The 121,896-nt window shown below is 48.4% G+C and overlaps 2 protein-coding genes across 2 annotated transcripts; both read left to right on the top strand.

Annotated features, from left to right (window-relative positions):
• Window positions 1-6,207: 6,207 nt before the first annotated feature.
• On the top strand, window positions 6,208-64,893 carry CHRDL2 (chordin like 2). The gene is made up of 11 exons (XM_019487033.2): window positions 6,208-6,791; window positions 27,581-27,693; window positions 29,395-29,488; window positions 30,197-30,339; window positions 35,599-35,692; window positions 41,272-41,327; window positions 43,010-43,184; window positions 44,623-44,817; window positions 49,237-49,419; window positions 55,574-55,666; window positions 60,199-64,893. Exons 1-11 carry the CDS (start codon window positions 6,710-6,712, stop codon window positions 60,276-60,278), a joined length of 1,308 nt encoding a protein of 435 aa, XP_019342578.2. The 5' UTR covers window positions 6,208-6,709; the 3' UTR covers window positions 60,279-64,893.
• A 9,068-nt stretch (window positions 64,894-73,961) lies between these two features.
• LOC132248639 (syncytin-A-like) lies at window positions 73,962-82,943 on the top strand. The gene is made up of 2 exons (XM_059722359.1): window positions 73,962-74,638; window positions 80,388-82,943. The coding sequence occupies exon 2, from the start codon at window positions 80,996-80,998 to the stop codon at window positions 82,478-82,480; it is 1,485 nt and encodes a 494-aa protein (XP_059578342.1). The 5' UTR covers window positions 73,962-74,638; window positions 80,388-80,995; the 3' UTR covers window positions 82,481-82,943.
• Window positions 82,944-121,896: the final 38,953 nt, after the last annotated feature.

The raw sequence follows: 121,896 nt of genomic DNA, 5'->3' as shown, positions 1-121,896 counted from the left end.
TTGCTAATAAAGAGATTAAACAGTGCGGGCCCAAGGACTGAGCCCTGGGGGACCCCACTGCCCACATCCCTCCAGGTCAAATGTGACCCATCCACCACCACTCTCTGGGTGCAGTACCTCAGCCAATTTGCAATCCATCTGACTGTGTAGGCATCAATTCCACAGTTGCCTATATTTTTAATGAGAATGGGGTGGGAGACAGTGTCAAAGGCCTTCCTGACATCCAGCAAGACTACACCCACTGCGACACCTGCGTCCAGTGATTTTGTGACCTGATCGTAGAAGGCAATCAGGTTGGTCTGACAGGACCTGCCCCTAATGAACCCATGCTGGTTGCCCCTGAGCATCGTCCCCCCTGCCTGTCCTTCCCAGATGTGCTCCTGGATAATCTTCTCAAAGTGCTTCCCCAGGATCGAAGTAAGACTAAAGGGTCTATAGTTGCCTGGGTCCTCCCTCCTCCCTTTTTTGAAAGTGGGGACCACATTGGCCCTCTTCCAGTCCGCTTGCACCTCACCAGAGCACCACGAGTGCTCATAAAGTCGTGCTGGGGCCCCTCGATAACCTCTGCCAATTCCCTCAGCACCCTGGGGTGGAGAGCATCTGGACCTGCTGACTTGAACATGTGCAGCCCCTCCAGAAGTTCCCTAACTCAGTTCTCCCCAACCCTGGGTCTGTCAGAGTCTCTCCTGAGTCCATCCTGAATCTCAGTGGGGGAGTCCTGGTCCCTGCACGGAAAAATGGAGGCAAAGAAATTGTTAAAAAGTTGCCTTTTCCTCTGGTGCAACCACCAGATTGCCTAGTGTATTCTGCAGGGGCCCCATGTTACCCGGTGCTTTCTTCATACTCCCTATGTATTTAAAAAAGGACTTTTTGTTGTCCTTGATGCTAACCCTAGTTCTGTATCTGCCTTAGCTCTCCTAACAGCCCCCCTACAAGCCCGAGCAACGGAGGTATACTCCTCATTGGCAATAACCCCTCCCTTCCACTGGGTGTACGCCTCTTTTTTGGCTTTCAGGCATTCCTGAACGCCTTTGGTGAGCCAGGGGGGCTTTTGAGCACTCTTGCCTCTGTCACCCCTTGGGCATGGAGGATCGTCTCCTTAAGGAATGACTACTCATCTTGGACACCCAGTTCCCCAACTCTCCAGGACCCCAGTGCCTCTTCTACCAATCTCCTCAACTCGTTGAAGTCGGCCCTCTTGAAGTCAAGGGCTGCTGCTTTACTGCAGGCCTTTGACACCCTGCGCTGGATGGTGAATTCCAGCAGGCGATGATCGCTGTCACCCAGGTGGTCGAGGACCTGAAGTCCCTTCACCAGGTCATCGCCTGTGGCCAGGACCAGGTCCAGCAGGGCGTTCCCGCTGGTGGGACTGTGCACCTCCTGGGTTAAGTGGAGGTCCTGTATCTCAGCCAGGAACCTCCTGGAACAGTCCGACCTAGCTGACTACTCCTCCCAGCAAATGTCCGGGTAATTTAGATCACCCATGATGACTACATCCCTTGCCTTAAGTGCCTCCGCAAGCTGGCCCGAGAATTTGCGGTCCAGCTCTTCCCCCTGGTTGGGCGGTCTGTAGTAGACCCCCACCATCAAGTCCCTTTCCCCACGACCCCCTTGTACGCTGATCTAGAGCACTTCAGCCTGCCCCTCCTCAGACCCCATCCTGTTAGTTGAGGACATGTATTGCTCTTTGACGTAAAGCACCACACCCCTGCCTTTCCTCCCCGCTCTATCCCACCTGTATAGTCTGTAGCCCCTAATGTTTATTGCCCAGTCATGGGATGAATCCCACCAGGTTTCTGTGAGCCCTACTTTGTACTAGCTATCCGGAGGGCGAGTTCCTCCTGCTTATGTGCTCCTGGTTACTGTGCATTCAGTTAGTACCTGCTATTACAGGTACTAAATTTAATGCGCCGTACCTATGGCACATTAATGTACATGTAGACGTGCCCAGCAGAACCTGGAAAAGGAAGTTGGTAAAGTGAACGTCATTGTAACATTAATGAATAACACATTTGATTGAGCAAGGAAATAAGCTGAAGTCAAAATGAACAAAATTTTTGGCGTGCTGGATCGAACACATCAAGCTCAAATGTTGAGGTTTTCTCAAGACGAGGGATTTAAAGTTTATGGGCACTGAGGAGTAAGATTTCAGGTAGGTCAAGGATGTGGACTTATATGTATGACTCTATGCCAGTTGAATGTCTGAAACTGCTTGTCATTCAAAGATGAATCTCAACAGAATGAGAGGAAAACATACATGTGAAATGGAAAAATAGGGGCAAAAAACCCCTGTGGCCTCCGTCTTCTTTGCTGCAGTCCAAGCAGCCCTTGCATGCATTGGACTTAAGCAGCTTTCATGTTTGAGAAAACCTTTGCCTTGACAAAGTGCATTCTTCCCATTGCAGATTTCCTAAAGAACCACATCAGCTCCTGTTCCTATGCAGATGTTTGACAAGAAAAGCAAAAAGCCTCATCAGCATAGAGTGTTTTGTGCCTGGTTCATGTAGTACTTTTTACTCAAATAACCCAGAATGCCTCCAGCGTTTCTTTAGGAAAGTTAGCTTTTGGTTGGGCTGGTTTGTGAGTTCCCAGGTCTGTTGGCATGGATCTGTCCTGTATATCAGCACCTCAGAAATACTCCAAAGAGGGTTTATTGGGGTGAAAGGAAAGCAGCACCAGACAGAAACAGATCTTAACAAATCACTACTGTCTCTGGGGATGCTCATAACCCTGTTGCCAGTCACTCAAGGGATTTCCCTCCACCGCTGCTGTGTCAGACCCTGGGCAGCCCGTCTCGGATGCTTTCTCGGCTCCGCAGGACCATTCTAGTTTTGGTCAACTTCTCCGTGCCGCCCATGTGCTCCAGAAGGAGCTTTCTCCTCTCTCTGTTTGAAAGGGAGCTCTTCCCTCTTTTCTTCCTTCTTTTCCAATCGGGTTGTGGTCCTATAAACCCCGTGCCTCTATTTTGCATGGTGGATATTGTGAGCCTCTATGCAGAGGCCCTCTCTGGAGGCACCTAAGAGCATTGCGCAGCTTCTGTTCGAGAGGTAACGTAACAGAGTCATTCTACTACATTTAGCAAAAACACTGTCTTTATGTTGGTCCCAGCCACCAGAACACCAGTGCTATTAGTCTGTGGGCTTAGGATGAAAATCACTCTTCTGAGGAAACTCAGGCAAAGAAACTAGAAAAGAAAACCTGGAACACGTCGTAATGAGGCCGATCAGAGCTCAGGGCCCTGCCAGCCCCAGACAGAAGATCAGAACAGTTTGCCCATCAGTTTGGAGGTGGTAGGTGGATGAAAAACGCTGCTGTACTGCCAAAAGCTGGAGGAATTCCTGCCAGAAGTGAGACATAGGCTGGGATCCCCGGTCCAACGTGATGCTAACGGGCATCCCCTAGAGCTGAAAACTGCTCTCCAGGAACAACTGGGCCATTTTGTGGGCTGTGGGAAGATTATTTTTGAGCCAATCTCAGGATCTCGAATCCAATATCATGATTTCAGAGCCTAACTCAGGATTTTGGAATGCTTGCTGTTGTCAATACCAAGCTGTCTTCCAGCTTGAGTTATTTTTAAGTGGCTTCTTTTTTTGCCAAAGTTGGAGTTTACTTCTTATAATGTGTAATAGATGTGTGACACATGCATGACATCAGTAAGGTTTATGACAGGTTATACCTTTGTCCGAAAGCAAGAGTCGATATTCCCTCTTTCCAATGGCTGCTGTTGTCATGGAGACCTAGAATAACTTTCCTGATTGAGGCTTTGCACATGGAAAATTCCCTTCTAAGATAAGTATTTGCATAATTATGCCAGAAAAAATCTGTTCTAAACGTTCTTTTCAAACACAGACCTTCTTTAGGAAAACAGTGCAGAGGATAAAGCATGTGGCGTTTCAAGTGGGATCCTGCAGGAATGTCTTCCTTATCTGATGCAATTCATTATCTTTTTCCATGTTCAGGAAGAAAGTATAAAGTCGTTGCTGCTGAAGTCTCCGGAGGCACAAGAACCAGTTGGGCAAAAAATCATAATGAGAATTCACTTCCACAAAGCAATCCGGATTGCTGGTAAAGCTGGGCTCATTTGAGCAGTCCTTAATACAGCTAGTTGCGAGGTCATAGCCACAATTACAGAATGACAAATTGTCTTCCAGGGACAGCCTGGGAGCTCATAGTGGAAGAGCAGCGGAGAGTGAGCTCCCAGCACGATGTGGTGTCTGGGAGGGCTCATATGATCTCAGGATATTTCAGCGAGGGGATATTGGTTAGCCTTATGGTGGTGCTATTACCTCTCTGTACATGGCATTAATTAGACCAGTGGTTATTAACCTTTTTAGACTCGAGGCACCCCTCAATAGACCCAAGCCTCCCTTGGAAAGTGCCAGCTCTTACTTCGCACTCCTTTTTTGGACTACAGAAAAATAACAGAGCAATTGTTCAATTGCAAAGAACCCAGCCCACAACGGGTCAGAATGGTTTGAATGCTGTGAATTCCTATTTGAAATCCTTGGTTTTATCTTGTGACTCATGTTCGCACACCTACCAGTGCTAACACTGTGTACCCCCCCACCCCCCACCCCAGCACCCTTGAAAAGAGTGGCTCCCTAGTTAGGAATCACTGAATTAGACCATTCATGGATTGTAGGGTCTGGTCCTGGTGCTCACACTGCAAAACAGACTCTAACCAGTTGGAAAGTGTTTGGGAAAGAGCTACTTAAATGACCTGTGGTCTTGTAAACCGGCTTCAGGGGGTGACTTACTGTGCTCAGCAGAGCTGGATGCAGTGATTTGGGAATTGGGCTGCATGCAAGCTTGCGCAATTCCCCCTCTCCTAGGCCCAGAAGCAAAGTGATGTGACTGCTAGTCCGAGCATGGCCAAATGCACTAGCGCACCTTGAAATCTTAGATCGGGCAGAGGAAGGATGAGGCAATCAATGGTCTGAAGTACGTAGGAAGTCAGAGCGGAGGATCACAACTGCCCCTTCTGGTATTTCAATCTATGATCCTCGGATTGTAAATTCTTTAGGACAAGGGCACCAGGGCAGATCCCCTGGTGAGGATGAGGGCAGGAATGAAATACTGGAGATTGGGAGGAGGGTGGTTGCTTATGACAGCTTTATACTCCCCTGCTCCTGGGGAGGGCTAGGTACTGAGCTGGTTTGCTGCATAAGTAAGAGTAGCCTTTGGGTTGCTGTAATTTGTGTCTGGCTTGTTCCTTGTCTCCTGTAGCCAATCCAGCAACTGAGACTAGTGGAGGTAGAGGGATGCCCCAGCCAAGCTCCCTTTTCCCTGGCCTTGTTCCACATACTGGAAGCAGGGATGGCGGGAGGAGGGGGTCTGCATTGTGGCTCTGTGCCAGGCAGGGATTCCAGTAGGCAGGGGGATATAGTGGTCATTTAAGATGGCTTTACACAGCAGCAGGAATGCAGAGCAGCTGGGGTGGAGACCACACTCTCACCCTCTGTCTGGCCCTGTGCACGCTGAGCACGCTGCAGACTAGCAGGATTCGCATCCAGGCATTAATGAACTGAACCTCCCCAATTCCCCTGGGAGACTGTTTTATAGGAGGGGAAACTGAGGCCTATGCAGGATAAGTAATTGAGACTCAGCCTGGATGGACACCCACAGCTTCAGGCTCCCCGTGCAGCACTACAACCACTAGACCCATCCTGCTGTTTTGGTGTATAAAACAATCAGCAGCAAAAGTCCTAACCGTGGCCTCATTCTCCTCTACCTTGCCCAGTCCAGAGCCACCAGAGCTGGAAGGCTTTCATTGCCTGCAAAGTGGACTTCTGCAGAAGACCAAGGAAAGATGGATGAGTTTTCCCATGAAGAAGCAACTGATACAACGGCAGAGTTTAATGCAACGCTGGGTTATTGCAACACCTCTCTAGAGTTTGTGCAGTGCTAGTGTGAATGCAGTTGAAAGGGCTTGATGTTAGTGTGGATGTTCAAACCGTGGCTTGGATAACCTAGGATTGGGGACCTGGGAGAGCTGGCAGAAGATCAGGATACATCCTCTGCGAGTGGGGATACATGGGATGCGAAGCTGATGCTACAGACTCATGATGGAGCCGTAGGGTGGGAAGAGACCTCAAGGCTCGAGTCCAATCCCCTGCCTAGATGCAGGTTTTGCTGTTCCTAAAGTGAATTGTCCAATCCTTTGCTAAGTTAAGGGGTACTTTTTCCTACGAAAGGGGAAAGGTACTTGGGGGGAAGGGAAAATCCACAGCCTGGGTGCGAGGAAACAATCCCAAGAATGTTATACAGCATGACGATGGGAAAAAAATATATCCCTGGGAAGCCTGCAGAAAGGGAGGGGTTAACGTGTTTCAACGCCCTGGAAAGCCTCCTCCTGTCCCTCCCCCATCTCTCCCCAAATCGCCAAGGAATTGCACAAAAGTGGGAAAATAAAAAAAAAAGTGCTGATTTTTTTTTTTTTAATATACTTTGGGTAATCGGAACAAACAAAGTTCTTTGCTCTCCCCTAAAGGAGGCGCCTTTGATGAGAGTAAAATAAACTGCAGCTGGGACCTCTGTGTGAAGCAGGAATTAGCTGGGCTGTGCGCGTCTGTCTCGCGTGCTGCCTCTGTGGTGCTTGGCTGCTGCTTTTTTGGATACCCGGTCCTTTTGACACTTTCTCAAAGGAAAGCATTTGGTGGCCTTTCCCCACCCCCCCGCCCCTTCCCTGCTCTCCCTCTTGAGTGGAAGAATGATTCCTGAAATCCAAGACGTTTGCTCTTTCCTGGGATTTTTGCTCCTTTTTATTGCCTCTGAGGTTGAAGCCAGAGCTCGTAAGTAAAGAGTGATTTAAAAAAAAAAAAAAAAAAAAAGGCTAAAAGGGTTATTATTAAGGATGAGACAGAAGGGAAGGGATGAAAGTTAGCCATGGGGGAGCAGGATTTGTGTGATGGGGACTTCTTCCTCCAGGTATGCCGTGGCTGGGAGGAGTGATCATAAGGGATGATCAGTGGCAGAAAAAAAACAAAGATGTGACAAGTGCTACATGTGGCGGATGTCGGGAATCGGTGCGGAGGTTTGTGCGTCCTCTCTCAAACTGACAGCAGCGGGGTCAGGTACGAGAGCACGGGGTCAGCGTTACACCTACGCGTGTTCCCTTCCTTGGCTTTGCAGCTAGTCGGTGTAGCTGACAGCAGAGGCTGGGTCCCCCAGTGTTGGGTTCAGCACTGTCCTATATGCGTATATCCTGGTGATGGATGCTCAGGACTCTACGAATGGGATACCTGTGCCCAGGGGGTGGTTGGAGACGGCGCCAGTACCGTACCAGTGAATCTCTTGCTCTAGGAAGCACTTGGACATCATTTCTTCAAACAGGAGTCAGTCTCCTGGAGGGGGGCAGCTGTGCTTGTGTAGCCCTCTGCTTTGGCACAGGTGGCATGGCAAAGAGAGCAATGGGATGGTGGCCGTGCTGCTGGGAATTGTGTAGTAAGGAGCTTGGAGTGCAGTGTTTGTATGGTGCTGGAGCCACTTATCTTGTCCTTACAAATAGGTCTCTCCAGGTAAAGCCCTCTAGGGTGATTGAGACTCCTGCTCAGTGGTGGTGAGGGCTGCTCCATCCCCACTGCATGCCAGTCAACAGCAGGGACGCGGCAAGGATCTTTTAAGTACAGGTTTTTACCTGGTGGGGATGTTTCCCTGAGTATAGATCTGAGAGGGCTGGCAGATCTGTGTTGCATTTCATATGCACTCTCTGCATCCCAGATGATACGGATGCACCTCTTCAGAGACAGCTGGGAATAACCAGCTTGGGAGACTCTGAGCCTTAAACTGCACGACTGAGCCTCAGCTCAGCCAGAAGCCTAAGATAGGAAAGTCAATGCACCTCTCTGTGTCTCAGTTTCCCTAGCTATGAAATGGGGATGATGAGTCCAGCATGTCAGCAAAATACATAAAGGTACTTTCCTTGGGGATGCAGTCTTTGTGCCTGCCTGTATAGCATCTTGCACACTGCCGGGACATCAGGATGGTGCCAGAAGAGGGAACAAAGTGCAGAGTGTGGTTAATAAATGTGCAGGGCTACTTTCACTCAATACCAGCGGGGAGCCTCACTTGCAATGGAGTTGTCCCCATGTACCTTTGCTATCGCTCCCATCCAAAGTGATTGCAGCATCGCTTTCACGGAGCACAGCCAGGTGCTCTCCCTGCTTGCTGGCTAGGACCCCGTGCTTCTGGTCCGCTTGCAAACATCTCGGAGATCTTCCCTGGTGGCATCGTCACCCTAGCCCTGGCTGTCGATGCTGAAGGTTATGCCCTTCTTGCAGCAGGCTCAGGGCTAAGAGAGAATGAGCAAACACAGGTAATGGGGAACCCATCTGTTGCTGGACAGAGCTAGCCCACAAAGAGAAGGGATTCCTAGAGTGATGATAGAAAATGCTACCCCGGGAGGTCTGGAAGGGATGCCAAGCCTCAGGCTTCAGGGCTCCAGACAGTCCCTAACTCTTGGAGATTAAACCAAGATTTTTGTGGAGAGCAGTTCATTTTGCCTCTGCCTGCTGGGAGGTCTCACACTTCCCTCTGCAGCCTCTGATGCTAGCCACAACCAGCGATGGCAGACCAGATGCACTGTGGCTCTGGTCCAGGCTGGCGACTCCTCTTGCCTCTGAGAGGCAGGTACGAGGAGGGGGAGATTTCCACTGATTGCTCGCCAGTTGTAGAAAAAATGGGCCAGATTTCCCCCTGGGGCAACTCTGCACAAATCAAGCATTACGGTGGGGCTCACTTCGGTGCACAGCACACATGAGGTCTGCTGTTGGGCTGGCAGAATTTCCCATTCCCACCTCTTCCCCAAGGAGAGAGTTTCTCCGAGGGATAGCTCTGATGGGAAGGATGTATATCCCAGTGACCGGTTACCCTGGTGCTCCTGAGTACGGGCCCTGGACCATTTGTGAGCAAGGGCATTGGGGATTTTGATTTCTAGCCTGCCTGCCTTTCTCCTTGCTGCTTGGTCCTGTTGTAAGAAGCCTAACTTGTGTCTTTGCCATAAACCCATCAGGAGAGCTGTTGAGCTGTATTTCTTGGCTGTGATGTGGGGAGAGTCCTTTCTTTGTCAGCTCACAGCTTGGAGATCTCCTCTGACACGTGAATCCTCCCTGCTCCAAACCCAGCAGACCCGTCCTTCCCATCTGAGGTTAAACGGGGCAGTTTGCACAGAGCGTTTCTCATGGGAGGACTTTGGGGGAGCTGGTTCTTTCACTGTTATGTAAGAACGTGCACTGCTAGCAAATGTCTTATAACGTAGCACAGAAGGCACTGAAATCCAGCAGGGCATTTGGAAACCCTTTCATCCTGGACGTGCCATTTATCCAACAGAAACAGGTGTCTGATCTACAGCAAAGGGGCTGGGCTGAGTCCTGATCTGAGGGTCACGTTGCTCTAGGCTCTCGGTCAGGCTGTGCTCTCGGTTGCATCTCTGGGCTGGCTGGCTGCACACAAGCCTTGCTGTGGAGGAAGCACGTGGCAGTTTGATAGGTTTCATAGTTTTGGGGGACTGGAAGGGACTTTACAGATCATTGGGTCCAGCCCCCAAAGCACAGTCCAAAGCACGGCGAGATCAGCGGTGCGTGGGGTCTCTGCAGTGGTACTGCTATAACAGCACTGTCCATCGCCAGAGAAGATGGGGTGCGGGATGCCGTAGGGGCATCTTTCGAGAGTCTCTAGATGAGCAGAGGAAGGCAGAGAGCCACGGTCCTGGCAGTGGGCTGCCCTCTTTAGCCAGCAGAGGTCTCTGCCATACGCACAAGAGGCAGCTGCTTCCACCGCTGCACCTGTTCCCGCAGCTGCTTTCCACCCTCAGCGGGGAGCGAGGCTCTGGCCGTGCTTCTGGCTTGATTGCTGCTGGCATGGACCGTGCTGTGACTGCAGACATGCCGCGTATCCAGGCTGCATCCCCTCTGCTGCTGGGTGCTGGGCTTCCTTGCACGGGTCCAGAGTCTGGCTGGCCCCGGGGGCAGGCACTGCCCTCTGGCCACCCACTGCCAAGGCTGGTAATTAGGCTGTGTTGCTAGCTAAGCATGCCCCGTGTTGTTCTCCAGCCTGTTTTGGGGTGCAACTGCCTGATTTCTAAGCTTCAGCAGCTGGGCAGGGTATGTTACTCAGGGGCCCTCAGCAGTATCCAAGAGAAAGACACAAGGGCCTGGAGCATGGACCATATGTTTCCCCTGCATCCTGTCCTCAGCCTTCCCTGGCTCCATCCCATCCCCTGCACAGAGCACCCCCTCTATGATTGGGGTGTAGCTCCCAAGTCCCTCTTCTGAGAGGAAGTATGGTCCAGTTGCCCAGGCATTAACTAACAATTCAGGAGACTCTTCTGTCTCTTCCACAGATGGCCTTGAGCCTGGGCAAGCCATTTATTCTCCATCCTTCTGCTCCACCTGTGCAGAACAGGGAAAACAGAATATCCTTCCTGCAGAGGGAAGCATGCAACCGCTATGCTCTGCCATCATGGGGACTATGATAAAAGCCCCCTTTAGCTGGAGAGGTTTCATACAGAGGATGAGAGGTATTCATCAGCTGAGATCTGCACCCTTTCTCTGCCACTAAATGTGGAAAGTGAGGGGCATGGGATGAGGCATTTGCTGTTAGAGCTATGCCCTGGCAGTAAAATAAGGGCACCCTTACAGCCTTTAAAAGCACTAAAGCACAACAATAAAACCAGTCAGGGTCCTCTCTTAATCATCTCTCTAATCTGCAAAGACCTGGGCAGAAGCTGGCTGGGCAGCACATGGTGATGATTTATCGCTTGCATGGTGCCCACAATGGGTTAGGTGCTAAGTGAGTCCTGAATCCAAAACCTGGCCTAGCCAGTGGGCTGGAACAGGTTTAGGTGCAAAACAATAGCTTTTGAGAGGAGGAAAAATGAGCTGGCAATAGAATATGTCAAAGATGTGTGTAAGCAGAGGAGAAATGGGGGTCCAGGGGCTAAGCACTAGCAGCGCCCACTCAGAAGACCCCATTCAAGTCCCCATGTTATCAGCAGTAGGTTATGTAGGATGTACGCTGCAATATGTCCTGACCAGGAAGGGTTGCAGGTGCTTTGCTCATGCACTTCAAAGCCCAGATTACACCAGTAGGAATCCTCTGGGCTCCTCATCCCCAGTGGCTGCTCTTACCAGAAAAAAGATTTGCAGAGGTCCCTCCGCATAAACCATCCCCAGTGGACTTCTGGGTTTGCAGTGCCCCTTTCTGGGGGTGGGGGAGATGAACACTTCATTTCCCCATGTCTTGGTTGCAACTAGGGGACCTCTGTTTTGTTCTTTGCCGTGTTGTGGGGGTGGAGCTGAGAGCTGTGCAGAAAGGGTTGCTCTGCTCTGCAGAGAATTTACATTTTTGCTTTGGTTCCAGTTTGCAGCCAGTGTCCCCAAATGTAGAAAATCTCTGCAAAGCAGAGTCTGAGAACGACTTGTGCAAACGGCAGTGATTCACTTCCAGGATTTCAGGTGAAATCCCATCCAGCACAGGCCCAGCGCAAAGCTGAGCCTTCTGGACACTGCCTTGTAAAATAATGTACGGTGGAGAGGGTGTCCATTGGGGCACCCATTTCCCTGTCCTGGACACATAAGAACAAGCGGATGCCCGATGAAAAGAAAAGTCAATTCATGTGAATCTGACAAAGTGGTGTACTTTTCTGCCGCTGATGCAGTCGTCCTGTGGAACTCACTGCCCCTCGATATTATTTGGCACTGAGAAATTAGCAAAAAAGATTGGATCATCTTAGATGTTCATAGGGTTGTTTAAACAGAGAGGATCCTGCCTCAAGGGGTGGGGGTTGGACCAGATGACGTTTCTCCCAACCCAATTTTTCTGTGATTCTATAAGTTGTAATCAACTACAGCTTGGCTAAAAATGCATAAGTGGTATGCTTCAAGACATAAGCCAGTTTGGAAGAAATTTCTCTCATTGGGTAGGATATTTTTAGAGTTTTATCCACATCTGAACCATCCAACACTGGCCTAACACAGGGCTCAGGACTAAATGTATCATAGCTTGCTGATTATAGCAATCCCAATATGATGCTGGCCATATAGTTCCCTTGGGTGCCATTGGCTCCAGAAACTGGTATGTTTGAGTGTTTCCCAAACATTTGCATAGCCAGGGGACAGTTTTTTTCTGGATTAAAATAGGTGGCACACTTCACTCTTACACTCAAAATGGTGTATCTGTCTGGGTTTTTTCTGTTTCAAAACACATAACATCTTCCATTGCCTGGCCAAAGGAGATCATACCAGTGCTGAAATGCGCCATTAAAAAAGGACACTAAATCCATCTTGCTTTAAGCAAAGGATTGGTCTCTATATGGGGGGCAGTTCTCAACCTTTCTAGCCTCAAGGTCCTGCAGCACCTTTCTGAATTCATGGAGATAAATCTATATTCAAAAAGGATATGCAGGAGGCCTTGAGGCTAAAGAAGTTGGGAATCACCAATGTAGCTGGTGCCCTTAAGGGTGGTGGAGGCAGGACCTCACCCTGGCGTGCCCAGCTCTCTCTACTGTCTGCTCCCTCCGGACCCCTGGTCTGCACCTCCAAGGTCAAGGGCAGCCCACACTGCTGAGGCTGATCCTGCAGGGTCTCACAGGTTGGCAACCACCCCATGGGCCCTCCTGCCAGCCCGGGGACAGGGGACGAGTGGGGTTGCGGTGGGATGAGAAAAGTGGAGCTGTGTCTGTGCATCCATCTTTGTGGAAGAGCCAAGGGAAGAGATTTCTGTAGCCACAATCCCCAAACAGCCTGAAGAGGCATTTAGCTTGAGGAGCAAGTGCTGACTTCCACACATGTGCGCTGATAAAGGAGCGGTTAGGATGCAATGTGCCAAGAACCCAGCGTGTTTTAACGAGTCCCTTCGCTACCCTCTCCCTCCACCATAACCGGTGTTTTAAAACTTCCCTAAATACGTGGCTGTTATATCAGCTCTGGGATTTTTTAGCTGCTGGCTTGCTTCTTCCTCTGTTGATGACAGCCCGCAAACAGTCGTGCACCCAAAACACACCCAGAATAACATTTGCTGTGAGAGCATGACTCTGATTAAAGCCAATGATGGCTAGCAACCCTGTTTAGTTAGCTATGCCAAGCTTTGATAAGCTGGGGAGAGAGCTCTGGCAGGACTCTACAATCCATGTGAGAACAAGAGTTTACACAAAAGGTTGCAGAAGGAGAGAATGAGGCTTTGTGACTATTGAAATAGGTGCGACTATACGGCCCAGCTCACTGGAGTCAGTGGAAATCTGGGCACTGATCTTAGAGAGCTTGGTCGTGGTCCCTACGCATCAGGCATCCAGGATTACACTCTCTTCCCAGGTAAGTTGAAGTCACTTCACTGATTGCAGGTGACACATGAATCTCGTGGCCTCGAAGGAATCCATTTCTTATTACTCCCACCCTCCCTGGGCTAGTTACAACACCTACAATTTTCCTTCTTGTTCCCATTGGAGGTGGCGTTCTTGCGTGAGTCCACATCGACATCTTCCTGCTAGGCTGCTGTTCAGCAGCTGCTGTGATTCTCCCCACAAGTGCCCATCGGTGTGGGCAAAATGAACCTTGCCTTCGCAGACAAAATCATAGAAAAAGGAATGGGAGGGACTTCAAGAGGTCATCTGGTCCACCCTCTGTCCCAAGGCAGGGTCAGCTACTTCAGCCATGCCTGATAGATCGGCACTTCTCAACCTGTTTAGACTCAAGGCCCCATCTCCGAAAATGCCAGCTTTTAGCTTTCACTTGTTTCTTGACTACAGGAAAAAGACTAGAGCAATTTTTCTGCTGTTGCAAAGAACTCAGAAAGCCCATTGCACGTCATTATGTCTTTGCCACGATGGAGTCTGGATTTCTCTTCTGAATCATGTGGACGTGTTTGCACACCTAGCGGTGTTCATATTGCAGCACCTTGCTTGAAAGTCACCCTGGCATCTGGGCTTCGAAACCTCTAGTGGTAGAGATCCCTCAGCCCCCCTAGGTAAGCTCTTCTAGCGCTTAATTATAAAGCGCTTCAGGGTAAAGAGGACTAGATCAATGTGACAGGTTATGATGCCCTTTTCCCTGAGATTTTCTGAGCAGGGGAGGATGGCTGCTGAATGCAGTCATGTCAATCATGTGAATGGAGCAGTTGATCTCCAGGTAGGATGTCGCCAAGGAGGACTTCCCCACCTGATGCATCTAATCCCTTTGCAAGAATAGGCAATAACTGAAGAGCTGTACAGAAGGTGCGTTTCATGGGGCTCCCAAATTATCAGGGATAATCCTCCAGCGTCATGTCATTGTGATCCCTCAGGGAGCGAGGCATCAGGTTGATTTTCTGTGATTAAGGGTGGAAATTCCCCACAAGACGGAGATAGAAGAGACGGCGAGTGCAGATCTCAGCAGCCCAGCCAATTCTTGTCGGTAAGGGCTGGGGAAACAAGTCTGGGGCTGGGGGTGTCTTGTGCACACGTGTACATGCGTGCGTGATCCCGGGTGTGTGATTTGGACGCTCAATGTGTTTAATCCTTGATCCTTTAATACGGCCAGACAGAAGTAAAATAAAAACACAGCCGACACCGAGTGAGGTGACTCTTTTTATAGCCACCACGTTAGGTTTCAATAACAGCTACACACGCTTTTTTGTTAATTATCTGGCATATGGGCTTGGGACTCCGGCCAGCTGGGCTCTCCCTACGCCTGGCTGTGACTAAGGACTTTCAGTCCAAGCGTGCCACTGTCAACTCAGCACTCGTGGCAGTGACTGACAGGCATGCGAGCTGACCAAGAAATGCACGTTCTTAGACAGTCTTTCATTCAGCTGGCCCACACCACAGCTCGCTGGATTCAGCCAAGCGGAGCAGCCCTGGCAGCAGATGTGCCCCACGGTACCTACGCTGCATAGACGTGAGTGGAGATAGGTCAGTGTAGCCTGGGGAAAGATCTGGCCCATTGTATGGAGCTGCGTCCTGACAGGACCAAACGTTTGGGATCTGACTTGTGGACCATTGTGTGCCCTCGTGGGGAAGCAAACTTTGCAGAGAGTCCTGAGTCCTGTGTGAGCTTGTAAGCCAGGGGTGTTCAACATCTGGTTTGCTGGCCAGATCTGGCCCAGGGTGCTGTGTCATCTGGCCCACGGGGCTCCCCAAAGAGCTGGGGATTTGGTGGTGGGAGAACAGCGGCACCACTCCCCTGCAGCCCAATCTCCAGACCCAGGGGGAGCCCTGAGGGCTGGATCCCAGTGTGTGGGGACCCAGTCCTGGTGCCTGGGCAGTGGGGTGGGACAGTGCCAGGCTCCGAGGGCCCAGTTGTGGTGTAGAGGGAAGGGTGGGTCAGTGCCAGGGCCCAAGCTAGCCCACAGTCTTGCCCCATGGCATTCATCTGGCCCACGGGGCCAACAGGCAGAACACTGCTGCTCTAGGCTGTCAGTGCCTTAGATGACTCTAATCCAGATTTATTTTGCACCGTAAGCTTTATTCAGAGGCAAGAGTGACTCACGCCTAGATTTACCATCATAAACCTCAAGTAAGGATCTAGAGCAGGGATCAGCAACCTTTTAGGAGCAGGGGGCCAAATTAGCTCAGCTCCCTCTGAAAGTGCTCACCACCCCGTTAGCCCGCTCTGTGCTCCCAACCCAGCTGCCGCTCCTACCCTGGCGCTGACGGCCCGGCTTCATGGGCCAGATGGTATCACTTGACGGGCCATATCCGTAGGTTGCTGGCCCCTGATCTGGGGGAAGGAACGAGGAGGTGTGTTTGCTTTGTTCATCCAGATCAGATCAGCAATAGATCCTCTTTCTTTCGGGAGAAACTATGGGTAGGGCTAGAGCTTCAGCTGGTCTAACTAGTACACCTCCAATGAAGCCATTTTGCATCCATTGAGGACCTGGTGCATGTACATCCCATGGCAACCCGTATCATGCAGGGTAGGTTTGATCCAGGGTCAGCACTTTGCAGAGCTGAGAAAAGAAAGCCAGATTCAGCCTCTTTCAGCATGTCTCCAGGGCTCCCAAACAACATAAGGCAAATTAGCGCTCTTTTCCAGGCCTACATTCAAAGGGAGAACAACCTTTGCTAAAATGCAGCAATTTTCCCCAACATCCCTTGTGGGGTGGGGGGCAAGCAGGGAGCGGGGTTGACAAGCTGGGCCAAGACAGCGAGTGTTAACTAGGTCCTTTGATTCGAACATGCACGTTGTGGCTTCTTCTTTGATGCCTGTGCTGGCTTCTGCTTGCTGGAGCTGTCCGTCACAGGAGTGGAAAGCAGCAGGAGGCACTTCCTCCGGTGTGAAATGGGTGTTTCTGTGAGCTGGCGGCATTGCCTGTTGCTGCATTCACTAATCAAGGCTGAAGGAGTAGGTGTATTTTCCTGACAACTTTTCCCGGGGGAGACCGGTGTTTGCTCTGCAGTTCTTGAATGCCTTCCCTTTGATGGTCACAAATGCTTTGCCAACAGCACAGTATGTGTATATAGCTATATGTATGTGTGTATATGTATATGTATGTATGTATGTATGTGTGTGTATATGTATGTACGTAGACGTACTTGGGGAGGCTGTGATTCCCTTGAGGTCATGCAGAAAACCTGGCTTTACAACCCATTCACTTTTCAGTCCTAGGCTTCTGTTTTTCCTATGTGACCAATCTTTTCTCTCTGTGCAAACAGAAACAATGTCTTCTGTTAAACAGTACAGCCCGATTCTGTATTGGGATTTGTTCTGTCAGAGGGAAATCTGTCCGAGAAACATGGGTCCAAAATCAGAGTCCCTATACTGACTTCCCTCCTCCCGCAGCCAGCTCTCCTTCCTTAGAGGGCACAAGGACAAGTACAGGTGGGACTGAGAGGTGAAACGGCATGTGGGATGTTTGAAAAATGGGAATGTGCTGGCCTGCTTAGTTCAAGGAGGCTTGGGTGGCATTTCTCCAGGTCTGAGAAAGGTTTCATTGAATGAAACTGGGTGGTATGCACATTTGTGCATCTATATACATAGGGCTGGAAAGGACCTTAGAAGATCTTAAGTCAAGGCATGAGCATGTCTATCTCAACCCCGGACAGGCTTTGCTTTAGTGTGTTAAAAACCTTCAGTGAAGTAGACTCCACCATCTCTACCCAGCCGGCTCTAGTACTTCACAACCCTTACAGATAGGAAGCTTTCTTGATACTTAACTTAAATCTTCTTTGTTGCACACGTTATTCCAACTACTTCTTGTCCTTTCTCCGCCAGACTTAGAGAACAGCGGGTCACCATCCTCTTCATCATAATCCTTTAGATATCAGAAGTTTGCTAAAGTGGCCCCTGTACTCTTAGTTTCCATTGGTGAAAATTAATAGAAGCAAGCTTCTTCCCAATTACCTGCACAAGAGGAGATCAATGAATATTCATTCCCGATGCTGTTTTTGCAGCAGATGGAGCTCCAGTTCAAGAGTTTTCTCTAGACTCAGAGAAGCCATCGCTGCATGATTCAAATCAAGGTAACCTCCGTTCATCAGGGGATAGCCATCTCTGGGAGCCCTTGCCTGCTGCCATTGATATCAGTGACAAAACGTGGACTGAGCTACTTCAGCAGTGGACGCTGGAGGGTCAGTCTCATGAAGGCACTCAAGCAGGTTACAAACCTGGGCGAAGAAGCAACTGGTATGAGCAAAACTTTACCTCCTTTGCTACATTTCCACTACCTACAACAAAGAAGCCAGAGATGGGACTCTGTGAGGTAACCTGACCATTAAGTAGACAAACCAGATCTTCTTGAAGGCCCTTAGCTCCTTGTGCATAGAGTATTTCACTCCCTGCAGTATATACAACCATTATCTGGATTGTCTTCTACTTCTTCACACTGCTGGGGATGGCTGGTACCCAGCTACCTTGCAGGGTATGCATGTAATTTATTTTGCAAGAATACGGGAGAATGCCCATGAATACAGGGACACATCCTCTACAGATCACCCCAGCAATAATCAAGGATATTGGACCGGAAGGGTCACTGAATCCAGGCCCTCATGTCAGATAATCCTGAAGCACCAAAGCATCCATGTCCCATATAGCTCAATCCTTCATTAAATACATAGCTTGCATCCCTTGACTAGGGAAAGAAGTTACTCGTAAACCAGTTCAAGTGATCAGCAGCTGATTTAAACCTGGAAATGGATAGAAGTTCAAAAACCAGTTTCGAAATGGCCAAAACTGATTTATGATAAACCTGGCTGAATGTAGTATCAGACTTAACTGATTTAGGTTAAACTGGTTTATGTAACTTCTGTCCCAGACCCCTGAGTCTGCAATCCAGCAGTGAAGAAGCCATAACCAGTCTGGACAACGTGAGCAGAAGGCCAACACAGGTCCCTCTCCGCGAAGATCTCCTGCAGAAGCCAATGAGGGCAGCTGTAGAGAGGGGACCTGATGAAAATGAGTTTGGAAATGTCTAGGTGCTCAGGGCCTCATTTTCCTCATGCCTTGGCTGAATGACTTGGCTGAATGATAGACAGCAGGGGCAGGTGAGGTAGATGAAAGCAGAATAAGGGTTACTGCTCTCACGGCCTGCAAGGGTGAAGAAGTTTGATTCTCCTCCACCGAATGGTTTGAGAAGGGGGTAGGATATATGCTTGTTATCATGCCCTCAGTGCATGGCCATATTGAACTACCCACCTCTCCCTTTTCTCCGTGATGAGCACAGGAGGGAGATGCTGCTCTGCCAAGGGGTGTTTGCTCTGGCTACCTCTGTGCCCTCAGCTCCTGACCTTGAACTGCCACCCCAAACCCAGGGGTCATCAGATAGAGAGAAACCCTGGTGGTGCTCCTTCTGGTGGAGTCCTATGGGGTTAAGGCTGCCTTATTTTAGAGGGACAAATGCGACCTTCTGCAAGGGAACGCAACTCTGGAATAGTAAACGAGGCGGTGGTTGTAAATGTAATGTCCCCCTTCGTATTTGAAAGTCTTCTCTGGTGTGAAAATCTTCCTTAAAAAAAATAAAACAACACAACTTTTGTGAGCGTGTGATGCTGAAGATGGCTGTAAATAAGGAGACTGAAACACAAATGGCAATTTATGGCCACAAATAGCTTTTCAGTCCGAGCAAATTGGGAAGCTATCCAGCTCTTGGCCTATGAAAATGAAATGATTATACTGGCATGGGAAAAAATGATCTGACATCTCAAGCGTTTTGAGCCTCCTCCTTCAATACATCCCTGGATCACCTCGAACTGAACGCCTGCGCACTTGGTGCCAAGCGTGCAGCATAGCACTTCTGAGATGCAGACAAGTGTCTACTGGTGCCCAGGACTGCCAGGCCTTCTTAATTTTAACTGCTGGCCCCTTGCAGACGTTAATCAAGCTTGCTCTCTAGGTCTGGATTCCAACCAGGGTTCCCCTTCTGAAAAGCGAGTGATTAAACATTTGAACCGTGTAGCCAACTGGCATGGAGCGCCTGCTCACTTAGCAAAACTATGTCATATTAGGGTAACTATATTTCTTCACCTTCAGCATAATTCATTAAGATGCTGCAAGCATGGAAAAATGAAGTCATTATTCATCACTTCGAAAATTATTTTTTACTAGTTCTTGCAGTTTCCAACCTGGTGTAGATAAACACGGTGCCTTGCAAAGCCGGTCATTTGCTCTATGGTCACGTCATTCCTATCGGCCAGGGTGGAGAAAGATGAGTTTGTTGATTCTTCGGTGCTTTGGTGCGAGTTAGGTGGGTGTCTTTGGAAATGGATTGGCCGCACACTTGGAGAGACTGGAGACCTTCACGGCCCTACTTAGCATGCAATGCAAACTCCTGCAGCAACACTAAACACCATCCTGTTTGCACTGGAATTTTCTTCTGGAATGGACAATGGGGGCATTGTATCACACTGTGTTTTGTACAGTTACTCAAGGGATTAATAAAAGGTGGTCTGAGCAAAGAGGTGGGTTTAATCCTCAGGATGTACTAAAGTTCTGTATGGCATGGATGGAGACACGTTCGGGTAGAAACAGAGACAGAGGGTGGGTTTTGGTAATAGAGAGTGTGTCTACACGTGCTTTTACATGCTCCTAAACTTAATGCATATTACCTAATGTGCAGTAAGGCAATTCAGGTGTGCATCTACACATGCACACGCTAAGGCACATTAATGCAGTGTGTAGACCGACTTGGGACTAAAGTTAGTCCCAAGTCATTCAATACACACAGCATTAATACACCTTAGTGTGTCTACATGTGCATTAAGGTGTTTTAGCTATCCGTGCCTAATTTGATACTTGCTTTTGCAGGTATCAAATTTAGGTGTGAATAGCCTAAAGTTGCCATTTTTAAGGTGCATTAAGGGTGTGCATATGTAGACTCATGCCCTTAGTGCACTTTAAAAATGGCTAATGCGCCTTAAATTGGCATGTCTAATTCATGACACACCTGGGGTGAGGCATTTAAAATAGAGCTACCAACACAGAATAAACCTCATGCCCCAGTGAGTTGCTACTCTAGTTTATCCCTGGACTGTGTAATTTAAATGCTTTCATGTGGTCATATCAGGTGCTTCTAGGTCACATCTCCATATTTGAAGGATTCAAAGGCAACGAGATCTTGGTATCTGCCTGTATATTTAAGGCATGGTGCTGTGGATGGAAGCCATGTGTTTCTACCCATCATTTTAGTAAGGGATGCCAAAGGCTTCAGTTAGAAGATCAAAATCCTCCTCCCAATCTCTCTATGAACTGCATTTGACTCCTACTTTGCAGTGGTTGTAACAGTACCTTCAGAGTTTCATAATGATGTCCCTTGTTAAAGATAGCCTGAGGGTCAGTTAACCCAAGAAGAGGCTACAACCTAAAGAGACCAGGCAAAGCATGTGTCTACACAGGGGGAACAGTGCAACTATGGCACATGATAATCAGTGCTAGCTTAAACCAGCTTGTATGTGTAGTAGTTGCACTGAAGGCATATTAGACACCATGGTATGGACACAGGGTTCCTCGAAACTTTTTGCTAGCATGTGTCAAACCCAGTGGCACTGTGTCTTCACTGCTACTGCTACCCAAGCTAGCAAGGGTATGAAACAACACAGGAGTAAAACTGAGCTGCTCTGCTCTCCTAACCATCATCCTACCCACCACATCACCCTGCCTACTGGGGGTCGAAGTACCGTTCTTCTTTGCCTGAGCTCTCCAGTCCTAAGGAAGGTGGGGTAAAGACCTGAGTGAAGATGAGATGCCTTGAGCTTATCTTTGCCTCTGGTGATGGAGAGACGTGGTTGTGAGTGCTGGTGAGTCCCTCTCTGGAGAGGGTCCTTATACCACATTTGCTCCCTGGGTTGCAGAGTGGAGGTTTGTTCCTCAGAGAAGCACTTGTTGCGTCACACCAACATGAGCATCTGGTGCTTGTGGAAGAAAAGGGCGTGGAGGAACGCACGCTTGGGCATCTGAGCTGAAAAAGAAGCCTGAGAATTCCCTTGCGCTTGCAGGAAGGGAGGTTTGGGGACCTGCTCATTCCACAAGCGCAGCGTAATCCATGGCACGTTAATGCCAAATCTCTCGCTGACTTCCATGGACTCAGATTTCACCCCAAGCACTGAAGGGGCAGATTTTCCAAGGACACTTGGGCACCCAGGCAGGGGGAGCTGGGTTCCATGTCTCTGAAAATAAAGATCTCCCTCCCCCCTGCAGCCCTGGAAGTCCCCCCCAGCAGCGGGAGGTGGAATTTAAGGCCCTGTAAATTCATAAGGTAGCATAAATACCTCAGCTGCCTTATGGCAACATAATCACCTGAGCCACTCAAATCCTCTCGATGACATAACCTTTTAAATCCCCTTAAATATTTAGTGTGGCTTTAAGCACTTAAACCACTAATGACATACACTGACAAGCAAAGACTTATTCACGAAAGAGCACAAACCACTCTCAGTCTCGGGGCTGACTGGTGCCGGGTGATACATGCTGATGTGAGCAAACAGGGCCATGTGCTTGTCTCCATTACAGAGGTGCTAGTTGCACCTTGGACAGCGGCGGTGGCCAGGGCAGGGGTGGTGTCGGCTTGGGCTGGTGATGGCAACGAGGCTGGGGCCATGCTCACCCAGCCCTAGTCAGGGCCACTGCTCAGTTACCCCGCTATAGAGCTGGAGCCACCCCATTAGCATTGGCGGGGTGTGCTCCAGTTTTGCATGGGCGTAGCGAGACCAGAGTGATTGCATGCGATACGTTTTACTATCAGGAGGAAGAGCAATTGGATCACGTTTTCTTTTGGGCATGTGCACCAGCTGGTTTTTCAGTTGTTCATAAGCTGGGTGGAGTGGCGGGCACTTTGGAGGATAGGACTGGGATGCAGAAGGCCTCAATATGCTGGGAAAATGGTCCAAGGTCCATTGAATGAAATTCAATAAGGACAAGTGTAAAGTCCTGCACTTGGGATGGCACAATAATGCCAAATAAACCCATGCTAGGTTGTATTAAAGGAAATGCTGCTTGCAAGTCATGAAAAGTGACTGCTACTCAGTTCAGCCCTCATGAGGCCTCACTTGTTGCCCTGTGTCTAGTATTAGGCACGGCACTTCAGGATGGGGACAAATTGGAAAGAGTCTAGCAGACAGCAACAAAAATGGTTGGAGGTCTTGGAAACATAAGTTACAAGGAAAAGCTGAAAGTCCTGGGGTCGTATAGCCTGGAGAAGAGAAAACTGAGGGGGGGGATAACAGCCTTCAGATACTTTTAGGGCAGTTTTAGAGAGAATGGTGATAGAGTATTCTTGGTGGTGACAGAAGACCTGACAAGAAACAGGGTCTTAAATTGCAAGAAGGGAAAGTTAGGGTGGATCTTAGAAAAAATTTCTCATTATGAGGGTGGGTAAGCATTGGAACAGACCACCTAGAGCAGTTGTGGTTAATAACCCTCTTCGGTGGTTATTAAGACCAAGTTAGACTTGGCTGAGATGGTTTAGATAGGGATTGGAGTAGATGGCCTCCTGAGGTCCCTTGTAGCCCTGCTTGTCTATGATCCTACGATAATTATCCAACCTGTATTAACCTCCTTGGTCAATTTTCCCATTCAAGTCAAGCAGAGGTTTGGTGTAGAGATCTAGGGAAGCAGAGCTGGGTTCATAGCTTTCAGGTTTCTGCAACATAGAATAGCTTTCTCCCTGTGGAAAATTTCAATTGATCACAAATACAATTGTTATGCTTGCTTATTTCCAGGCACGAGCATCGAGTTTCCATTAGTTCTTGGCTGACCATTTTCAACTGAAAAAGGTTTGCTTGGAAGAACAAGTTTCAGTCAGAAATGTTGGGCCAGCTCTTCTGCAGTCATTAACATTTTGGGGCAGGGGAAAGCGTTGGTTTCACACCTTGGTATGATAATGGGACATTCCTATTTTCTGTACTGAGAACTCAGATTAAACAGATTCAAGTCCATGCTGCAGCAGAGCAACAGAGCCACGACCCTGCCATGCGAAGGAAGCTAAGGATTCTCCCCAGGTGTGAGGATCCTCGGCAGGGATCATGTTGTCACTATCTAATAGATGAGATGGAATTGCTTTCCTCATTTTTGCAAACATGGAACTGAGGCTAACGACTTGTCTACGTCGGTATTTAGGGTTGACCCTGAGGACTCAGTCTGAACTACCCCTCCCATGTATCTCTTAACCTTGCATCGTCTACTTATTGTGCTGTTTTCGAGCCCTTCTAGGAATCAGTCTGCAAGCAACTTGGCTCTGCTTCTGTGCCTGTCTCCAATTATAGGCAGTAGAGATAGGGGGTAGGGTACAGAAGATCTCGATGCCAAGGACAGGGAATTGTGGGATTGCTGCTGGCTGACTTCCTGTGTGCTAGGCCCAAAGTACCCAGGTCAATGCCAAACAGATTGCAGTGTGGTGTGGGGACAAGAAGGGAAGAGCAAACCTCAGCCTTGAAGCTGACGGTAGCACCTGGGGTTGCTCTGGTGGTCAAGCTGAAGGGTTTTCATTATAGATGGTCAGCAGATATGGGCTTGATGGTGGCTTGAGGTCAATCAACCCTACACAGCAGCATAGACAGAGTGTGCATGACTGAACCAAGGTCCTTCAGGAAGCATTCAAAAAAGCTGGAGATTGCACCTGGGGCCTCCTGAGTCCCAGGCAGGTGCTCTAACCCTACGGTCATCCTTGACACTTGTGCGCTGTCTGCTATTATGTCAGCGCCGTCTCCTTGGGAATGCATTAATCAGCCTGAGGCCTGCTGCAGAAGTTGTTGGCACCAAGATGCTCTATCAACCAAAGGGAGCAACTCTTGATTCACAGTGACGGCAGGCCTTAAACAGGTCTGTTTGTTTTTCCCTCCTGGCCCATGACCTTTTGCATTCACCCACTGCTTCCAGATCTGCTGTTACAACTCAGCTTCCTCCTGCAGGCCTTGATCCTGCAAGGTGCCAGGTGTCTTCTGCATGGGGTTGAACCATCCTCCACTTTACCTGAGGTTGGTGGGGGCATAGGCCACTAAGCATGTGGCAGGATCAGACCAAGGTGGACCAAGAGGTCACTTCCCTGGCACTGCCTCTTGCTCCCCTCCCATCCTGTTTCTTGCTTTCCTTCCTGTTGTCAGTCTTCATCTTTCACCACACTCAACATGGCCCATAGAGAGGGTCTTCCCCACAAACTTGCTTGCACTTATGCTGCAAACCCTCATCAGTCTTGCTAAAGTCTTTTGTGTGTGGATCTCAGGCCTTCTACCAGCTGTACTGAGCTGGCAGAGCAGCTAAAGCATCCTGCTAGGCTTTCAGAGATGGGAATTCAAGCCCTGACAATGCTGGATTGGTGTCAAAGGCTGCCCCCAGGTGACCCAGTGGTTAATGGTATTTGATCACTTGAGTTGAGGTATCAAATGCAGCTGGATTTGATGCTAATGAGCTCTCTCTCTCTCTGGTGTGCTGTTTTGGTGTCCCTTACCCAGACTAGCTTGATAGGCCAACTAAGCTTAGAAGAGGTCTTTGTCCTTTCTTGTCTCTAACAAGGCAGCTGCCAAGGGCACAAGACATCCCATTCAAGGTGGTGGAATATCCAAATGAAACCCTTGCTGATCCTTTCCCAGATGCCAGTCAGGGCTGGGCTCAGGCCTGAGGTGCATCTACCAGCTTCAGCCCCTGCCAGGTGGATGGAAAGTCTGATGGGGAGGAGGTCTGTGGTTGCGGCCTGCTTTCTACTGCATTGGGAAGCATGCTCGGAGGCAGGATTGCTCCACAGCAAGTTGTGCTGGCAGGGTAAGGGCTCATAGCCTGCCCTGCACTTGGGCATGGCCTCTGGGAAGCCTGTAGACCTGATGACATGGCCTTGTGTGCTGGATCCAGCTGGCCCCACTTGCCGACTTTGCACATCCCAGTTCCAGGAGCACCCAGACTCTTTTTACCACCCCGGCAGCACAGACATCCTCAATGCTGGGCCACGTTCCTCGGTGGTGCCTAGAACTCAGTGGGGCGACACCAGTATGAGCTGGGTCTACTCCAGCGTGATAGAGCAGGGATGAATCTGGCCTGCTGTGTTTAAATCTCCAGCGATTCCCCAGCTTGTTATAATGCAGTGGGGAAGAGCAGTTTCCTGCTTATAGAGTTGGGCTTCCCCAAGTGGACACCCACCAGGCACGGAGTAGAGGCCAGACGGCTCTGTTGGAAGATGCTTGAGGGATGGAACGGGTCTATTGTGCCTAGGAAGAGTCAGTCTGTTTCCTCTGAAGGCACGTCTCTGCTGGGGGCACCCTAGTCTGTGAAGTGACAACGGTGATACAAATCATCTTGTCTGCAATCTGTGCACTGAGAAGGTTTAACACTGATGGAGGCAGAGGGGATGAGAGAGCTATCTTGTGTATGCAGCAAGGTGCTCCAGGCCAGGACTCTTCTGTTCCACGTGCTGAGTGACACAGCTTCTCTAAGTACCTGTTTGAAGACATTTTTGCCAAGACACTAGCTCATATTAGGCAATCAGGACTCCTAGTAGAGATGGTATCTTTTATTAGACCAACAAGATTTTTGCAAAAAAAAAATATATATATTTTTTTTTTGCAAAAATCTTGTTGGTCTAATAAAAGATATCATCTCTACTAGGAGTCCTGGTTGCCTTTTTCTTTAGACCAATACAGCTACAACCTGGATACCTAGTTCATATTAGTGCATCGGGCAGGTGAAACATTCATTTTGAAAAGGTGCTTTTGGGGATTTTTTGAGTCAATTTTTTTATACCAATTTTTGTGGAAAACGCTTCATACTTTCTGGGTGTTTGCCCTCCCCTGTATGTTTGCAAACCAATAAAAACAATTTGCTGGAGGGTAGGGCTAGGATTCAGAGTGACCTGGACAAATTGGAGGATTGGGCCAAAAGGAATTTCATGAGGTTCAATAAGGACAAGTGCAAAATCCTGCACTTTGGCAATCCCATGCAACGGTGCAGGCTGGAGGTGACTGGCTGGGCAGCAGTTCTGCGGACAAGGACCTGGGGGTGACAGGGGACAAGAAGCTGAATAGGAGCCAGCAGTGACCCCTCGTTGCCAAGAAGGCTAACGGCATCCTGGGCTGCAATGGGAGGAGCATTGCCAGCAGATTAAAGGAAGTGATTATTCCTTCTATGCAGCACTGGGGAGGCCACATCTGGAGTCCTGTGTCCAGACATGGACACATTGGAGAGAGTCCATCAGAGGGCAATGAAATTGGTTGGGGGGCTGTGGGACATGACTGGTGAGGGAAGGCTGAGGGAACTGGGCTGATTGAGCCTGCAGAAGAGAAGACCGAGGGGGATTGAATAGCAGCCTTCAACTGCGTGAAGTGGGGTTTGAAAGAGGATGGGGCTGGACTGTTCTCAGTGGGGGCAGATCACAGAACAAGGAGCAATGGGCTGAAGTTGCAACAAAGGAAGTTGAGGTTGGATGTTAGGAAAAAAATTCTCACTAGGAGGGTAGTTGAGCACTGAAACACATTACCCAAAGAGGTGGTGGCATCTCCATCCTTGGAGGTCTTTAAGGCCCAGCTGGACAAAGCCTTGGCTGGGATGATGGGGCTGGTCCTGCCTTGAGTAGGGGGTTGGACTAGATATGACCTCCTGAGGTCCAACCCTCATTTCCCACGATCCTTTGATTCTGTGTGTGAAGTCTTAAAGATGTGATTCTCCATTGCATCCACTTTCCAAATGTACCACACCAAAGCAGACCAGGAGCCTATGTAGTCGGCTCTAGGAGAATTACTGTAGTGTGGTCTTCACAAAGCAAAGCATAGAATGGATGTGCCAGAATTACCTTTGGGCAATCCAGGAACAGAAACAATGCTAGGTGATTTTTATGACCAATCATCATTTTTATGACCAAGGGTGAAGTAGTGCAATACTCTCTTGGAATGACAAGCCGACAGGGTAAAACACAATTTGTGAAAAATGTTGTGGAATAACCTTGGATAATGAATAAAGCCCAAAGAGTCATCACCTGCCAGCAGGAAAGATGAAATCCATTGAGTTTAAGGATCTTCGAAGAAGCCAGTGGGAGTTAGGATCTGAGCATGACTCTCCTGGGTGCTCTTGAAAGTCCCACTATCAAGTCCCACTGTTCATTAGGAAGTATGCACTCAGCTCTGCTGATCTCCTGGGGAGGAAAGGATGCTTCTCTAAGGGAAGCCTCTTCTCTGACATGGTGTCCACTTCTTGACTTACAGGTCCAGGTATGTTCTGTGACTTTAGCGGCAAGAAGTACAGTCCAGGAGAGAGCTGGCATCCTTACCTGGAGCCTCAAGGGCTGATGTACTGCATCCGATGCACCTGCTCGGAGGTGAGTTTGGCACAAGAATGGGCATCTAGGACACTGCATGCTAGCTTTGCCACTGCTGCCTGTGATCGGCTGCCTCTGATCGGTCCAGATCCAGCAGCAAACCCCTTTCAGGGAGGTGGGTCCTGTGATTGTGATAACGGTCCTCAAGTTTTGGAGTAGCTTAATCTGTTCAGAAAACTTCCACAGCTGAACTCTCTTAGACCACTTCAGCTCTCGCCTGCCTTGTCTCCTGCCTCACTGGTGACTTGTGGGTGGAGATGTGGCTGCTGATGAAGGGCAACCCTGACCCTTGAATGGCAGTGGTGTTGGGAGACAAGATGCTGCACCAGGAGTGGAGGCAGGGATGGGATGGGAGCAGAGGGGCAATATCTGGGTCTTAGTCCATCTTGCAGAAGAGACTTGCATCTCCGTGCTGTACTAGCTGGAGCTTCTGCATTCCCCCCATGTAGACCCTGTGAGCTACATCTACACAGCCCAGAGTGGCAAAGACACGGAGCAAAGAGCCCCGTTCCTCTCAGAATGAAGGAAAGACATGTCTTGATGAGGATGTTTGCACCCTTCCTAACAGGGGCCTCCAAGGAGATGGAGGAAATGCTGTTAGGCACTGTACAAACACACGACAACAATAGAGAATGCCTGCCCCCAAAACACAGACTAAATGGGCAACACCAATAAAGGGGGAGGGAAAACCAAGCTAAAGCCACATCATAGCAGAGACACAAGAGAAGCTAGATTGGAAAATCTGTTTACAATGCACAATGCAGTGAAGTGTAGAGACACCGGAGGTAGCTTGGGGACCAGAAGCAGGTCCCTTGCATTCAGAGGTACGCTGCCCTGCATAGAGAATTCGCTAACACAGCTGCTGGCGCCTGAGCTAGCACCATGTGAGCTAGCTCGGGTATCCCTTGTCACCACTGAGACCTACCCAGGGCAAGACCTAATCAGAGTCCCAAACTAAGCCACTGCTCCTAGGAGACCTGATAAATGTAGAGAAGAGTGTGCCCAACGGTGAGACGTGGCACTATTGGGAGGAGCTGGGATCTGAGCACAGGGGAGGACGTTTTCAGGATGCAGCTACCAAGCAGCCTGGCAGTGACGGGGTTTCTTGAGGATCTTACCTGGGTGCCAATGTAGGTTCTCCCCAACAATTTAAATATCACAAACCTTCCACTGGGGTCACTTGGCTTAGCTTCTTGCACCATTGGAGCGCCTTTCCTGCAGCAGCTCCCGGGGAGATGTCACCTCAGGTTTTGCAGCTGGAAGCTGGTGTTGAAATGGCTGCTCTGAGGCCAAAAACATAGGAAGGGACATCATCCCCAGCAGCAGTGAACATCCCCCTCTACCTCTGCTCTGTCCTCTTCAGTGCTGAAGGTGTAGGGTGCGGGGCAAAGGGTGGGGGGATGGAGGTCATAGATGTCCTGGTCACTGTACTGGCCAGTTGCACCTCTGGCTTGGTACAAAAGGCCAAATGAGGTGGCATCTTCAGAGAAATCATAGAGAAGTGGGGTTGCAAGGGACCTCCGTAGGTCACCTAGTCCAGCCCCCTGCCTGAGGCAGGATCAGCCCTGTCCAAACTATCTCAGACAAATCCATTATCTAACCTCTGAGTAAAACTGCCTGATACTGCACAAGACATCAGGCTGGGGGAGGCAGTCTTAACTTTTTGGCTGACGCGGCCCCATTCTCTCTCTGTGCCAACAGAGCATAAGCGTGAGCTGCTACCGGATCCAGTGCCCGGCCGTGCATTGCGTCAACCCCGTCACCGAGCCCCAGCAGTGCTGCCCACGCTGCGCCGGTAAGTGCCGTTCTGGCCCGGGCTCTCTCTTTCTGTTGGCCCAGGAGCAGGTTTTCCTTTCAACATGATCCTTTAGCTCTTGGACAGGCTGAGACAAAAGAAAAATGGGATGCATGGAGCCCTGGAGGCAGCAAACTCCCTCTTAAAGGGCTAGGCTGTGACTTACACAAGGTGGGTGTCTGGAGGGTGAGTAGCCTGCCTTCCTGCGCTGCTGGGCTGGGCTCCAGAGCAGACGGTGAATGATGAACTGGTGGGGCAGGATCAATGCCCACCTACTCCCTGGCTTGCCCCAAGCTGGGGTGTTGGTGCTAGTGGAGGACAGCGGGCACTGGGACCCATGGGGGAAAAAGAAGGAGATGGGTCTGCCTGATCTACGTGTCCTCTCCTGGAACAGTCTGGCTACGGCTGTGTCCTTAGTGATGCAGCTCTCATTTCAAGATAAATTATGCTCAGAGAGGTGGGTTGAACTGTGTTTATGGGTTTCATTCCAGCTATTGATGGTGCAGGCGAGCCTGGATCCAGTTTTAGGGATCTGATAAATACACGCTATGTTTATGTTTCCCCTGGAAGGTGGTCCCGGCTTCCCATTATTCAGAGCCGTGTCAGCGCCGGGAATCTGTTTAGCGTCAGCATTTCACCTCCTGCGGGCTGGGCCTGGGAAGCCGTGGAGCTCAGCAGTCTTGTTTCTGTCCGTCCTCTCCCCTGCAGAGCCGCACACGCCGTCTGGCCTCCGAGCGCCTGTGAAGTCTTGCCAATACAACGGGACGACCTACCAACAAGGGGAGATGTTTACCACCAGTGAACTCTTCCCTTCTCGGCAGCCCCATCAGTGCGTCCAGTGCAGCTGCTCCGTAAGCTATTTTTGAATCCGAGGGGGTCTGAGTCCAGCGTGGAGGGCCGGCGTGGGGAGGATATGGCCAGGGAGTGAGCATCCAAGCCTGTGTCATCTCTCCCTGCCCCTATGAATGCAGTGTCACACAATGCTGCAGGTAATCTGAGGAGCTCAGCTACCCATGGCCATCAGCATAGGGGCATTACAGCTCTTGCGGCTGTGGTCCTACCAGGGGCACGACTGCAGCAGCTTTCCCTGTATGGAGCAGTGACTCTCTCCATGAAGGAGTCCTTTTCCCTTCCATGGTATTAGTCCATAGGACACGGAGCTGCTCCATGTGTGCATATTGGGTCTGTCCCTCTGGGTAGGATTCTGCTCTTGCACGCGTGTAAACGGAAAGTAATTTCACTGCAGTTAATGGATTTATATTGGAGGGAAACCTGAATAAGGGAGGGGAGAATCAGCTCCTTGCCCAGCAGTCAGGGCAGTTTCATCTGACTGGTACCTATGGCTGGCTTCCGATCTCCACTTCCGGTGTAGAAGTTATTCTTCCCGTGGGCTTTCCAGTGCTTGGTCCAACCTCGTGTTACATATTCAAAGGGAAGACCCGTTGTCCCTGACAGAGGGATGCTACAAACATCTACTGGAGCTTCTCGCAGACATCTTGCTGTGGATGGGACCCACGAGGATGGGATTCTGGGCTGCATGGACCTGGGTACTGACCATCTGGGTTTTCTTATGAAGCAGCACTACCGCCTGCATGACAACACCTGGTCCCCTTCACTTCTAGATCCAAGACGGGAGGCCAGTCCCATCACCATGTTGCAATGCTGCCCCTGTACACTTAGACATCCATTGCTGCCTTGCGTCCCAGGATGTCTCATACAGCAGCCTCATGGCAAAAGACCCTTGTGTGCATTCGCAGCATAAAATCATGGACAGAATCAGAGAGGATGTGGGTTGGAAGGGAGCTCCAGAGGTCATCTAGACCAACCCTCCACCTGAGGCCGGATCATCCCTATCCAAACCATCCTAGATGAATCCACAATCTACCCTCTTCATAAAACTACCCTCACACCTGACACAACACAAGACATCATACCCTAACCTGCCACAGGTAAAGCAGAGGGACCACAGCAGCCAATGCCTTGCTCCTATAAAAGGTTATTAATGTGACACGGAGCCTGCAACAGCAGGGCACAGGACTTGATGAACCAGGCAGTCCCTTCCAGTTCCTGTGTTTTGTAGGAAGCTCCTACAATATTCCTTAGTTAGCAGCCCCGAAATTGTAGGTTTATACCAGGGAGATCAAATTCAAATGAGTTGGTGGGTCACATCTGGACCAGGGGGCTTCTCATGGCCTGGACAACCCACTTCTGTATCCAGCTCACAGAGCTTTTCGCCACAGCTGCCAGAGCTGCTGGGTGGATGTAAAGCACATGGGGCTGCCATTGCTCATCCACTTGCTCCTGATCTGTATGCTGAATAGCAACAGGAAACCAGAAATTCGGTGGCAGGCAAGGGGTGGGTGGGGGTGCTGGCCTGCAGACACAGAGAAAAGCGCCACAGGCCTGGCAGCCCACCTCTGTGGGCCATATGTGGCCCGTGGGCCATGTGTTTGACTGTGTGCAGTCTTTCTATAGTCTCCAAGGCCTAAGCAGATCACTAGCAGGGGCATCTCTTGTCTCCCTTCTGTTAGCCAGCACCGCCAGTGGGCATTTAATAAATGTCTCTCTTCTCAGAAAGCCTGCGGATCCAGCAACAGGCTCAGGCATAGGCCTGGCTTAGATCTGTCAGCCTTCTGCATCTGCATTTTACCCTGCCTGCACAATTGGATCACATTAACAGCCTGCTGAAAACATGTCCCAACTCCTGTTTACTTTTCAAACTCTTTACTACGCTGGCAGGAACACAGCTCATCCATTGTGTGGGCCAAAGATGGATGTCTTATGCAGGATGACTCCAGGCCTGAGTGTCTGAGGATAGATTGAGTGTCCTCTTCTACTCCAGGAGTAATAGGAAAGAGGAGAGCATAAAACTAAGAGCAATGACCACTCTAAGCTTGGAAGCCATATGGTAACTTTCCAATGCTCTGCATGTCCCGGGGCCATAAAAAAGAGAGTTTTGTACAGAGATTGCTTCATTCCAGGTATTGTATGAAGATACTGAGGGAGAGCAGACAGCTAAGGTCAGGGGGGTGGGATCTGGAGCCAGTCAACTCTACATGGCTGTTTCAGATCAAGTCTCACAGCTAAGTGTCCAGCTGTCATTAGTACCTGCAGACTCTTGGAAGGTCCATGTGGAACGAGGTTTTGGTCTCTGACCAATTCCTAATGGTCAAGTGTCCTCATAACAGTGGACAGTACCTCCCTTGTTGAAAACCTCAGGAGAGAAGCCAAGGAGCCAGCGAGCCATGGAAAGCAAACTACTTTCGTTGCAAGAGGTGGCCCTGGCATGCTGAGTGGTGTTGGTGTTGGCACCGGGGTTGCCTCCGTTGTTGTTCCCGCTAGGTAAAGAACAGATGCTGCAGTCTGCCTGTGTCAACCCCTTTCATCACCTCTTACAAAGTCACTCAAAACATCATCTGAAAGACACGGCAGGACCTGATGCTCTACCATACGCTATCAATTATATTTGCACCGTGGTTCTTTGTAAGGTGCCTTATACTGTAATGGCCTCACCATGATGAAGGATGGCCGAATATGATGCGCAGAGCCGGACTCAGAGATAGACAGGAGTGTGGGGCAGCCAAGAGAGAAATATTAGATAGGTATAAGCACCAATCCTCCCAACTATACCAGTTTGACACAAGTATACTGCTAATGAACATCTGTATTGGTAGGGTAGAACCAGACCCAGAGACTGCATGTGAGTGGACATATGGATCTGCAGGTTTTTGTGTATGAAATATTTCCACAATGGGAAGGATACTTCTGTCCATACTTGGGCACCTCCAGTGTCTGGCTTAAATTCATCTGCTTTATGAGACGTGGCCGGTCAAGGACCTGCGTCATCCACTCTCATTAGATGTGTTGGATTGCTTTCCTTCCCCTCTGGTTCCCTGTTTATTCGGCAGGACTACGTCTCGGCTGCTAAGAGGAAAATATAAGGATCACAATGAAGACATGCACCAGTCGGTCTTTGATTGCTTGTGTCTGATGCTGCCAGCTGCCAAAACAGCTGCACGAACAGCTGGGCTGACTATCCTCTTTGAAAACTGCAGTGAGTCCATGGCCTTTGGCATCAGCTCTGTTATTTATGACATTTGCCTCTCGTCCACTGGAGGCATTTACATCCACCGCTCTTAGCGGTGACCTGACATTCTCAGCCATGACCTAAAAGAAACAGGAACCAAATTTCACCCTCCGTGCATTGAAGGCAGCGGTGATAAGTCTGGATTTACATACCTGGAGCTAGAGCAGCAATCACCGTGGGGCTCTCGACACAGAGTGGCTCCATGAAGCATCATTTCTTTGCAAGATCTGTTTCCTTCTTATCTTCGTTTGTCAGTGCCGGTGATTGTCACGTAGGGTGCGGCAGCATCCTGTCAAGGGTGCTGTGGGGTGCTGGCCAGTTTTTGCCCTGCTAGGAATTTATAAGATAAATCCAGAGATGTCAAACAGGAATACATAGTCTCAAAAGCATTCTGCCCTCTTGGATCTTTTTGAGTTCTTTGCAACAGGAGATTTGCTGTAGTATTTTTCCATAGTCATAAAACAAGTGAAAGCTGAGAGCTGGCAGTTTCCAAGGGTTGCCTTGAGCCTAACAAGATGGAGAACCACTGACCCCCATGGATTTGCTTTCCTTTGTCTCCGGTTCTCTGTTTATTCAGTGGAATGATGTCTCGGATGCTAAGAAGAAAATAAAAGGATCACAAACACGCTCTTGCTTAGTCTGGTCTGCCGTAAACTGAGGTTGCTGAAATATCTTGTGGGCTTTCCTCAACTAGAGATATTCATAGGTCATCTCTCGAGACTACCCTTGAAGGAGACATTACAGATGTAATGAAAAATAACCCTGGTGCTTGCAAGGGGGAGAAGGTGCCATTCAGCACTGATGTCTGAGCTCTGGATAAGACATGGGCTGCAGTGCATAACTTTCCTTCTGGAAGTAGTTTTACTTCATGGGTCAAAGCCTGTCCTGGGGTAAGCACATGCAAATCCGTCAGCTGCAGTGAAGCTGTGTTGGCTTCTACCATGTTCACTACCACGGTAGAATGGCATCTATTATTTTTCAGATTTAATTTGCACAACTCTGGCATTTTCCAGGCCTTTTCCCAACCGGTAATCAACAGGGGTGTGCCGAAACCACAAAATGCATCTCTGGCTCCAGATTATGAACTGAACTGCTGGAGGGGCTTGGTTCTGGGGGATTAGGATTGCTTTGGTGGAGGGCAGAGTCACGAAATCTGGAGCCAGCTCCAGGCTCGCATTCATAGCTCTGCCTGTGCAGCGAATGGAGCTGGAGTGTGAGCAGGGCTAGCCATGCTGGTCCTTAGCAGGATCCTGGCATGGTTTTGCTAGTCAGAACTTAATTTCCTCTGAGAATGTGATTAATCAAAATAATTTCTTCCCTTCATAGTCTGTAAAGGACTTTTCCTAGCAGAGCTCACAGACCCACAACCTGAACATGCCCCTCAACCAACTTGTGCTAGAAGCCCACTGGAAAGGTTTAGGGTGAAACCTCGTGATAGCCATGATGGTGATGGCGGTTAGCATTTATGTGATGGTTGCACTAGGTGCTGTACATGGATCGGAGAATATCAGCACAGTCCCCACCCTGGACCGCTTACGGCCTCAGGCTGGGCAGGTCCTTACCCTTGCCTGTCTGAGCATGTGATGCATAGCACGGCATTGTTTGACTCTAATCCGCATGGTCTGGCCACTGTTTCTCATCCTAATGGACTGCAGGGGATGCTGAGCCTCCTCTTCAACCCCTGTCAAGCAGACTAGCTCTCCTGAAGTCAAGGGGGTGCATTTGATTTACAGTCAATAAGGACCTGGGCCATCAGGAGTGCTTTATACTTAGCAGTTAGCCTTGATCAAGAGGGGAAGGCTGCTTCAGGATCTGTGATGGGCGGCGTTGAGACAGGCAGATCAGTGCTGCAAATTATGCAAGAGCTGCCATCCTTGCTATAGCAAACTGGGGGTCCTGTTATGCCATCCCAATAAGAAATCAACTGAAGAGAGTCTGCTGCAAAGTTACCGTACTACAGTTCAGCCCCTGGCTATTAGAGAACAGCGACAAAAAAGGCTTTCTCTCTTTTTGTGCTTGCTAGGAAGGCCAGATTTACTGCGGCTTGGTGACATGCCCTGAGCTGCTGTGCTCCTCTCCCCTCGCCGTGCCAGACTCCTGCTGCCAAGTCTGCAAAGGTAATATGGGAACGTGTTACTGCAGTAAAGCAAGGCCTGAGAGGAGGGCAGCGAACGGGAATCACAGCCCTCTCCGTTCGCCAGCAGCAAGAATTTCAAGCTTGTTAAATATGACTGTGCTGGAAATCGCACACAGCTCTGCCTCCCTGTCGCTGAAAAGAGTGAAGCGTAAAGGCCTCCCAGGCTCAGTTCTGCTCTCGTGTCTCACACCAGCTCCCTGGCGTATTTGTGGGTGGTGTGAGCATGATAGCAGCTGTGGCCTGCATTATTTTATTGACATTATAGCACATCACCGATGGGAGCTGCATCAGGCATGCAATCCTCAGCCATGATTTATCTCGTGGTCCCCTGACAAGACAAGAGAGGCAGCGTTGCATCTGTAGGCCTGGAGCTTGTGTTAAGGCCAGTACTGCAGTATGGTGATGATCAGGGATCCTGGTTTTCTCTGATAAAAAAATCCAATATAAAAAAGTAACCCAAAATCCACCTTTTTTGTGAGTACAGTGAAACACCACTATATACATATATATCTATATATTAGTGGTGTTTCATTATAATCATGGCAAAATGTGAATTTTGGGTTACTTTTTTACATCTGAAAAATTGAGATTTTTTTTTTTATCAGATAAAACCAGGATCCCTGGTGATGACAGTGTCTGGCTGTCATGGGCAGACTCAGGGGAAAAACCCACTCTGATATAATTAAGGGCCTCTAGCATTTTATGCAACACAGGCTTGATTTTCCTCTCACTTACAGAAGAAGTGTGAATCTATCAGCTTTGCGGTTATCCATCTTGATGTACAACAGGGGAAGTGGTAGGAAAATCAAACCCAATGTTGTTAGGTGAGGCTTAGGCCTGGGCGCTATACCAGCCTGTCTCACTATAGCTTTGGGGCACATGCAGATGTTACACTTAGAGCATCCTAATGAGGGTTAGGTCAATCGACGTGCTGATCTGTACATATATCTGGGGAGGTTAGATTGGGGAAAAAATGACTGGTGTGGCTCCCGGCACCAGTGAATACATGCACTGGTGAGGCCCGGTTTATGATCATGCCACTTAAAGTAAGGCGGGTCCCAAGAATATGTGCACATGCCCTAACACTTGGCCATATGATACAACAACATGCAGGTAAGGACACCGTTTTTGCTCTCTTATACTAGGCCACAGGGCTGTTCATTTTCTGGGCAGCCGGCGGTCACATGCAGTATGGGGTGCAGATGGGGGCTGCATGCTTTGTGAGCAGCCTCCTCCCCACCACATGCACAGCTGCTCATGGTGCATGGCAGCCCAGGCAGCCCAGCACCCTTCCTCCCTCCCTCCCGTTGCCCTGCACTGTCCCCAGAAGCAGGGGGAGAAGCCAGAGGAGGAAGAGGGAGCCAGAGACCCCAGCAGCTAGCCCAACTCCCTGCTTGAGGCAGCATCATCCCTGTCCAAACCATCCTATACAACTCCATTGTCTAACCTATTAGTAAAACTATGCAGTCGCCCTTAACACAAGACATCACACCTGAACCTGGCAAGGGTTGGGCAGGGGGACAATAGCAGCCAACATCCTGCTGCTGCAAAGGGTGTTAATGTACACTTGAGAGAGCACAGGAAGGGCCATGTCCCCTGCTACAGAGGAAGGCAAACCCCCTAGTCTGCACTAATCTTAGCATGGGCAAAATTCCTTCCTGACCCCAAATGTGGTGTCGGTCTGACCCTGAGTGCAGGGCCAAGACTGTCTAGCCAGGAACCTCGGGCTAAAGTCCCAGCAGGAGCATTGGCACGGCCCAGTCAAAACCCCCAGCTTGGGCTGCAGCCAACACCTAAAGCTGCTGAGGAAGGAAAAAAAAACCCTCTGACACTCATAGCAGCCTAAAACTCCTTCCTGGCCCCATGTGGCAACCAGCAATGCCCAGAAGCCTGGGACATCTCCATAGGAGAACATAGGCATTGCTACACCTAGATCATCCCTGACCAGTGCATGTCCAACCTGTTGAACACCTCCAGTGATGGAGAGTCCACATCTTCCCTGGGCATCTATCCCACTGCCTCCCTGCTCCCACAGTGAAGAAGTTTTTGCTGAGATCCAATCTGAACGTACTTTGCTGCAACTTGGTCCATGTCCTCGTCTCTGCAGCAAGAGAGAAAAGGTGCTTTCCCTTTTCTTTATGGCAGCCCTTCAAGTATTTGAAGACTGCTGTCTTGTGCCTTCTTAAGTGCTTATCTACAAGCTGAATGTGGCAATTTCCTTCAACCTCTCCTGTGACTTGCCTTGGAAGCTTTTTATCATTTTTGTCGCCCACCTCTGAACCCTCTTTAACTTCTCCATGTCCTTTTTAAAATGTGGAGTCCAGGACTGCATGCAGCGCTCCAGGTGAGGCCTCACCAGCGCTGAGTAGAGAGGCATCATCACCTCCTGTGTCTTGCACCTAATGCTTCCGTTGTTGAAACCCAAAACCATACTTGCCTTTGGTGCATCTATGGTAGTGGCTTTCAACCTTTTTTCATTTGTGGACCCCTAAAACCTTTCAAATGGAGGTGTGGACCCCTTTGAATTGTAAGTGTGGGTATTCACATATTTTTGATTGATCATAGTCATCTTTTGCAGACCCCTTAGACATAGTTTGTGGACCCCCAGGGGTCTGCAGGCCACAGGTTGAAAGCCACTGATCTGAAGTATATCACACTGCAAATTCATGCCGAGTCTGTGATCTACCATAACTCCTAGATCCTTCCTTGTATTGCTACCATCCAGCCAAGTGTCTCACATTTTGTATTTGGATTTGTGATTCTTCTTCCTCAGGAGCAGCACTTTGCATTTGTCTACACTGAACTTCACCCCATTAGCTCCAGCCCAACTTTCCAGTCTGTCAAGATCCTTCTGAATTGGGCTCCCATCCTCCAATGTGCTCACAAACCTTCTTAGTTATGTATCATTTACAAACTTGCTGAAGAAGCTTTCTATGCCGGCATCCAAGTCATTAATAATCACGTTGAACAGCATTAGGCCCAGGACAGACCCCTGTGGGACTCCACTTAAAACCTCCTGCTATTCTGACATGGATCCATTTGTAACTACTTTTTGTTTGCGGCTATTGAGCCAGCTGTCTTTCCATTTTATAGTAGTTTTGTCTAGCCCATATTTCTCCAATTTGTTTATGAGAAGGTCATGTGGGACCTTGCCAAAAGGCTTGATGAAGTCCAGATATTCTATATCCACAGTAGTTACTTGGTTGAAGGAGGAGATCAGATTTGTTTGGCACAATTTGTTCTTAGTAAATCCATGCTGGGTGCTTGTGATCAACCTTTCCTTATCCAGATGCTGGCAAATGGATTCCCTTATAATGCGCTCCAGTAACTTCCCAGGTTTTGAGTTGAGGCTAACAGGGCTGTAATTCTCCAGGTCCTCCTTTTTGCCTTTTTTAAAGAGGGGCACTATGTTGGCCTTTTTCTAGTCCTCTGGTACCTGGCCCAGCTCCCACAACTTCATGCATATCATTGCTAAGGGCTTGAAGATCTCTGCCAGTTCTTTCAGTACCCTGGGATGAAGTTCATCCAGCCCTGCTGATTCAAATTCATTCAGACCCATCAGAGGCTTGCTGACTGTTTCTTTTGCTGCCTCATCCCTCAGCTTGTCTCTTTCCTCATCCAAATAATCCTTATTAGGTATCTGGTTGCACCTTCATTTTGTTAGGAAGACTGAGGCAAAGTAGCTGTTGAGTATCTCTGCCTTATTGGCATCTTCTTATAAGAAGATGGGGGTTGGACTCAATGATCTTTCGAGGTCCCTTCCAGCCCTTAATTTCTATAATAAGAGTTCTTATTGCCCTTAACCTCCCTCGCCTAGGGCAGCTCATTTTATACCTTCACCTTCCTGGTTTTGTCCCTGCAGGTTCTTGCTATTTCCTGGTACGCTTCCTTGGTGACCTGCCTATTTTCCCATTGCCTCTATGCTTTCCTTTTGCATTTGAGGCATCCTTGAAGCTCCTTGTGCAGCCACATTGGTCTCTTCCCATTCCTCTTGTGCTTCCATCATGTTGGGACAATTTCTTCTTGGGTTTCCAATACTGTGCCCTTTAGAAACTCCCAGCCCTCCTGGGCACCTTTATCCTGCAGTCCAACTTCCTGTCTTCCTCCCCGTAAGATGCATACATGTGGCTAGCATTGCCAGAAGTCACCAAACCCTGAGGAAGCCAGCCAGGATGCTAAATACACAATACCACTATCCCCTTCCCACGCTTGACAGCCTGCACTTCTGTTGAAAAGAAGACGGCTATGTCTTCAAAATCCAAGCCTCCAGGACTTGCTAGTAACAGTGTTTTCTTAGGGTTGTAAAATACTCATGCAAAAGACAAAAGGAGCTTCTAAAGACATCCCTGATGATGTCTCCTCCGCCACTGTCAGTCTTGACTTAAGCACGTGCTGATTTATCAGTGAAGGATTCCCACCCCCGCCCTTTAGGACCCAATTTTCAAAAGAGCCAAGTTCTCATTCTGGTATTTAAAGAAAGGTTGGATGAGCAAAATGGTTTAGCACCCAGCATGCAATGACTGGTGAAATTTCAGCTTTTGAGCATGTCAGGGGTTGCACTGGGACCCATCCCCACTGTGTTAGAGACAAGCCTTTAACCAGGGGTGGGCAAAATGCGGCCCATGGGCCGGATGCAGCCTGCCAGGCCATTTTATCTGGCCTGTGGGGCCCCTAAAAAATTTAGAAAAGTAATATCTATCTGCCCCTGGCTGCCTGTCATGCAGCCCCCGATGCCTTGCCAAAACTCAGTAAGCGGCCCTCTGCCCAAAATAATTGCTGGCCCCTGCATTAATCACTTAAAGGTGTTTCCTCTGACTGTCATTTGAAAGGAGCCCATTCTTCCCAGAATAATCTCCAGCATGGCAGCCAGGGTCCAACGGAGAGCAACAAAAGTGATCAGAAGCATGATTTACGAGGGAAGGTAAGGGCTATATAGTCTGGAGAAGAGAATGAGGGGGGAATTTGATCACCATCTTCAGATACCTGAAGGGTGATTATAAAGAGGATGAAGACAGACTGCACTCTGCAGCTGGAGGGGATAGGATGAGGAGCAATGACCTCAAGCTCAGCAGAGGAAATTTAGGTTGGAGCTTAGGAAGAACTTTCCAACTCCGAGTGTGGTCAAGCCCTGGAACAGGTTGCTCAGAGAAGCTGTGCAATCTCCATCCTTAAAAAATGTCAAGAACAGGTTGGACAGACACTTGGCTGGGATGGTTTAGTCATGGGTGATCCTGCCTTGAGCAGGAGGCTGGACTTGATATGGCATCATGAGGTCCCTTTTAGTTGTACTTGCCTATGAAACCATTTCCCTATTGGCTCGCCTGTGCATGTGCAGTGCAGTGGAGGAAAACATGAGCTCTTTGGTCCTTTTGGTTTATTTATGGCTATGCTAAAGTTGCAAGCTCCACGCCAGACTTGTAGTCAGGCCCTGACCGTGCTGCCTGCTTTGCGTGGTTCTCCTTTGAGAAGATCCTGCACCAGAAGCCGCGGGCTGATCAAGAGACATTCCCACTCTGACCTGCTATGCCCCTAATCGTAACCTTTGGGGTTTTTTTGCAGATGGTTCCTATGAGAAATCCACCGAAGAGGAGCCCCTGCAATTAAACAGAGGTGTTGTACGTGATGTTTGCATTTTAAAACTCCACTCATACCTTTTAACCCAATTCTGATGACCAATCCATGGAAAGCCATGACTTTGCTATGCATGCCCTATCAGTCATTCTTTGATCAAAAAATCAGTCAAGCCAAAAATAATAAAGAAACGAATAAAAACCCAACGTTGACCAAAAAAACCAACCCCAAGCAGACTTGGTTGTTTCATAACTCAGCAGGCCCCAGCTGGAGTCTCTTCAACTTACAATTTATAGCAATAATGAAGTTGCTAATGGACTTCATGGAGTGGACCTCAGAGTCCCCAGCCGCTCATTAGCAACTTCATTATTGCTATGAATTGTATGTTGAAGAGACTCAGGTATTATGGTGGTGACCAAGCAGCAGGAGAAAATCCTGACACGTACAATGGGTTCCTCCTTTCAGAAATATTTTGAAGCCCTCTTTGAATGCAGAGCAGCACTGGGATCTCTGACCAGCTTCTGCTTTCCCCTACCCTCTGTTCAAGCTAACGGGGTCAGGATAAAGAGATGCGTGGTTGGTCCCCAGCAGTAAAACCCTGGTTTCCTGGCACTCATATTTGTGCTTTGACCTCTGAACTCTTCTGCTGACTCTATTAGGTAGCTTGAGCAATGGCAGTTCATGTGTTAAAGGCCACTCACAGCCCTAACCATAAGAGTGCTTCCTCCTGTCTCCTGCCATTGGAAGAGCTGCACTGGACTGGGCCACAATGGGACATTTCGGAAAGGAAGCCAATGCAAACACAACCTATTTCCCATGCCTGGGTAGCAAGTGCTGTCATTCAGGAGGCTGGCTTCCCTTCTTTTCCTCACGTGAAAGGAGTTCATTCCTCTGTACATAGCTCCAGCGTGGCAGCCAGAGCCTGGGCAGGGCTAGAGGGAGTTTTGTTACTGTGGTACTGCCTAGTCTCGGTCTTCACAATATTAGGGAGGAAAAAGTGAGCTCCTTGCTTCTTTAGCTTGATTCATAGCTGCGTTTAGAGTTGGAGGGCTCATGCCAGGTTTGTGGGATGAAGTCACTTACAGTGTCTTGCCCTTGCTCTTTTCATAGCTCAGCAGTTGCATTGCCAGCATCACACCTCCATAACTTATAAAACTACAAAAATAACTACAAGAGGATCCTTTGTGCTAACTACAAGACTAATCTACGGCACAGCAAAGCATCACCATCTATATGTGCAGGGACTTACTGCATACTAAATTAGTCTACTGCACAGTAAATTTAAACTGCATAGTAGTAGTAAACACAGGTAGTAAATTTAGTGCGCAGTAAAGCTAAATAGCATTAATTACACATGTAGACATGTTCAGGGAGTAGGAGAGCAGCAACGGGGCCCCCACGCTGGATACCATAATCTGATTGACTGGTGTTGGGTCTCTCAGAGTGGGAGCAAGTGGGCAGTGCTGTTTTCTCAGCGTGGTCCCTGGCTTGGCAGGGAGGTTGCATGGCTTTGCTGGCAGAGCTTGGAAGAGGACCCAGTTCTCTTGATTTCTTCCAGACTTGTGGTTAACCAAGTGGACCCTGTGGCTTCTCAAAGCCTTAAACATGTTCCCCATGCTGTGCTAGGGCAGCATGACTTTGCCTTAGCACTTCTCATGAAGTGTTAGAGACAGGGCAGCCAGACTGCTGGGGTCTGAGGATTATCTTTGTCTCCCTCCATTCACAGAGACATTCCCAAGAGCAGTGCTCCGGTGAAATGGCCAGCCGGAGGTCAGGTCACCGGGGGGTGACTCCATCCCCTATCATGAGTTCCTCGCTGGAGTTCATCCCCCGGGGCTTCAAGCCGAAAGGGGCAGGTGGCACCACAGTCCAAATCGTCTTGAAAGAAAAGCATAAGAAAGGTAATTCCTTTGGGAGGGGGCGGCCGGGTTTTGAGATATTCCCTGGAAAAAGGGTGCCCAGAGTGGGCCGGGAGTGCTAGGTCATTGCATCAGTGCAGGAGATGGTAACGTGGGCTTGTGGAAGGCTGGATGCCAGTGCCGGGATGGGGAGGGTGACTCGCATGAGCTATCACTGCTGGCAGCCATCCTGATACCCTAATCCATGTGTCCCTTGCATGTGTGGATCTGCTGCCTTCCAGGCTAAAGGGATGTGTTGGGTTGGGCTAGACTCCACGGCCTTCTGCTGGGCTGCTGGGATGCTGGTGAGAGAGGGAGCAGTTTGGGGTCCTTTCACGAATCCTGGAGGGTGAATGCAGCCAGGGGCAGGACTTTAGCAGTTGTTCTCAGGAGTCTCCCCTTATAATGCAGGCTGAGGGGTGGCAGTATCCCTACGTGGGGAGGATCCCGGGAGGTGGAGGGGAATTATCACTGCAGCCTGATGGGACCATCTGGGAAAACTTAGCCAACTTGACGGTCCTTACCCTTCCTCCCTGCAAGTGCCACCTTGTGGGTTTGTCCCCAGGAAGGAGGAAGAGAGGCCTCCAAAGACACATGAAGGTCTACAGTGGCTGAAACCGGTGGCCTAATAAATGTCACTGGTCCCCCCTGGTCCTGACCACTCATGCTCATTAAAGACACCGTGGCACTTCCTGCAGAAGCAGGACTGTCATTCCCATGGCCCTGTCCAAATTCCAGCTTTTAAAACTGCCTGTTTTGTTGTGCGGAGGAACTAGATTGGGGTTCTCAACCCCTGGCCTGTGGGCCAGATCCAGCTCCAGACACCATGTCATCTATCCCCGTGGGGCTCCTGTAACCCTGCACCCCAGTGTAAGGCCTGACCCTGGCATTTGGGGGCAGTGCAGGTTGTTCAGAGCCTGTTCCCAACCAGGCAGGAGTGGCATGGGTCCCCAAGGCCCAGTCCCAGGTGACCAGAGGTGGCCTGGGGACCTGGGGTGCAAACCTAGCTTGCAGGGGTGGTGCAGGGAATAGGTAAAGGTGGCACAGGGCCTCAGGACCTGATCCTGGTGCACAGGATGCATTCAGGTCCTGATTCAGCCTGCTGGCCTGAGGGGCCGAAACCGAGCACCACTGATCTAGGTGGTTTCCTGAGGTCCTCTCCACTTCTGGTTTCCATTATTCTGCTGTTTAAATCCCCCTTGTTGTTTCAGTTTGGACAATTTTCATTCTTACATTCTGTCCTACGGGACAGTGTCATGTTTCTGTGGCTCCTTTGCACCCAGAGGGGCTGGACTGCAGTGCCGGTAGATGATACCCCTTTTTTCTAGCTTGATAGATATGTTGAGTCCCATCAGCATAAGAAGCACCTTACTAACATACATCCCTGCTGTTACTACTATTGCTGGCACTACTAGGAACCCCCTTCTCTCCTTCTCTTCAGCTTGCGTTTACAACGGGAAGACCTACTCCCACGGAGAGGTGTGGCACCCTGTCTTCCGATTGTACGGCACCCTGCCATGCATCCTGTGCACATGCAAAGATGGGGTCCAGGACTGCCAGAAGATCACATGTCCCAAGGAATATCCCTGTGAATATCCAGAGAAAGTAGAAGGGAAGTGCTGCAAAGTATGCTCAGGTAAGAGACGGGACAGAGATCAGGCTTATCAGCACTACCTGCTCCTCCTGGTGTTTCTTTCTCTTTTACTACAGGCTACAAACAGGTGTTACATGTGTCCTGGGAGAAATCATTTTATCCCAGGATAAAGAGCAGTTATTCAGATGTCCATGTCTGTTATCCCAGGACAAATTCTAAAAAGATTCATGGGATATGAAGGGCTACCAATTTGTCCTGGGACATCAAAAAGTGAGTCTGAACGGCTGTCCAGGAATTATATCATGGAATCAATGACAGAAAAGTGTCTGTGCATTCAGCCACTCGCTAAACCCTGACTGGAAGGGCAATGGGTGTACGTGCCAATCCCGGGACATTTCTGTTCTTGGACAAACACAGGCACAGCTTGTCCCAGGACAAATTCATTGTTTGTTCCCAGCCACAGGCTTCTCTTTTGGTTTCTTTCAATTGCTTTGTTCTAAGGCCCTCATCTTACAAATACTTCTGCATATACTGGGTGCATTAACATATGCAATTAATGTGACTGAATAAATTCTGGGGCAATTTGAGCCAGAGTAAAGTAATCATGACATCACCATCCACATGTGCGTTTAAGCACAGTAATTTACTCTGCCATCGGATAGTACCTGTGTCTTATGGGATTATCCTATGATATTAAGGACAATATTAAGGATAATATTGTAGGATAATATATAGAGTGTATTACAGAATAAAGTAATTTAGTGCACCCTTATTGCGGTGCACATGTAGATGGTGATGCTTTACTGTGCAGTAAATGAGTCTACTGTGCAGTAACATGCATGTGTAGACGCACTCACTGAGAGCAAGAGGAGTCACATGACTGCAGCAGCAGAAGCATGTGTTGGCCCACTTAGAGCCTAACTTTGTACCTGACAACTGGAATTTGGTGTCTCTTTGTAGGATTCTGGTCTTTTCTGAAAGCTTTTGGGCTTGAATCATAGAAATCAGACCTGCTAAGCCTCAGAATTGATTATGGTCCCCCAGGGAAGGTTTGTTCCTTATGTCCCATCCCTCTGTGCTTAGCCTAGTCTTAGAAGTTTAGGTGACAGAGCTTCTACCACTTTCTTAGGTAAAGGAAAAAAGTCTTGGTCTGTGCAACACAGGAGGGTCTCCTCAGAGGTCCAGAAATGTAGAGGCAGGGGACAGGAATGGTCTAGCCTAGGTTAGCTACCTGAAGTGCAGGTATAGTCCAGGTGCTAGGTTCTGGAGAAGCTGGTGTCAGAACTGGACTTGGAAGCCGTAGCCACAGTCAGGACGATGAAGCTGGAGATGAGCCAAGCCAAGGGTTAACTAGGGTCAGAAGCCAAAAGCTGAAGGTCAAACCAGAATCAGGAGCAGGAAACTGGAATCAGGGAATGCCGAGGGTCTCACTGGAGTCGGGAGTCAGAGCCAGAAAGGGCAGGAGTGGGAATTTTCACCTTTGCCTGGACGAGGAGACTGTGGGCTAGGCCTGGCCTTTAAGGACTGGAGCAAAGGCATTTGTCTGTGTCTTCAGGGGACTGGCTGCCCTGATTGCCTCACTCAGCCCAGCCAGGACCAGGGCATGGCTCTGGGCTTGCTACAGGTGACGTGTCTTCAGGGGATGGCTTGCCCTGATCTCTTGATTGGAGCTGGCAAGTCCAGGGTTGTATCCTGGCCTCATTAAAGAGAAGTGGTGGCAGCATTAATTGCAGCTCCCCAGCTGCTAAATTTCCAGACCTGAGCCTGAGTGATTCCTCCTCTGTCCTTCCTTTGCATAACTTATTGCATCCCCATGCGTGGTCATGGCTTTGCTAAGTTTTGTCTTCTGCTATTAGCTTCCTTGGGATCAGGGCTGGAGCCACCTTCTTTTCCAAGTAGTTTTCAAGACTCTGTTCCTCTCGCTCTCATGCACCTAGCAGCCCAGGTGAAAGAGGTGCCTGTTTTTTATCTGCAGGAGTGGAGACCCATGGGGGGGAGGAAAAGAGGTCCTAGCAATGGGGGAGTGATTACAGACCACGTGTGCTGAGATAACATGTCTAAGAGCTCAGAGGCCATGCTGGCAACCAGGACTCCTGGGGTCTATTCCCAATTCTGCCCCGTGCTACCATAGGCAAGTTATTTAACTCTTGTGTGTTGTAAATCCCCTCAAAAGGTGGGTTGTGAGGTTTGCTCAGCTGTGGCTAAAATGCCCTGAAAGGTGTGTTAAGATTGCCAGAGATTATCCTTAGGATCAGTGCAGCATCAATGGCAGGAGTGTATCACTCTGCACTCCTTGAACAGGTCTAACAGGCTTGGGCTTCAGTGGAGGTTTTGTCTGTTTTAGGAGCAGGAGAAGCACTGGAGAAGGACAGGAGCATGGGTACATCCTGTTAATGTCGTGCTAAAGCCCTATGTCTGAACAGCTCACTGGACTATATTATGGCCACTGAAAAACACTACCCTGCTTTTATCCTTACGTATATCGGGATTCTGATCTCATTCACAACATGGTGAATCAGACATCACATAAATCCACTGCAGAGGGTGGAGATGCCCCAGTCTAATCAGACTCAGGCCTGAAAATAATCCTGCTCCTAAAATAGACCCCATCTATTTACACCAAACCCAACTCTTGCCTAAGGAGCTTAATGAGCTCCACATCCAACACGGCGAGAGAACAAGGCTAAATTCACTGGAGGGAGGGGACTCCGCCGAGTTCCAAGAACCTCAACCAAATGCAATAAACCGGCTTCCAAAACCTAACCGTTAATGACTCCAGAAACTGGGAATGAACGGCACACATTCACTGGCGGGGCTAAAAATCGCCTGCGGTTCTAGAGTTGCTTCCACTCCACCCTCCCCTCTGACAGGGCAGGCGAAATTCGGAGGTGACATGTACAGAGTAAGTGGCACCTCGACAGGCGGGCGTGAATGAGTGCAAGCAGGTGTGTGGGGCTGGATCCTGGCGCTGCACTCATCTGCTCTGTTTTGCCCTGCTGTCTCGTCCCACTGATGTAATGGAAGCAAGATCAATGCTAACTGAACTGAGGTCAGAATCAGGTCCAAACTGGGGTCATTTATATACCCACTGGGGTAAAAGAGAAGGATGCGGCTTGACAGGCAGCTACCAAGAGGGGGATGAGGAGAGAGTACCAGTTTGACTGATTCATCTCTCTGATCCACCGTAGTCACCACGTAGTTCCCAGGACCAGCATAATAATGGAGGCCAACAGCCCCACAGCTGCTTTACACCTTCCTTTCCTCCAGAGCTCAGGAGAGGAGGTTTTGCTTGGATGTCCTGGAGCCCACACCCCAAAAGCACGAGTGACCCTAATACTGATAATAAGGTTAGGCATAGCACTTACCTTTTAGATGCTGTGGAAACAGTCTCATCTCTACCCATCCCTGGGAAGCAGAGCAGGTTATTCCACCCATTCCACAGATGAAGACCAATCCCTCAGGCTAGGCCAACATATCAAGTAAGCTTCCAAATTTACGGACAATATCCAGAGCTAGTAAATCAGCATAGCTCTGCTGGCTTCCATGCAGCTGTGCTGTTGATACCAGTTAAAGCTTTGACTCTAAGATTGGTAAATGGGAGTCAAAACCAGATACAAGCATCCCCAACATTGAGGAGTGCCCAGGTCTAGGTATCTGGTATGAGCCCTCCTCTCCCCCCTTTGAAAGCAATGAGAAACCTGTGTGCCCAGAAGGAGCGTCTCATGGTCAAGATCCCCCAGTGGGGTCCAGGATGGGAATTTTGCCCTGCTTTGTTTGGTGGAAGTTTTTAGTTTGCTGCTGTTTGAGCTCTGTAATGCTCTGTATACAGGCCTTGGATTAGAAACCATATACATTGGAAAAGGCCCAGCAGAGAGCAACAAAAATCATTAGAGCTATTAGAAATGTGACATACAAAAACAAGCTGGAAGAACTGGGTTTATATAGTCTGGAGAAGAGACGCTTGAGCGGGGATTAGATAACAGTCCTTAAAGACCTAAAGGATGGTTATAAAGAAGATAGCAATAGATTACTGGTATTATCTGTCTTCAAAGGGATCAGGATAAGATATAACATCCTGAAATTGCAACAAGGGAGATCTGGATTGGAAGACTCTTCTAACTATGTTGGTTGTAGAAACTCTATCCTTGGAAACTTTTAAGAGCAACTTAAATACTTGAAAGAGATGATTTAGACAGGGGTGATCCTGCACTGAGCAGGGGATGGAGCTCCCTTTCTCCACTTGTTTTTCCGATTCTCTATGAAGCTTGTCATAAATAAGTCAGAGAGGTCCCTGCTGGCGAGACCTGCATGCAGTCCCCCCCAAAAAACTTGATTGTTGGAAGCCCCAAGAGGAAAACAATTTGGAGTTGCAACTAGAAAGCCCAGTCTTCCAGCCTTTGTACCAATCTTAATAGCTATACGTCTGAGCAACAGCTAACACTGACCTTATTTTTTGCCTAGAGGCCAGAGTCAAGCCCACTGATGAAATAAGCACCCCCAAATGTACCAAGCATCTGAACAGGGTTTTGGTCTACATGTTTGTGCCCCCCAGCTCGGAGAACCCCAAGGAGCTCCTGCGGAAGATTGCCATTGAGAAAGAAGCTTCCGATGAAGTGGAAATTTACAACTGGAAACTGGTAAAAGGTGAGCCTTGAAGAGGAAGCCAGCCAAGATTTGGGGAGGCCACTGCCTGTACCTGTTGAGTGTCCTGGTGTGGCTCCTTCCTTCCTCCAAGTTATGGCTGATGCCTATATATGTCTCCAGGGAGGCCCGTTCTCAAGTACACCTCGGTCACCTATAATGTGACCTTAATCCCAAAAATCATGCACCAAAATTGACCTCTCTATCTCTGATGGGCTTGAGAACAGCTGCATGTGGGAGCAGAGGGAGGTCTCTGGAGCGGCTTAGCCACCACACCTCCCAGTTCAGGGCATGTGAACACGGTAGGGGTATGCTCAGGAGTGGCTATCCCTGGGGACACCAGAGGCATTGGGTAGATCGGTGACTCTCCAAAGGGTGTTACAGTGCCTTGGTGCTGGGATACCCTTTCAAGGGCTCTGTGGTGTGCCACACAGGATGAGCACTATTAGGTGTGCAAACAGGTACACAAGATGCACAAGATAAACCCAGAGATTTCAAATAGGCATCCAAACCATCCTGACCTGCTGTGGTCTTTCTGAGTTCTTTGCAACAGAAGACTTTCTCTAGTATTTTTCCGTAGTCAAAACATGAGTGAAAGTATCGAACTGGCATTTCATTAGCTTTGAGTCTAATGAAGGGTGCCTCGAGTCTAACAAGTCTAAGAATCACTGGTGTAGGGATAGCCTCCATCTCCTGGTTTGGAGAGTTCAGAAAAAGTCGAAGCCACGTTGCTGTGCTAGGGTTGCCTGTAGAAATGTATCCAGTAATCCACTGTACTGCATAGGTGAGGCTCAATAGTTGGGCAAATCAATACTGATTTTCTTTTGGACTTTGCCTGGATATGCATCACACCTGAGCTGACCTCCTTCTGAAATTCAGGAAAGCTCTGTGAGTGTCTTCTCATTCCCCTCAGTCCATTTTCCAGTCCAAATGCAAAGAGCAAACATTGCAGTGCTGCAAAAGGGCTCTTCTCATGGCCTGCTGACCCAACAAGCAGCAGCAGGCACTGGAAAGCAAGTTATACAACACATCCAATTTTCCAGACTTGATGGACTTGGATTCAAACCTCTGATCTTTGGAGGCTGAAGCACAACTCACAAACACTGAGATGAGAAACCATCTCAAATTATATCCTCTACAGTTCCTCAGCTGGTGTAAATCGGGATCCCTCTATCAGCTTGGGCTGAGCTTTAAATTAGCTGAGGATCTGGCCACTGAAGCAATGATTAGTCAACTCTAACTCACACTCTTGATTTGGTACCATAATAAACTGGTATGAGCTAGAAAGCTCTGTGTGCCTGAAAGCAGGGGGGTATTACTATATGGGGAGATCTCTGTGTCAGCTGTTTCTTATGGTTCATAAGCTCATATTCTACCCAGATTATTGTGCTCCTTTCTTTACCAGGCCAGGTTGTCTTTCCTTAGACCATCTCTATTATATTTGCGTATCTATGATTTTATAGGGACACCTACACTAGGGTTGTCTTATCTCTTTTACTGGGACATCTGTCCCTTCTAGGTCTGGTTGTGCCAGGATTCAGAGGCTCTGTAGGGTCAGCACTGACACAGGTTAACATTGGGCCAAGTTCAGGAGCAGACACCGGTTGCTGATTTTCCATCCCTTTCATAGCCCACCTTGATGTCCTCCGAGCTAGGCTACATTACTGGTACCCAGTGCCTCCCACTTCCAATGCGTCTGCACCACCGCACCGCGTTGGAGCCGAGAGGACAGCTCTGATGCTTCATGTGGAGCCCACTTGTTCCACTCCTCATGGTTTGGCAGGGGTTGCTACCAAAACAGTGCCCGGTGTAGCCATGCCACCTACCACAGCCAAATGCCGCGTGCCTCTAGGAAGCTTTCAGCCAAGAGTGAAAGAGCCCTCCTCCAAGACTGCAGCTCTGCTCTTTTGCTTGGCAGCCCAGAGTGTTGCTACTGGGAGACTGCTTGAGCTCGGTCCTATGCAGCTTCCACCTCTGCACTGTAAATCACTGCAGTCTAGGACAAGAAGACAGGCTCTGAGCAGCATCCTGGAGCCCAGCCACCTCCCTCTTGCACTGGATTTATTTCCGACCCCTAAACAATATTGACTATTCCAGGCTCAGCGCGGTCTGCTCCACACATCACAGCAATCATCGGTGCTGTCTGTGCCTATAGGAAACAGTTGGAGCTTTGCTGTTGGTTTCAGAGGGACAGGATCAGGCCCTGGGTGCATTTCTTCTGAGGATGCTCTTTACAAATACAATGCCAGTTAAGCAAGTGGGGGGACTCCCCTGTGAGGCTGGCATGCAGTACGATCCCCGAGGCATTTTAAGGCATGGGTTGTTAAATTCTGTGTCTTTGTGCTGGGCACTGGGGCGTGGGTCCCGTGTAGGGAAAGGGTGTCCAAGAGGAAATGTTGGCAGGAACTTGCATGGAAGAGGGGCTCCATCTTTTGCTAATCCCTCCACCCCTGCTGCTCTCACTCCTAGCTGGATGCTGGGACAGTGGTTAGATCAGGTACGATCAGGTGACAGCACATTTGGTCTCAGGATGGGGCAAGGCTCCACTTCTCCCTGCCACTTTCTTTCCATGCTATGTTGTTTCAGGGACTTGAGCAGAGTGGCATTGGATCACAGGTAGGCACCTACTAGGTAGGACAGGGCTTACGCTACCCTAGCATTTCAGGCCAGAAGAGACCATTAGACCATCTCCAGTCTATCGCCAGTCATACAGGGTTACCCGGTGACCCCCTGGCTATAGTCACTTGCTCCGATTGACCCACATGCTCCAGAATGGCATCACACTGGATCTGGGGCATCAAGAAACAGAGAATTCACCCTTTCCCTTGGGAGTTTGTGCCAGTGACCGGTTCCCCTTGCTATTAAAAAATTTCTGCCTTGGTCCCAGGTTGATGTTATGCCTCTTCCCCTTGGCTTTAAAGAGTTCTCCCGTACCTAATGTTTGCTCCTGGGGCGGCACTTCTCACAACCCTTCGGTGAACTCTTCTTTGACAAGCTAGGTAGACCCAGCTCGTTCCTATTCTCACTCTAGGGGCATCTTCTTTCTGTCTCCTCTGCAATTTTTCAATTTCTTTTCGATGGTGCAGACACTCCAACCAGATGAAATGGTTCAATGTCCATCTCAGCAATGCCAAGGCCAGCGATAAAACCTTCTCCCTGCTCTTACTAGCAACTGCTCACATGCATTGCACTCACAATCCTTTGCCACGGTACAACGCAGGATGTTTGTACTGAGCTGCTTGTCGGCCAGTACTCCAAGATCCATTTCAGTTGTCGCTTTCCTGGTTATGGTCTCTACTTGGTTCAAGTGATCTGTATTCCTGGTTCCTAGATGTACAACATTGCACTTAGCAGCATTCAAACCTGCATTGTTGGACTGGACCTAGCTTACTAAGCAATCTGGAGAGCTGTGGGTAATAGCCCAGCCTCATCTTGACATTCATAATTTCACCCACAGGTGTTATCAGTGATACTTTTATGCTAATTGATGAGGATGTTGAATAGCATCAGGTCTATCTCCAGTCTCTTTGGACCTTGCTGGAAATCCCCACTATTGTTTGAGATGTCAGCTAGTTGCTAATCCATGTGACATTTTCTCTACTGATATTCTATACGGTTATTTTTTTTAAATTCACATATCATGTTTTGTTACACCAGGGTCTCAGTGTATTGCAATAATTCAGTTTCCTCTATCAACTACACTTGTAATCTTCTCAAAGAGTGAAATCAGCATTTTTTCATGAGATCTGCTTTCCAGAAAACCATGTCAAATGGCTTTAATGAGCTTCCTCTGCTTTAATTCTTTAAACATTGAGTGCCATATCAGCTTACTTCGCCCAAGGCTGATGTCTGGTGAAACAGCTTGTATTTACCTGGTTTGTCCTCTTTGCTCTCTTTGAATACTGGCACAACATTAGCACTCTTCCAGTCTTCTGTAATCTCCCCATTCTTCCAAGATTCATTAAAAATGGATATCAACAGGGCAGATATCTACCTTCCCTTCCAGTTCTTTTTTTCCCTTCTTCTTTTTTGTTGTTGTTGTAAATCTTCCAGGTCTTTAAGGACTTCTATATCTGGGCCTGTTTATATAAAAATACATCTCTCTAATAGAAGTTGTGTTACATCCTCCTGGGTTAAGAATGGATGTACTATATTGCATTTTGGGATACAATCACATTGCGGCACTTCCAAATACAGCACAAAAGTATTATATTGAACACTTCTGCCTTTTCTACATCATTAGTCACAACTTTACCACCTCCGTATAATCCTGAGTCTCTTTGTTGGGATTTCTTTTATTCCTAATATTCTTAAAAAGACTCCTTCCTTTAGCCTCAAGCCTTGTCAAGCATGGGGTTTTCCTAGATGTCCTTAGCTTCTGTTATCCATTTTGTACATGTCATAAATTTCAAGTTATATTAATTGCTGTCTTTTCTCCCATTTCCCTAAAAGTGTGGATCTCGTTGCCACCAGATGTGATGGCAGCTGACAGTTTAGCCAGATTCAAAAAGGGATTGGACACGTTTTTGGAGGAAAGGGGCCTCAGTAGCTATTGAACTGGTGCATTAAGGATACAGCCTCTGGATCAAATCTTCCTGGACCATAAAAATGCTGGTGGCTGCAAGTGAGAGAGAAGCAGTGGAAAAACCCCTGGCCATCCCCTGTTTGCTCTCCCTTTCAGCATCCGCTTTCTGCTGTGGTGCGACACGGGAGACTGGGCAAAATGACCCAGTAAATGGCAGTTCTTATGTTCTTGCTGCCTTCATTTGGCCAAGGGCATCTTTCACTAGACAACATTACAATATCCCAAATGAATTAAACATCAGGACCCATGGGGTGTTTGGGACAAAGGAGAGGTTGAAAAGTGTGGAGGGGAGGATATATTGGGCATACCTGGTAGGTTTGTCAGCACTTGCCTGTTTAATATGCACATTGTAATGCCTAATCCCTCGGAAAGGTCATTTCCATTGCTAAATATGCTTTCTGGTTTTCTTGCGTTAAACAGACTCAAACGCCCCCACAGGCACAATGACTGGTACGAAGGGATCATAAATCTATGTAGAAATCTTTTCATATTTCCTAGTCAAATGCATTTTTCAAAGCTGGAGGATTAAAACAAAATGTTGGCTGCCGCATTGGTCTCAAAATATGAAATATGAATCAGCATCATTGAGCCCTATGGACCGGAGGGAGAGAGACCTTCCAGAAGCAATGGGGAGTGGGGGGGTGGTCTTGTCTTGGAGAAAAAGGAGATGGTTGTCTGGAGGAAAAGGAGGCAAGCAAAGATGGGCACCCCAGGATCCAGCTGTTATTATTTAGCATCGATCTGATTTATGGTAGCAGCTAAAGGTCCCAGCTGGGCTCAAAGTCACATTGTAGTCGGTGCTGTACAACACAACAGGGTTTTGATTTTGGTTGGAGCTTCCTCGTGCTTCTGCATTAAGGATAAGGATGCTGAGCGAGCATTACCCAAACATTTGTTGCTCTGTGAACAAGCAGGCATGGCTTGGTCTGCCATGTTCTGTGCACATGCTAGTCCATCCTATAAACAGGGAATAAGAATGACAACTGCAAGAATCGGGGGTATTTTCTAAGAAATTGGATTTTGAAGTGAAACATTACTGTATTTTCTTGAATATAACACACCCAAGAATAGAAAATGCACCATGTTTTTCAAAAGCAGAATGCCAACACTGTTTCCCCCAGAGATATGTCGACAGAGAACAGAAAAAGACCCTCATTTCTAGCTGCATCACCCTCCTTTTCCTGCTTAGGTTAACAGAAACAGCTAGCAGACAGCAAAATTGCCCCACGACATGTTAATTAATGGAACATCAAGACCATTCAAACAGAGAGATGATAGTTAATCTACCCCAGTTTTCCTGATTAACACATGCATCCCAATTTGGGGGGGAAGGGGATTTTTTGGGGGAAAGTGTGTGTTGGATGTGAAAAAACATGGCATTTTGCACCTTTCTGTGAACCAACTAGGGTTGGCCATTTTCAGAGATGTGCTACTGGCCTAGATGAAGTTCAGCTCTGATCCAGACTGGTAATTCCTCTCTTTGCCTAAGTGAGAAATGAGTGTTTGAATGTAGAGCTGATCTTTAAGAAGGCACAACTGCAAGATAACCATGCCACTGGTTTCTGTTCTCAGGGATATTTCACTTGATACAGATCAAGAAGATTAGGAAACAGGAGTTCAAGCAAGAAGCAAAGAACTACAGGCTGATCACCAGAACGAATGAAGGTACAACTATTTCTTTTAGATAAGCACGTCCTACTGATTGTGATTTGGCATTAGCTATCTGGACTCTACTGGGTCATGTGCCATTCGGTAAAGCTGTCCTCCTCCCCTCTGAACAAATGAAATGAACTGTGAACCAAGTGATTAGTACAGCTTTAACCAGGGGCATAATTGAACTTGCTGTAAAGCTGCCTGCTGGGTGCTTTGCTAACAGTCAGACTTTCGCTTTATGACGTTTGAAAGGTCAGCCAACATTGCTAAAAGTGGACATGGGATTATGGAATCCAAAGACCGCATCTCTCTAACATCTGTAAAATGGTTTGATATTTATATCTAATCCATCTGGCATTACAGGAAAAATTATGCAACGGGCTTGAAAAATAAACCCTGAAACACTAAAAAAAAAAATCTTTCTTAACGTTCCTGGAAGTGTGTAAATGTCATCATAACCTGGAGCGGCGAGGCACAGGCTGACGGAGAGTGTCTGCGGAGGAGTTCAACTCTGTAGTCCTCCACACCAACTCACCTACTCTAGCTGATCCAGTGACAACACCAGTTGTCTGATTGTTGCTCAGCAGCTTACCTGGCAGATGTGAGGGTCTTCGTTCAGGGCAGCAGTGTTCACATCACCACTCTTGACTGTCACTGCTTTTGTCAATGGCCGGGGACTGAATAGGGCAGATGTAGTGTCCATTTTCAATCTTGAGATGGTCCACTCACAGGAGAGATGAAGTAAATGAATCATAAAGCATGAGGGTTGGAAGGGACCTCAGGAGATCACATCTAGTCCAACCTCTGCTCAAAGCAGGACCAGCTCCAAGTGCATCATCCCAGCCAAGGTTGTCTACCTGGGCCTTAAAAACCTCCAAGGATGGAGAGTCCACCACCTCTCTGGGTAGCTTGTTCCCGTGTTTTACTACCCTCCTAGTGAGAAAGTTCTTCCTCATATCCAACCTCAACTTCCCTTCCTGCAGCTCGAGACCATTGCTCTTTGCTCCTTGTTGTTCAGGAGCCTTAGCCAAAGCCCAGGAAACCACAGGAATGATCCTCATTGCGTTCAGAGGGTTTTGAATCAGGGGAGTTTGAAAATTTGTTTGCAAGTTCTCCTTTGGTGCGTGGATGGATGACTTGTGTTTCTGGGACTGTCTGCCGGGAAGATCCCTGGCCATTTCCATCAGCAGTTTCTTGGCAGATCAGTGGGATGGTCCAAACTTCTCTGCTTGCTTCCTCCCTTGGTCTGAACCTTTGTCTTCTCTCCCATCCCCGCTCCTGTCTCATGGCTTCTCCTTAGTATTTTGCTGCCTTCTGGGCAGCAAGGCTTTCCTGAAGTTGAGGGAGTCAGGTCTTTGGTGTTAGGCAGGCTTGGCTCTGCCTTTGAAACAGGTTAATAGACTTGCAAGTTTGGAAGGGGCGTCAAGGCTCATCTAGTCCAACCCTCTACACAGAGGCAGGAGTCACTGTTCCTAAAACATCACAGGCAGATGCCCATCCAGCCTCTGCTTGGAAACTTCCAGTGAAGGAGATCCCACTCCACACCAGGTCCATTGTCCTGATGTTTGTACAGGATGTGCTCTTAGTCTGCTTTGCTGTAGTTTCAGCCCATTGCCTCCTGCCCTGCCCTTTTGAGGCATCTTTATGGGTCTGTCCCTGGGTCATGTCACCTCTCTGGGCAGAGCTTCTTTGGGTAGCATCCATAGGCACCAACTTTTATTTTTGCCGGGGTGGGGAGGGCTACGGTGATGGCCATGTGGAAAATTTGATGCATTTCAGGTGACAGCCCTCTTCCTAAGAAGGGCCCTCAGGCCCCCATGTATATTTGGCACTCATGGTAGCATCTAGACTCATTTACTAGCTGAGCAGCAGACATTGTCCAGGGCTGTCTGTTTGGTACTTGGGTTTTAAACTCTTCACCCTCACTTCTACTCCTGTTTTTCATCCCCTTCCTCCCACCCAGAGTTACATTCTGGGTTCGGTAACCTCTCCCTGTGCTTTAAGTTTGCTCTGATTTTTCAGCCATGCCCAACTCAGCTTTGCTTGAGCCCTGCTAGCAGAGATTTCAGGAACAAAAATAAATTAGGCTGCAAACGTCACAGGCACCATTGCCTGAAAGAACTGTTTAAAATTCCCTTTTTGTTCATTCTTCATCCACATCCCTGGGGATTAATACCATGACCCTCTGATCCCGTTCCCTCCTGATGAAGCTTCCAGTGACCTAAGCACTTATCCTGCATGGTTTCATAAGAGCACCATTTTGAAAGGGGCTCATCGTGTGAAAAAATAGTTGTCTTGTGAAATCATTGGTTATGGCGATGACAATTCCAAGGAAACCTTTGGCCAGTGATTTCCTAATGTCAGAGACTAATGTCTAGAAGGTATTCTTTCCAGAGATGAGACGTTAGGTCGTCTCAGTCCTGCCTGGTGTTAAAGGGGCTGAGATCAGCTGCTGGGCAAACAGGGAAAGTTTCCAAGCCCTGTATAGAAAACTGGAACCTGAACTTCCAAGCAATATAAGCAAAGACCTCTCCAACATCTTTGTGGCTGACATTCACATGAAGGCAAAAATGAGTATTGGGATACTGTACGGTAAAAGAAACCAAAAGTCGTGTAGCATACAGTAGCACTTATTTGGTGGAGTGCTTCCCACATCTGTCAGAGGTGGAGAGATGACTCCCATTACTGTAGTGTCAGAGCACTTTGAAGTTTGCAATGTGTTTGCCCCAAAATATCCCTATGAGGTACCAGTGAAATGCAGGGCCAAAAGGGACTTTAAGCAATTGTCTTGTCCAACTCCCTGCAGTGAGGGAGCAATATCACTTGCACTTTCTAGCTAGAGAATGAAGGCACCAAAGTTGAGATTCAGAAAAGCACCTTAGATGCCTCCAACATAGGTATGGTCATCTGAGCTGGAGCTTGAGCTAGCCCCTAGGCCAGTGGTATTCAACCCGTGGCCTGCAGACCCATGGCGGTATGTGCAAGGGGTCAGAGAAAGAGGGCTATGATCAATCAAATGGCTGTGAATACCCACACTTACAATTCAAAGGGGGCTGCACCTCCATCTGAAATGTTTTAGGGGTGTGCAAATGAAAAAAAGTTGAAAACCACTGCTCTAGGAAATGCCAAGGACGGTGCTGTCTGGACTCTTTCCACTCTGCAGGGTTTAGATGCCTCGGTCCACTTGAGATCCAGACCCCAGATCCCTCTTTTGAGAGCAGATGGTGAATTGAGAAGAGCTTGTTCTCTTCAGAAATGCAGCTAGCTGGAGATGGACCCTTTGGATACTGCTAGGGATCTCAGCTGGGAGGAGGGTGCTGGCCTCTGCTTCCTGGTGTAATAAGGGATTTTGCATTCAACAGTCGCTGGAGAAAGAACCAGGGTTAATCAAGGGAGTAATTGGACTCAGGGCTGTTTCTGTGCATTAGGATGAAGACTGGAGATGCCCGGTTATGTTGCAGCCAGCAGCACAGGGGCTTTATGGACTTCAGCACCTGTCCTCCCAGGTCTCCCATAGGTTCAACAAGTGCCCTGGGGTTGTACCGTCCATCCCTTCTTAGCCCTCTTCTGCTCTATGAGAGTGTAATGATGACAAGAGTCCGGCAGATCATGCCACATATTTTCCCCTTGGATTTTAAATCTGTCCACAGAGGCACAGAGTTCAGGGCTAGAGAGGACTTTTGGACCATGTCATCCAACTGCCTGTGTAACATTTCACCCGTGAAATTGAGTCCAGCAGCTTGAGCTGAGCTAAAGCTTGTCCCCCAGTAATCAGAAGTCATGGCAGAGGTGGTATCTTTTACTAGATCAGCTAGATTTTTGCAAAAAAACCCCTTAAAAATAAAAAAAAAATTTTGTTGTTGCAAAAATCTAGTTGGTCTAATAAAAGATATCACCTCTGCCATGACTTCTGATTCCTTTTATCTCAAGACCAGAGGTGGGCAAAATGTGGCCTGGGGCCAAATGTGGCCCGCCAGGCCATTCTATCCGGCCCACGGAGCCCATAAAAAATTTAGAAAATTAATATTTATCTGCCCCTGGCTGCTTGTCATGTGGCCCTCGATGGCTTGCCAAATCTCAGTAAGCGGCCCTCTACCCAAAATAATTGCCCACCCCTGCTCTAGATCAATACGGTTACAACTTGGATACCTGCCCCCCAGTAATGCATCTAGTCCTGATCTGAAGATATTAAGGCATGGAGAATCCATCGCTTCTCATGTTCCAATGGTTCATGATCTTCGCTGATTAAAAATCACTACGCAGACAAAAATTGTACCTAATTTGCAGTGCCCTGAGCTCTGGAGCTTTTGCCTTACATCAAGCCTGCAATTTCATTGATTTAGGGCTAAAGGGCCTACAGGGCAAAGAACTCCATTTTGCAGTGGAAGGAATGATTTTTCTTGAATCTGTCATTTGCAAAAACTCTTCTCTTTAAAACCCTTCAAGATGGAAGGTGCTACATTCATATAGGATGCTATCACTTTTCTGCAAGTTTCAGAGAGCTCATAATAATAAATGTCCATCTATCTGCCTTCTCGATATAGGTCACTGGAACATCTTCAGAGCCCAAACATCAGAACTTAAGATGACAGAAAGTCCAGAGAAAGAAACAAAGAACTTGTGAAGAAAAAAATTATATAAATATATGAAAAAATGCATTATTAAATAAACTGGCACAGCAATAAAAGGAAAAAAAAAAAGACTAATGTAAATTAAAAACTCAAGCAACCAAACCAAACCAGCGACAACAGATCTGAGTGTGAAATACAGCTACAACCATGGAGGCGACAGCCTTGGGAGTGCTCCAACAGATGAGCAGGGGGTCAACCTACTTTCTTCTGCTTCTCCGAGATTTCAGGTGTGTGAAGAAAGGCAAAGTGGGCAGGAGAGATGCCTGGAAGGCCTGGTTCACTGCGAAGGAAGAAAACGCAACCCCCCGTCTCCAGCTGCTGGTACCTCTCGAGAGCGTCATGAGCTGATGATGAAACAGTATGGGAATCTCCTTCCTTCCACCATGACCAGCTTAGAGGGAACCTGCAAAGAAAGAAAATGCCCTGTTTTCTTCCTTGGCATTTTTGTGATGTACAACCTTCCCCTACCACCACTCCCACCTCATCAAACAATATTATTTAGGGCTATCAGGGCTTCATTTCTCTGTTGTAGCTGGAAGGTTTCCTGGAGGACTTGAGACCCAGTGTTGTTCTTATCCCATCAAACACCCAAGCCAAGGTTCAGCCTGGTTCTCAGCACACACAAAACGTGAGTCCTCTGAGGAGTGCTGCTACCTTTTCTGGACTGAACTATCTTTATTCTTGAAGTCAGGCGCGTGCTCTGGAACCTGGCCGAATCAGAGCCCTGAACAAGGCGCTAAAAGGAAAGAGGATGCTTAGTTCAATTATTTGCGATGACTTGTATTGGGTTTCTTTTACTTACGACCTGTTTAATCCAAACTCCTGACCAGCAGCAGGAAATAAGGTTCTCTTTGTGAAAGACTCAGATCTCCTTCTCACTCATTGGGCATGTCTACATATGCATTTATGCTGGCTTCAATTGGCTGCACAATAAGTTACTGCGCATTAAGTGGGAATAGGCTGGTGTCTACACGCACAGGCGTTAAAGTGCATTAATGCTGTGTGTGGACTGACCTGGGACTAAAGTTAGGCCCCAGTTAGTCCCAAGTCAGTCCCAGGTCCCAAGTCAGTCCACACACAGAGTGTTACTGCGCAGTAAGGTATTTATACATGCATTAGTGTGCAGTAACTAATTGAGCATAAACATGATACAGGTATCAAATTTACGCTCAAGTCGGCATAAGTTGCCATATTTACTGCACAGTACGGGCATGCACATGCAGATGTGCACCCATACTACACAGTAGTTTTGGTTACTGCGCAGTAAATGCGTACATATAGACATGCCCATTCAGACACAGGCCAGATCCATTCTGAGTGTTGTTCTCGATGGTCATATCTACACGATAAACTCACTGTGATCCATTGTGCGACTCTAGGTAGGTAGTAGTCAACAGCCGTTGATCCCTGTGGATCATGGTGTATGTGTGAACGGTCACCAGGACCTTCAATGCAGATACCTAGGGAAGAGTACTGAGGAGTGGAGGCTGCCCATGAGGCTGCTAATTCATTAAGCATGCTAATTAACTTGACTGGTGCCCTTGTGTGGACACAGCTACATCCCTTCTGGCCTAGGAATCAAGCTGCCTATAGCAATGCCACTGCTGGGGCGCGTGGTGAGGTTTACCTTGCCGATCTAAATGGGCTTCCAGCAAAAACAGGGGAGACCAGGTTTGATATTCCAGATACTCTAAGACAGAAAAGGAGCAAAACAAAAAGATTTCTGTGAATTAAACAAGTGGGGGAACATGGTTACGTTTCCTCTGTGCCTTACACCCCATGGCTTCAAGAGCACAAATAGAGCAGAGCCAACAGGAGGAGTTGGGGGATGGATTTCCTCTTTGCAGATCATTTTAAATGAACTTTCCTATGAGGTGTGCTCATGGGCAGCTTCAGGCTCTAAAAATTGCCCGCTAAATCCAGAGCTGAGAGCGGTGAATGATGTAGAAGGGTCTAATTCTTCCCTGGTGTAATTCCATTGCCTTCAATGGACTTACCCAGGGTTGAATTTGATTTACTTTTTTAACCCCCAGTGTTTTTCTCTCTGCTAATTGTTCTTGCTTGCCCCCTGGGCTGGTGCGGCACTTCCTTTCAGCTTTAAGAAATCTAGGAAATACCCTGCCGCTTGCCTTCCCACATGGACTTCACCTAGGTGAAGCTCAGCTAGCAAATGGATGATGCCTCTTCCCTTACACACCTGCTGCTCCTATCATCAGACAAGAGTATTTCCCTACCCCAGGAACCTTGCCAAGCCTAGTAATCAATTATGATCATTCCTTCTATCCACAGTCTCACCATGCGTCCCCTTTCAGGATACCCGAAGCATGTGATGCACGGTGAGAGGCTTATATTCTGCTCTCAGTTGCTTTCATATAGATCCAGAAGGAACCTATTGAAGTCAATGGGCCCGGTGTATGCTTGAGAGGAGAATCAGGACCATAGACTGAGAAACACTTTTCTGTGGTGAGTCAAGAGGCAAAATGAATGTCATGCAAAATCCCATGGCATTGCAGAGCCAAGGGTAGCAGAAACTGCTCGCTGAGGGCCATACCCACTAGAGTGGACCTTAACCAGTGAGCAGCCAGATGGCCATATTAGTAAAGCTGGTACAAATCCAGAATGGTTATATTGGCAGCCTTGCAGGGATCTGGGCCTGGTCTATATAGAGTGAATTTGGCAGGGTACCAAAGCCCATTTGGATCCTGATCAGGCTGAAAAGATGCAGTGAGTCATGGGGGAGGCCACGTACCAAAGGTGGGACTCACTCTTGATAGACCTTACACAATAGCCTCCCCACTCTCTTGTCTCCCTTACAGGGATTAGTTTTCAGCTACTTGGGTTTTATGGAGGTTGAGTTTTCTGGAACCTCTTTAGTCCGCTTGACTTTCCAACCAGATGTTTAACAGAGGTTGCTGTCCTCCAAGCAAGACACCATTTTCAGACACAGGTGCTGAGCACTGGGCACTCAAGTCATAGTCATGTACCTGAAAAAGGGATCTGATTTTCAGGGGTCCCAAGGGCCTGTCGTCAGTGTTGGCAGGCAGGCACCTGGGTCAGTCGGTGGTGTCTGCAGATGGGTCTGCACTGCCTCTTAGAAATGCTGCTGGGAAATACTCCCCCAGCACCCTTCCACTCAGCACCCAGCAGCACCTGGAAATCAGGCAGGGTAGCTAGATGGGTATGGAGTGAGCCTGTCCTAGGCGTGCTTCTTGGAGTGTGCTGGGGGCCACACACACAGGCCTGCATCTCCACAGCACTCCTGGGCTCCCTGTCAAGCCAACATGTCTTTAGTCATCAAAGCCATGCTTGTGCAGTTCTGTTCCTCCCTTCAGATCCTGGGGGATCCACTTCAGAGGCTCCAAAGTGGATCATAAATCCCCTTGGGCTGTCTTGAGGTGTCACGCAATCAGAGTCTCCTCCTGATGATCCATCATGTGAAACACGGGGGAGTCCTGAGACGCATCTGACCCTTTGGTGCGGTAGCTGAGGGCTTTTGCTGGGAACCAGCATCCCCGCCTGAGTGTATTGCTTTACCTGGCACCCAGCCTCAGCAGTAGCCCCCAGGGATGACCCTCGGGACCACATGGGCGGCTGCTGGCAATGCCTCAGTCCTCTCCGTAATTGCATGGAGAGCCTGGGTGGTCCCAAGACTCCGGGCCTGAGGACGGTGGCCCACCATAATGCAATTATGCAGTTGTACTTTGGCTGCGGGATTTTACACCTGCACTTCCCACCCTCTCTGCTGCCCATCCCAAGGGGACAGAAACTCCCTGCTGCTCCATCTTCCTTCTGAGGACCAGCCAGGGAGCATTACAGGAGATAACTTGGCCCACGGGGAAATCTTTCAGAAGCAGGTGCCCCCAGCGTGCCCTGCCCGGCGGGTGTTACAGAAGGTGGACCCCATCCGCACCCTCCCCAGGTGCAGCAAAACCCTGCTGATGACCCCCCCCCCAAGAACAAGTCTCATTTGTTCCTTGATCCAGGGCGATCCAAGCCGATACTATGGTTGTACTTACTTTCACTTGAAACTTGATGTTAATTTATATGGCAATGAGGGGGCTGGTCCTGCTCCCAGTGAAACCAATGGCAAAGCTCCCATGGGTTTCAGTGGGGGTGGGACAGGGCCCTGCCAGTGGCACCGTGAAGCCTGGTGAAATGCCACAGCGGCTCTCGGTGCCACGAAGTTTGGACATTCCCCCTTGGCTTTTACTTTCAAGTCAACGACCTCTGCTTGGGAAGAAACATTTCCTTGCTAACATAGCCTGCAAAGATATAGCCTCTGGAGCTAGCAGCTCTCTGGCTCCGAGAGCCTAACCAGTGCACTAAAGGTAGCTATTTAGCACATTATTATCCTGCATTTATATATCTTACATAATATCAACGGTACTATATTCACAGGAGGGAGTATCTCCCAAAGGGAAAACAGAACCATTTCTTCTAAGTTCATAAGAGGAGGGTGTGCTGTAGCACCGGCATTTACACTGACTGGAAAGAGCTTTGGGGGATTTTCAGATTGTGCGGTATATGTATTTATCCCTGTTTTTGGTTTTGATAAATCTATTTATTTGGAGATTCATATCTGTCTGATTAAAGTGTTTTCTCAACCTGCCTGGCCCTTCCTGAGCTATGTTTTTGGGCTGTGATGGGATGTTTCTCCTCCGCGTCTCATAGACCTTGCACTAGTCTATCACAGGCCCCTGTGCATTTGAGCCTTGCACACTCGGGGATGTGTTTCTCCTCACAACACCTTGGCAGGGTGGAGCGGTAGTGGTGGTCCCATTTTACAAATGAGGCCCTGATGCACAAAAGGGCTAGGGGAAAATTTCTGTCTACCCCCAGATGTCTCATGCATGGCTGCTGGCAAAGCCCTGACTTACCTGACCCTCACCTGTGTAGACACGCTGGTCTCCTGTTCTTTCAAAGGGGACCTAGTAGAGGATCATAGGAAAGTAGGGCTGGAAGAGATCTCACAAGAGCTGTCATCTAGTCCAAACATCTTGAATCATCCCTGATTGTACAAACCATCCCAACCAAGTGTCTGTCCAACCTGCTTTTGAAAACTCCCAAGGATGGAGATGCCCCAGCTTCTCCAAGCAGCCTGTTCCAGTGCTTGAGTCCGTCCTCCTAATTTCCAATCTAAATTTCCCCTGCTGCAGCTTGAAGTCACTTCTCCTAGTCCTCTCCCCCACAGCCACAGAAAAAAAGTCTATCTCTATCCCCCCTTCAGGTATTTGAAGACAGTTATCAAGTGTCCGCCCACCCCAGACTAAAGAACCTGAGATCTCTCAGCCTTTCCCCATACATCTCGCCTCCCAGGCCCCTAATCATTGTTGTCTCTCTCTGCTGGGTTTTTTCTAATTTGTCCATGAGTGTGTAGCTTGTGCACCCCTGGAAGAATAGTCTGCTCTCGCTTGTTTTCATGGGCTGCATTTAGACACTTCAGGAGATGGGGCCTTGACTCAGGACGGGGCGTAGCTCCCCCTTCATCTCAATGGGGAATTTTAGCCTGTGCTAAAAGACCTCCCTCTGCTTGCAATTCGCCTTCCTCCTGCCTGCAAAAGGCAGGTACTTCTGACCAGAGCAGAGACACACGGACACAGGTGGCAGCATAAAGATCCTCCCCCATCAATAGGCCAGTGGGTAGGACACTTGTGCAGGCATGGGAGATCTGGGTTTGATGCCCCCTAAATTGCAGGGTAGTAATAGGGCCCAATGGAGCATAGGTGTTGACTTTTATTTTTGCTGCACCTAAAATGATGGACAGGTGCTCCCTGCCCCCAGTCCTCTAGGTTGTGGGGAAAGGGGATGGAGGGGGTGGGCGCAGGTGATGCGTGGGGGTAAGGAGGAGGCACGGGTGATGTGGTGCGAGCACTGCACCCCCTGCCTGCCCAGCAGCAGCAGGGGCCGTGGCAGCGCAGCGCTCCCTCCCATGCTGGCTCGCTGGTCTGGCCCTGCTGCAGCCCTGCACCCCACACCCCACTGTAGGCACAGACATCTCGGGGGGCATGTGCTGTCATGTGGCCTTGGCCCCCCTGCCCCTCTCTGCTGCATCATCTGTGCTCCCCTACCCCCTTGACACATCGCTTGTGCCCCCCACCTCCTGACGCATCGCCTGTGCCCCCTCTCCCCCCCAAATGCATCATCTGTGCCCCCCCCACCAGTCGCCCTGATGCATTGCCTGTGCCCCCTCAATCCGGCCCCCATAGACTTACCTGGAGGGAGCTGCAGGAGCTGCTCTCCATCGCTGCTTGGCTGTCACGTGCAAATTTGTGCATGCACGCACATGGTGCTGCTGCCTCCGATTGCCCTCCCCACTCCCCCCAGCCCCAAGCAGCCTGCCAGCCGGCAAGGGGAAACCCGCTGCTTCTTGCATTTTTGTCCTTTAAAAAAGAAAATCTGCATTTTCCTGCAGCAAACGGAAAACCCGGATCCATGGTAATAACTCAGGGCTGCAGTCATCATTTCTTACATCCAGCATGCTCAACGTAACCGAATCCATCTTTTACAATATAAAACAATATAGAAATATTATGTAATTTTCCTCAAATTTGGGTCCCGATGGATCTCTTGATTGGGGGGGGGGGGGGGGCGCGGCCAGAGCCCTCGGGCCCCCGTGTACTCGGCACCTATGCAATGGAGGTGCCTCAATGCAAGTCAGGGTCATCCCAGAGCAAAATGGTTGGTGATCCCTAGTATACCTGTTCCACCCTTCTGCGTCGGGCAGATGAGATGTGTGCTGAGAGGTGTCCCAGAGGAGCGGGATGGCAGGAGAGGTTTGCCAGTGGAGATAATCAGCTGGCATCCTCTCTGTACCCATGTCGACCCATGTCTGTATGCGTCGTATCCATGTCAGCTTTCTTTGGCTGAAAGAAAAGCCTGAGAAGTTTGTTCCAACCACTCTACCAGACTTCCTGTTTCTCTCTCCAAACACACGCCTTCTTCTTAGGGTTTCTGGATCTTGCAAAAGGTTTCTCCTGGACGACGTGGGATTGAAATTAGGACCTCCACTAGAAGTCTTTCCCAACTGTGCAGCCTGAGCCTCTCTTCCAGCCCCGCGAGGAGTGTCAAGCAGACATAAGAAGGAACCTGCTGTTTGTCCCACATTTATGTAGTTTTTTCCCCCGGTAACCCTGTAGTGCCAAATCCCCAATTAATATGAGAAGCAAGAAGGGTAAGGATTTGTAGCCATACCCTGTATTTACTAGTATACAACATGCTCCAGAAGACGCACCTTGATTTCGAAAGGCAGAGTGAATGAAGAAAGCTGCATAGAGCAAAGACAGCCTCATCTTCAGCTGAATCCTCCTTCTTTCTCTGTTTAGGCTAATAGGAGCAGATAGCCGACAGCAATGTTGCCCTAAGAAATATTAACTTAATTAGTGGAACATCAAGGCCATTAAAAAGGAGAGACGATCCTTAACACCTCTTTACACTTTACATTTACCCTTTACATTTACAATGGAGGGAAGAACAATGAGCCATTAAGTCAACTGAGTCCCTCTGCTGCTTAATATTGATGCTGCTGCCCTGTGAAGCAGGAATCAAAGCAGAGTGCTTCTATCTCAAGCAAAAAATCATTTTCCCTGCTGATCGTCATGCACCCAATTCTGGCGGGGGGTCTAGATTTTGGAAGGGGGTGGGGGGAGTGTGTGCTGGATGTGAGAAAACATGATATTTTGCACCTTTCCGTGCACCAACTAGTGCTGGCCGTTTTCAGAGACACGCTCCTGGTTTAGATGAATTTCAGCTCTGACCCAGACTGGTAATTCCTCTTCTTGCCTAAGAAAGAAATGAACGGTGGACCTACAATCTGGGTCTCCCATGTCCTGGGCAACTACCTTAATTTCTGTGCAAAAAGAGGGCACACCTGTCATTTGACTCTTCAGCATTGCCTAGTTGTGCGTTCTGGTTGTCTACGACATTACCCGGTATTGCTGGGCGTCTGCAGTGAAGGTGAACCTCAACAGAGCCTAACTGGAGTTAGACACCTCCAGGGCCGTCCTGAATCACTGCTGAACTCTCTCCACATTGGAAGTGTCCATAGCACTGATTGCCGCAGCGTCTATTCATTTAGGTTTAAACAAATCATTAGCAATGGGCATTAATGAGTGTGAATAAAGCAGCAACAAAAAATGGGGCCTTTTCAAGGGAAAGCTGCTCCAGATACTCTTGACCCTGACTGAGCTGCCCCAAAAGGGAGAAGTCGTGCCCTAGCCAAGACAGATGATAGCTAAGCAGCGTTCCAGATGGGGCTGCTCCCCCTGGGCAAGAGAGGCCTGTAGAGGCAATGGAGAAACGTATCTTCACATGACAGAGCAAACCAGGCTTTATAGATTTATTTTGCCCAGTCAGCTGGATTCAGCATTTCCCAGACTTTGGCCCCCTCATGTTTTGGGCTGCATCACGAAATGTTGCAGCATTAAATCAGGGAGGACCATCCCAAGGAGAGCGCGGCCACTTTTAATCGCTGTAAAAATACACTGCTGTTTGCTGAATACGCTCTTTTTTGTCTGTTTTTGTGCACATGGTCTCTACACACGGGCCAGGCAAGAGTTTTTTTATGTACTGGCGAAGATGGTTACCAGCCACATCTGGCCAGCGGTGATGGGCAGGTATTAGCAGGGCTGTGTCCAAGTGCTTAAGAGAAACAATTTATGGAGTAGTCGGGTTTGCTTTTTTTTCAGTCTGTGAAACAGGACTCACTGCTGGAAGTTGGCACGAGAGGTGCATGAGTGCGAAGGCGAATCCAAGCCAGGAAACTCAAGGTTCTGGCGTGCTGGAAAAACATGCCTGACACGCTTTTAATACTCCAATGTTTATCCAATTGGAGTGTCTTGCGCACACATGGGTGCTATAAAATACTACTGCTACTAATAATAAGAACAATAATGATGATAACAACAATAATAATAACAATACTAATTATAACGATAATGTCTTCCTCTCCACCTCCTGGGAGTTTCACAGCTTCCTATTACCTTTTATAGTGCTAGCAGTGTTGCTCACACTGTCCGCTGCTACTCGCGGTGTTGTCCATACATGCTGCATATGTATTCAAGCTAAATGTGAATTTGTCCTTTTTGTGGCCCCTAAACACTGAAGATTCAGCCTGTTTGTGCTTCTGGGAGATTAGAGAGACCTGCAGAGTTCGTGAAGGTATCTGGCACCTGAACCTAGGAACCGGCATGAGCTGAGCCTGGGTCTGAGCCACCAGGCTGCAATGCCCAACTCAAATGACTCTGTCCTCACTGGTACTGGACTTCTCTGTGTGCCATTTTGACTCCTGGGGCCGCGGCCCGGGGGTCTCTCCAGCTGCAGCAAGGCGAGCCACTCTGCGATCTAATCCTGGGAATTTTATCAAACGTGTCTGTCCTGCTGGACACCGGTGGGGTGTTGTGGGTGGGCCCTGGGGGGAACTATTAACACTCAAGCAATTGAATTTACACCTGCAGTGCCTGCGTGAAAGCAGAACCTGGATTCCAGCCAGTACCTCTAGCCCCGCACCGGATCAATACGCTGCTGTGCATCAGCCGATGCATCTCAAGCAAAACCAAGGAGGCGATTCCCCCTCTCTACTCGGCATTGGCGAGGCCGCTGCGGGAGTCCCACGTCCAGTTCTGGGCGCCGCACTTCAGGAAGGATGTGGAGAAGCTCGAGAGAAGAGCCACTCGTATGGTTAGAGGCTTGAAGAGCAAGCCATACGAGGACAGGCTGATGGACACGGGACTGTTCAGCCTAGAAAAAGAGATGACTTCAGGGGGATTTGATATATATTTGCAAACATATCAGGGGAGAACATCAGGGATTAGGTGAACAACTATCCAGGGGAAAACTGGGGGCAATGGTCATAAAGTCCTAGAAGAAGGTTTCAGACTGGATATAAGGAAAAACTTCATGGTGCATGTGGCCAGACTCTGGAATAGGCTCCCAGCAGGGGTGATGCAGGCATCTACCCTGGAGATCTTCAAAGGGAGACTGGGTGCACCCTTGCTGGGGTTATTTGACCCCCACAGTCTTCCTGCCCAGAGCAGGGGGGCTGGACCTGAGGATCTCACGAGGTTGCCTCCAGCCCTAAATGTCTATGAAGCTGTGAAGCCCAAATTAGCTCTGCCCTGGTGACATGCCCTCCATTACACCCGCTGAACTGCAGAGATGTTAAAGCCTGATGCTCCAGATGGCCCTGCTTCGTGCCACAGGCTGTTTCACCCAGCGATTCATGACCTAGGCTCAGGAACCTGTGGGTAAGCCAGAGCCAGTCTTTTGGGAAGACCTCCAAGCTTTGGTACAAGCCAAGCAGGGAGATCATAGATCCTGTGAGCTCGAAGCCTGTTTCTTTGTCTATCTCAAAAAGCGGGGGGCTGTCTCAAGGTCCTCTGGAAAGCACCGCCACTTCACTGCCACGCTGGGGTCCCAGGCGTGGAGGATTACATGCATTTCTGGTTTTGTAGCATGCCAGAAATGGAGGTTTCATGGGCAGCTATGAAGGATGGTCCCGGGATGGCTTTAGCTTACTGCCATGTTCCTGGGTTTGCAGCCCACAGGCCGTGCTCAAGAACACCTCTTCCCAGCTGCTGCCACTAAGTGGGGACCTCTCTTCACTCCAGGTTACAATAATCAGGCCCACAGGTCTATAGATCATTTTTTCCTCATCAGGGATTTTTTAGCTCTCACTAGCCAGTGGCTGGTTGATGCTCTGTTCCTGGCTGGTTTAAACATAATATGATGATATTTGTGTTGAAAAGCTCACACAAAAGGACTGTGCATAAGGGTCCAGGCTAGGCAGGTGCAGGGTTACCACAAACCCCTCCTGTGCAGCTGTGGTCTGGGGTACAGAGCACAGATGCAAGTCCTCTTGATAGACTTGGTAAATACTGGATGTGCCGAACAAGCACAAATTCATTATGTCTTCAAATGGCACTCAGCATATCCAAAAATAACAGCATGCTGGTCTCAAAGCCAGGATTTTCAAATATATATTCAATGTTTAAACACACTCTCCATGGCATGGAAATACAATGCCCCTACCGGGTATAGACAGACAAGATTCTTCGGGTGAATCTAATATCTTTTATTAGACCAACTTAAATATTTTAATCTTTTACCGCTATTAGACCAACTTAAATATTTTAATCTTTTACCCCTAACCCTAACATAGTTGATCTATTTTATTTTAAAATAAAAGATACCAGATTCGCCCAAAGAACCACGTTGGTTCCTTAGACTAACACAGCTACAACCTACACCCCTCCTATCTGATATAGGACACGGGGCTGGCAGGGATCTCCTGAGTCCCCAAATCCAGCTCTCTGCTATCACAGGCAACCGTCTCTTACAATCCCACTGATGAATGTATCAAGATCCAGCTGGCCTTATATCTTGGACAACGCATGGTACTGTCAGATCCAGAGAAAGCTGGAAGGAAGTAGCGAACAGTTTTAGATCAAGATGTCCATGGAGGAAATGCCTTCCTCATCTCCATCAGTCAGTGGTTAGTATATACCATAGCACAGTGCTAAATTCCTTCTTAACCCCCTCAACCTCCTCCCCCCGCATCGTGTCTGGTACGTGGAGTCTCATTATCCATGCAAATGTGGAGTCCTCTAGGAATCCCAATATGCTGTTGCCAGCATTGAGACTTGCAGCTTAATCCTGTGATGTGCAACAAGGAATGGCCTTTATCAGTATAAATTTCATGCCTTTCTGTTTCATTCGGCACCCCTTATCCCTTATGTCATGAGAAAGGCTTAACTAGGAGCCCGGGATCCACTTTCTTTTCCCCCATTCATGGTGTTTCCTTTCATTTAGCTCCTCTCAAAGCTAATCAGGCTCAGCCCCTTTGCAGATCCAAGGAGCCTGGGCAGAACGTCTCACAGGAATACAGTGCTGGTGCATGAAGAGATGAGTGACATCTACCACCCTGCAGAGAGGTGCCGTAGATATGCGCCGTATGGGGCTTTCCATGCTAATGCAATGCCGCTGGACGTAGGCTTCGGCACATTTCAAGAGCAGCTCGCTCTGTGGTGGGCCAGGGCTTCCAACCCAGCTGTCACCATTGTTGCTGCTGTTACTTTTCCTGGTTGCTACCATGTATATGAATCTCCCTGTCACTTCAGAAGCTGCCAAATTCATCACCAATACCTGGGCTCTCTGAACCAGATTAAAAAAAAATCACTGCATGGGCTGGATCCTGCTTGGGGCTCATGGGCTGCCAACTCCTGCTCTGTACCATGGAAGATTTTAGGAGTATTCATAGTAGTAATGCTACTAGTGCAATACTAATATTAGTAGAATCACAAATAGGGCTGGCAAGGCACTCAGGAGGTTATCTAATCCAATTCCCTGCTCAAGGCAGGATCAATCCTATCTAAATCACTCCAGATAAATGTTTGCATGACCTGTTCTTAAAAACTTCCAGCAATGGAGATCTGGTCACCTGTCCGGAGAATTTGATCCAAGGGTGAACCACCCTCAGAATTAGGAAGTTCTTCCTAATACCCAGTCTAAATCTCCCTCGTTGCAATTTAAACTGGTTACTTCTGGTCCTGTCCCCCATGGGCACAGAGGCCAGCTGATCACCAAGCTTTGCAGAAAGGCCCTTTTTGTATGTGAAGCTTTGTATCAAATACCCCCAAGACTAGATACTCTCAGTTCTTCCAGTTTTGTCTCATACATCATGTTTTCCAAACCTCTCATTATTTTTGTTGCTCTCTGCTGGATTCTTTCCGACTTGTCCATGTCTTTCTTGAAGTGCGGGGCCGGGACTGGACACAGGACTCAGGCCTTCCCAGTGCCGGAGAGAGCAGACAAATCACTTCCCATGAATTGCACACAACACCCCTTTAAATACACCCTAATGTGCTCTGAGCTGTTTTTGCAGCAAGAGCAAACTGTTGACTCATATTCAGCTTGTGGCCCACTATCCCCCCCAGATCCTTTTCTATTGTACCGTAGCCCAGCCAGTTATTCTCTCTCTTTTTTTGCTGGTGTATTTTGTATTTGATTTTCTCCTCCAGAGCAATTCTTTCCACTTGTCCTTGCTGAATTGCATCCTACTTAATGCAGACCATTTTTTCTAGTTTCTCAAGGGCATCTAATCCTCTGCAGCCCTGCCCAGCAGGGTGTTGTGCACAGGTTAACTAAGGATACACTCCGTTTCTAGCCTCCAAGCTAGAAGATATTGGACAGTGGAAGGTAGGGTTGATTTGCACTTTATAGACTAAAAAACATAGATACTGAACAGTACCAGGCTCAAGATGGACCCCTGAGGAACTCTACTTGAACCCTCCTTCCAGTCTGACATCAAGCCATGGATGACTACTTTTTGAGCATGAAGGTATGCACTCATTTGACAGTAGTTTCATTTAGACCTAGTTTGCATTGCTCATTTATGCAAATGTCCTGTGAAATTGTGTCAGGAGCCTTAGTGAAGTAGATGTATGGCTTAGCACTAATATTTCAGGAGTACTCACAAGTGCTAGGCTTGCCCCAGGGCACCATTGCATTGGGCTCTGCACAAATACTTCACAAGAAGGTGGTCCCTACAGACTCCAGAAGTGACATTTTTCCTGAGCAGATGATGTCTTCTCCTACGGGAGAAGCTTTCTTGATTTCCATGCTTCACTCCATAAAAACCATTTGCCAATGACCCCAAAAGCACTCGTGACTCCCCAGGTGCCTTCATGCCTCCATCCGCTTGCCCCATTAAAATCCCTTATCACAAGGGTCCCATTGGAAGGTGCTGCCCGCTGTGGAATCAGAAAAAATATATGCCTTAAACTTTGATTATTTTAGTTATAAGATGACATAACCGCTTTGTGTAGAATTGCTGGCTTGGTACAGTAGAACAGATAAGGGCAAGTGTTTGTTCTTTGTAACTCTTCTGCAAATGCTTCGCTCACCGCGGCCTTGAAGGTAGAAAAAAAAAAAAAAAAGTATGTACAAAGTAGATTTCCAGGTGCAAGAAGGAGGTTTGTGAACTAACCCTATCTCCCCCATAATTCCCATCCTGATAACAGCAAAGAAATAATGAAGTAATATTATAGCCGCTTTTCATGCTAATTTCACTATATGATCACGTGAGTTGTAAGCGACTGTTAAAAAGTATATAAGCCTCCTGATTTTGCTCTTGGGGGGGGACCCCTTCCAAGTGCTTGGGAAATCCATGTCACTTTAGAACTCCCCCTACAGCTGTAGTTTCTTTTAAATAAAAGCTTCTGCTGACCTGACCCAAAAGTACTCTGTGTGTGTTTCCACGACAATTCCTGGTGCCGTGACTCGGATCCAGAACACAGGCTGAGGAAGGAGGACCGCAGGCTACCCCCCCCCCCGAACCCTGAGGCGCCAAACTTGAGAGGTAAGAGACCTAATTCAAAATCTCTATTGGGGTTTCGGAGGAGGACTGCCTGTAGGCTCCCAACTTGGCCGTGGTAACTGGATCTGAACCTTGTTAAAACAGGTCAGTCTGAACCTTACTGCCGGCTAAAATTTTCTGTCTGGTAAAGGATCCCATTTTGTGTCTGGTAACGTACGTTTTAGGGAGAAACTGTTTGAGGCACCTTCATCCAACAGCACATCGGGCTTGTAGTTAATTAACTAAGGCGGTGTGGGTTAGGAGGTCTGGCTGACTGAATAAATGTGCATGTGTGTGTGTATTTAGAAATATGAGCCACTGACCAGGACTGAGACTACGGTTGGGCTCAGCCGCCCCAATTCTGCCTGACAGGGCAGTTTTGAAAGCAAGGGGGCCCAACTGGAACCTCGTGACCCAGTGGACAGGGCTTATTGAATGAATGTGTGTGTGTATTTAGAAATATGAGCCACTGACCAGGACTGAGACTACGGTTGGGTTCAGCCGCCCCAATTCTGCCTGACAGGGCAGTTTTGAAAGCAAGGGGACCCAACTGGAACCTCGTGACCCAGTGAACAGGGCGTCTGAGTGATTTTGTCTTTTCCAAACCCCTCGTCCCAGTAGCTTCTGCCGAAAGCAGGAGTGAAAGGATCCCTCTAGTGTTTCCCTCCCCATTTCCATTTTATGAGCCGGTGTCGGGTCAGAAGCCTTTTGTCTGGGCAGTGAAAAACTGCGGGGCAAGGCACTGAGCGGCCCGGACATCCTAAATAAGCCTCTCCTACGTCTCCCTGTGTGACTGAAAATGGGAACAAGTCAGTCTAAACAGGTTCCTGTCCCCCCTAAGGGGACTCCGGCGTACTTTATGTACACACACTATTCTCCCGAGACTTGCAAGTACCTGGATAAGTGGAACTGGTATAGTAGGGATGATCCTGTGAAACATTTTCCACAGGAAGGAACATTTGATCAGGATAAAATAGTGCACTTGAGAGGGGCGTTAGAGTCCCGTGGATCCAAAACACCACAAAACCAGTGGGACGCGTTCTTTTATTGGTATAATGAGATGTCCAAAAGGCGGACAGAATCTCAAACTAGGAGCCTAAAAGACTCTCAAGAAAAATTAAAACAGCAGTTAAAAGCTGTTCGGGAGAAATTGGCTGCTCCCCCAAATTACACGCTGGCCACCGCTCCAATGTATCCAGCATTGCCCGGGGCGCCCCCACCACCGGAGCCAGCAGAGGATATCCTTAACCTTTGTTCGAACCCCGCTCTCCTGGGACTCCCACATCAGCAACAACCGGTTCAACATCAGGCTGCAGCCCAGGCTAGTAACCCATTAGCTGAAGCTCCTTCAGTAAATCCATCCACGGAGCTTAATAGTCCGGACTCATCCACCATATCTGCCACTCAATCATCACCAGTGTGGCAATTTACTCCTGGGTCACAACCCACCACAGGTGTATTTAGAAGAATGGGAATAGGCATGGAAAGATCTCCCATCAATCTGAGATCCCGAACTGCACAAGTTTACCCCCTAAGACAAATGCCAGGCATTGGCACCGATGGACAAAATATAGTAACTGTGCATGCACCCTGGACTCCAGGTGATCTCTACAATTTAACTCAAAAGTTCCCAAAAATCAGGGAAAACCCAGAAAAATTTCAGGAAGAATTGCAGACTGTTATAAATTGTTATAATCCAACATGGGCTGACATTAATCAGCTCATGCAATCCATTTTGCCCAAGGAAACTATGCTACGTCTGTACGCTGCCTGTACTTGGCCAGATCAAAACCCAGGGATTGGCCAAAACTTTATTAACAAGAGAAATGCTTTGGTTCAGGCAGTTCTCACAATTTGCCCAAAAAAGGCAGACTGGACCAAAATAAATACCTGTAAACAAAACAAAAATGAACACCCCAGTGACTATTTAGAACGCCTCAAACAGGCATTTGAACGATACTCAGGAATGGATAACCCAGTCAGAAATGCTAAACAAGCAATAGTGGCAGCATTCGTCCAGGGACTTAACCCTAAAATTGCTGAGAAAATTCAAACAGTAATTATTGGCTGGGAAACTAAAGATTTGACCGAAGTCCTTGCTGCGGCTAACCATTTTCATAACAAATTGGAACAGTCTAAAGACAGTGCCGAGTTTAAGTTAATGGCCTTACAGATTTCTCAGTTGCAGGGTCCAGGTAGAGGAAGGGGACGAGGACGGGGAAGGGGAGGCCCGGGTAGATTCAGGGGAAGAGATAGATCCTTAAGCCCACAAAACCCAGGCTATGGGAACCAATGTCATTATTGCAAGCAAGAAGGACATTGGAAATCAGAATGCCCCAACCGCCCCGGCCAAGGACCCAGACCCCAGCCCCCACCTCCACTTCCTGTCAATTTTCCCAGTGTTGAATAGGACAGCCTGAGGAACAGTAACATCATTGCTCCTTTGCTTGCTACTGACCAATCTGGTCCGTTTGTTGAATGCCTTATTTCTGGTAAACCTGTCTCCTGTCTTGTCGACACCGGAGCGTCCCGCTCCACGCTAAAGGCTGCTGAGTTTCCTTTTCTACCTTATTCTCCTGAAACTGTAAATGCTGTCGGTATAGGCGGACAACCTATCCCACATCCCGTCTCTGAACCTGTCTCCATCTCTATTGGCCCTTTGTCTAAAAATCATGCCTTTCTTCTTAGCCCCTGTGCACCTGTCAACCTTCTTGGTAAGAACTTGCTGTGTAAACTGGGATGCGTGATTTATTGTAGCCCAGATGGTGTTTACCTTGAGGTACCGGAACATAGGGAAACCGAGCTTGTGGCTTTGCTAACCCAGGAGTACTCTGATTCTGACACTTCCTTCTTGCAAGAGGAACTGTTGGCACGAGTACCTCCACAGCTGTGGTCCACCCATGCAAATGAAGTGGGGCACATGCTGAGTGCTGAACCAGTGCGTATCATCCTAAACCCTGCCAAGCCACTTCCTCGTGTCCCACAGTACCCCATCTCAAAGGAAGCTGAGAAAGGGATCAAGCCTGTCGTTTCCTCACTCCTTAAGCAAGGGATTATTGTCCCAATACGCTCCCCTTGCAACACACCTATCCTACCTGTCAAAAAACCTGGTAAAGATACGTATTGCTTTGTGCAAGATCTTCAAGCTGTAAATGCCGCTGTGTTACCCGCTTTCCCCGTGGTCCCTAACCCTGCCACTATTCTTTCCTGTATCCCTTCAGATGCTACATATTTCACAGTAGTGGATCTTTGTTCTGCTTTTTTCTCTATCCCTGTTCATAAGGATAGCCAGTATCTGTTTGCATTTACTTATCAGGGATTTCAATATACCTGGACAAAACTCCCTCAGGGATATACAGAGTCCCCAACCCTGTTTTCCCAGATCCTAAAAAAAGATTTGGATCCTATCACGTTCAAAGGGGGGTCCACCCTTGTTCAGTGCGTTGATGATCTATTGTTAGCCTCACCCACTTTAAAGGCCTGTGAGCAAGATACTTTAACACTCCTCACAGCTTTAGCTCAGAAAGGCCACAAGGCCTCAAAATCTAAATTGCAGCTCTGCAAGTCTAAGGTACATTATTTAGGGCATGATATCTCAGCAGGAAAACAACACCTTTCCCCTAGTAGAGTTGAAGCTATCCTCAACATTCCCAAACCTATGACTAGAAAACAGATGAGGGGATTCTTAGGTGCAACGGGTTATTGTAGACAGTGGATCCTGGGTTATGCTGCTTTCGCAAAACCCTTGCAAGCATTCACTCATGATACCACCCCGGAACCCCTCCCTTGGACTCCTGAAGCCGAACAAGCATTTGTGGTCCTTAAGCAAGCCCTCACTCTTGCTCCTGCTCTTGAACTTCCTAATTATAAGAAACCCTTTACCTTGTTTTGTCATGAACGGGAAGAAATCGCTTTAGGAGTACTCACTCAGCTGCATGGTAAAAAGCATCGCCCAATTGCATATTACAGCTCTGCCCTTGATCCCGTAGCTGCGGAACTTCCTCCTTGCCTCCGTTCAGTTGCAGCTGCTGCCTTGTTGGTTGAAAAGGCAGATTCTCCAGTTTTGGAACACTCTTTAACCGTTGCAGTTCCACATGCTGTGATGGCCCTTCTGCTCAAGGGCAAAACTCAGCACATTTCCAATTCCCGTCTTACTAAATATGAGAAACTTCTACTGTCAGCTGCAAATGTAACCTTAAATCGCTGTTCAATTCTGAATCCTGCGTCACTTCTGCCTATTGCCTCTGATGGTGAGCCTCATGATTGCCTGTCTATCACAACTCAATTGTTAACCCCTCGAACTGACCTCAAGGACATTCCTATCCCAAACTCTGACCTTGTTTTGTTTGTTGATGGTTCCTGTCTTAGAAATGATGCAGGCAAATTAGTTGCGGGATATGCAGTATGCACTCAGTATGCTGTTTTGGAAGCCTATTCTTTACCCCAAGCTCGTTCTGCTCAAGTTGCTGAACTCATTGCTTTAACACGTGCTTGCATTCTTGCAAAAAATCAAACCACAACCATTTATACTGACTCTAAGTATGCTTTTGGTGTTGTTCATGATTTTGGACAAATCTGGAAACAAAGAGGGTTCCTCACTTCATCAAAAACCCAAATCAGTCATGGTTGTTATGTAAAAGCGCTCTTAGAAGCTGTTCAATTGCCTCTTGCTATTGCTATTGTTAAATGTAAAGCTCATAAGAAACCGTTTGATGATGTCACACGAGGAAATGATCTGGCAGACCGTTCTGCCAGAAATGCGGCCCTTTCTGGCCCACAGGCTCCTAACTCTGTTTTTGTGTGTTTTTCAGCAGACCAGTCTCCTTTGGCTAGCCTTTCAAGTCTGGCCCTTCTTCAAAATCAGGCCCCAAAAAAGGAAATAAATGACTGGCTGCGTGCAGGATGTTCACTGCACCCCGACTCTCTCTGGCGCTCCCCGGACGGCCGCCTGGTGGCGCCTAGAGAGCTTTTGCCACATCTTGCTCGTTTAACCCACTCTGTGGCCCATACGAGCAAGGGAGGAATGATTGCTACAGTACAAAGAAATTGGTTTGCCCCAAATTTTCCTTCCATGGCACAACAGTACTGTAGCTCCTGTCCCATCTGCTTAGCTCACAACATTGGGCAACGGGTAAAAACAACACCCGCAGCCCATCCCCCTCCATGGGGACCGTTTGTAAATCTGCAAATTGATTTTGTGCAGCTACCTAAGTGCTGTTCTTATGAATACATTCTTGTTATTATTGATGTGTTCTCTGGATGGGTGGAAGCCTACCCATGCGTACATGCTGATTCCATCACTGTAGCAAAGAAATTGCTCAAAGAATTCATCCCTAGATTTGGATTGCCTCTCACAATAGATAGTAAGCGTGGCACCCATTTCACAGGACAGATAGTAAAAAACATCTGCCAAGCACTCAACATACAGCAACACCTACACTGTAGTTATCATCCACAGTCAAGTGGTGCTGTAGAACGTAAAAACTCTGATTTAAAAACGCGCATTTTGAAGATTTGTGCTGAAACAGGCCTCAAATGGCCTGATGCACTGCCCATTGCTCTTATGCACATTAGAAACACTGTTAACAGAAAACATGGCCTAACCCCTTATGAAATACTCATGGCACAACCCATGAGGATGCCAGCTACACCACCTGTTGCCCCTCACCAAACAAACCTACAATTAACTAATGAAACTGTACTAAATTATTGCAAGGCATTAATAAAGTATGCCAGGTCTGTTCATTCACAGGTCCAAGAAGCCTTACCTCAACCACCGGATGTTCCCTGTCACAACCTCGAACCAGGGGATTGGATCTACGTAAAGGTCTATCAACGGAAAAACGCACTTCAACCCAGATGGAAAGAACCTTTCCAGGTACTTCTAACCACTAATTCTGCTGTTCGTTGCCAAGGTCACCAAACGTGAACTCACGCCTCGCACTGCAAGAAGGTATCACCTCCATTGAACCCCAAAGCAGCTGTATTCCAACCAAGGTTGGGATCTTTCCCTGAGGCCAAGAACAAAAACCCTCAGGACCTCACTCAGGCAAGTGAGGAGCATCAGGGTGCAAGTGCTAGTAACCTCTCCCCTGCACCCAACACCTCAGCCCAGCCGGATTCATCAGTTGAAGAACGAAGATATCATCTTCGGCCTCAAAGAAAGTGAATGCTCCCATTCGGAAGATCACCACCTCAATCAAGACCAAGAGCCGACATTATCAGTCCTTTAGGTAACTTAAGCCCAGAGAACAAAGAAAAACTTTGGCTGCCATCCTGGGTTTGGCTGGTAGTGTTCTTTTTCTTACTGGTGCTGGTTATGTTTGTTGTTAAGATTCTTTGTCCCTCCTGTATCTAAAAATGGCACTAATATCCTTATATATCACACTTGGGTATCTCAGTATCACCCAAGGGGGGTGGGAGAAAAATTTGTATTTGCAGATCTCCCATGCGGTGGCTCAAGCTGAAAATAAAAGTAACTGCTGGATATGCTCTCACAGCCCAGCACACCTACACCAAGGAATCCCAATGATCGGAGTACCAATATCCCTCCAGCAATGGGAAACAATAAACGGCGGCTTCGTTAAACACTACTCATTAGCTGCCCATCGGTCCGCTCCTAAAGAATGGAGGGCCGCCCCTGCTAACTGGATAATCTCCCCAAGAGTAGAGGCGCCTTTCTGTTACAGATCCAACAACACCGGAGCTTATAATAAAGCCACACCTGTAAAACACTACCCTCATTGCCTAACTACTCTAGATTATAGCCCTAGTAGCACCAGTGAAATCCTGTTGGGTAACGTACCCTCTCTCAATTGTGCAGGATTCATGGTCTACAACTTTTCTAAGGAACCTCATGTTGCTCTCATTGCAAACAGATCAGAATTTTACATTCACTCCAATTTTACTTCTTGTAATATATCTCGGTCCAGCAGAATAACAGCTGAACGTGAACTGTCCTATACGATGCATATCAATCAAAAGTGCCGGATAGGGCACAACAACTGCCGAGATTTGAGTACCCTTTCTGCCCCAGGCCTTTACTGGCTCTGCGGAAACAGGGCTCATAAAATCTTGCCCTGGAATTGGGTGGGGGCATGCACTCTTGAACGTGTTATCCCTGGTTTCGAAATGCATAGTGCAATATATCTGAAACAAGTAAAAAATTTCAACCATCACATGAAAAGGGCGGTTAACCCCTTAGCTACCAGAAACACAGGGTTCCATCGATTTGTGAGAACCTTCATACCGTGGCTTGGAGTAAGAGAATTGGAACTAGCCATAATTAACATTTCAGCCACAATGGAAGCTATGGAAAATGCCACTGCGGATGCAATTCAGGCTCTGCAAAAAGAGATCTCCCAGATCTCACAAGTAACTATACAACACCGCATAGCCCTAGATTACCTATTGGTATCCCAGGAAGGAGTATGTGCCTTAGTAAACTCCACCTGTTGTGTCTATGTCAATCAGAACATGCAAATCGAAACTGACATTCGCAAAATCCGAAATCAGTTAAGGGTCCTACATCAAGTGGCCTCAGAAAATACTAACTGGGGTCTAGAAGAAATGTGGTCTTGGCTAACCTCCTGGCTCCCAGATTTCGGGGCCCTTGGCAAAAAAATCCTGTATGGAATATTGTTTGTCTTAATAGTTCTGATAATGTTCTATGTCTTAATGCAACTGATCCTCTGCTGCGTGAAAGCCAGCAGGGGAAGCTTTAGCAAGGCAAGAAAACCCACAGCAGAGTCTAGAATAATGGTGTTACAAAAGTGTGAGCAAATTGAAAGAAAACATGAAAGGCTGCATGATGAAATAGAGGGGCTCATGAGAATGGAAATTTAAGGCTAAAGTGAGACTAAATAGTCTCAAAGGGGGGGGGCTGTGGAATCAGAAAAAATATATGCCTTAAACTTTGATTATTTTAGTTATAAGATGACATAACCGCTTTGTGTAGAATTGCTGGCTCGGTACAGTAGAACAGATAAGGGCAAGTGTTTGTTCTTTGTAACTCTTCTGCAAATGCTTCGCTCACCGCGGCCTTGAAGGTAGAAAAAAAAAAAAAAAAGTATGTACAAAGTAGATTTCCAGGTGCAAGAAGGAGGTTTGTGAACTAACCCTATCTCCCCCATAATTCCCATCCTGATAACAGCAAAGAAATAATGAAGTAATATTATAGCCGCTTTTCATGCTAATTTCACTATATGATCACGTGAGTTGTAAGCAACTGTTAAAAAGTATATAAGCCTCCTGATTTTGCTCTTGGGGGGGGACCCCTTCCAAGTGCTTGGGAAATCCATGTCACTTTAAAACTCCCCCTACAGCTGTAGTTTCTTTTAAATAAAAGCTTCTGCTAACCTAACCCAAAAGTACTCTGTGTGTGTTTCCACGACACCGCCTTCCATTGCCTTTAAACCAGAATAAAGTAAACCACTTTATTTATCCTTTTATTGCCGCTATACCTTGGGATGCCTTCATAAAAAACACCCTATAAATTTTATATTGAGTGGTAAAACACTCTCTTTGGCTGCTATTCTCCTCCTTCTGACACAGGAGCTTGGGCCAATGCGCCTGTATTGCGGAGCACACATTAATCACAGACCCGCGACCACTCTTGTAAAGAGCTACTCTCCCTCTGGCAGGTTATCTGATGCCTTTGCTCGGGCTGCCCTGACACAGCTGAAAGAAACCAATGGCAGCAATGCTGATGGCTTGACTGCTTGGCATGAGCAGCTCTAAAATGGAAACCCAGGACAAGCCGTTGCCTTGTCGCACCCGTAGACTGATGGGACCAGACGCAAGTCAGCTCTGTTTCTCCCAGCTTATCTCTCATGTACAGCCTGATCTCCCTGGAGTGAGGGTTTTGTTTAGTTTAAGGATGGTCAGGACAGAGCGACAGACAGTTCTTGGGTATTTTCATTCAGGATCAGGGGCTGGAGTTATGTGAAAGGGGGTATTTGATTTTCTTAATGAGAATTTACTAAATTAAACTGAAGGCTTTCGATGTGGGCAGTATAGGCCATGATGTCTCTAATGTGTGTAGTCATGTACGACTTCTGCAGAAGGTGGGTTAGGGCCTCTTCATAGCTCTGTCCCCTGGTGTCAGTACTGCACAGCTGCCGGGGCACATTTCATCAGCTATCAGCCCACCTCCAGCCCCTCTTCCATATTGCTAAAGCAGCCAAAGTCCTAAATTTTGCAGAACAGCCCCGACCTGCAGGACCGTGTTGCTCCAGGACTCCCAGAAACAGGAATGTAAGCCTGGTCTTGGCTTGACATCAGGCACTGCCCTGCTGCATCTGCGGAGAGGAGCCTATTAGCCTGCCCGCGGTGCCACATGATATCAGCTATGCTAACTGGAACTGTTATATAGGTAGCTTCTGGTCCCAGGGGGCTGAGGCATGCCCAGTGCTGGGCTTTCCACCCTGAAGACTGGTCATTAGCAGGGGACACTGAGGCCCCCCTCCATAACTTTCAGTATCCCACTGGAAAAAACATTTATTACAGTACATACTTCCTTGCAGAAGGGGCAGGCCCTGGGGGTAGGGGAACAACCAAGCCTGAACTGAACCCATGACTGAGCTTGTGCTTATCTGCTTATCTCTTTGCATCTTGATGCACCCTTCAAAGGATCTCATGGCACCCTGGCTGAGGATCACTGCCCTAAAGGGTCCCAAACCAGGGGATTGGGAGCTGGCGAGTCAGGAGCAAAGGGGGCCCAGCTGGAATCGAGGAATGAGGCACAAGGAGCCAGCAGTCAGGGAGCAGGGACACAGGAACTAGGGTGTGGGGACCAGGAAGAAGGATTGAGGCCCAAAGGCATCGGTTCGGGTGAGCAGCCTCAGCAGGCAGCTCGATCCGTGCAAGGCCACCTGGGTGTAGTTAGGCCAGACCCACTCAGGTAGTCAGGGTCAGCTCATCCTGATGACTGCCCTGCCTTCTGATGGTCATTTCATCCCCTAAGATGCCGTGTAGCACCACAATGCATCCATAAGATCTGGCAATACCGACACCAGAAGCAGTAGCCTGTGCAGACTATTGGGAACAGCCCATGTAGGAAGGTTGGACTGGAGACATGAGAGTGGGCAGCCTCTCCTCCTAGGAGCAAGGGAAAGGTGTGGAGGCTGCGACCCCCCAACACTCACTCTCAGCCCTCCCGTCGCACAACCCCACGGCTGGTGTTTGCTGACTCCAGGGGAGTTGAGGTAGAAGGGGGGAAAGGAGGGGCTTTGCTACAGGGTAACTCCAACTTGGATGGGGCCTTTCAAGCTCACAGGCAGAGTCACCCTGAATACCGGCTGCTCCCAGAGACCCTCCATTCCTCCCTTGGGTCAAAGAGTGACTTTAATCCCATTAAATGCCACACAAGCAGTCTGGTGACTCCAGGTCTCTAGCTAGTGACCCAGCAAGTGCGGCCATGTCAGCTGCAGAGCCCGTGTCCTGCGTGGCTCCCCTTTTAACACGCCTCTGATCTGGGCTAGGAAGACTCCTCTCCCTGTAGAATAAGCCCTTGGGAGCTGGTCCTGAATTGCAATAAAATGCAAACACAAGCACAGGTCCTTCGCCTCTCCTCTTCTGTCACAGCCTACCCTATACCGAAATGACTCGAGGGCAGGGCTGCCTTTTTATAGGGCTTTTATTTCTGGGGACTAGCCCCATGCATTTGGCTCAAAGCAGCAGGTACAGTTTTTTGGTATCCCTTTTTTATGTGGCTCTTTCTTTTTAGCTGGTGAGGATCCTTGTTCTGGACACATCTTCCACTTGTTGAGGCTAGGACCAGTATATCCTCATTAGGAGGAAGTGGTTTGTTCATTTTGTAATACTATTGGTAGCTGGTATTACAAAGTCCCTGGTCTACCTAGCTTGTGAACTCCTTGCAATAGGGGCTACCTTTTTTGCTCTGTGTTTGCAACGGTCTCCAACACAATTGAGCAGTGGCCTGAGGCAGGGTTCCTAGGGTTGCTACCACTTACAGGGGTGGGCAAAATGCGGCCTGGGGGCCAGATTTGGCCCGCCAGGCCATTCTATCCGGCCCGCTGGGCCCCTAAAAATATAGAAAATTAACATTTATCTGCTCCTGGCTATCATTCGGCCCTTGATGGCTTGCCAAAACTCAGTAAGCGGCCCTCTGCCAAAAATAATTGCCCGCCCCTGAAAACGATGTCCTTCCCAGTCACTGCATCAAACAGCAACTAAATGAGTCTTCAACCTGAGCTTTCTGTTCCCTTTCCCCCTCTCCTGCTAATTTGTCGTCAAGCTGTGTTGCTTTATTTTAGAGAAGAACTGTCTTTCCCCCCCTCAATCTTGGCTTGCATGCTTCTTACGTTCATATTTTAAGGTAAGCTTTCACTTGGAAAACTCATGTTGAATGATGCACTCAGCTCCACATGCTACCTACTGCCCGGTGCTGTAGGTAGGTTGATAGTTTTGCAGAACAACAAGGTGACTGTGGGCACATGTGTCTGCAGTAATGGCAATTTATCCGTCTATGGGAGTGTTTTGACCCCTAAACATGTTGCACAAGTGGCCAAAGCCCTGCTATCCCCCCTTTCTGTTTCCATAGATCCGAGACCTGAGGTGCAAAGAGTCTCTGATCTATGGAAAAAGAAAGGGGGGATAGCAGGGTTTTGCCCACTTGTGCAAAAGTTAACTTCTTCCTGAAATGCCTTTTGATGATCTGCCCAGGAGTTGAAGTGTCAGCTGAAGACACCTGGGGGATGCTTGCACCATCTCTGACCGTGCTAGGGAGCACAGCTGTGCAGATATGCCTTGCAGGTGTTCTTCCTTTTGGCAGAGCTGAATGCCAAACAGTAGCAGGTTGGTCCGTGCCAGGCATTGCTAGGAGCCTCAGGGGTGTTTGCAGGCCTGTGTACTGCTCACTTGCAGCAGGATCTGAGCTACCTTTCATCAGCAGGTGACAGGTGGGAGAGGTTCGACATAGTGTACATCCCACATGGCACGGTCACAGCCAGGTAGTCATGCCCTTAGGCTTTGGTTTGGTTTTTTTTTGTGGTGCTGAGCAGCAAAATTGCCCAGTGCCTCCAATCCAGATGATGTAAAAGCACAGGAGCAGAGGTGTCCTGATGGGAAAGAGCTGGCTGCTCTGTTCTTCCTGCATTCCCGATCATTTCTTGGCCCCAAATTCAAGCCTAGATGGCAATTTTCATCACCCAACAATCAAACAAGTGTTGGGCTTTTGATTCAGGCCTCTCTGTGCTGGACGGTGCAGTGCTGTGTAGACCAGCCTGAGACAGAGACCACTGAGCTCGGTACTCTCTGCCCAACGGGGTGGTGCTCCATGCTAGTACAGGCTGCTGTTGATACCCCAGCTGGGCCCACGAGATCCGCACAGGCGCTCCTCCCTGGTCCTGCATTGTGCAGTGCATGTGAGAACGAAGCCTGTGAATATAGATAGTTTTTAGTCCAGGTCTGCTCCAAGGAGAGTAGAGTGTGGAGAAGAAAGATGTTCTTGTGGTTGCAGTGTTGACCTGGTACTTGGACTTCTCGGCTCCCAATTCCTGGCTTTGCTCTCTATGCGGCTCTGGATCAGACACTTCTGTTTGGCTTCCATGTCCTACCTGTAAAATGGGAATAATGGCCCTTCTCTTTGTCATGTGCCATTAGCAGGTAGACTCTTTGAGGCAGAGACACTCAATATCTCCTGTGGTTTCCCTCTGGGGCCTAGCACAGTGGAGCCCCGACCTTACTTGGTGCCTAAGGGTATGTCTACACTGCATGCTCAGCATAGCCTAGGGGGATGCGTTGCCCCTGCGGCAATGCACCCAACCTGCAAATGCAGCCAGGATGCTCGCATTTTGAGCATCTCAAGCACATGGATGCTCACATTTTGAGCCCCATTGTGGCTGCAGTCTCCAAGATGGTGTGAGCAGCATTGGGTGGGAGAGGCATTCCCCAGACTGGGACCCCCAGGGATGTGTTGGAGACATGAGTTAGGGGCACTGCTGATTGAGCTGAGGGAACTTCAGGACTAATAGCACGAGCTGCCAGTGTTTGCTAGCTAGGGCGGGAACAGCTCTGGATCAGCACAGAGGGCAACCTGTAACACAAGCTCACCCGTGGGATACTACACGCAATATTATTTTTAACCACTGTAAAGCATCGTAATAAATCCAGCACCTCAGAGGAGCCTTAAAGCTGTCACTGTGGTGCATTGCGCTGTCAGTCAAGGTGTCCTGGCAGCAGCAAGGCTAGAACTCTGATCCTCCTGAATAAACACAACCTGCTACTGCTCGCGCAAAGCGGGGAGTCTCGGCTGGCTGTGTGGGGTCCGTCACGCAGCTCTGCAATTATCCTTCCCCCCAGGAGAGGGCAAGCACTAGCCAGCTGACCAGAACGATCCTGTGAAATTTTGAAGCAAAGTGAAAACTATGCGTCTGACTTGGAGGAAACCGTGTTTTCCAGGCGAAGGGATAAATGCATTTGATTGGGGTGTTGGCAAGCGCTCAGTGGGTGGAGTACCGGAAATGTCGGACTGAGAAGAGTCTGTCAGGGTCTCTCCCTATTGAGGAGTGGGCCCTGGCTTTCCAATGGCTTTAATGCAAGGATGGTATTCGTATCTGGCCTTATGCTTCTACCTTTTGGGGATCCTTCTGCAGAAGCATTTGGCACAGTCGAAAACAGACAGGGGCAGATCCAGGGGGGTGCAGTGGTGCAGTTGCACCCCGCTTTGATTCCTGTGCCATCCAAAGTTCAAAACAGTGACAGCAGCATTTCTACTCAGGCAGCAGGGAGGGAGTCAATGGGCTTCCCAGTTCATTAGCATCTGCCTGCTGCCTTCTAAACTTTTCATTCCACACACGTTAACGACCCTCTCCCCTTTTTAATGGCTTGATGATCCACTAATCAAGCTATGCTTCTGCGGTGCTGCTGTCTGTTAGCTGCTCCTGGTAATATAACTCCCACTTCACAGCCCTGAAGACTGGTTTTAACTCCAGCTAAAAACATGAACGCAGGTGTGGAAACATTAAGTCAGGTGAGCCTTAATAATTTTCAGGGAAGCACTGTCAAGCTGTTCAAGAAGGCTGGGTGGTGTCTTATGAAACTGAAAAGATGTATATTTAATCCTAATGACTACAGGACTAATGAGACAACATCTTTTGAGTATTTTGTTCAGTTAGAAGCATAAAGACATAGAAAGCGAGGGTTGAAGGGACCTCAGGAGGCCACATCTAGTCCAACCCCCTGCTCAAAGCAGGACCAGCCCCAACTAGATCATCCCAGTCAAGGCTCTGTCTAGCCAGTTTTTAAAAACCTCCAAGGATGGAGATTTTACACCCTTTCTGAGTAGCCTGTTCCAGTGCTTTACTACCCACCTAGTGAATTTTTTTCCTACTATCTAGCCTAAACTTCCTCTGCAGCAACGTGAGCCCATTGCTCCTTGTCCTGTCATCTGCCCCCACTGCAAACAGTCCAGTTCCATCCTCTTTGCATCCCTCTTCAGGGAGTTGAAAGCTATAAATCCCCCTTGGTCTTCTTTTCTGTAGACTAAATAAGGCCAGTTCCCTCAGCCTTTCCTCACCAGTTCTGTCCCCCAGCCCCCGAAACATTTTCATTGCCCTCCGCTGGTTTCTCTCCAATGTGTCTACATCCTTTCTGCAGTGGGGGGCCCACAACTGGACATAGGACTCCAGATGTGGCCTCCCCAGTGCTGAACAGAGGGGAAGAATCACTGCCCGTGATCTACTGGCAGTATTCCTACTAATGCAGCGCAGGATGGCATTATCTTCCTTCACAACAAGGGCACACTGCTGGCTCCTATTCATCTTCTTGTCCCCTGTCACCCCCAGGTCCTTTTCTGCAGAGCCAGTCACCCCCAGCCTGCACCGGTGCATGGGATTCTTCCTCCTAAGTGCAGGACTTTGCACTTGTCCTTGTTGAACCTCATGAGATTTATTTTGGTCCAATCCTCCAATTTGTCCAGGTCACTCTAAATCCTAGTCCTGACCTCCAGCATATCTACTAGTCCCCCCAGCTTGATGTCATCTGTGAACCTGCTGAGGGTGCACTCCATCCCATCTTCCAAGTCATTGATGAAGACATTGAACAAAACCAGCTCTAGGACTGACCCCTGGGGCACTCCACTTGATACCGGCTGCCAACTAAACATCAAACCATTGATGATTACTACCATTTGAGCCCGACAATCTTGCCAGTTTTCTATCCATTTTACAATCCCTTCATGCAACCTGTACTTTCTTAGCTTGCTTGTTGTGTTTATATATATAATGTATGATATAACAAATGAATGCACATTCCAAAAAGCTCTATTTGTTTTTGTTTCAATCTTAAAATGAATAATCCAGCGCTAGGTCCCTAGCATATTAGTAGAGCTTCTAGTTTCCTTTTAGTTGGAGAAAAATATGTCATGTCATATGTGATGATTCACTTCATCCTTTGTGACACTGGATTTATGACCCAGATACCTTGTTCCAGATGGACCCAAATCAGACCAACCATGACCTCTCCATTTGATAGCAGGTGACTTTCATTGATACACAGTGATAGCAGATAAAAATAATGCAAACAATTCTATATCTTCCAGTCCCAGGGCTGTCATCAGAGGGAAGGTAGGTCTGGCCAGTATGCAAAATTCACTCTGAGGTTCTCTTTTGAATGTCAGATGTCAGCAGCTTGGAGGTTGGAGGCCGAGACCCACCCTCTCGGTAGGATGGGTGAGATGGCCTGGTGGTGTGCCCTCTGTCCATGGTGGCCTTGGGTTCCCCTCTTGGGGATCCTTTGCTTCTTTTAAATCCCTCCTTTTGTATCTTTTCCCCTCTGTGATGATTCTTCATCTTTTGGCATCATCGATTGGCTATTATACTGTCTACATTCTGTCCTGTCAGCATATTCTTTTGTTTCACAAACCCATCACATGCACATATCCTAATTTGGGTTTTACTGTTCTTCTCCTCATTTGGTCTGTTCCCCAGAACTGGAAATCCCAAGGGCTCTGCAATTGGGCACTGTGACCTGGTGCCACCTTATCTCACTTTATAGAACAGTGTGGTACATGTCTTCAATTTCCCAGCCTGTGTGTCTGCTTGCTGCTTGCCTGTGGCAGACACAGTGGGCCTTGAAGGCACAAATAGGCTTTTAGAAATCAATTAACTCTTGCTGCTGCCCTGGACCATTGTTCTAATACATATTTATTTTACCTACAAGCCAATTCCCAAAAGCAAACCTCTAAATACCATTTTCTAGCCATCAGTCCTTACCACCCTTTTCAAAACCTGAGATCTGTCCATGGAAGTAGGTACCACTGAAATGCGGTCACCCTTGAGTTCTAAGGTGGCATCAGGTATGAAGCCAGAGCACAGCATAGTCACAGAAGGAGTGTCTGGGATGGGATGGTGAAGGGAAAACCTCTCTCTTAAGTATTTTTGGACCTTTTTCATGATACAATATGGCAGTTTCTGTAGCTCACAAGATCTTTTTAGAAAGATCTTGGCAACCATGCCTCAATAGTCAGCTATCTACATAGCCATGAAGATCTTTTTTAGTACCTTTTCTATGACTTGGACTTCTAGTTCTACAGACCATAGGTACCTCACTCTTGAGCATCACGGCACCACGCTGAGAGCAACCCTTCAGGCAACATGCTGAACCTGCAGAAGATATTGGTGTCTTGTGTTTGCCAGGTTCCCTAGCACGTGGTTAGAGAAGGGCTTTCATAAAGCAGTTGACTTGCTAGTAGGAAATGTATTAAACTGTTTTTGCAGTCTACCCTGGGCTCACTGCTGGAAATTTCTGCTTATATTTTATATCTGTGGTCAGCATCTTTGGGCAAATCAATAATAAAACCATCATAAAATGGTTTGCATTTTAAAAAGGCCAAACATCTTGGCAGTCTCTCTTGTCTAACTTTCAGTAGGTTTCTGCTTTACTTGTGCAATAGTCAAGCGGAGATCCAGAAACAAGACCAAAGCAGTAGTTGCTCACTGGAGTAAGGTAAATTTTTGTGAGAGTTACACGCACAGATGCTTGGCAGGACAGGTGCATTCATGGTGGCCATCGTCTTTGGCTGTCGCGGGTTCCGAACTTGCTGCTTTTCTAGTCTCAGTGCTCATGTCCCTTCTCCTCACACTTGTGCTGCTCAGCATAATTGCCTTTCCACCGTGGATATAAATTTGTCATTTGAGTTTGTTGGCCACTTCTGAGTTTTCTGTTAATTTGGTGTGTGTTCTTTGGAAACCTAAAAGCAGCAGCTCGGTAATAAAGGTGCCGTATTACATAGCTGGTACCAATCCCTATATTTATCCTGCCTCGCTCTTTCCATTCTAAAAGACGCCCTTTCAGCTCTTTGAGAGCTGCAGTACCTTCATTGTTCATTGCATTTCTATGAAATTCAGCAGGGAGAAGACTAGAGACGTGCCTTTTCTTTGTTCCATGAAATCCCAGTGGGGTTTCCCTGAAATATGAAGTGTTTAAAGAGAAAATCACTCTCTCTCCTTTTGCTTGTGTAGATGCTTTAATGGTGAGGTTGGTCAGGGAATGGAGGAGCCTGGCTGGGTTTCCCTGAGCCAGCTCTCATATTTTGGGTGACCTAACTTAGTTTAGACCCTCTTTCCCCTGCCCTTTTCAACTTGTGTGAGGAGTTCATAGTAAAACAACAGCCTTGCAGACTAGGGTGTGTTGACCTAGTGTGCAATAGCCAGCAGCATGTGGTTCCCCAATCCTGAAATGAAGCAACCACCTTGAGGATAAGAACACTGCTGAGACTTTAGACCAGTTCAGTCTTTGGTCTTGGTGGAGAGGCCATCAAAGGAACAAAGACCAAATGGTTTCATTGATCTGGGTGCCCTTCTACTGGAAGATGACCTTCTAACCACCCATCCTCTTCCACACAGGTCATAGGCATTATGATCTGGGGGCTCCTATTTGCACTGGATCAGAACCAGACCTAGGAACACAAGACTTCATCCTTTTAACAGTGCTCTGAGCCACTTGCTTAAGCTTTGGCATTATTTGGCTATGCTTTACTTTCCTCAAAGGACAGAAAAAAACAGCCAGTCATCGTTAGAAGGACAAATGCAACTAGAATTAAATGAGATTGTGCTAGGCTAAACCCCAGCAAGAAAAGTTCCAACAAGGGGTGGTTCAGGTTCTCTGAGATCATGAGGAGCAGCATTGAAGGAGAGATGTCATAAAAGGGGTGGGTGACTGGAACAGTCCAACCAACTCTCCTATTCTGCTTGTTTCCTAGCCTGGTGGACAGCCACCATCCTGCAACCATATGACACATCCTCATCTATTTCTTTCTCTTTTTTTAAGTCAGAGGCATGTTATCGCATGCTTTAATAGTCTTCACCAAGCAATCTTTATTTTAGATAATTGGCCAATTATGCCTTTTCCTTTGGCTCAGAGGCCCTGCCATGCTAAGCATCTAATCTATCTCCTCTGCATTGATTCCTCACTCCCTCAGGACTTCAGGAAGGAGTAAGTGGCCAACACTTCTGGGCTACATTCAGTTTGTTCTGATTTACCATACAGAATGTTAGGAAATATGTCTGTAAGCCAGTAACTTTTACAAAAAATCTAGATAGCCAAGGTGTGTTGACCCTCAAGGATCTAATCTGGTCAGGTCTTACAGACTCAGCAGGCTTGGAATACAACAATATTTGTTATAGGAGACAATGAATCAGAACCTAGATGGTGTTTGTGGTGGGCCAGTAGGGGGTGCTCCTGTGCTGAGCCACCCACCTCACTGTGCCTGACCACCTTCCAGGCTCCAAGTGCCTCCCTGGGGGTGCCTCACGTCTGGCCGACCCCTTCCTGGAGCACACCCGCTAGCCTGGGGGTAATGCCACCACCACCCAGGGTCTGGACTGATCTTGCCTCTGTGCCCCCTGAGAAACACAGGCCTAATAGCCCTTGAAGGTATTCAACCCACTTCAAGAACTTAGTCTGAAGCACAAATAGTAGTCTCCCTTAGTCAGCCAAACCAAGGGGACCCCAAGGCATAATCTAGCCCAGGGGTAGGCAACGTCTTTTGGCCAGAGTGCTGAAAAACGCCACAATGCCTACCTCGGAAGGTGCCCGAGTGCCGGCATGGCAGAAAAACAAAATGAGAGCAAGGGTTACATGGCAAGATTCCCTGCTTGTGCCCCTTGCCCCCCACCCAAAGCCCCTTGCCCCCCACCCAAAGCCCCTGTCCCCCAGACCTACTGCCCCTTGCCCCCCACCCAAAGCCCCTGCCTCACAGCCCGGGCTCTGTGGCTGCCGGCAGCTACCCCAGCTCTTGCAGCATCCCAGCTGCCTGCTGAGAGCAGCCTGGGATCCCGGCTGGCAGCAGCTCCCCAGAGCCGGGGCTGGCTGCAGCGGGGAGGCTCCAAACAGCTGTGTCGGGCTCCAGCATCATCTCCGCACTGGCGTGTGCAGGTGCACCTCAGAGCGGACAGTGGGGGAGAGGCCTGAGGCAGCGCAGCCCTGGTCTCTCCCCCGCTCCTGGCACAGAGGTGATGAGCCCAGCGCAGCTGTTTGTAGCCAGTCCGGGCTCTGGGCAGCTGCAGCAGAGTGCAAAAAGCTCTGCCAGGCTGCACAGCTCCAGCATCAGCTCCGTGCTGGCGGCGACTGCGTGTGCACCTCGGGGCGGACAGCGTGCAGCCTGTTCTAAGCAATCAGGTTGGCATTGCTTAGAACAATAGGGAGTGTAAGCCCCTCACCCAGCTATGTGATGTCAGTCACGTAAGCAGAGGGAGCAGGTTTCTCCCCCCCTCAGGAATGTATCCAGCTCGGGTCACATGAAGAGATGGGGCAGAGGAGTGACCGTGGTAACCAAATTGTCAGGTAGCAGAGTTTTGGAGAGAGACAGGGATGGTATTCTGCCACAGTGTCAATGTACCCAGGTAGGGCTGGAGCTATCATCACATCCAAAGAAGTATGGTTTGGGGCTCTAAGCGTAGGTACGAGCCCAGGAGATCAGGGTAGGTCCTATTCCAGTTTTGCTACAGCCTCTCATTGCCATAGAAGGCACTTGTATATTGAGTCCTAAATGAAATTCCTGGCCATACCACCTCAAGTAGGACTCATGATCAACGTACGCTCTTGTCCTGTTCTGCCAATGGCCAGTACCAGATCCTTCAGGCAAAAGAAATCTTGTAGGGGCCAATTATTGAGTAACTTGCCCAGATGCAGCATTTCTCCTTAACTTCCCTCATGATATGATTCGCTTCTACATGGGAAATGTGGGTGGGTATTCATGTTGCAGTTTGATGCGACCGTGGAGGATCTCATCTATATACGCACAGTTTAATCACAATATTGTCTTCATTTATATTTTGCGGTAATCTGCTCCACAGATTGTGTTGCACAAAGGTTTTCCTTTTATCCACTAAAAAGGTGTTGCATTTTAGTTCCATGTGGGCATGCAGAGACCATTTCAGCTTCTTGTCAAACTGGCAGTCCCAGAACAGATATTTTTCCTCACTGCTTTTGAACAACTGGAATGCCAAAAAAATTCAGCCCCAGATTACTGACAATCAAAACAATTTTGGTCTTCAGCTTTTTCAATGAGAAATTTGAAAGTAAATGCATGCCCTCCACGGAAGCTTTCATGTACCTAAAAATTCAACTTTCTTTTTTGGGGAGATTAATGGGCAGTTATTGAACACCACTGCAGTTATTGAATGCAGCTATTTAGCTAAAGCTTTGAGCAACACCCTTTGAGTGTGTCTTACTGTTATACAAATAGACTTTTTGCCCATTGCTTTTAATTTTATGTATTTTCTCGAGTTTTGCATTGCCTTAAGAAACTCCATTTTGTATTGCTTTGTAGCTTGACATAAGTACTCAACCATTGTATGCTGTATGTGTGAGAGAATGGATGAGACTGCCTGTGAAGAAGAAAAACATCAGCTGGTGACTGGCTGAAGAATGTGGAGAGATAAAAGACCAAAACACGAAGAATCTGCCCCAGAACAGTGAGAGAACAACAGCAACTGACCTTCAAGGAAGAATTTAGTGAGAACACAGCAAAAGCCCAAAGGACCGGGTGAATTGACAAGGCTATAAAAGATGGAGTGAGACATATTGATTTTGGGTCTTGTTCTGTATGCCATCCTGGAACATCGGTTTGTCAGACGAGATAGACCAGCAGGAGCCCAGCTCCTACTCCTGACCAACGTGGCTGGCCACTAAGTTGATCTGAGCACTAATAAGACCGGTAACATATTCTAGCACAGAACAGAAATTGGGGTATGAATGTGGTGTGTGTGTATTAAGCACTTAATCAATAAACACAGCATCTTGCCTTATCTTCCCTCATAAGGTCTCACTCATGATTTGAGCAATTGGCAATTTGTGTAACATTACCCCACAGTAGATTGTTACACAAGAGACCAAGAGGCCTTCTTGATGTTCTGTGTGCTCCTTTTTAATGTCAAGGATGTCTTGAGAAGATATACAATCCTCTTGATCTCATGCCACTGCACATCTGCCTACAGTAGTGGGGTTGGAGCTGGGGGTGGTTTCAGGAGGATGATTCATGGGCCAGCTGGGTAAGCTGAGGGTTTATTTCATGCCAGCTAACAAGGAGGTTGGTATCTTTATAAACATCATAAATGGGCTCTACAAAAATAATTTAAAAAGCATTATGTGGCATTCTAGCTTCTACATTACCTTTTGCCTCTTGGTTGTACTTCCAGGATTTTATTATACAGGTAAGTCCAGATCCCCAGTGGTTAATTTTAACTGGTGGGTTGGTGTAATTCATATCAGCAAAAGCCTTGACCTGATGTAGAATAACAAGGAGGAAGTTCTGGAGGAGGAGTTTATTGTAGCACTAACTACATCTTTTTCTCACCCTCTTCTGCGTGGCTTGCCCTGCAGCCTGGGTGCTGGTACAATCCCCCTGCCCCGGTGCTGAGAATCCCATCTGTGCATGCATGTACACTGGGTACATCCAAAAGAAGCTGTGTGAGTCCTTCTCACCACCCCTGCCAAAGACCATGATTCAGAATAGTTGGTAGAAATTCATTAGTTCAGGGCCATCATAATTATCAAACTCAGTGAGCCCAACAATAACCCACTGTGTAATGGTGGTTCATGCCCATTTAGCACCATCTGGGTTGTCTGATCTGTGGCTTTGAAACATTCAAAAGAGAAGTGAGAGAGATTGTTTGGCCTGTCCCCCCCCCCCACCTCCCAGCTGCAAGGATCGTGATGGTGATTCTGTTTCATAATGAATAAGGCTTCCTTATTCATCACCTTTATGTACAAATAGTAGCATGATTCATAGTGGGGTGGTGATGTGATGTGGCACAGGGTATGTTGATCCCGTCTGGTAATCCCGATGGAAGGAAACGGTAAACGCCACCCTGCAAAATCTCTTCCTTGAGAACAACACATAAAAGCTCGTAGTTAAAATAATCTTAAATTTGCAAATGTGCATGCTTTAAATTATCCCCACGTTTAGGCTATCTTGTTGCTAGCGTTGCATACTTGTTAATCAGCAGTTAAAGACGATTCCAGGATCAGGTTCGGTCTGAATTTGTGTCTAGCATATGAGAGGGTGGATCCATCGGGGGGTAGTTTAGTTAAGCTGAGATGCATAGCCCAGGGACCACACCATGCCTGATAAGATGACCCCGTGTACCGCCCATTGTCACGTCATGATTCAAGAATGTCACTGTTTCCTGCTGATTTGGCCAAAAGACGGTTATTTCAGGGAGCCAGTTGAGAATGAAGAAAAGTTTGAATTTGGAAATGTATAAAATGCCAAGATGTAGACATGCGTGGAGTCTGGAACTTGCCTTTACTATGAGGACAGATGTTGAGGTGCCTGAGAGAGAACCACTGGGTAGTGAGTATCACTGTATATTGTATGTACGTAGCCGCTATTGCATGTAGCACTCTTGGTAACTTTCCTGATTTCCTAATATCCCAATGAACTGGTTTATGGTTTGGAGGAATTTCCTTTGGCTTGTCTTGTACTTCTCCAGACCCAAAGACCTCCAGAGTAGTCCTAAGTGTGACAGGTGTTGGTTAGGCAGCTGTGATGTGATGTGATGACAGCATCAACCACAATCCTTTGTGTCTTTGTGCTCCACCTCCTTGTATCTTCTTGTTCTTTCTTCTTCATACTACATTGCGGGGCTGGAGCCATCTTCCTGGCATGCATGGGCAGTATCTAGCACGAGGGGGCTCTGATCCAGGACTGGGGCACTGAGGCATAACAGACTTCGTCATTCATCATTCAACCTTTGTAAATGGTCTGCTCCCAGTAGTCTGCACAGGCCCCTGCTTCTGGTGGTGGTGTTGCCAGATCTTGTCCTGTGATGGATATTAGCTTTAGCCTGAGAGTGTCCTTCTATGTTCATTGAAAGGATTGACAGTGCTGGCTCTAATAAGAACCCATATTTATGATGCTGTCCGCCCGTCTCTTGGGTAGACTTGGTTGTTGAAATTTGCTAGGTGTTTGGAGTGGTTGATAGATTTGGCCTTCTAGGAGATGACCGTCCAGAAGTTGCCCGCGATGCAGGGAGGTGCCTATGATGCACCCCATAACAGAGACAATAACAGCTCAATACACAGTCTTGTGTTCCCAACCAGTGTCTAAACACTTTCAGGGAGGATGTTGGTGACTTTGTTTGACAAATGCAGTTGCCTCCTTCTGTACCTTCTTATTGGAAACTCTTTCTTTTTCTTGGGGAAACTGCATGCCTGGTTGTTTTCTCCTGCTCTCTGTGCTCTCCCAAACCTGGGGTCTATAGGAGATCAGAAGATAAATGTTAATAATTCATGACTCCAAAGAACAGAGCTGTGGTTCTGCTGAGACTGGTCTGTATTGCGCTTTGGGATGGAGCAAATTCATACGTTGAGGTGGAAGGCCCAGGGGTACCAAGATGGGGCATATAGACCAGATATGAGAGGGATCCTGGAGGATCTTATGTATGACCCCAAACTGTGCGTATAAAAGGCTGCAGCCCAGGCAGCATGGGCACAGCAGGGGCATAGCTAGAGGCTGCCTTGGAGGGTTTCAGAAATACTGGTTGAGCAAGGGAAGGTAGGAAATGGCCGAGGGGCAGGCAGGGATGGCACTCTGCTACTGGATGTGGGTTGGAGCTTAGAGAAGCAGGTAGTCTGGGCTCCCCTGCCTGCACAAAAGGGAAATGATGGCCCTTCAAGGAGCAGGACCAGGGACTAGAGAAGCCCAAGGATGGGCAGATCACCCTTTTTACTGCATGGGGGAAAGTGGACTTTTCACTACCCTGAGAGGTGTGAGCCCATAAGCTACACAAAACAGGAAGGGTCCCAGGTAACAATAGGGCTGCCATGTCAAGCATGGTCATAAAGAGGTGCCCTGGACACTAGTAGAGACCTCCAACAGGTATGAACCACCCTGCAATAAAGGATGGAGACATTTCCCCGCAACTACAGTGGGCTTCAGCAGGGGGAAAAATGGGCCTGTGTTTCTAGCAGCCAAGGTGTTTGCAGGTGGTTTCCCCTGTCTGATCAGGACCCTGTGTGAACTGTAACCAGGGAGGCTCACAGATGTTCAAGAGGAGAGCATCTGCTTTCTGAGGAACACAGGGGCACACTGGTTAGACTGGCGCTTCCTAGGATCAGGGCAGCAAGCAGCATGCAGGTCCCTGGGGGCTGCATGCACGCAGCCTCGCATGGACTGGCTGCGTTCTGCACAGACCCGCCAAGACCCAAGCTCCTTTCTGTTACAAGTCGGAGTCCCATCACATACACCGATGAGGAAAGGACTCAAGATGCCTGACAAAGGGTTTTTGAACCCGAAAGCTTGCTTAATAACTATTCTCCAACTATTTGGGTTGGTCTAATAAAAGATATCAAATTCACCCAAGGAACGCTTTCAATATAGAGCACTTTAGGATTCCCGTGTAGGAGCGGCCTGCTTCGGGAATGGCGAGCAGCATTCAAGTTTCCACCGACGCAAAGTGGAGCTGGCAACTTCTGTTTCTTTGGAAGCCCAGGCCCTTTCCATGTGGGATTAGGAGTCTAACGTGTTGGATGTGGTTGCCCTGGACTGCGTTCTCCAAACCTGGAGCACTAAGACCATGGGTGAACAGGGAAAAACAGGCGTGAGAGTTCAAAAGTGCTGGAGCAACTTGCCTTTCCTCTCTGGATGCTGCAATAGGCAAAAAGTTGTTGACAGCTTGCAGAGAATCCAGAAGAGCAACACTTAAGTATTTCCACATAGAGGGGAGGGATTGACTTAAGAGAACGGCCAGGTCTTTTGCTCATCAGAGCAGCTCCATTGCCATTTGACTCTGGCTATGGATCTAGCTTGTGGAGGTTGGCTAGACAATGATATGAGGTGTCTTGTGATTGCCTGGTTATCTGAGAAGTGTGAGCAGCAAAAGAGCCCACTGGTGGTACCAGCAGGCAGACTCTTTATATCAGTGTTTTCTTTCTCTAAATAGTAGCTGAGCACTGAACAATGGGATCGAGCACAGGAGAATCCCAGTCTGGTTCTCCAATGATTTTTCAAGGGGTAAGATCTAAATTATTGGGCAGTAGAATGGGTCCCCAAGGGAAGCAATAGAAACCCCATGGCTCACATCGCTTACAGCCAGACAGGGCAAAGCAGTCGAGCATTTAAGACCTTGGTGACAGAATTAAACTCAGTTGTCTGCATTCAAGTTGTCCCTCTCAGGTTGGCCAAGATGGAGGAAGGCTCCGGGATATAGTCAAAGGTCCAGAAAAAGGAGGATTCTCCAGCACCCACATTCCAGGTATTGCATCTGCCTTTGGGGGGAAGTGCTTTAGGCAGGCTTGCGAGCTATGTGCTGAGAGGTAGAGCTCCTAAGTCTGGGTGCAGATACATGAATGCATGTCTACTGATCCCAGTTCATAAGGACATAACTGCTCAGTTAGGTCAGACCAGTGGTCTACCTAGTCCAGTTGCCCATTGCCAACAAGGGCAGCGGTAGATGCTTTTGGAGCAGTGGTTCTTAACCTCATTAGACTCACGGCCCCCCTTGGAAAATGCCAGCTCTTCGCTTTCATTTGTTTCATGACTACGGAAAAATAATGGTGCCATTCTTCTGTTGCAAAGAACCTGGAAAGCCCACAGCAGGGCAGAGTAGCTTTGACACTGTGGTTTCCTATCTGAAATCTCTGGGTTTATTTTGTGAAACGTGTAGGTGTTTGCACACTCAAGAGTGCTAATATTATGCATCACCCTTAAAAGGATCTTTTGGCACCCCAGGTACTACGATATCCTGTTTGAGGATCATTGCTTTAGAGGGCGAGGACATGAACGGGGCACCTCTAGGGTGATCCAACCACCATTTGTTTAGGGGCATCAGAGGATTCATGTCTCTTTTATTAAATAACTCCCAATGGACTTGTCCTTCATGACTTTGCCTAATCCCTTTTTTAACTTGGTTCAAGAGTCAGCAGCAAAACAGAAGCAGCACAGCTGCCTTCATGTGGTGTCAGGCAGCCTTGTGTTGTCCTCTCAGCAGACACCACAGGATGCTTTCTAGCCCCGTGGGCAGGTTGGCAGGCAGGTGGGCTAATCCAGGACCAAGTCTTCAAATCCGAGACAGACATCCCGTTTCAGGAACTGGGACACAGTGTCTGAAATTTGGGCCTGTCCTAGAGCATTCGCTGTGGTTGGTCCTCACTGCAAAGTAACTCCTGAGCCTCTATGACCACAGGGGTGTGTTATTCAGTTGTGTAAAGCCAAGACTTTTGAGGGCATAGCCCACAAGTCTCAGCCCCACACTGAGCTGAGCCACTCTGTGCATTGATTCCCAGTGAACCGGGGGAGAACAGAAATATCCCCCTCTCCATCTTCCCCGCAGAGAAGTCAGGACTAGCTGGGTGGGAGCACTTGCAGCAGGGCTGCAGTTAAGAGGTTGGCTCAGGCTCAGATGTAAGCCTCCGCTCAAGCAGGGGTGGCAACCCACAGCACATGTACTACAAGTGACATGAGCAGCCTGTGTGTGTGGCACATTCATAGATTCATAGATGTTAGGGTCGGAAGGGACCTCAACAGATCATCAAGTCCGACCCCCTGCACAAGCAGGAAAGAGTGCTGGGTCTAGATGACCCCAGCTAGATGCCCGTCTAACCTCCTCTTGAAGACCCCCAGGGTAGGGGAGAGCACCACCTCCCTTGGGAGCCCGTTCCAGACCTTGGCCACTCGAACTGTGAAGAAGTTCTTCCTAACGTCCAGTCTAAATCTGCTCTCTGCTAGCTTGTGGCCATTGTTTCTTGTAACCCCCGGGGGCGCCTTGGTGAATAAATCCTCACCAATTCCCTTCTGTGCCCCCGTGATGAACTTATAGGCAGCCACAAGGTCGCCTCTCAACCTTCTCTTGCGGAGGCTGAAAAGGTCCAGTTTCTCTAGTCTCTCCTCGTAGGGCTTGGTCTGCAGGCCCTTGACCATAAGAGTTGCCCTTCTCTGGACCCTCTCCAGGTTATCCGCCAGTTAATCTACATAGTAGATTGGAGAGGGAACAGGCAGCACAATGACAGAGCAGGGGGCAGGAAGAGAGCTGCAGATCAAGCGGGGAGCACAGGTTAAGAAGCAGAAAGCAGAGCAGGTGGGGAGCAGAAAGCAGAGCTGCAGATCAGGCAGGGGAAGGGGGTGAGAGTGGCACTCAGGGAGGATACAGGGATCTGTCCCAAACACACACAGCACCTCTCTTGTCACCAGGAGCACAGCTGGTGGAAGACATACTGGTTTAATTTTGGGGGTGTCCGTGCACAGCTCTTTCCTCTTCGTCCAAAACTGCTGAGCAGCCCATGACTTTGAGTTGCAAGCATTGACTCATCAGACTGAAATAATTTCCAGCCAGGTCCCTGGACATGCCCTCTAGCAAGCTACCTGCTGACAGCAGTCACCATCTGCTTGGCATTACTGGACCCATATGGACTTTTAACGGAGAACAAATGGAAGGTGGCCCTGTTTTCTGAATCTCTTGATTTAGAGGACAGAGAAACATCATTACAGGTGCATAATCAGCACTAAGTATTAATTGTTATTATGAAGTAGGAATTATTAATAGGTTATCTTGCCCTCTGCTCCAAACAGAACCCGGCTTGCAAATCAGAGTCAGAATTTGGGGGACTCCCTTGACAGTGACCCCTGAAAATCTAGTTGGGAGTTTCAAAGACCCTGAAAGCTCAAAGAGCTCAAGATCTGGGGTTTGACCGCTTCATGGTCAGACATGTGGTTCACATGTGGTGCAGCTGCTCTGCACCTTGGCTCGCCATGGGGAATGCAGCAGTGTATGGGCTGTGAGCACTGGTGCTCTGGGTTGGGTTTGGTGGGGGCTCGATTGGCACGTTTGGTAGGGAGAAAGCTGATGCCCATTGATGTCTTCTGTTATATCACTATAAATCTGCAAACCCTTCACCACCGTGTCTGAGCACTTCATGATCTTTAATGTAAGAAGCTCTAGTAAAGTCGGGATTATGAGCCAACAGTGTGCTCCTATTGCAAAAAGAAAGTTAAGAAAAGGTAATATCATACTGGGCTTTATTCAGAGGAGCGCTGCTTGTAAGCCAAGGGAAGGGAAGACATTCTTCTGCTCCGTTCCATACTGGTGAGGCCGCCCCTTGTGTCTGCTGTCCAGTTTGGGGTCCCCCACTTCAAGAAAGATGTGGACAGATTGGGAAGAGTCCAGTGCAGAACAATGAGAATGAGTAGGGGGTGCTGAAAACACAACTTATGAGAAAAGGTTGGAAGAACCAGAGTGGTTTAGTTGGGAGGAGAGAAGTCTGAGAAGGGATTTGATAACCAGGGATCTTGTTTTCCTCTGATTTAAAGAAATCCCCAATTTTCAGTTAAAAAAAAAGTAAACACAAATCCACATTTTTCCACGATTAAAGTGAAATGCCACTTTATATAGATAGATATAGATATAGATATAGATAGATGTGTGTGTGTGTATCTATATATAGATAGATTGAGATTAACCTAGATCTAGATCTAGATCTAGATCTATCTATATATCTATATATAGACACACAAACACACACACACACATACACGCGCGCGCGCGCACGCACATATAGTGGTGTTTCATTTTAATTTTAAGTGGCATTTTCATTTTCATTCATTTTCATGTTAAGTAACATTTCATTTTAATCATGGAAAAATGTGAATTTGGGTTACTTTTTTTTTAAACAAAAAATTGGAGATTTTTTTAAAAAATCAGAGTAAACCAGGATCCCTGTTGATAACAGTCTTCAAATACCTGAAAGGTGGCTATGAAGAGGATGGAGATAGACTTTTCTGCGTGGACAAGGAGCAGTGGTCTCAAATTTCAGCAAGGGAAATGTAGGTTAGAGATTAGAAAAGCTTTCTTGCCACAGGGGTGGTCAAGCATTGGAGCAGGCTACCCGGAAAGGGTGTAGTAGCCCTATTCGTGGACATGTTCAAGAGCAGGTTAGATGAACAGCTGCCTAGAATAGTTTAGACAGGGACGATCCTACCTTGACTGGGGGCTTGGCCTGGATGTGACCTCCTGAGGTCCCTGCCAGCTCCCCTATAATTATACCCATTTTACAGCTCGGGAACTCTGATGACATATCTTATGTGAGAGCACACAGGAGGGCTGGGGCAGCGCGTGGGAGTCCTGGGCTAGTTCCTCTCCGTGCTGACGTTACTCTGTGGTCTGGGCCGAAGCTCGCTGACATCTGTGGGGCTCAGTTCAGCACCGCCAGCTCCTCTCTCCGCTGAGTGCAGCAGGTTGCCTGGACAGCAGCTGGGCCAGGAGCCTTCATCAGGTTGTGATCATCCCCTGCCAGTAGGACCCCGGAGGAAAGTAATTTCAATGCTGCAACCTGCCAGAGGAAGATTGAAGGTGGCTCTGGTGAGGCCTTGCTTGCCCTTGGGCAGCACAACTTTTCCTACCCTCTTGCCTTGCCCCATCTGACCGTGTGTCATGAGAACCTGGGTGTTATTTTAGGCTGTTTGTGGCAGGGTGTAGCACATGCTAACTGCCTCCCTTCCTCTTGTTGGTACCACTGACTTGCTGGAAGAAGTGCTGGCCTCTGCTTGCTGGTCTGAAGGAGTGCTCTTGGCAGGTAGCAGCATTGATCAGTGCCACGGCAGCACCTGGGGAGTGGTCCACAGCCTTCTCAGCCTCGAGGTACCCCTCAATAGACTCAATCCCCCCCTGGAAAATCTTTGTTTTTTTGGGGGGGGGTTGACTCCAGAAAAATACTAGAGCAATTCTTCTGTTGCAAATTGCTTGGAAAGTGCACGGCAGGGCAGAGTGTTTGGGACGCTATTTGCAGACAAAGTATTTGCAGACCTTGGCTGCCTATGTCCTTAGACCAACACGGCTACAACCTACGCCCCTGGGACACTGTTTGAAATCTCAGGGCATTTATACACGTGCTCCACAGTGGCATGGGGAGGGCGGGCTTTAATTAGAGCAGCTCAGCTGCCGGACCAGAGTTGTCCTGTAAGCAGGCACTGTGTGACAAGCTGCATAGGGCATGGGTGGGTGGAGAAGTCCCTGCAAGGTAACCGGGGAGGGGATTGACCACAGGCCAGCTGCTCTGCAGGACCTGCCCATGCGCAGGCTCTTACCCCGGAGTAAATGAAAGGCGACCCATGGTAAAAAGTAAATCCGCTTTTCTCTTGGGGCGACCTGTTGGTGGGTCTGTGCCCGTAGCCCCGGCAGCACTGCTGTCCAGCTTCAGTATAAGTTGCCTTCAAAAACGGGGAAAGTTTGGGGGGTGTTTTTGTTTGTTTGTTTCTCCCCATTGATTGCAATGATCGGCCCCTTCGAAAAACCGAAGACCGTGCTCCCACCCCTCCGACCTAGTTGGAGATGAAATGCATCTTTTTTTTTCGTTCCACTGAAAGATTTGGAAAAAGGCAAGAAGACAAAAAAATCCTGGATGAAAGATAAGGTATTGAAACCTGTTCCTTTTTATAAGCTTAAGCCTTTGGTCTGGGAACACTTGGAGGACTGGCAAAAACATCTTGTGCTTCAGCCCTGACCAGCTCAGCTGTGGGTTTGCCAGGGAGGACAGAGTTCAGCAGTTTCTCTTCGCACCCACTCAGCTGCTTTTCTGCTCTCGTTCTGCCAGCTGGCGCTGAGCAGGGGCCCGCGGGGCACGGAGGCTGCTTGTTCTGTGTTTTCTGTGCATCCCAGGTCAGACGGGGAAAATCTAACAAGCTCCTTTACCTGACAAGGCGAGAGTGGGGAAAGACTGGGCTGGCAAAACTGCTCAGCCCTCGCCAGCACAGCTTCAACGGGGGTCTCAGACAGAGCAAAACGCGGGCACATTTGCTGCTGAAATGGCCTTGGTGGCTCTGTCGGTGCTGGAAAAGGAGATCTCTGCTGTCAGGAGTGGGCTCCCATGGTTCCTAGTGAGATGTCAGGGGGATTGACCTCAGCCCACGCTGGCTTTGCTCTCACATGAGGAGAGTGTGTAAAGGGGTTGCACGCTTGGCAGCAATTGGTGTTGAACGCTGCCTGACCCTGCCGCATAGGAGGGATGTTGGTGTTTGAGAGAGGGAGCTCATAACAGGTTATATATGTATAATTCATAGCATATATATGTATATAGAGAGAGACAGAGAGAGAGCATATTTCCTCACATCCCACCACCCATGTAAGACATGCAACTTGTTTTGGGGAAGGCAGAATAAAGGAAAAAAGATTTTTTTTCCCCACTGACCCTAATTTTCAGCTCACACTCCTTCCTTTTTCCTGCTCCAACAAGACGACTTGTTTTAACACTTTCATGGTTGAACTGTCAGCAGCTCTTTCACCCAAAAGCTGAAAGCATATCCACTGCTGAAGACTGGACTCTAAGGACGGATCTAGGATTTTGAAAAGAGCTAAAACAAAAAAGCAGTCTGTGGAGCTGGGAAATAGGAGAAGAGAGACCAGGAGTAGCTAATTCTGCATCACGGTTGCCAAAGAAAGGATAGCTTGATTGGTGGATCACCAAGATCATTAAGAAGGAGAGTGGGTCACTAATGCCTGATGAATTAAAAGTGATTAGCAAGAATCAAATAGCTTATAAAGAGCCAGGAAGTCAATTGAGCCCCTCAGGACTGCCTGGATAGAAATGCCACTGCCGCTGTTCTGGGCAGAAAATCAGCTTAACCTATGCGCCCTGATTTTGGAAGGCTAATTTGGAGGGAAAGGGAGCATGGGGTATGTGAGTAAATACAGTACCCAGTCTGATTTTTCTTTTTTTTCTTTTTTGTAGGTGCAACAACTACCTGCACTTGCCCTTTGCACCCGTGATGGGTTGTGAGGGCAAATAGTAACCACAGGTTGCCAGGGTTTGGTAAGTGCAGGCAATTTGTGCATGCACAAATTGCAGTGCTGATCACTGTGGAGGAAAAACTGCACTTGCAAAAACTGAATTAAAAACCTGGGCTCATTGAGGAAAGCAATAGTTCAGTGTCCTGAACCAGGGGCCGCAGACAGAGTTTAAAAGCATCTTAGTTCAACAATGCCTCATCGGGACTTACAACTAAACCGAGCTTGTTGAAAACCTCACCAGAGGTTCATTTAATCAACAGATATATGATTTTAGCAGTGCCAGGGAGGTGGATGTCAAATGTGTCTGTGGTCAGATCTAGGTACCTTGGTGTCACAAGAGATTTAGATGCTCCAGAACCTCAGCTTTCACTTTAAATAACAAGTAAGCGTCTGTCTCTCGTGGCAGTAAAGGAAACCACCTTGTTGCGAACAAGAGTGGTGATCTCTGCCTAAGTCTCTTCAGGCAATCAGAAATAACGATTTACAGTGGGCAGGGAGTTCCCTGCTCTTAAGTGGGTATATTAACTTTAAAGAGCAATGATTGTCATCCTAGTTTAATCATTGCTATGATGGTTGCATGCACTGCTATGCAGACAATGGGGCACAGGGCAAAGAATAAATAGCTGAACTGTTAACTGCATACAGGCTATTCATTCTCCTTTCTGCTGACAGCTACCAGCTGCTTGGCATTACTGGGCCCATAGGGCCTTTTAACTGAGAAGAAATGGAAGGTGGCCCTGTCTTCTGAACAAATTGGGACCCCCTTGATTTAGAGAACAGAGGAACATCATTGCAGGTGCATAATCAAGACTAAGTATTAATTATTCTTATTAAGTAGGAATTACTAACCACGTCAAAGGCATTAACATAGGACTGGCCCTGATTGAACAAATCATTTAACCCATGCAATGGGATCATTGACATGCTTCAAGTCTGATGCATGTACTTAAGCGCTTTGCAGGATTAGGTGTCCTCGGTTTCCGCAGAGCTGAGCACCCTCAACGCTAACTGACTTCACAAGTCATCAAGGGTGCTGCGCACTTGGCTATATTCCAGCTGACCATAGACAGGGGGACATATTCCAGTCTACTACCCTTCCCCAAATCATTGAACTACACATCTTATCCGGTCAAAGTGGCTTAATGCCAAGTGCTGGATGTCCTGGGTAAGAATAGCCAATGAGTGGCCTGAAAAGGTTAAATAATCATAGAGAAAGCATGGCCTAGTTAAGTCAATGGGAACTTTTCCTTTCTCTTTAATGGCAGAGGACAGGGCCAAATTCCATTTGAAGTCAACAGGAGTTTTGCCACTGGCTTTAAGGAAGCCAGGATTTTCCCCTTTTGTTTACAACAAGTTCATTTAGATAGGCTTTGCCTGAACAATAACCACTCTCTTCTTAGCTTACTGGTTTTTTATGACATTTTCCAAGGGTGCTTTTTATGAGGGTCTTATCTCTGCCATGCTCACAGGGGGTTCTTGGGGTTTCACAAGCTCAGCAGAATTGGGTCTGGCAGGGGCTGGATGGGAGACCTCGGGGGCGTGCTGGCAATTCAGAGGATGCCTCTTGGCTCAGGGATGGACTAGCATGTCAGCTGGTTTCTAGAAAAGCTGGAGGTTCCCCTGAGGAAGGAGTGGGGTGGTTCACCCTCCAAGAAGTGAGTGGGGAAGGGGGCTCTCTCCCATCCCTAGCAGTAGCGGCCTTAGGGGAAGGCAAGCTGGGTGACGGCCTGGGACCCCACACTTTAGGCAGCCCCAAAATTTTGCAACAAATTTTTTGGGAGGTGAAGTTTTTGCAAGGAAGTGGCTCTATTTGCATTTTAACACTCGACTCTTGATCTAATCCCCCCAAAGAATATGAAAAAGACCCATGATACAACTGTAGGTCATCAAAATTAAGCTTCTAAAGCGCCCCCAATGACTCTCTTGCCCAGGGCCCCGACAACCCTCTGACGGTGCAAGGTGGTAGGCATTGTACTCAAGTGGGCCAATTCAGAGGGGAGGATATAGCCCGGATATATAGCAACTTGAGGATATAGCAACTTTCGTGTCACTCGCAGACTTTTTTATGTCTTCCCTGCGCTGGGCAGTTATACCAGGAGAGCTTGTCTCTGACTATCCAGTTATCAGCTACTTGGAGGTGATTCCCCCTCTCTCCCTCCTGTTCCATTTTATATTGAAAAAGGGCTCAAATCTTGGCCCTCCACACAAGTGCCCAGCCACTGTGCTGTAGAAACTTGGATGTATGCATCCTCTTGCATTTTCTTCTTCTAGCCCACTGACCACTTGGCTGTCCGAAGGAGACATGCTCCAAAGGGGAGCTTCAGGAAGACAGGCTCCATAGCTCAGAGATCAGGGCATGCACAGGGGATGTAGATGGCCTGGATTCAATCCTTGGGCCAAAACAGGAAAGGCAGGAATGATTTTTCTTTTGGGTGCTCCACCTTTTAAATAAGCACGCCCACCACCAAGGAGGTCGCTGTCCTAGAAGTGCGTGGGTGTGCATGTGTGTATGCGTGTGTCCAGTTCTCCACCTAGGTGGTAAAGACAAAAAAATCCAAGAATTGCAAACATTTTCCAGATAAGAGAAATATGTTTCACCCAGCTCTGACTGTGTAACTTCCCCCACATCCAGAGGCACTTCTGCAATATAAATATGAAAGACCAACATGGGTTCTTTCCCCAGGTTCATGGTCTCCTGTCTGTCTGAAGATGATGCATCCTTTATTTTTCTTGTAATAGTCTCAGGGAACCATGTCTTGGTGCTGAATTACTGTATCCACTGCCCCTTCTCCCTTTAAGGTCTTCTGAGACAGCCACGATGGCTCTCAACCATCCCGAGGGTGTGTGCTGAAAATCAGGAGGCCCCTCACCAAAGCCAAGCATACTCCACGGTGCGTGCTTTGCAGGAAGCAGAGCTTGGCCTTCTGCCTCCTGATGCACAGAGTACTATCTGGGGACTGATCCAGAAGTCCTTCCTCTCTCAAAACCCCTATGGAAAGGCATTTGTCTCTAGTGCCTATCGGCAGAGCCACCTAATTAAGCCATGCGACAGCTCAGTTGCAGGTAGGCAAGAGGCATATGAAGTAGAGTCCCAGGCTGGCATTGATGTATGCCTGGACTAGCTCCTTTGGCTTCAGTGCAAAGGGTTGACACCAATATCGATGAGATCAGAATTAGGTTCAGTAGTTTTAGGGTTTTGCTGAATCGAGACCCCGACTCCATGTGGAATAAATCAGCAAAGCTTGACCGACTGACTTAGAGCTACACTGACTCGCAGCAGTGGAGGAGCTGACTCTTAGGGACATAGAAAAGCAGAACAGGCAGGATCCTTGGGAGGTCGTGTAGCCCAGCCCCCAGCTCGAGGGTGCATCATCCTTGTCTAAATCATCCCGGTCAAATCTCTGTATAACCCGTTCTTAAAAACATCTGAGGATAGAAAGCCCATAATCTGTCTGGGAAACCTGTTCCCATGCTAACCACTCTTATAGAGAGAGCGTTTTTCCTAAGATCCCACCTCAATTCCCCTTGCTGCAGTTTAAGATCACGACTTCTTGTCCTGTGCCCTGTAGCTACAGAGAGCTCTTATCTGCCTCCCCTGCATAACCACCCTTTATGTTTTTGAAAACCGTTACCGAATCCCCGTCACTTCTTTTCTCCCAATGAGACAAACCCAGTTTTCTGAGCCTTTCCTCATAAGACACATTTCCCAGGCCTCTAATCACGTTTGGCTCGCCACGAGACTCTTCCTGCTTTGTCCACATCTTCCTTGGAGTGGGGGGCCCAAAGCACAGGACTGTGCCATCATGCTGCTAGCAACCGTCTCCCAAAAACACCTATGAAACGCCCGCTTCAACCCCCTGCTCATCCACAACTGCACGGCACAAAACCAGAAATGCCAAAAACTCCCTATAACAGTGGGTCTCAATCCTTTTATTGACTCAAGGCATCCCTCATTAGACGCAAGGCTCCCTTTGAAAAATGCCAACTCCTACTTCCCATTTGTTCTTGACTATGGAAAAATAAGAGAGCATTTTTTTTTTTCTGTTGCAAAGAACTCAGAAAGACTTAATTGGTTTCAGAAAGTTTTTGATGCTATGGATTGCTATTTGCCATCTCTGGATTTCTCTTGTGAATCATGCGTAGGTGTTTTACACTTAGCCATCTTACCATTGTGCAGTACCCTGTGACCCCTTGGAAAGGATCTTATGGTACCCCGAAATGCCAGGGCACCCAGGTTGAGGATCACTGTCCTATAACTTGCCTTAGGTGAAAGCAGAGGAGATGAGGGCACTGCCAGTGCCCAGCTACTGCAATGGCTGAAAAGTAATTCCTTAACATGTGGTCAGTGGTTTATGATTATTATAGTGAAGGTCATAATGCCTACACGACAGCCTGATGCTTTTCATTTTAAGACTGTTTTTGACTGTTAAGACTTTGCTCCTCTTTCCTCTGTTGGGTCTCTCTGGCTTCGGTTGAATTTCGGGGAGGGGGGGAGAAGGGAGGAATCTCGGCAGAAATAGCTCAGTCATTTTTCAGAGTGAAGACAGTGAAGAATACACATTGTAGCAGAGAGGCTTAGTTTGAGGAAAAGTTGTTTGAAAAACTGGCTAGCACAGTTTTCCCTATTTCCAGATTGCCCATTTTTCTGCGAACTGTTTATATTGCTATGACACGTTTGAAAAATGTTTCGCAACTATTTTTATTTTGCCATTCCCCAAATCAAAATGTTTCGTTTTGACTGCTTCATTTTTTCCATTGATATTGTGTAATTAGCATGATAAAAAAATTGAATGCAACATTTTTATAATGCTTAGATATTATCCATGCTGCGCTGGGGCTCCTTCCAGGTCCTGGGCCATGAAATAGCTTGATTTAGGACAAAGCGGGGTGGAAAAAAGGTACATCACAGCTTTCCAGGAGACAGCAATTCTGTTTTCTGACAAGCACGGATCCAAGGCATTGGTCCTTGCTGCGTAACCGAGGTGGTGCTGGTTCTTCTGAGCAGCTCAGGGCTCCTTCATGTGACTGTGTGGTACAGGGGACAGTTTATCTTGCAAGGAAATTCTACAAAGTGAATTTAATTTTCTAGGAAAGAAAAAAAAGTCCAAGGTCACAGACATCCCCAAACCCTGCTTTTGCTAGATTGTAGTGGCTGTCCGTCATAATCGAAGGGAACAGCCAGCAATTTCTTCTCCACGTTAATCCTGATGGAGTTCCCATATGGCTATCAAGTTCGGTTTTTGCAAGGTATGTTTTCCCACGCACAAGGCAGAAAATGTCAGATTGATTTAGAGGCTCTTCATTTTTAAGTTTCACTTGAACTCCTTCCTTCAGCTAGCTGGACAGATATCTGTCTGGGATGAGTTAGGTCCCTATATATGAGCAGGGAGTTGGACTAGATAGCCTTCCAGCTCTGTGGTACTGAATTGTTTCAGTGGTAACTGCACTGTCTTATATCAGCTTTCACCACTTGTTTCTGTCCCAAGCACCAGGCTCATTTGTGCCAATGGAAATTTCACTCTTTTTTAAAGTTGGATTTCAGGCAGTCTGTCTGTTGATTGCCACGAGAGCATTTACCAAGCCTCAGTTCATCGCTGAATGCCTTCTGGGTAGTTTGGGATGGGCAGCCAGCTCTCCTAAACAGCCTTCCTTTCATTGTCACTTCACGTGGCATATTTACTCTTTTCAGGACCTTGGTGTCTGCAAGTATTGTGGTTTATTCCAGCAAGGGCACTGACAGATATGCAGCTCCCCGCTCTAACTCATGGCACTTCACTGAAAGCGCCACGAGTTAGATCGACCCTCCCCACCCAACAGATGTTTGCTGTTGGGTTGGGAGGGTGGGCGATCAAGCTCCACTTTGGAGCCACTCCAGTGAGAGAGGCTGTGTGTCTGCAGTTTCTCTCCCCAGACCCACCCTTCTCTCTCAGGTCTGGTGCTGTCTCAGGAGGGCAGGGGGAGAAGGCAGGGGAGGGAGGTCCATTCTGGGGTTTACCCAGCTGGTGCTGGAGTGGGAGGGGCATGTGCCCTGTTCCTGGTGCACACTAACAGAAGTTAATGGAAGTGCTTCACTTTGAAGCACCTTCATCTGAGCCCTCATTACATGAGGGCTCATTTGTTGCACAATCAGGCACTTTTTAAAGCACTCTGAAGCCATGCACTTCTGTCAGTGCATGGCTATAGAGCACTTCCAGTATCTGATTGCATGACAACCCATTACTTCTGTCAGCACCTCATTTCAGAGCCCATCGTCCTTCCTAGGTAGATGAACATATTGCAGCCAATGGGATACCCATCAACAGTGAGACATGGGGTTTGCCATAGCAGGCTGTTGCATGACTTCCACCTTCTGGAGATGAACAATGAAACTCAAAGTTTTATGAGTCCCAGAAAAATGGTCCACAATGATGCAGAGATTCTCTTCTGTGTGAGCAAAGGGGGCACAATCATCCCAAACCAAGGGCTCTGGAAGTTGGAAGGGTGTTGGATGCTTTGTGTGTCTGGCTTCAAGCTGCCCTGCTACAGAGGAGGATGGAAAGGCACCAGGGCTGTTCTTATGCACAAGCAACTACTTACTGACTGATCACAGCACTAAGCTTGAATTAAGGCTTACTCAAACCTGGGGAAAGAAGAGGTATTAAAGCAAAAAAGAGACCAAGATGGGGGCTGTGGTGGAAACTGCATTGAAGTTACTCTGAAACAGGGATGTGCAAACAGAATACGCTGGTTAATGAGATGCTTTGTGTAATGAGAGGAAGACGTGCATCTTTAGTGCAGGCTGAAATCACATCAACGGGCCTGGTGGGTAGGATAGACCCTGGCCCCCGGGAATCAGCGCACTGTGTATATTGTCCAGTCCAGCTCCCATTGATGTCACAGCACCACACTTCTGTGCTTCAGGCCCCAGGGACCTCAGTTTGGGCACCCTGAGGGAAACAGAAAACGATCGTGTGATAATAACCTAAATATACCCATCCCATGGCATCACACACACATCACACGGGCAGTTTTCGTTCTGGCACTTCTTCCATCTGACTTTCCCATCTTAGCATCCTTTCCTGTCATTGCTATGACAGGGGCACCAGCCAAGGTGAGGGGACAGGGGGGAGAGATTCACTCTGATAAGCCCGGATGCATCAGAGACTACCCCTGCCCTGGGAAGCTTACAGGCCAGGAGGCAGCAGAAGCCCAGGGAGGTGAAGTGAGCTGCCCAGAGGCGCAGAGCTGATCAGTGGCAGAGCTGGGAACAGGCTCAGCCTTTCCCGACTCCTTCACATCTCAGGGTCACCCCTCACCACTGCTCCATCTTCCTACTTATCATCAAGCCTTTCCAAAGGGCTCGGTGCAGCCACGAGTCGGGACTGACTCCGCTGGCGCACGTCAGGCTACTGTTTCTCTGCTTCTGTCAGCTAGCAATTAGACTTTTAATCAAGCTTAACGCGCCCGAGTGCCTGATGATTGAAGGTGTCTGGGCAGGTCTGGAGAGCAAAGCCCACAGAGCCCTGTCGTTTTCCGCATTCCCTGCTTGATTGACGAGTGTCTTTGGAGGGCTGCTAGGGAGCCTTCCGCCGGTAAGAGTGCGAACTTGCTGAGAGCCGATAGGACTTGGCTCAGCTGCTTTGCTCTGTCTTTTGTCACTCAGCACTCAAGGTAATGCCGATCCGGTGCCAAGGAACATATTGTAATAGCTTCCCACGGACACCGGCTCGCCGACTTGGAATCGTACTGCTTGAACAATGCATTTATATAAACCCGTCCCGTCGTTCAATGCGGAGGCTGAACAGCAAGTTCTCCGTCCTGCCCAGAGAAGAGACTTCTGCAAAGCAGAGCAGTGCTGTGCAAAGCTGGATCATCCAGATGTGCAGGCTGAGGCCCAGGGACCTCAGGGGTGGGAATTCAGGCTGCTAGTGGCATACTGCAACCAACAAGGGAACGGTCATTTAGGGCAGGTCCATACCGTGTCCTCGCTGCTCTCAAGTCTGCCCCACTCACCCCCTTCCACATACATGTGCTGAACCCCCAAAATGTACTGGGGGATGTTTCATGTGGCTGCGTGTGGGGTCACTGGCTCTGGGGTGTATGAGCGCAGCCGCGGACGGCTACACTGCTGCATTTCTGAATTTAGCCCATGCCAGCAGGAGTGGGTGCTCGGGAATACCCCTTCTTGGACTCTCTGGAGATGTGATGCAAACCTACCCTGGAATTCATGCCATCCAGGTTCTCCTCTTTGCTCTCCCACTAACCCACTGCAGCCTGGTCTGTGCCAGTGACATTTCTTTAAAAAAATATTAACTCACCCTAATGCAGCAATGTGAATTTTAGCTCTCGTTAGCTCATGGCTGCTGCCCACCTGAAGAAGGCTCCAGGGTTTGTAACCACATGATTTTATCACACTAACCCTTGTCCTTCATCCCATCCCTTTGATTCCTCCACTGGGCTGTGTCTCAATTAGCATTTTGTGGGATGGGGGATCCTTGTTGTTTCCTTTGCCTTATTATGCCCTATGCATTTGTCTGGTTATTTTAGAAAAGGAGGCTAATGGTACAGTGGGTGACACAATATATGTTCACAATATTGTGTCCCCTACAATATAGTGGGTCACACAATTTTGAGGCCTGCTACGCCAGTACAAATGTTGGATTTCAGAAGCAAGAAGGATAACTAGTTGTGGCTATAAGAACCAAGAGGCGAATTATTAACATGTAGAGTAGCCAATCTAAAAAAGGGGAAATGCTAGGTTTTATTGAAAGGCTCTAAAAATTACACACACGCACAATAAATACAGACAGGAAGGCTGTGAGGTCTATATCTGAAATGGGGAAAACAGAGGTTTCAATTAGCCGTGCCTCGTAACGATATACCTGCAGATAGCAGGCCACAATAAGATTGCAGGAAGAAAAGGAAACCTGCAAGTGCCTCTGTGCACCACTCCACTACGTCATCCTGATAACACTTGGAATAACATTTTTCAGAAAGGAGGACCAGGCACGTATCGCCTTGGACGTGTCTGAGCTCCAGCGGTCTGAGATGAACAAGCAACTTGTGAGCCAAGTCACGATAGGAAACCGGCGCTTCATCTCAAATTCACCTTTGCCTCAGGGAACGCCTTTGTGTAACTGAAGTCTATGGACGCAAAACCTGACGTTAGCTCATGGAGAAGCAAAAAAAAACCCCATCACGGCCGTTTGCATTCCAGCTCCAGGCTCGAGGAGTCCAATTGTTTTCTTCTGTATGTAAGCCTGAGCGAGACCTTGAACCGAGCCAGTTCTTTCTCCCCAGCGAAGCAACGGTCTCCTCTCTGCCAACCTTTCTCCTGAATAGAAGCAAATGTTGCAATCAAAATAGGTCATCTTAACTGTCCTGTTTGGTCCTTTGGTTGTTTTCCAGTCGCACTAGCACTTGCACTCAGCCAGGGATGATCCTGCCTTGAGCCGGGGGCTGGACTCAATGACCTCCAGCAGCTGGACTTCCAGCCCTGTTTTTCTAGGATTTGAGCGGTGGAAGCAGCTCTCCACAGCCCCTGATGCTGGTTTCAATAATTAAAGCTGGCTCCTTCGTAGCTTCCAAGCTCTTGTGATTGCACGCCACATGAAGTGGATGAAATTCTGGCCCACTGAAGACAATGGCAAAACTCCTGCTGACTTCAATGGGACCTGGATTTCACCCACAAAGTGCACAAATCAAGACTGAGTTTTGAGCCCTTCCCCTCCCACCAAGCCATGCATTGAAATCATTAGGCCCTGAAGGCACTATTTCAAAGACAGCCCTCACACCCTTGTTTAGGGCAGTTAACACTTCTCATTACAAAAAGAAGAGGGTTTGCAGCAAGGCTTAAATATAGCAGTGGAAAAATTCTTCCTGGTTAACCTTATTTCTGGCATTCGCTAACACTGGAGCTCTTGACTTCACATCCTCATTAATGCTCCTGTGCAACAGGCATTTGTGTGTTATGGTGTATCCTTTATTACTGACATGTCTCCCAGCAGTGCTCAGGTGCCATCCAAGACTGGATCTTTATTCTGTCAGGTGCTGTAGATCGGTCAGGAATACTGAGGGGTTGATTGATCAGATCTCTTTGACTTCCATGAAGTTTGCATGCAGTGTCGGCCCCTGGCATTTAGGAGAACATGATGGGTGTTGGCCCCGATGGCCGGAGGCACCAGACAGCCGCAGGCAAGACAGTTCATTGCTACTTGTGAGCTAATCTCCCACAAAGGCTTCATGAAGCCCCATGAGAAGGTCATGGGTACCTCAAGGTACATTTGTCCATTGTCCATTGTCCTCAAGGTACATTTACTTTAAATGTGTAAGAGGCAAAGATTTTTTTGCGTGATTTCTTTTATAGGACCAACTATGTAGATGGGATCAAGTTATGCAAGTTATGCATAACTATGTAGATGGGATCAAGTTATGCAAATTATGCATAAATATGTAGATGGGATCAAGTTATACAAGTTATGCATAACTATGTAGATGGGATATCCAACTATGTAGATGGGATAAAGTTATGCAAGTTATGAAGGTACAAGATCTTCTTCACTGGGTCTTTGGTTACAGGAAGCCAGACCCAGCAAGCGAAGCACAGCATCAAGTTCTGCTCTCAGCGAAACGTGTGACAGCTATAATGATTTGGGTGCACGTCAGGGGTCACTGGGAGGAAACCGAAGGGACTTTGAGGGGCAGGAGGTCAGAGCAGATGGTGTACGAGTCCCGTCAGGGGATAGAAACAGAGATCTGGATACTTCAAAAACCACTGGGTGTCGATGCCTTTAGATCTTCTGGGGGGAACTTGCTACAGGCCCAGACATTATTGTGTGCTGCAGACTCAGGGCCCACGTTTGCTCAGTTAAACACAGGTGAATTGGAGGTGGAGGGTTTCTACCCATGGTGGTCTGTGCCGAGTACTTTTGCTACATCACAACCGGGAAGAGCGGTGGTAACTCTGCAGCCACAGAGAGACTTTCTACTCGACCCTGGGCAATAAGTGCTGCTACAGAGAGAGGGACCCAGCCCACTAGGATGCAGTAGCTTTTGCTGATAGCTGTAGTAGCCCATTGTGCTCCGGGGACTGACTTCTAGAAAGCAATCTATCAAACATGCAATGGGAGGGGAAAGCTTTCTTTTCTTCGTGATCCAAGGTTTTCTTTGCTTTATCTCTACCATAACGTTAAGGCAAATGCCAAATCCCTGGGGGAAATCTTCTTTTGGGACCATGCCCAGTTTTGTCCAGATTAGTCCTCTTGAGTATCTCAGCCGAATAGAAGGTAGAAAGCCAGTTGGGCTACTCCAATTAATTATTTTTCTGGCGCTGTCCAAGATGGGCCTGGTGCTGTGCTTACCAACAAGAAATCAACCACAACAGTTGGAGAGGGAAGCTCAAAGCTATTAGACTGTAGGCAGCACATCATCCATGGACGAGCTTCAAGAGGGTCCTGTAGATTGACGGTCTCGTTCAGTTTTCTCCCCCTGCTCACCCATAGACAACAGCAAAGGGCTCCTTCCCCCATGTGTCATTGCCCCCCCTGGGGTTGAAAGCAATGCTGGGCTGCTTTTCTTTTTTCATCAAGGCTTTGCGACCTTAGTTATCTTATCATTCTTGGCCAGCAATCATTTCCAAGACTGGACCCAGCCACTATGTTCACTAGCAAAGTGGAGCTGCTGGAATTAGGCCTCTTGCAAGAGACTCTTCCCCAGCATTCACCAGTAGAAACCTATGAACAGACCCAGTTAAAAAAAGTGGGTTGACCAAGTGCAATAGATTCCCCAGCAAGCCGGAAGAACCAGAGCCTGCGAATGGAAACCTGGTCCCATGGCGGCATTAGTAGCCCAAGCACAGGCGCGTTCCTCAGAAAGGAGACGCTGCGACTGTTGTGAAATGGTTTTATTGCTCAAATTATCATAACATCGCTTACACTTCGTTCTTGGAAGTCTGTGTCTTGGCACGTGGAATCCACCGGAGAAGTCCTTTTGTGCCACGGGATAAGTGAGGTGCTTTCTTTTAATGCCGTGTTGAGAGGCAGCATGGCTGAGCCCATGCCAGGCCCCCCCGAGGTGTCACTTCCAGGTTGAGCGTCTCCCAAGTACACAGTGGCAGCCGGTGGTTAAGGGCCAGAGCACTGGGCTGTGTCAAAATCACACAGGATGGGATCCACTCCCGCTCGCTGAGCCAAGCCAAGACCTTTGTGCAACAATGCCCTAGCAGGGCCATCAACAGAGGCTGAGCCCAGGACGGCTGCATCAGTCTCCAGACATCAGCAAAGAGTTCAGCTCCATTATATCCCCCCCAGTCATAGGCTCATAAACCTCTGTACATGCTAGAGCTGCCAAAGGGAGACGAAGACGCATGCTGTTAGCATAGGTGATAGATGCGCTGCTCTGTGGGTAACACCATAGGCCAGCTAGACCCCATGTATCCGGCTTATTATTAAAATCATTCATTTGATTTTTCCCTCTGGATACCTTCCTGTGGTGGTGACACCTGCAGATTAGCTATAGACAGGACAAAGAGCACAGGGCTGGAAGGGGCGATTGAATTGGGTTTGCGGCAGTCGTAGACCCAAGAACGCTAACGTTCATCCAGCCCAGCCCTCGCGCTCACCTGGGCACCTCCTGAAAGAAGAACCTGAAATGCCCTGCAACAGGCTTCAGGCCAGGACCAGGGGAGATGTACTATTGCTGCCGTGCTGCTGCCATGGCAGATGAGTTATACATGGGAAACGCTGCACCATTTTATTTAAATCTGTTCTCATTTTAGCTCTTATGAGGTGTCCTCAGGGGGGAATAGGGCTGGGAAAGAATGGCAGCTTGCCTTCTCTATAGCAATCGCTAGGTGCAATGAATATCAGCACTGAAGAATGAGAAGAACAGCAAACTTTAATCACAGAGCAGAGTGGACCCTTTCTGGCTCTAACTAACAGCTACTTAACTGAGGGCCCATGTCCCAAATACAAGCATCCTCTACATTAGGGAGTGTCTTGAAATGATTACTTTTAGCACTCCACTCCACAGCACACTTTAATTTGAATGCATCAGGCAAGATAATAACCTCCCTCATACTGGCTATGGGACTTGAGCAAAAAGAGTCAACATGGGGATTTTGACTGGGCTGTGCCAATCCTCCAGCTGGGACCAAACCCAGGGTCCTGGCTAGAGGGTCTTGCCTGTCTGCTCAGGGTCAAACCACTGCAACACTAGGGGTCAGAAAGGAATTTGACCCCCTGCTCAGATTGGGACGGACTGGGCAGGGTCGCCTTCCTCTGTAGCGGGGCATGGCCTCTACTTGAAATCTCTCGAGCATGTATTAACATCCTTTTAGCAGGACGTTGGCTGCTATGGTCTCTGCTTTACCTGTGGCAGGTTTGGGTGTGATGTCTTTTGTTGTGTCAGGGTTGACAGCAGTTTCGTGAAGAGGTTAGACAATAGATTTGAATGGTTTGGACAGGGCTGGCTTGGATGGTTTGGACAGGATGGTTAGGAAAGGGCTGATCCTACCTCAGGCACAGGGTTGGACTAGATGTGACCCTTGGAGATCCCCTTCCAGCCCTGCTTTTCGATGATTTCTAAGGGGGGGCTTGCCACAGACCTGCTGATGTGTGGGAACTGCCTGTGTGCCTGCAGTTTCTCCCCAGTGAGCAGCACATAAACCAAGGCAGCTTATTCCTGCTTCAATCAGGGCTTTTCTGGAGTTGCAACTAAGTCCCAGCCCAGGAGGATAGAAAAGAGGGGGGAGAAATGGAGTCAAGAAGGAAGAGAGGGTGGGGAGAAGGCACACGGGAAAAAGAGAAGGAGAGAATAGATGGGAGGAAGGAGATGTAGAGCCCCAGGCGCTTTGGCGAAGTAAGGAAGGGATCGGAGTACTGACATGGGGTGATCTCGGTCACTGGCTCTATGGGAGGCTTTCAGGTGCCCCGGCACTGGGTGCTGTTATTCAAGCCCAGCTCAGTGGCTTTCTATCTCCCGGCACCTCTTTTGCTCTCCGCCTTTTGCTCCTGACGCTGCAAGGAGAGTTGAAACCCTTTGCTGAGCCCCCTGCGTAATCGATTCGGGAGCGCTTGGATTCCACGTTCCAGGACCGTGACCTCATGCTGGTGCCATCTGCGACGCGGACCGTGGCAAATTGATTCCTCGGTGCATTTGAGCCGTTCCTCATAGTGCGCCTTGCTCAGAGGAGAGACAGCAGGGGCAGCACTGCCAGGCGATGGGGTGACCGGGGGGTTAGCAGGGGAGTGGGGAGGAACACAGGAAGGAGGAAGCCGACACCACCCACCCTGGGTAGAAGAGCACGGCCTGTGAATGGGCTCCAGAGCCCTTAATCTCTAGGTTTCCCCTTCTCCCTTGGCCCAGAATGACATTTGTCTATACCACAGCATTAATACAGTTCTGCTGATCTGCTCTGAAGCCTCGAGCAAGGTTGCTCTCAAGATCTTAGCCTCCCAAACACTTGAAGTAGCCCATGGGGTGCCTCGGTGCAGCTTGGTGGGTAGATTTCCAGGGGCTGAGCACTGATGGAGGTGTGCTTAGGAACACCCAGTTGGGACTTGCCGCTGCCACAGTGCTGACCTTGTGTCCAAGCCCTTCTCCTAAGCGGGTGCATAGGCCTTAGTGGAAAGCACAGGGAACTGCCGTCCAGAGCAGGGTGACTGTGGCTAGAAAGGAAGACGAATCCAACAAGTTTGTCCAGGAAACGGGTGTCACAGTGCACAGCTAATCCACACTTCACTCCCTTTTCTGTTTGCCGCTGAGCTGTGAGCACGGCTTGGGTTGCCCAGTTTGTTACGTCCCACAGCGCTCACGGGAATGAGGTTTGGCCCACGAGTCGCTCGCAAGCTGCACATCCGCTGGCCGCAGCTCGTTCCTTGTGCCGTTCAAGGGGTGGCTGAAGACACGTGCTGCTGGCGCTGTACCCTGATTGCTGCTTCTAGCACTTCTGCTTCCTACCAATTTCTCTTGGTCACGTGTGAATCTCGTTATGTCACACAACAGATTCAGTTGCTCATTAAAACAAATTTCAGCTACGGG

Source organism: Alligator mississippiensis, chromosome 1 (genome assembly GCF_030867095.1).
Source record: "Alligator mississippiensis isolate rAllMis1 chromosome 1, rAllMis1, whole genome shotgun sequence".
Lineage (NCBI taxonomy): Eukaryota > Metazoa > Chordata > Crocodylia > Alligatoridae > Alligator > Alligator mississippiensis.
This window is presented reverse-complemented; position numbering and strand designations above follow the sequence as displayed.

What these genes read in the sequence shown, in the direction of transcription:
- LOC132248639 (XM_059722359.1), top strand. Translation starts at nt 80,996, where the DNA reads ATGGCACTAATATCCTTATATATCACACTTGGGTATCTCAGTATCACC.
- CHRDL2 (XM_019487033.2), top strand. Translation starts at nt 6,710, where the DNA reads ATGATTCCTGAAATCCAAGACGTTTGCTCTTTCCTGGGATTTTTGCTC. An exon ending in TGCAATTAAACAGAGGTGTT is followed by an intron (nt 41,328 to 43,009) that starts GTACGTGATGTT and finishes CTCCATTCACAG; the next exon opens with AGACATTCCCAAGAGCAGTG. An exon ending in CAACTGGAAACTGGTAAAAG is followed by an intron (nt 49,420 to 55,573) that starts GTGAGCCTTGAA and finishes TTCTGTTCTCAG; the next exon opens with GGATATTTCACTTGATACAG.